This window comes from Leptodactylus fuscus, chromosome 3 (genome assembly GCF_031893055.1).
Source record: "Leptodactylus fuscus isolate aLepFus1 chromosome 3, aLepFus1.hap2, whole genome shotgun sequence".
Lineage (NCBI taxonomy): Eukaryota > Metazoa > Chordata > Amphibia > Anura > Leptodactylidae > Leptodactylus > Leptodactylus fuscus.
In genome coordinates this window covers 68,109,690-68,253,868 of record NC_134267.1, presented here as the reverse complement: position 1 = coordinate 68,253,868, position 144,179 = coordinate 68,109,690, and the positions used below count along the sequence as shown (strand labels likewise).

The 144,179-nt window shown below is 41.2% G+C and overlaps 1 protein-coding gene across 2 annotated transcripts; it reads left to right on the top strand.

The window, feature by feature from the left end:
* Positions 1 to 52,250: 52,250 nt before the first annotated feature.
* On the top strand, positions 52,251 to 127,340 carry ZDHHC14 (zDHHC palmitoyltransferase 14). Of its 2 annotated transcripts, none has more exons than XM_075267711.1 (10): positions 52,251 to 52,370; positions 55,611 to 56,838; positions 93,335 to 93,495; positions 94,041 to 94,199; positions 96,232 to 96,369; positions 103,655 to 103,703; positions 104,104 to 104,206; positions 105,219 to 105,328; positions 105,491 to 105,593; positions 127,037 to 127,340. In XM_075267711.1, exons 2-10 carry the CDS (start codon positions 56,597 to 56,599, stop codon positions 127,079 to 127,081), a joined length of 1,110 nt encoding a protein of 369 aa, XP_075123812.1. In that variant the 5' UTR covers positions 52,251 to 52,370; positions 55,611 to 56,596; the 3' UTR covers positions 127,082 to 127,340. The 2 variants fall into 2 exon arrangements, with proteins under 2 accessions (XP_075123812.1, XP_075123811.1); XM_075267710.1 differs by lacking the exon at positions 127,037 to 127,340 and adding an exon at positions 115,529 to 116,067.
* Positions 127,341 to 144,179: the final 16,839 nt, after the last annotated feature.

The window sequence follows — 144,179 nt, the reverse complement described above, 5'->3', positions numbered from 1 at the left end:
GTCTAACAAGCTTAAAGGGATTCTACCATTAAACTACTTTTTTTTCTAATTACCACGTCGGAATAGCCTTAAGAAAGGCTATTCGTCTCCTACCTTTAGACGTGGTCTCCGCTGCGCCATTCCGTAGAAATACCGGTTTTAATCGGTATGCAAATGAGCTCTCTGCAGCAATGAGGGCGGGCCCCAGTGCTGAAAGGCCGATGAGCGCATCCCCATTGCTGCCCGAGAGCTCTTTCCTGCGCCGCCTCCTTCTTCTGCAGCAACTCCGCCTCTTCTGGCTTCTCTTGCTCTTGTAGTTCTATACAGGAGCATAGAGAGGCCACCCCAAAATAGCCGCCGGCTCCTGTATTGAACTGCAAGAGCGGCTACCCAAAAATGGCTGGCGGCCAAAAAGAACGCTGGTTCTGCCAGAGGAAGTGGAGTCTAAAATCGGACCAGAATGGAGACTGCTGTGGACCGATCTTAGACTCCGACTCCTCACTGACGAGCCTCCGGCAGAACCAGCGTTGATTGGCCGAATTCTGTACTCTGTATGGCATTCGGACAATAAACACTGGTCAATGCATTCCTATGGGAAAAAGTCAGCTTGCGCATATCACAAGCTGACAGGGATCCCGACGAGATAGAGCCCCAAAGAGCTGGGTGAGTAACATTCCCACCTAAATAAAGGTAATCCCTAGCTAACCCTGCCTGTACATCTGTCCCTGTCTCACAGTCACATAGTTCACAGTCTCATATTACCCGAATCTGAAATCGACCATTCGTATAAAGTGGAGTTCACCTGATTTAGCCAGCCAATTACTTTTTCCGATTTTTTTTCAATGCCTCAGTTGTCGTAGTTCCTGTCCCACCTCCCCTGCACAGTTATTGGTGCAAAAAAGCACCAGGGAAGGTGGGAGAGGATACAAATTTTTAGTGTGTTTGCCTCGTGGTATTCAATTGGAATCGAATACCTCGAACGGCCTGATATTCGATCGAATATCAATTCGATCGAACGCCGTTCGCTCATCTCTAGTGCCTACAAAAGAAATGGCAAGTATAAGGGAAGTTATTATACATCTACCTTCTGTTTAATCTACTGTACAACTGGCTTTAGCGCTAAAATCTGCAGCAAAATGTGCAACAGAAAAAACAGTTTTTCTGATTTGTGGTGCCTTAGCCTAATAGTGGCTGCAGTTTAGTGGAAAAAAACTAAGTTTCAGCAAACAACCACAACATATACAACCAAAACAGAAAATCCATTGAGAATCGAAAATACTCTATACCGAGAAGGTTTATGATGTTATCTTAGAAACACATCTTAGATGCACTGATTTCTATTATTCAGATTTTGCCAACTAGAAAAGCTGGAAAAGTTATTTCACCTGCGATACTAATGAATAGTGTAGATTAAACAATAAAAAAAATAGTATTGGTGTATATAACCACATTCGTTTGTATTGACTACTCTTATTGACGTTGACCTAAATTTAGCTGTTAGTTTGTTAAAGCTAGGGCTATGTACGTACACTAATGCAGAGGTTATGTAGTTGAGATCATAGTTTTAACAATGGAGCATTGAGTAAATATGAATACACAAAGCTGCTTAACAATTCTAGAAAACTGACTAAGCTGCTGAGGTCTTCAAATTTCCTAAAACCCCCACACAACTCTGATGTGTGCTGTACCTGTTCATAACTATTATTTATCATATTTATGCTGTTTCCATAAGATAAGAAGCAGAAATCTTAAACTGAGAATTCTATGCACAAGTCTTCGCAAGGCTCATTTTAGGGTAGAAATCACAAAGCACTCATCCCTAGTTTAGGCCTAACACAAATCAAAGGATACAGTGGGAGAAATTTATTAAGAGACTCCAACACAAGAATCTCCAGATTTACTAACAGTCTCCTAACTCTTAGTAATTGTAATTGCATATGTAGGTGCATCATCGACGCCAGCAACCCGCCAACGAAGTCGCGGGCAGAGGCTAGTAGGAACTAAAAGAAAAAGAAAGACGTCAGGATCATTTAGTTTTCCAGTCTTCTGGCACAAATTTATAAATTTAAATATGCAGCTCTGCAAGTGCGCCCCAGTCCCCCTAGATTCCTGCCCAGCTATATCCATAGTTTAAGAAAGTGGCAAGCAAGGCGCAAGGGCTGAGATGCACCATAGTGGGCCAAGAATGCGTTAAGTTAAGGCACAGCTTAAAGGCACAACTGCCTTAGTAAACATGGGCAGGTAATATCAAATCAAGTAAAGCACATTGTAGTGGACATTATGCAGAACACTGTCATACCTTTAGGGTGCATTCACACAGAGGAAAATGGTGCTGGATTTGGTGTGGAATCTGCCTCAGATTTAGCGCTGATTAAAAAAAAACCAGGACCACCTGGGATTCAAGATATCTATAGGGTCTACAGTAATGAAAAAAAATTACAAAACTTAAGAATTCGAATCGCCCCCTTTCCCTATAACACATAAATTTTTTTTAAAAAAATACAGTGAAGCATACACTGCATTATGTATCCCTGTGTCTGAAAACGTCCAGTTTACCAACTTATACAAACATTTTTCCCATTCAGTGAAGGCTGTGACGGAAAAAAAAAAAAAAAAACTAAAAGAGCCAAACCACAGTTTATTCATTCCCATAAAAATTTGGTTAAAAAAAAAAAACAATCAAAATAATAGACATTCTACAGATTGGCACGAATAAAAAGTAAATCTGTCCCGTAGAAAAAGACGCCTTAGGCATATAAATATAAATTCCAGCAATTGCATCCTATCTCAACAATAATAATATGAATTTATAATTTATGGTAAATCATAATATTGAAAAAATTAATTTTTTTTTGGATATTGGTGAAACAAGATGATAATATCAAAATTCTGCCATATGTCAAACCAATTCTATATTGAAAGCCAAGTCATGTCATCTGTCACATGTGGTAAAACATGTACAGTGGGAGAGTTAATAAAACATAGGTGTGATGAAGAAAACTTGTAACCAATGAAAACATAGAGAATATCCAGAATGGAGTTTGAATAGGACAAGAAATATTGTTAGACACATGAATGGAGAGACACTTACAACGAATGCAAATAAGACAAACATAGGGTTTCTAGAATGAGGGATGGTGATGGACTCTGCACGCAATATAAATCCTAGGGGGAGAAAAGCTGAGTGAGTCACTGGTGGAGAAGGAGACTAGAAGGTACTTGTAGATCATAGATTAAATAACAGCATGCAATGTCAATCAGCTGTTTCTAAGGCCAGCAGGATATTACCATGTATTAAAAGAGATATGGATTGGCGGGACAAGGATGTAATATTACCACTTTATAAATCTGAGTTATGCAGGTCAGTTCATAAATAGGATATTCTAAAGTTGGAAAAGGTACAATGTAAAGCCACAGAACTGATAGGGGAATGAAGGACCTCAGTTAGGAAGAGAGATTAAAGGAGTTAAATCTGTTTTAAGGCATTTAAAGGGAGATATGATACGTTTTTATCAATATATAAATAGCCTGTACAAAAAATATGGAGAAAAACTGTTCCATATTAAAACTCCTCAAAGGACAAGGGGGCACCCTGGAGAAAAAAATGCTTAGGCTCCACGCTGTGTTTTTTTTTTTTTTTTTTGTGCTAAACCCTGACTACAGAGGGAACGGGAAATATACAGGAATAACATATTTATACAGCCTTCCACTCAGTCCACACCTTGCTTTGGCTCAGAGAACTGTAGCAAAATCTATAACAAAAAAAGCTGCGTTTCTGCAACTTGGAGCCTAAGGCTGAGTTCACAAGGGGTATTTTGGTCAAAATCCTGACCAAAAAAACGGCTCCCATAGAAATCAGTGGGAACTGATCAGTTCTTTTTTCCGGGAGTGGTTCTGGCTCCCGGAAAAAAGAAGCAACGTGCTCATCTTTAGGCGGATGCCGCGGCCGGTTGAGCCGCAAACGTCCGCCTGAAGACACTCCCTCCCAACTAGGCCCATCATTTGGGCCTAATCCGGAGCGGGATGACGGTGCACTGCATTGAAAGCAATAGGGAAAAAAGCCTCCCTTTGATTTCAATGGGTAGCACACGTATGCCGGCACCCATAGGAATTAATAGGATCTGGATTTTACGCGCTAATTCGGAACAAGTTTTACATTCAGAATGAGCGGAGCGTAACTCTGTGTGCAGGCTCCCTTCTAGTGATTTTCTGAAGACATGTACATGAAGTTGTAGGCCATAGTGATATGAATGAACTCTGCACATGTTGAACTCTTATTTTTAGGAGGTTTGGTGCATATAATTTTTTGTTTGGTTTCCGCTTTTAGCAACTAATATAAATTCATTTGCGTTTTTTTTTTTTTTTTTTTTTTTAAAACACACTTTAAATCAAAATTGCATGAAGGTGCCTGTTCGTATACAGTACCAAGTGGCATTCTGACAATGCTGCAGGTGTCTACTTTAAGAAAATATATAGCTATGGGTTGGTTGGATGATTTTTTAATGTTGCAATTTAGGTTTTATTTGTCCATCTGAAAACTGTGAAAATTGCTCTGGCTACTGGAGGTGCAAAATTTCCAGAGACCCTTGGCAGCGAAAGGATTACATTTCCTCCTGACTGTGGCTCAAAAATACCACTGCAAAATCTTCAACAAAAAACGCTGTGATTCCACAATGTGGGACCTTAGAACTAAGGCTGAGACCCCAATGTTGTGGAAACGCAGCTTTATTTGTTGTAAATTTTACTGTGGTTTTTTGAGTCAAACCCAGGCATGGCCACAAAGGGAATGGGACATATATAGGAAGTTCTTTTGCGTCTACATCCTGCTCAATCCAGTCCTGGGTTTGGCTAAAAAAAAATGCAACAACTTTTTTTTTTTTTTTTTTACAGCAAAATAGCATCAGTTCTTATATCAATGTATAGTATGCTAATTTACTTCACTCGTCCCTTCAGTCATGCCATATTTGATCCTCTTTATATGTCTTTTTATTTTAACTACACCATGTAAATATGTGGCATAACTCCTTTAAGATGATCCGGCCTCTTAATATTTCTGGCACATATCAGGAGGCCCTGTGACTAGAATCTAAATCTTAGCCAACCAGAGACCGGTGTAGATTTCAGGTATAGCTTGTGCTAGTTTTCTGATGTATATGACATGAAATCCACCAAGCTAGGGCTTCCATGATCCAGGATACACTGTCCTACTCTCTGTTCACTTTGTACAGGTGAAAATGACCATGCACCAGATAAAGTACCTTTTTCATGTCAGTTTTTTGGCACAAAGCTTTAATAAACTCCAACCATTGTCATTGTACCTACTGTGAATCTCCCCATTCCTCAAAGTTTACTGTCTTCTCAAGTAGATATGGTCATAACTACTGTGTATAATGAAATGCTCCAGTATTTTTCCTGAATTTGTTTGGGCCTTTGACACTGGATATCTAAAACTTTTTGTTTGTGAATTGTACTTTTTTCTAATCTGTATATCAAGATTTACTGAGACTTAAAGAATAAGTAGTAATACATCTTTGAGCAAACAAAAACCATCAGAAATAATTTTCCTTGTATGCTCCCTTCTTTTTAGTCATTCTTTTTCTCTATACTCCAGCTATGTGTTTTGGACTGTATTTTGCTATTACAGTCATTTTGGTTACGGAGAAACTTTGAAATTGTGCAGTAAATTGAGCTTCCCGCTAGTTTAGACTACAACAGAATTGGTCTTGAAAGCTAAAGCTTGTCTTCTGAATACTGTAGAAGTTCAAGTATATTTCTCGGATCAGCGTGAATCTAACAGATAAATAGGTTGGCATTTTACTTACTTTTTTGTGGATTTTATATTAATATTTACAGATGTTTCATGTTTAGGTTATTGCACCTCATTGCTGATCTTCTTAGCTCCCATAAATAGTAAGGTAAGATTCATTCAACAATAATGTTATTACTTCATACAGGAACAATAAGGTGCTGTAAAACCCTTACTTGCTAAGCTATGGTATATTATATCATATTTTACTATCCAGGAAAGCCATGCTTTAATTATTCATCCCGAAGCAGAACAACAAATAAATGGTTTGAGCCTTCTGAATAGGTGAGTTACCAAAACGGACAATAATATTAACTCAATTTGTGACAAAATGGATGACACAATTTAACCCCTTAACGACCGGCCCATAGGGAATCTACGTCGGCAGTGACAGGTCCTTCCTGACTGCCCTATAGGAAAACTACGTCGGGCAGTCAGGGAAGGATTCCCTGTCAGTGCCGACGTGAATGGAGCGGATCTTAGCTGTATCTTACAGCTAAGACCCTGCTCCATAACCCCCCCATCGGAGGGGTCTCCGATGGGGGGGTTTTAACCCCTTCAGTTCCGTGATCAAACATGATCACGGAACTGAAGCGGTTCCGTGATGGTGCCGGCGGTATCGGCACCCCCCGCGGCGAGATCGGAGGGTGCCGATATACAAAACATGCAGTCTGGGGTCTGGCCAGTGACCCCAGACTGCCTGAGCCCCCTGTTACCTGGTTGATCCTGCCCCTGTTGTCAGGAAGCCAAGCGATGCATCTACATCGCTTGGCTTCCTGACACAGACTGGAGACACGTGCAGCCTGTGTCTCCTGTGTCTCCAGCCTGTAATACTGATTCAGCAATGAAGTCATTGCTGAATCAAGTGTCCTAAGAGGGACACATAAAAAAGTGAAAGAAAAAGTGAAAAAAAAGTGAATAAATAAATAAAGCTTTTGAAAAAAATGAATAAAGTTATAAAGCCCCAAAAGTCTCCTTTTTTCTATAAAAAAATGAGTTATGTAAAAAAAACCCTAAAAATTAATAAAAACAATACATATTTGGTATCGCCGCGTCCGTAACAATCTGTACAATAAAACTGAAATAATATTTAATGTATACGGTAAACGTCGGGGGGAAAAAAACGGAAAAAACCCGCCGGAAGTAGTGATTTTTCACCATCTCACCTTAGAAAATATGCTATAAAAAGTGATCAAAAAGTCATATACACCCCACAATAGTACCAATAAAAAGCGCAGGTTGTCCCGCAAAAAATAAGCCCCCAACCAACACTGTCCACGGAAAAATAAAAATGTTACGCCTCTCAGAAGGTGGCGATGCAGAAATCACTGATTTATGTCCCCAAATGTGTTTTTGTTCTGCAGAATTAGTATCGCATAAAAAAAATACTATAAATGAGGTATCGCCGTAACCGTACCGACCTGCAGGATAAAGGTCACATGATACTTATACTGTACGCTGCATAGCGCAAAATTTAAAAGGGAAAACTCAATGCCAGAATTGATTTTATTTTTTTAAATCCAGCAAAAAAAGAGTTAATAAAATGTACTCAATAGATTGTAAGCACCCAAAAATTGTGTCATTACAAAATACACCTCATACCGCAAACAACAAGCCCTTATATGGCCACGTCACCAGAAAAATTAAGAAAATATAGCATCCAGCAATGTGAAGACAAAATCCCGCAAAAATCGCCAAATCATTAGAATACAACTGGCTGCGGCAGGTAGGGAATATATAAGCTGTGCGAGCGTATATCAGGGGACACCCCATATTTACAGCTTATGAGGGAACGGACACCAGAAATGACCCCCAAAGTGACCCCCAGAGTGACTCGACTAATCATAGGAGCTACTGGGACATAGTAGGGAATTTGGTGTCTGCAATGTCCTCCGCACTGCTTGTATATTCCCTCTTCGCCATCCGCTGTGCAGTCACGTCCGGATACTAATACTCACTACACCCCCTGATAAATTCTTTGAGGGGTGCAGTTTTCAAAATGGGGTCACTCCTTTGGGGAATCCACTTTTCTGGTACCTTACAGGCTCTACAAACATGACATCGCGTCCAGATACCAAACATCAAAATCTGTACTCCAAAAGCCGCATCGCGCTCCTTCCCTTCTGCGCCCTGCTGTGCGCCCAAACTGCAGTTTATGCCACATGTATGACACATGTATGACACTGGTGTACCCGGGATAATGTACGTAATGTCATATGTGGTATAAACTGATATTAGGGCACAGCTGGACACAGAAGGGAAGAAGGGTTATTGGGTTTTTGGAGCGCAGACATTTGGTTTTTGGATGCCATGACACTTTTGCAGAGCTGACACGCCAAAGTGGAATCCCCTGATATGTGACCTTATTTTGGAAACTACACCCCTGAAGGATTTATCCAGGGGTACAGAGAGCATTTTTAACCCCTAAGTGTTGCTATAACTTATTATCCATAAATGAATACGAAGCTGATTGTGAGAAGTGAAAATACCAATTTTTCTAGGAATCCGTCATTTCAATGCGTAATATGTTGTGCCCGACTTGTATCAGAAATGAACGCTCTGAAAGCTGTTGTGCCCGGGATACCCACTTAACAATTTTTGGAGTGTGTATCTCTGCTGACATAAGTTGGGCACAACATATACTGAAATGGCGAATCTCTGGAAAAATTTCATTTTTAACTTCTCATTGTCAGTTGCGATTTCATTTCTGGAAACTAAATAAATGCAACCCTCAAGGGTTAAAAGCGCTCGCTACGCCACTTGATAAATCCCATCAGTGGGCTAGTGTCCAAAATGGGGTGACATGTCTGCAGATTCCACTTTATTGGCAATTCAGGGTCTTTGCAAAAGTGATGTCCAGAAACCAAACTGTGCGCCAAAAAACAAATTAGCGCTCCTTCCCTTCTGTGCCCGGCTGTGCCCAAACAGCCGATTCTACCCACATATGGCATTAAGTCCGTTATCCGGGGTACACCAGTGTCATACATGTGGGCATACACCGCCATTTGGGTACACAGCAGGGCGCAGATGTGAAGGAGCGCTATGTGCTTTTGGAGTGCAGATTTAGATTGTTGGTGTTTGGACACCATGTCATATTTGCTGAGACCCTAAAATTGCCCCTACAAAATGGGGTCACTTCTTAGGGAATTCCAGTTTACTGGAACCTCCAGGGCTCTGCAAAAACATCATGGCGCCTAGAGGGTCCCTCTAAATCTGTACCCCAAAAGCTAAAAAGCGCACTGCTCCTTCTCTTCTGAGCCCTGCTGTGTTCCCAAGCAGCAGTTTACACCCACATATATAATTTTTTGACCCTCGGGATGGCCCCTTAATAGTTTGCAGAGTGCAGGTCTCTGACAACACAAAGTGGGTGCAACGTATTGGGCACCGAAATGGCAGATTTCTTTCAAAATTTCAATTTTCATTTTGTACATTAATTTTTGGGAAGCATTTTTAGGCTCAGAGTGATAATACACCTTGATACATTCTTTGATGGGTGTAGTTTTTAAAATGGGGTCACATTTGAGGGGTTTCCATTGTATTGGTACTTTAGGGGTTCAGCAAATGCGACATGGCACCTGAAAACTATTCCAGGAAAATCTGCCCTCCAAAACCCAAATAGCGCTCTTTCCATTCTGAGCCCCACCATGTCCCCATACAGCAGATTATGGCCACATATGGGGTATTGCCGTGTTCAGAAGAAATTTTGTAACAAAATGTGGGGGGCTTTTTCTCATTTAACCCCTTGTGAAAATGAAAACTTTGGGGATAAAGGGACATTTTAGTAATTTTTAACCTACACATCCCAAGGTTAGTAAAATCTGTGAAAAGGCTATAGGGTCAAAATACTCACTATACCCCTCAATGAATACCTTAAGGGGTCTAGTTTATAAAATGGGGTCATTTATGGGGGGTTTCAATTGTTTTGGTAACGTAAATCTTGTTTGAATGTGCAATGGGCCTAAAATATCTGCAAGCAAAATTTGTGTCTTGAAATTCAGTTGGCGCTCCCATCTTTTTGGGCCCTACCGTGCGTCCGTACATAGGATTAAGGCCACAAAGTGTACATTTTTGAAGACGGGAGAAATGGGGCCATCTATTTTGGGGTGTTTTTCTTTATTTTCATGCCTTGTGTGCAAAAAAACTGCCTTTAAAATGACTCTTTTGTGTAAAGAATATGACAATTTTTTGTTTGACACAAATTCTTTTAAAACCTATGGGGTCAAAATACTCACTATACCCCTCAATGAATACCTCAAGGGGTCTAGTTTATAAAATGGTGTCATTTATTGGGGTTTTAAATTGTTTTGGTAACTCAAATCTTGTTTAAATGCATAATGGGCCTGAAACATTTGGAAGCAAAAATTGTGTCTTGAAATCCAGTTGGTGCTCCCTTCTTTTTGGGCCCTACCGGGCGTCCGTACATAGAATTAAGGCCACAAAGTGTACATTTTTGAACACAGGAGAAATGGAGTCATCTATTTTGGAGTGTTTTTTCTTCATTTTCATGTGTTATGTGCAAAAAAACTGCCTATAAAATGACACTTTTGTGTAACAAAATGACATTTTTTTGTTTGACGCAAATTTTCTAAAAACATATGGCATCAAAGTACTCACTATACCCCTCAATGAATACCTCAAAGGGTCTAGTTTATAAAATGGGGTCATTTATGGGGGTTTTCAATTGCTTTGGTAACTCAAATCTTGTTCAAATGTGCAATGGGCCTAAAATATCTGCAAGCCAAATTTGTGCTTTGAAATCCATTTGGCCTTCCCTACCTCTTGGGCTCTACTGTACGTGCGTATATAGGACTAAGGCCACAAAGTGTACATTTTTTAACATGGGAGAAGTGGGGTGATATATTTTGGGGTGTGTTTCTTCTTTTTGACGTGTTGTGTGCAAAAAAACTGGTTTTAAAATGACACATATTTGAAGAAAATGAAAATGTAATTTTTTTCATCATTTGTAATAATTCTTGCAAAACAATATTTGTTTGATCAAAATGCTCACTGTACCCCTCAAAGAATACCTGAAGGGGTCTAGTTTTACAAATTGGGTCATTTAATGGGAGGTTCTGTCATTATGTCACCTATTCTTGTCTGCAAACATAGCTTGGTACAGGAAAAAATCACAAACTCAAAATTTCCAAAATTTGCTTTTAAATTTGATAAACTTCTAAATTGTCTAAATTACTCAAATATGCTAAAATTATTTCAAATATGCTTGAAACACAAAAGGAACATTTGGAAACATATAACTAGTAACTTTTTTGCCCTGTATTATTGTGCATAAGTGAGATATCGCAGCTGAAAATGGAAAACATTGTAAAAATTTCAAAATTTTCATCATTTGCGAGTTTTTAAATAAATTTACACAAGTTATATCAGTCTAATTTTACCTTCTCAGTAAAGTACAACATGTCACGAAAAAACAATATCAGAATCGCTTGGATGCGCTATACTGTTACAGAATTATTCACTGATAAAGTCACACAGGGCAAATTTCCAAAATTTGGCTTGGTCATTAAGGTCTAAAATAGGCTGGTCACTAAGGGGTTAAAGGGATTTCCCTGCAGTAAAGTATGGTTTAGCTATCATTAGTATTGGTCATCTCCAGTGAGCACTGCTTCACATGCCATATAACAACAAGTGACGCCTGGTTCACACATCTGCGTTTGGCCATTCCGTTCGTAATCAGTATTTAACATCTTCATAAACTGATTTCAAACGGTCCGGTCGAAAACCCATGCATTTCAATGGGTTTTAAAAGTAAAGGCGGGTTCACATCTATGCCTGGTTTCCGGTTTAGCCAATCCGGACGGTTTCCATCTTCTGCCCCGTGAAACTGGACAGGAGACGGTAACTCAACGGTCAGCTTTCAAACCCATTCACTTGAATGGGTTTACAGAGGTGACTGCCCGTGTCCGTTTTCTGCCTGTCCGCGGGGAAACCATTTTTTTTTAGCCAGACACAAAGTCAGGCATGCAGGACTTTGTGTCCAGTTAAAAAAAAACGGTTAGGATGGGCGTTCCTCACCACTCAAGGTCATCAATGGGCGGTAAAGAACGCCCCCACTAAAAATATAGAGCTACGGGCACTTCTGTCAGGAGGGACGTTCCCAGCTAGACTGTCAGGAACACCCTTCTGACAGTGAAGAGCTATCAGTAATTGCACCAATATATTGCCCCGGGGAACATAACTGGAAAGCTGAAAGTGCGCTGAATGCAGCACACTGTTAGCTTTCTAGCAGGATATAAAACCACATGCGCTTGAGGACATGAAAGGTCCTGTTTAATGAGTGATGAGTTCTATTTAAAAGCATAGTGTGATGAATGAATATGGAAAAACCCAACCATGTGACCACGAGTGGCCATTTTGAAACAGAAGTGACTTGGCTGTGTTTTTTCATCTGTGATAACAATAATGATATTGTACAACTCCCTTCATTTAAGAACTCTGCTTTTTAGTATTCACTATACAGTGACGTCGCCTCAGTGCTGTGAATATTAAGGAGGAGGTTGTTAGGAAATAGAGATGAGCGAACAGTGTTCTATCGAACACATGTTCGATCGGATATCAGGGTGTTCGCCATGTTCGAATCGAATCGAACACCACGTGGTAAAGTGCGCCAAAATTCGATTCCCCTCCCACCTTCCCTGGCGCCTTTTTTGCACCAATAACAGCGCAGGGGAGGTGGGACAGGAACTACGACACTGGGGGCATTGAAAAAAATTGGAAAAAGTCATTGGCTGCCGAAATCAGGTGACCTCCATTTTAGACGAATAGTGGATTTCAAATCCGGGTCATATGAGAATGTGAACTTTGTGACTATGAGACAGGGATAGCTGTACAGGCAGGGATAGCTAGGGATAACCTTTATTTAGGGGGGAATGTTATTAAAAATAACTTTTTGGGGCTCTATCGGGTGTGTAATTGTGATTTTTGTGAGATAAACTTTTTCCCATAGGGATGCATTGGCCAGCGCTGATTGGCCGAATTCCGTACTCTGGCCAATCAGTGCTGGCCAATGCATTCTATTAGCTTGATGAAGCAGAGTGTGCACAAGGGTTCAAGCGCACCCTCGGCTCTGATGTAGCAGAGCCGAGGCTGCACAAGGGTTCAAGCGCACCCTCGGCTCTGATGTAGGAGAGCCGAGGGTGCACTTGAACCCTTGTGCACCCTCAGCTCTGCTACATCAGAGCCGAGGGTGCGCTTGAACCCTTGTGCACACTCTGCTTCATCAAGCTAATAGAATGCATTGGCCAGCGCTGATTGGCCAATGTATTCTATTAGCCTGATGAAGTAGAGCTGAATGTGTGTGCTAAGCACACACATTCAGCTCTACTTCATCGGGCTAATAGAATGCATTGGCCAGCGCTGATTGGCCAGAGTACGGAACTCGACCAATCAGCGCTGGCTCTGCTGGAGGAGGCGGAGTCTAAGATCGCTCCACACCAGTCTCCATTCAGGTCCGACCTTAGACTCCGCCTCCTCCGGCAGAGCCAGCGCTGATTGGCCGAATTCCGTACTCTGGCCAATCAGCACTGGCTAATGCATTGTATTGGCTTGATGAAGCAGTGCTGAATGTGTGTGCTTAGCACACACATTCAGCTCTACTTCATCGGGCTAATAGAATGCATTGGCCAGCGCTGATTGGCCGAATTCCGTACTCTGGCCAATCAGCACTGGCTAATGCATTGTATTGGCTTGATGAAGCAGTGCTGAATGTGTGTGCTTAGCACACACATTCAGCTCTACTTCATCGGGCTAATAGAATGCATTGGCCAATCAGCGCTGGCCAATGCATTCTATTAGCGTGAACTGAGTTTGCACAGGGGTTCTAGTGCACCCTCGGCTCTGCTACATCAGATTGCTACATCTGATGTAGCAGTGCCGAGTGTGCATCAGATGTGTAGTTGAGCAAAACTGACTCAGCACTGCTAAGTCTGCATTCGCATAGGAATGCATTGGCCAGCCTTCGGCCAATCAGCGCTGGCTCTGCCGGAGGAGGCGGAGTCTAAGGTCGGACCTGAATGGAGACTGGTGTGGAGCGATCTTAGACTCCGCCTCCTCCAGCAGAGCCAGCGCTGATTGGCCGAATTCCGTACTCTGGCCAATCAGCACTGGCTAATGCATTGTATTGGCTTGATGAAGCAGTGCTGAATGTGTGTGCTTAGCACACACATTCAGCTCTACTTCATCGGGCTAATAGAATGCATTGGCCAGCGCTGATTGGCCGAATTCCGTACTCTGGCCAATCAGCACTGGCTAATGCATTGTATTGGCTTGATGAAGCAGTGCTGAATGTGTGTGCTTAGCACACACATTCAGCTCTACTTCATCGGGCTAATAGAATGCATTGGCCAATCAGCGCTGGCCAATGCATTCTATTAGCGTGAACTGAGTTTGCACAGGGGTTCTAGTGCACCCTCGGCTCTGCTACATCAGATTGCTACATCTGATGTAGCAGTGCCGAGTGTGCATCAGATGTGTAGTTGAGCAAAACTGACTCAGCACTGCTAAGTCTGCATTCGCATAGGAATGCATTGGCCAGCCTTCGGCCAATCAGCGCTGGCTCTGCCGGAGGAGGCGGAGTCTAAGGTCGGACCTGAATGGAGACTGGTGTGGAGCGATCTTAGACTCCGCCTCCTCCAGCAGAGCCAGCGCTGATTGGCCGAATTCCGTACTCTGGCCAATCAGCACTGGCTAATGCATTGTATTGGCTTGATGAAGCAGTGCTGAATGTGTGTGCTTAGCACACACATTCAGCTCTACTTCATCGGGCTAATAGAATGCATTGGCCAGCGCTGATTGGCCGAATTCCGTACTCTGGCCAATCAGCACTGGCTAATGCATTGTATTGGCTTGATGAAGCAGTGCTGAATGTGTGTGCTTAGCACACACATTCAGCTCTACTTCATCGGGCTAATAGAATGCATTGGCCAATCAGCGCTGGCCAATGCATTCTATTAGCGTGAACTGAGTTTGCACAGGGGTTCTAGTGCACCCTCGGCTCTGCTACATCAGATTGCTACATCTGATGTAGCAGTGCCGAGTGTGCATCAGATGTGTAGTTGAGCAAAACTGACTCAGCACTGCTAAGTCTGCATTCGCATAGGAATGCATTGGCCAGCCTTCGGCCAATCAGCGCTGGCTCTGCCGGAGGAGGCGGAGTCTAAGGTCGGACCTGAATGGAGACTGGTGTGGAGCTATCTTAGACTCCGCCTCCTCCAGCAGAGCCAGCGCTGATTGGTCGAGTTCCGTACTCTGGCCAATCAGCACTGGCCAATGCATTTCTATGGGGAAAAGTTAGCTTGCGAAAATCGCAAACTGACAGGGATTTCCATGAAATAAAGTGACTTTTATGCCCCCAGACATGCTTCCCCTGCTGTCCCAGTGTCATTCCAGGGTGTTGGTATCATTTCCTGGGGTGTCATAGTGGACTTGGTGACCCTCCAGACACGAATTTGGGTTTCCCCCTTAACGAGTTTATGTTCCCCATAGACTATAATGGGGTTCGAAACCCATTCGAACACTCGAACAGTGAGCGGCTGTTCGAATCGAATTTCGAACCTCGAACATTTTAGTGTTCGCTCATCTCTATTAGGAAATCCTTCCATCTATTTAAAGTTCAGTTTATTATAAGGGATTGAACCCAAGACACGATTTATACAAAGCATTCTAAACTTCTCTGAATTCTTCACTTTTTTCTCTCAGCTTTCTTTCCCTGGCTCAGTCAGTAAGGTGAAAGCATGGCATGTTTTGTATATCACATGTCCTGAGTTCAATACCTGCCTTACACCTAAGGAAAGAAATAAAATATAGATTTAAATAGATGGAGGGATCTGCTTAGTAACCTACTTAAAGATTTTGTATTTTATTTTATATGTATGTATATACGACATAATATATACCTTAGAAATTACTAAAGTAATAACAGTTTAACACTAAAGTAAATCACAATAAACCCATATTAGTAATATATATCAGTCAGCAAAAGGGTAACAATGTTTTGAACTTTTGACTTTCAGGCTCCATATCTCCAGCTTCAAACGTGAGTTTCTATGGCTATTTCATACATAAATTTGATTTGTAACTATTTAGCATAAGATTATTTCTTCAGATTTTTGTCATATAACTGCATTGTTACTGTATTGCTTCTAAAAATCTAAATTTTCATTTTTATTATTTTGTTACTATTTTGTAAATCCAACTTTGGCTTTCAGCACTGCCTGAATCCTTCTGGACATGTTCTCTATCAGATTCAAGGATGTCTCAACCGAAATCTGATGCCAGGTCTCTTTTTAATGTTCCCAATGTTGGTGCATGCTGATCGATTCACTTGGATAGGAATACAACTTTTTCTTAAATCTACCCACAAGTGTTTGACTGGTGACTGTGGTGGCCAATACAGCACCTCTACTTCATTGTCATTGAACCATTTCTTCATTAATCTCGACACATGCTTTGGGTCGTTGCCCTACTGGACCAGTATATCTTCTACTGTCCATTTTTTGTAGTTCGAGCCAATGCTTCTTAAGATGATATTGAAGTTGAGACTTCTACACCTTGTGTAACACATGTCATATACTGCTTGCATGGACATCTGTGATCTCACTGTTACAAAGCATACGAGCCACCTCCACTGCTATGTTTTTCGTGTCAAAACTGATAGACCTTGTGATGAGCCAATTTGTTTACTCTGATATTTTGCCTGGACATCTACATTTTGGCTTTTGAATGGATGGACATACTTCATTTTGTAATCTTCCAACTGTCCTGGCACTCCCATGATACAGTTTTGCAATTTTCTTGGCCGAGAAACCGCTATTGATGAGCTGGATGATGCTGTTTTACTTTTTTTGGGAAATCTTCTTCATTGATTACACTGATACGCAAGGTTTTGTTGTTTTGAAATGAATAGGTGTATCGGAATTGTTTTTTTGCCCAGATTCCGAAAATGACCTTCAAAATTCCGTATCACGTCAGGTTTTTTCACAAGTGATGGAAATGTGAAAATTAAAAAAACATAATTTTTTAATCACATTGATATATGACAATGTTTGTAGCTTGTGAAAATCTTATCTGGAGGGACGGAATGATTGTGTAAGGGATAGATAAACATAAACATACTCAAACAAGATATTGAGCACTATATACCAAAAAAATTATTTTTGGTATATAGTGTATATAAACCTTAATGAAAGACAATTACACGTCATCTGACAGACTTTATTCAGAATATTGTAAATAAATTTTTTTATGTAAAAAATAAAATAATGTAAAATATTCTGAATAAGGTCTGTTAGAAGACGCGTAATTGTCTTTTATTAAGTTTTATATATTATTATTTTTTGGTATATAGTGCTTAATATCTTGTTTGAGTCGATCAAGGCTTTGTCGGCACTGTGTGAACTTTTGATTGTATAAGTTTCCGCAAAACTTGTTTGAATACATACAACAATGGAAATGCAACTTATTTATCTATATGACGTCATGATTTGCTGCACTAACAAAAGCGGAGAATGAGAGAATGTTATCTTGGCACAGCAGTATGACTCATACCTCACGCCATCACTCCCTTCTTTCTATTGGTCACGTGGCGCCATTCTGGGGAGATCTAGTCAGTGTGAAGAAGGGACTAGTCGCGTTCGGTTGTTTCTTTGTAGTGTGTGCAATGGCTTCACGTGGTTGTGTTAATCATCCAGACGTATTCTGCTACATATGTGGCTGTTATGTGACAGGAAAAAAACGAAGGCAAAATATTACGCCTTTCGTGAAAAATGCTTATTTCCAATACTTCGGGATTAAACTAGCAGATCAGGACAAAGTTTGGTCGCCTCACAAAGTATGCCGTGCATGTGTGGAGGGGTTGAGGAACTGGAAAAGTGGAAAAAGGGCATTAATGCCATTCGGTGTACCCATGGTGTGGCGTGAGCCAAAAAATCACAGTGACGACTGCTATTTCTGCACAGTGAAAATCGTGGGCCATACCAGAACCAGTAAGTGTAACATTGTGTATCCCAATATCCCATCTGCCATAAGACCAGTGCCCCATAGCGAATACATACCTGTGCCATCCCCGTCCAATGTCAAGCCCTCAACAGACGCCGATTCAGACGGTGATACAAGTGATGGGACGTACCAACGGAACAGTATGTTAGGTATGTTTGCTTTTAAATATGTATTTATGTTTATCTATTCCTTACACAATTATTCCATCCCTCCGGAGAACATTTTCACACTTTACAAACGTTGTCATATAGCAATGTCATTAAAAAATTAAGTTGTTTTCAATTTTCACATTTCCATCATTTTTTAAAAAACCTGACGTGATACAGAAATTTGAAGATCATTTTCAGAATCTGCAGAAAAAATCCATTCAGATACACCTATTCATTTGAAAACAACAGAAAAAAGTTGAAAAATTGCGTTTCAGTGTTATCCTTGATTTGAACCAGCGATCTTTCGCTTGGGAATCAACCTAATAACACACTAAGCTATTATGTGAGGTTGAAATTTGTAATACACAAGAAGAAAGACATTTTTCCACCACCAGGAGCAAAACAGTAACAATGCAATAACATGACCAGAATCTGCATAATTAATCATATGTTAAATACTTACATGTCAAATTTATGTATGAGATAGCCAAGATGATTGTCTATAAAATGATGGTAGTCTCATGTTGGAAGCTGCAGTGGATGGTGAGATATGAAGCCTGAAAGTCAAAAGTTCATAACAATGTTACCCTTTGCTCACCTTTAAGACCCACACCCCTTGAAAGGATCTGTCATTCACATTGACGTCTCTGCAAATGGACACAGTGGAAAATATTTATGAAGAATATGCTCCTCTACTATTCCATATGAAAGTGTGCATGTATGAATAAAGTGACTGCTACAATTTTCTTTATCAATATGCTGTTTCTCAACATATTACTAGACTGTGAGCATTGTCAGACCTGCTACATTGACAATAGCAATGTGTTATAAACAGTTGTCACATTCCAAAAGTGGTAAAGGTCAACTTCTACGATTAGTGGCTTTAGGTGGGTGACCATAGATAACCACATATAGTGACCCTACCTAAGATAGATTAGTGACCACCTTTAGTTAGTAATCCCCTTGAGTCATATAAAGTGTATTGCGTATTTGCTCAGCATTGTATTGATGTCCTAGATTACTGCTTGATAATGCAACGTGTTGATTATTTTTTCTTGACAGGTGCGAAGTACAAGGTGAAACAGTAGTTGTGCCTCAGTGTTGTACAATGGGGGAATTGTTTTGGAACATCACCTGGTATGACCCCATGCTGACTGTGGCATGACGCTTGGATTACACTGGGGTAAGGGCTTGCTATAAATAGGGGAGCCTTCACTTCTTTTTCAGAAACCGAGTGCAACCAATCTGTTCCGTAGTCTGGTGTATGTCATCTCTGAAAGCAAGTACCATGTCATAAACACCCAGTCAGTGAGCGCAGGAGGGAGCATCAGCTATGTGATCAGAAGTGACACTCTCAAGGGAACTCCGGGTGACTGATGTACTTAGGAAGTGAGGTATAACATTTTATATGTTAATTCTTACTCTTTATCTCTACCATTCAGTACAATTTCCGTTCTGATATGAGTGTCTGGTGGTTTCTTGCAGTCACAACTAAACTACACCACTATTCAGGGGCTCAATAGGATTGCAGGCGACATATATGAAAATAATTAATATTTTTCTAGAAGTATGAACTTCTATAAGAGATGCAGACCTTTAAGAAAATATGCTCAAGAATTGTTATTTTACAGGAAATAAAAATATTTACTTGGGGAGCTTACATGAATAGCTGTTATATATGTAACTGCATATACATAACATTAATACACATATACATACTTTTGCTGTAGAGGAAAAAAAAATAAATAAATATATATATATATATATATATATATATTATTGTGACTCCTTATTTTTGATACTTTTCATTGCTGATTGTAAGAATGTAGCTTTGTGCAGTGTTTTAGAGATAACATGCATTCTGCCTGGTTTGCATTTTTTATCACTAGAAGGAGTTCTGGGCTTAGAGAGCCATATTAATAATCTATAACATTTATGAGGCTCCTAAGAGTTGGAGCTTGATGTTGTAAACTACCTGCATTCTCCAACATTTGTCTCATAAAGTTGAATTATTGTTATAACTTAAAAATAGAATAATATATAAGGGATGTTATTCTTAAGGGCATTGCCATAAAGGTAGAAAAATAACTCATCTTCAAAAAATGAAATAAATGTAGCACTATAGAAAATATTATAGCTAAATATTTTCCAAATATCCTGATTAAAATCCTGTGAGATTTTTTATTTTATATTACATTGGGCATAACACAATGTCTGTGTTGTTCAAAAAAAAGTGTTTTTACACCCAGGGATTGGAATCTTGGGAGAGGGAGAATTTTAGCCACAATGTTTGTAATTCAGGGTTTGCCATCATTTAGTTGCTGGTCCCCTGGGAAAAGCACCGCTCTTCATCTGCATTATGGCCGCCTGTCCACTTCTCCATCCAGCCTTCACAGAGTCTCTGCCCCTGCAGGTCACCGAGAGCGCCTCTGGCAACAACGGACAAAACCTGGACCCTTGGGTCACTCTATTGTGGACTCTTTATGTAGACGGTGAAGTATAGCAGGTCTGGTAAAAGGATAATTCTCAAAGAAGTATAGAATGGTAATTTGTATAGAACTCTGGGCTGTGGGGGCAAACAACACGTTTCCGCTATCACAGGCGATGCACCACCCACCCCTTCATGTCCTAGGCTTCTGCTCACCAGATGCCTTAGAAAATATATCAGTTAAAAAAAACACATGACATACTGGTGTTGGCATTTCTTCCTTGCTGTGAGATTAACATAAGGCTCTCACAACTCACCTGATTTTGCCTTCTCCAAGTCAGCTGACCTCTGGTTCTGAAAGACATCTCTCTGTCTCCCTGTAACGAAGCTAGTTATCAGATTTGGAGTCCAAATGGTGGGGCAATGGTACAGTACTTAAATAATAATAAATGGAGGAAAGGTACCTCAGAGGTAGAAGAAACCGTGGTCAGATGTTTGCCGGGATCGGTGCACAGGAGGAGTAGATCAACCGTAGTCAGACGTTAGCAAGGTTCGGTACACAGGAGGAGTAGATCAATCGTAGTCAGGCGTTAGCAAAGTTCGGTACACAGGAGGAGCAGGTCAATCGTAGTCAGGCGTTAGCAAGGTTCGGTACACAGGAGCAGCAAGGTAGTGGTGAGGTTCAGGGCAACAGGAAGCAGACAGCCAGAATAATCAGGCACAGGATGGAGTGAGCTGTGAGTTTATATAGGACAGGCTAAACTGTGATTGGCCACAGAACAGGTGATCTTAATAACCAATTACTCCAACAGAAAACACCAGACAAGGTAAAGCACAGAACAAAACAGGATTCCAAATAGTACTATGGTTAAGGCCGCAGAACATAGCCAGGAAGTCATGGGTTCAAGACCCAGTGAGTTCAGTTCGTGACATTACTCCCCCTTCTCCAGGAGCGTCCTCTGGACGGTACTTGGCTTGGCTTTTCTGGATAGCGCTGATGAAATTCTCTTACCAATTGCGGAGCATGGATGTTGTTTACGGGTTCCCATGAATTGTCTTCAGGACCATACCCTTGCCACTTTATCAAGTACTGTAACCGATTTCGATGAATTCGAGAATCCAAAATCTCTTCTACCAGATATTCCTCTTCTCCTTCAACAATAACTGGGTCAGGTGGAGGCAAGTTACGTCCCGGGAATGGATTTTCCACAAAAGGCTTGAGAAGGGAGGAATGAAAAACAGGGTGAATCCGCATAGAGTCTGGGAGTTTTAAACGAAACGCTACAGGATTAATTTGAGCCACAATCTCAAAAGGTCCAATAAATTTCTGACCTAGCTTGGCTGAAGGTATCTTGAGCTTCAAATTTCTTGTAGAGAGCCATACCTTATCTCCTATACCAAAGGAAGGAAAAGACTTGCGATGTCTATCAGCAGTCTTCTTATAGGAAGAATATGCAAATCCGCCTTCCATGATGTAATTAGGAAGACAGTTGCTGCCTCATTGTTGCAAACCAATAGAGGGCGCTCACTGGAATGTGCAAGCCTGTCTTAAGACAGGATTCCAGTGAAATAACCCAATAATGGCTGCTCCCTTTAGCCTCATGCCCGACCTTCCAAGAGGCCTTTGTTTAGCAACGACGCTGGGATTATTACCAGGTTATAGTCTCTCAATCGAGGACAGCTGTTTCGATCTGGTTGGATCTCATCAGCCCGATGTAGAGAGGACTATAACCTGGTAGAGGTGAGAGGCTTAGACAGGGTTCGGGGGATATTGTCACTCCTTAGGGAGAGACCACCATATAGGTGTGTGGAGATTTGTTAAGCCTTTAGCACTCCACTTTGCAGTCTTCTTATAGCGATCTTGAGCTTCATGCAGAGCGTTTGTCAATTTTTCTTGAATATGCTTCAAGGTAGACAGTCTGTCGGAGACAGCAGGAACTGAAGAAGAAATTGGAAGGTTGGGAATGAATGTAGGATGGAAACCCATATTGGCAAAAAATGGACTCTGAGATGTAGAAGAATGCTGGGAGTTGTTATAAGCAAATTCCGCTGTAGGAAGGAAATTAACCCAGTCATCCTGGAGATAACTTGTGTAACACCGCAAATACTGTTCAAGGGTTTGGTTAGTGCGCTCAGTTTGCCCATTAGATTGTGGATGAAAGGCAGAAGATAAGTTTACTTCAATTCCTAGAGTGGCACAAAAACTCTTCCAGAACTTTGAGGTAAATTGTACCCCACGGTCAGAAACTACATTGTCGGGTATGCCATGTAGGCGGAAAACTTCTCGGATGACTAATTCTGCAGTCTCTTCAGCAGAGGGTACCCCCTTTGTTGGTATAAAATGAGCCATTTTGGTCAGACGGTCTACCACTACCAGAATTGTACGCATATCTTTTGAAGATGGTAGTTCAACAATAAAATCCATGGAAACAGAACCCCAAGGACGAGATGGAATAGGAAGGGGTTGAAGTAATCCCACTGGTGAGGATCGAGGGGTCTTATTCCTAGCACAGGTTTGACAGGAAGAAACATACTTCTTTACATCCACTTGATATTTAGGCCACCAAAATGAGCGAGACAAAAGTTCTTTGGTCTTTTCGACTCCCATGTGACCTGCGGGTCTAGCGTCGTGAACAAGGCGCAGAATTTCTAATCGAGTAGTCTCAGGAACATATACACACTGATCAAGAGTCCAAACCCCATCTCTAAACACCAAATCAATATCTGTGGGGGGATGATTAAGGAAGGGATCTCCATTATAACCTTCTTTGATCTTCTGAAGTATATCCTTGGAAATGATTGCCCCTACAAAATTCTTAGCAGGTAAGATGGTGGTTTCGGATGTGTCATCTTGTGTTATTTCAGAACACATCCGGGATAAGGCGTCTGCTTTTCCATTGCGGGATCCCGGTCTGTAGGAAATAATGAAATTAAATCTTGAAAAAAAATAAAGACCATCTAGCCTGTCTACCAGAAAGTCTCTTGGCTGATCTAATAAATTCTAGATTTCGGTGATCTGTAAGAACCTGAACCACATGAGATGCTCCTTCAAGGAGATGCCTCCATTCTGTGAATGCTTTCTTAATTGCAAGTAATTCTTTATTCCCAATGTCATAGTTTCTTTCCGGAGGAGACATCAGGCAAGAAAAAAAAGCACAAGGATGAAGCAACTGTTTGTCTCCAACTCTTTGGGACAACACTGCTCCTACTGCTGAGTCTGAAGCATCCACTTCAACTATAAATGGGAGGTCTGGATTAGGATGAACTAAGATAGGAGCAGAAGTAAAAAGTGTCTTTAATTGGTTAAATGCTTCATTGGCACTTGAAGACCATTTAAAAGGAATCCCTTTCTGGGTTAATTTTGTTATCGGACTAATAACTTTTGAGAAATTCCTAATAAATTTGCGGTAGAAGTTTGCAAAGCCGACAAATCTTTGGATCTCCTTGACATTCTTGGGAGAAGGCCAGTCTAAAATAGCTTGGATCTTACTAGGGTCCATGCGCAATCCTTCTGTAGAAATGATGTACCCCAAAAACTGAATTTCTGTCTTTTCAAATTCACATTTTTCCAGTTTAATATATAGTTGGTTCTCTCTTAGACGGCTCAAAACCATGGTAACCTGCTTACGATGTTCTTCAAGGTTCTCAGAGTATATTAATATGTCATCCAAATATGCCACCACAAATTGATCCAGCAGATCTCGGAAGACATCATTAATAAAATGTTGAAAAGTTGCTGGGGCATTGCAAAGTCCAAATGGCATAACAAGGGATTCAAAATGGCCGTAGCGTGTTCGGAATGCTGTCTTCCACTCGTCCCCAGGTCGTATACGGACAAGATTGTATGCCCCTCGTAGATCCAACTTAGTAAAGATCTTTGCTGACCGTAATCTCTCGAGTAACTCTGGAATAAGTGGAAGAGGATAACGATTTTTAACGGTTATTTGATTTAGTTCTCTGTAGTCAATACAAGGACGTAATGTGCCATCTTTCTTTGGTACAAAGAATATAGGTGCACCTGCCGGAGAAGTGGAATGCCGTATAAATCCTTTGGCCAGATTTTCTTTGATGTACTCATCCAGGACCTTCAGCTCCATCTCTGCAAGTGGATAGATGCGTCCATAAGGTATGGATGCACCGGGTAAAAGTTCAATAGGACAATCATATGTGCGGTGAGGGGGTAGCTGGTCGGCATTCCTTTTGTCACAAACATCTTTAAATTCCTTATTAGGTTCAGGTAATTCGGCAGCGATAGTGCTGGATCTTTCAGTAGCTCCCACCTGGGAAGGAATAGGCGGCTTCAGTTGACAATTTTGTTGACAATATTCAGAAGTGAAAGTTACATTTCCTGACTTCCAGTCTACTGAAGGATTGTGGATGCTAAGCCATGGTATGCCCAAAATTACTGGAAATTTTGGTGAAGAGATTAACTGGAAATGAATCCTCTCCTGATGACCAGGATTAATCAATACTTCCAGTTCAGTAGTTTCATGAGTAACAGGACCAGAATTTAAAGGTGACCCATCAACAGTTACTAATTCAACCGGTGAAGATCTTGCACTGTGCTCAATGTGATTATCAAATGCAAACTCAGGGTGCATGCACACTACGTAACGCTGGGCGTGTATGAGAGCCGTACACGCCGGCATTACAGCAGACTGCCGAACACTTCCCATTCACTTCAATGGGAGCGCTCGTAACAGCGGCGTTTACGAGCGCTCCCATTGAAGTGAATGGGAAGTGTTTGGCAGCCCTGCTGTAATGCCGGCGTGTACGGCTCTCATACACGCCCGGCGTTACGTAGTGTGCATGCACCCTTAATGTCCATAAAATTTCCAGCTGCACCGGAATCCAACATTGCTGTAGTGGACAACTTGTAGGAACCATATGAAAGCTGAACTGGTAAGGTGAAATGAGGTCGGTTAGATGTCATATTGTCAGGACATGGTGTGGTGGAAAACAGAGGCTGAGTCACCAGACTAAGAGAAGCACAGTGGGGACAAGATTCCAAATTTGGTCGAATCTCAGTTGCCGCAACTGCCCGTTGAGGTTTCTTAGGGCAGTCAAGAACATAATGTCCAGGTTGTCCACAATAAAGGCATAATCTTTCAGCAAGGTGGCGACGTTTTTCAGCAGTTGAAATTGGTCCCCGGATGGCATCTACTTGCATAGGTTCTGGGGCAGAACCTGTTTGAGAAGGTGTCTGCATCTTTGGGAGAAACCGTCCCTCAGGTAAATGAGAGAAGGTGCCTGCATCATAATAGCCTCGTCTTTCTCGCTTCCTTTCCAGGAGTCTTTGGTCAATACGGACGCATAACCGTATATACTCCTCAAAGTCAGCTGGAAGTTCTACTTTAACAAGTTCATCTTTAACAGATTCAGAAAGTCCTCCATAGAACCGCCATTTTAGTGCGGAGGTGTTCCAGGAAACATCAGAAGCCCAGCGCCGAAACTCTGCAGCATATTCCGCAACAGAGCTTCTTCCCTGGCGGAGATCCCGCAGAGCCCCCTCAGCAGTGGCGCAACGATTGGGGTCATCAAATACTAAGTCCATTGCTGCAAGAAAGTCCTTCAGATTGTCCAAAATCTCATCATCCTGTTCTAAATAAGGTGATGCCCATGCTTGTGCATCGTCTATTAGCAGGGCAATGATGAACACAACTTTGGACCTATCAGTAGGGAACTGTGAGGAATGCGTAGAAAAAATCATCCGGCAATGATTAAGGAATCCTCGGTACAAGTGTCTCTTTCCATCAAATTTTTCTGGTAGTGGAATCCGGTAAACTTGAGAGGTGGCACTGACAGCAGCAGAATTTGCACGCAATTCATTTACTTGTTGTTGTAATTCAGTGACTTGACTTTTCATTTCATTTAATTGTCCTTGAAGGTTATATACAAGGTTATGTAATTCCGAGATCTGGAAGGCATGCTGTGACAAAGCAGACTCCGCCCCTCCGGCCTCCATGTTGGGCCTGATTATTATGTAACGATGCTAGTTATCAGATTTGGAGTCCAAATGGTGGGGCAATGGTACAGTACTTAAATAATAATAAATGGAGGAAAGGTACCTCAGAGGTAGAAGAAACCGTGGTCAGATGTTTGCCGGGATCGGTGCACAGGAGGAGTAGATCAACCGTAGTCAGACGTTAGCAAGGTTCGGTACACAGGAAGAGCAGATCAATCGTAGTCAGGCGTTAGCAAGGTTCGGTACACAGGAGGAGTAGATCAATCGTAGTCAGGCGTTAGCAAAGTTCGGTACACAGGAGGAGCAGATCAATCGTAGTCAGGCGTTAGCAAGGTTCGGTACACAAGAGCAGCAAGGTAGTGGTGAGGTTCAGGGCAACAGGAAGCAGACAGCCAGAATAATCAGGCACAGGATGGAGTGAGCTGTGAGTTTATATAGGACAGGCTAAACTGTGATTGGCCACAGAACAGGTGATCTTAATAACCAATTACTCCAACAGAAAACACCAGACAAGGTAAAGCACAGAACAAAACAGGATTCCAAATAGTACTATGGTTAAGGCTGCAGAACATAGCCAGGAAGTCATGGGTTCAAGACCCAGTGAGTTCAGTTCGTGACACTCCCTTTGAGCAAAGTCCTCCCTCTATAGAGCAAGGAAAAAGGCCCACGTAGCAAGCCAAAGCCAAAAACCCCTGCGGAAAAAAACACTTTTTTTATCCAGTGTTTTTCACAGAACGTCTACACATTTTACCTCTGTGGACTTTCTGCTTCTATTATACCTATACAGAAAATGCCAGGGTTTCAGTAGGTATAATTGACATGCTGAGATTTGCAAAAGCGCTTCCAGTTTTGAAATTGCAGCATTAACGCATTTTTCTGCAATGTCGGGTGTGATTAGCCAAAATCCCATCCACTTTGCACGTAATGTAAATGTTTTTGCAGCATGGGGCCCCAGCCTCAAATAGGAAGGGTAACTGGGGTAATGCCAGACAAATAGGCCACAGCATGGATTAGTAACAAACAACTTCTCTCACTGCGCAACTCATGGGCACAATAAGCGTGATACAGTTCCCAAAAGTTCCAGAACACTGACCATGTGATGATGATCTTTACCACTTAAAACAATAGGATAATGTATATGGTGCATCTTCCAACACAGTGCAATTACACCATAACATGTAACACATTCAATAAATGCCACCATGTCAAATTGTAACTCATTAGGTTGACCATCATTACGCTAACTAGTATAGTCTAGACAAGGATGTAAACATGTGACATCCTTACTGTTCAAGGTGTGCATCTTACATGTCTCTTTGTTGGTGAATGAGAATTTTGGAATCCACATTTATTGGTGTCAGTAAATTAGTTTGGGACAGGATACAAAGATTTATGAGGTGCTATTTAGCTATCAACTTTACCCAGTTCCTTTCGGTGACATTTTTCAAATATCATTTTTGACTCCCTACCTTCCAAACCCTACAACTTTTTTTATTTTTCCATTCACAGAGCCCCCAATGAGGGCTTAATGTTTGCAAGAAAAAATCTTTCTTCATAATGGTACCATTTATTATTCTGTACTGGGAAGCTGGAAAAAAATTTCAGAATTGGAGAAAAAGTGCATTTGCGCGACTTTCTTATAGACCTTGTTTTTACGGTGTTCACTCTGCTGCCAAAATGACATGTCACCTGTATTTTATTTTTTGGTATGTTTTGGTTTGATTCTGATGATACCAAATTTCTATAATTTTATTTACAGTTTAAGCCTAAGGCCCCACGTTGCAGAAACACAGCTTTTTTTTTTGCAGGAGATTTTGCTTTATTTCTTTGAGCCAACAATGTTTTTTTATTAAATTCACCATACACTGACACCTGTAACTTTTTTATATTTCTGTGTAAGGGAATGCATAGGGTGTCTTTTTTTGCGGGGCCAGGTTTGATTTTTTTTAGTTATACCATTTTTGGGATTTGCTATTGCTTTGATCACTTAATACGGTATTCAATTTTTTTATCGGATGCGAAACAGCGAAAAAAACGGTGGTTTGTCTTTGGAGTTTTTTTTTCCCGCTATGCCATTCACCGCAAGAACAAAAATATTGTTGTTATAGTTTTGTATACCGGAGTTAAACCTGTGATCTTTAGATCACTTATACTATTGACTGAAACGCTACTGTATTGCACTCTATGGTAAAGTCACTGTATTACTATGGAGCACTTCCATACTATTCCATATTATCAGTAGGGGAGGGGGCGTTCCTCCCTGCTCGCACAGCACAGCGCTATATGCGCTGCTGTGTAGAAGGACGTTCCTGACAGAGTGTCAGAAACGCCCTTCACCCGGGGCACAGATCAGGAAAGTCGACAGTGCGCAGCGCACTGTCGGCTTTCCAGCGGTATATAACTCTCCCAATCCAAACCACTCCCCTTGCACTAAATGTAAACTCTCGTTACCGGTAGCATTCAGCTTTAATGGATCTAGGTGGGGCTGGGCAGGAGACACAGTGATTGATGATGCTTGGGTCTGGGAATACAAGCCCCTGGTGCTTCAAGCACTGCATCTACACACAGAATAACTAGGTGAGTGAGCTACTCACAATAGGACGTATTAAAACAATTTCTTTATTGATATGCATTAAAAGACAACCAATGTGGGATGACAATTGGTTCTGTTAGCCATGCAGGGGGATGCAGTGCCCTTAGTCTGCCAGCGCTATATCGGCATTCAAATTCTTTCCCATATCATGGTAAAAAATGAACCAAATAAAAAGATTCTAAAACCTGCCAGGTAAGTATAATTAAATCGCCCCTAGCAGCTAGAGGATAGTGAGACAAGTGCAAAGGTCAGGAGATAGACAGGGAGTTAAATATCTATCTACCATTCCTGCCCAAACAACTAAAAGTTAAATATCTACCCTTAAGCAGATATTTAACTTTTAGTTGTTTAGGCAGGAATGGTAGATAGAAAACCATGGAGCAGGAAGGCTATTGACAACAGTCCAGCAAGTGTGGCTGATTTATGCTAGCTGCTAGAGTTCCCTGTCTATCTCCTGACCTTTGCACTAGTCTCCCTATCCTCTAACTGCTAGGGGTGATTTAATTATACTTACTTCGCAGGTTTTAGGATTTTTTTATTTGGTTCATTTTTTACCATGATATGGGAAAGAATTTGAATGCCGATATAAGTTCTGGCAGACTAAGGGCACTGCTTCACCCTGCATGGCTAACAGAACCAATTGTCATCCCACATTGGTTGCACAAATATTTTTATAATTCATTCTTTTAACGCATATCAATAAAGAAGTTTTTTTTTAATACGTCCTATTGTGAGTAGCTCACGTTATTCTGGCAGGTACTACTTTTGTTATACTATTTATCATTTTGTTACACACAGAATAAATGTAATTATTCTCAGTAATGTGGCCATGAAACTAGCCATCACTTGGCTTGTGTTTCATTACCCTACGTGGGTAACTATATTTCAGCCTCTTTTTTCAATATGATTCCAGCATACACTAGCATTGGCACAGATTCCACATTTATATTATAGAAAATATACATAATTTAACTACATATTACAAAGTCTTTTATACCAAGAAATGTAGCCTGTGATTAGGAACGTAGTATGAAAAAAAATTAGCTCTTTTTTAACAGAAAGTAGTACAAGGTTTGTGTGTTATTGTGACTAATCCCCGGATCTTAGTTAAAAGGCCCACAAAAGGCAGAGAGGGGATTATCCAAGGAAACAGCCCGGCTTGATTTTCTGCCAAGGAGATAAAGACCAAGCCTATGTGCCTCTTAGAATAGGGATAATGAATATATAAGGGATACATTATTATTTTTTTTATTACTCAGTTCAATTGTAATACACTACTAACCAATACTCTACTCTAAAGAGAACTATTTGTCTTTCCCTAAATTTCAAAAGTGAAAATGAGAATTGTCAATAGAACAAAAATAAATAAGTTGGCAGTTTTATTAGATGTGTGGACATACTGGAGCAGATTTATAAAGAATGGTGTTTTGTAAACTGGTCTAAAGAGGACCTTTCATGTCCTCTGATATTAGTTATACACCTCTGATGTCCTCTGATATTAGTTATACACCGCTAGAAAGCTGACATTGCACTATGAATGCAGGCTCCTCTGATATTAGTTATACACCGCTAGAAAGCTGACATTGCACTATGAATGCAGGCTATCTGATATCTAAAGTTGTTTGATAATCTGAAACATGTAAGTGCAACACGTGCAAAAGCAAAAGAAATTTGTAAGGAGACATACTTTTTCACAGCACTGGATACTTTTTTTTGCCGGTAGTACGTTTTTATGCTATAGTTTTTATTCTGCACAGAATAAAAACTGTCATACTGCTCCTACTGTACTGCTAGCTGCTGTGCTTAACTTTTTACACAGTTTTGGTGAGGGCTTCTTATGTTTAAGATGTAGTTTCGTGGCTGCCATGCCACTTTTGCTGAGCCCCTGAAATTGCAGTAAAGTGGAGTATCCTGATACGTAACATAGAAACTTCACCAGTTAAGAAATTTATACCATGGTGAAAAGAATAATTTTCATTTTCACATTCCAATGTTAATAAAATGTGTGAGGTTGGGGCCCCACATGGCTTAAACCCATAGCGAATCCATCCACACACTGCAGAGAAATACGCACTGCATGTCCATTATACCTACAGAATCACTGGCAGTTTCCCTATAGGTATAATGGAAGCAGAAAAGAAAATCCTCTGTGGACTTTCTGTGAAAACCGTGATGCGTTGCTGCCGAGGTTTTTCGCACAGCACTTTCTTGCTGTTGCCCAATACGCTGGGCCTTAGCCTGAAACAACTGGCATTAAAATGCTCACTATAGCCATTGATATATTCTATTAGGGTTATAGCTTTGAAAATTGGGTCACTTTTGGGGGTTTTCCACTGTACTGGTATTCTAAGAGCTCTGCAAATGAGACATAGTAGGTGAAAACAATTCTACCAAAATCTAACATCCAAAAGTCAAATAGCTCTAGTTCCATTCCGAGCCTGCCATGTATCAATGCAGCAGTTTAAAACCACATATGTGGTATTACCTTTTTCAGGAAAAAATGTGTAAATAAATTTGGGGTGAATTTTCCCCCTTTTACACCTTATGAAAATGAACAATTTAGGGCTAAAGTGATGTTTTATATCTGGCTGATCCCATCCACACCTTGCAGAAAAATATCCTGTAAATCACAGCATGTCAATTATACCTACAGACATACTGGTGTTTACCCTACAAGTATCATTGAAGCAGAAAGTCAGCAGAGAAAAACTCTGCAGACTTTCTTCGTAAAGTGATGCAAGTCCACAAGTGCAATAAAGTAAATCAAAACACTTCTTTATTAACCCATATTGTTGTGAAATTTCGTTTTAGGACATTGTTCCAAGATGGCAAGACCAGAAAGTGTAGAAAATAACAAACCATTCCGTGACCAATAGAGATGAGTGAACGGTGTTCGACCGAATAGGTGTTCGATCGAATAGGTATTCGATCGAATATCAGGCTGTTTGGTATATTCGATTCCAATCGAATAACACGCAGCAAACACAGTAAAAATTTGTATCCTCTCCCACCTTCCCTGGCGCTTTTTTTGCACCAATAACTGTGCAGGGGAGGTGGGACAGGAACTACGACAACGTAGGCATTGAAAAAAAAAATTGGAAAAAGCCATTGGCTGCCGAAATCAGGTGACCTCGGATTTATAAGAATAGTCGCCGCCAACTTTGTCTCATTTGCAGTGAGAGATAGGGACAGAGATCTCCTGAGGGCTATGGCGGGATTAGCTTCTGCTAGGCAGGAAATCTGAAGAACAACAACAACTTTTCAGAGCTATACTGCAGGGAGAGGAGTTGATAGACACTCAATCCAGCTTTTCACAGTGTGTACCCCCAAACACCAAAGTGGGATACACAGCATTAGGTCAGGCTATATACACTCAATCCAACTATCCACGGTGTGTATCCCCAAATGCCAAAGTGGGATATACAGCAATTGTCAGGTTATATACGTTCAATCCAGCTTTCCACGGTGTGTACCCCCAAAACCTAACTGGGATACACAGCAATTCAGTCAGGCTATATACGCTCAACCCAGCATTCCACGGGGTATACCCCCAAAACCTACCTGGGATACACAGCAATTGTCAGGCTATATACCCTCAACCCAGCTTTCCACGGTGTGTACCCCCAAAACCTAAGTGGGATACACAGCAACTAAATCAGGCTATATACGCTTAATCCAGTTTTTCACGGTGTGTACCCCCCAAAACCTAAGTGGGATACACAGCAACTAAATTAGGCTATATACGCTCAATCCAGTTTTTAACGGTGTGTACCTCACAAAACCTAAGTGGGATACACAGCAATTAAATCAGGCTATATACGCTCAATCCAGTTTTTAACAATGTGTACTCCCCAAAACCTAAGTGAGATACACAGCAATTAAGTCAGGCTATATACGCTCAATCCAGCTATCCACGTTGTGTACCCCCAAACACCTAAGTGGTATACAGAAAATCTGTGTATAGTATATATACGCTGAATCCAGCTTTCCTGGTTGTGTAAAACACGTGGCTATGTTGGTCATGCTCCCTACATGACAATCAGTCCAAGTACAGTTACACCACTCTCCACGTTCTCTATATAGTATACAGTCAAAGGGTCAAAACTGCTGATCCCTTATCTTTGAAATTTTTTGTCCATTACTTAACATAAGGTATAAATTCAAGTAATTTATGGCTAGCTTATATTGCTATCGGACCCTGGCCTGATGTGCCAAAATTATACAGGTGCAGTGCTCTAAACTGGCTTACAAAATTAACTGATCCTACAAGTCATTCTATGTAAGACAACCTTACATAATAACGCCAGGCACGGAGCACATCCTACAATAAACTAAATGAAGTCCCTTTACACATACATACTGTACATTTCACAGCTCTCAAGGCTAACTTCACCAAACTCACCCAAACCTCAGCTGGGGGAAGCCTCCACTCACCCCAAGGGCCACAGGTCCAACTTCTACACCCAATACATGTAAGGCGCAGAGGGATCGGAGAGGACAGGGCTGTAGTTAGCCAGGTAACGCAAAGTAAGGCCAGAAATTTCAAAAGTACAAGCCATTCAATCTGCTGGTATCCAGCCACAACAAAAAAAGTGAGATCATTTTTAGGTCTTGTTGGTTTTTACATTAATTTTATTTTAGTATTTGTTACTATAGTTGCTCCCGTAATTGAACTAACTGAAAAGAACAGGAGAGAGGACATGATATGGACAAAAGAACGTGAACTAGTTTTGGTTAAAAAAAAAAAAAAAAGTTGACAAACCATTTATTGTACAGACTGATCAGAGGTGGGACTTGGTGCAATCCTAAGTCACGAGAATAATGGTGAAGAACAAACACCCTATTCTTTATCAGAGTCGGAAACATTTTCTTCGTGAACAAAAGTATTCCACTATTAACCGCTTCCCGACCGCCCACTGTATATAAACGTCAGCACTTGCTGGTCAGAGAGAGATCAGAGGTCAGAGATCACAGTGTATTACAGTGTCACCAAGCATTCACAGCTGACATACATTCATTCAGATACTGTGTTTAGGTAGAATTTAGGGCTTTAGGACTAGGTGAAGATCAGTGAGGTTAGGTATAGTATAGGATTAGTTAGTGTAGTTAATTTATATATTATTAGCGTAGTTATTAATTAAAGGGGTTGTCCCATGAAAAGCATCCTATCTATACTGCTAGTTTATGTGGATTTAAGACTTTTCCTAAATACATTGCTTTATCAAAACTGCTTTGTTTAGCCGCAATATTAATTTATTCACTTCATTGTTGACACTGCTTTTCTATGGCCACTGGGCTTATCTGCTCATTTCCCAAGTGAGGTAGCTGCCTGCTCTCAGGGGAGGAGGGGGGGGGCTGACAAGCAACGGAGCTCCTCAGATAGGGGAGGGGGGAGGTGAGAGCTCCGGGATTACTGTGCTGTCTATTTTCAGCTTTTCCACTTATCAGCCGGTTTAATTGAATTTGGCTGATAAGGGCTGAGATAAGGAGTCCGTTACCTCTGTATGTAATACAAGCTGACTCATATCCAGCTCTGCTACATCAGTTTCCACATCAGCTTTATACTGTGGTAATGCATTTACAACCAATCGCTCATTACTGACTGCAAACATAGCAGATAGCAGAGCAAGTGAAACCCCACCCACCACTGTGCCGAGAAATCCAGGAAGTGAAGAGAGCACAGAGCCTGCAGGCAGCAGAACAAGAGTTATGGGAATACGCCTTTAATGATTTATTTTACATTTATTTTACACTAGCCTCTGCCTGCCACTTTGTCTGCATGTTGGTGGCGTTGATGATCCACCTATATTCAAAAAATTGCTGCCGCCGATGATCTGCCTACTCCAGCATTTCAGTAGCTCTCAAGCTGGCCTGCCCTGAACTTTTTCCTCATGCCGTGCCTGTGATTGTTGCGGCATCTTAGCAGCTCGCTGAGCCACCATATAATGAGTGTGTTGCTGATGTCAATGATCCGCCTGCTCCAACGATTTAGCAGCTCTCAAGCTGGCCTGCCGCTCAACTTGTTCCTTGCGCCATGCCTGTGATTGTTCTGGCATCTCAGCAGCTCACTGGGACGCCATATAATGAGTGTGTTGTTGGCGTCGATAATCCGTCTGCTCCAGCGTTTCAGCGGCTCGCTTGACGCCTAGCTTGCTGAATCCTCCTCAGCGCAGCTCTACCTTCATAGCTCTGGTTTTTTGGACATTTGCGACAAATTTGATTTTTGTTTCCTCACGATGTTAAAAATAGGGAAACTGCCAAGGTGTTTTCTCAAGTCAGTGTCTAAACACGCTGCCTCCAGATTCTGCTTCTAACTTTCTGTTTTTGTGCCTCCACTCTTCCCTCTGGCTCAACAGGACACAGAAGACTTACTTATGCAGAGTCTTCTGTTGTTATCTGTGTGTTTGCATAGAGAGATAACAAACCTGGTGTTAACAGCAAGCTGCAAATTAGCTGATTCTCCTGGCAGGAAGAGCAGTGTAATATAGTATATGAACATAAATTCATAACAGTTGTGAAGCCATGTCAGTTACTGGGATAAAAAGTAGCCTATGTGTTAATTGAGGTTACAATCTATCTATGTGCTGAATTTCAACCAAATCCATTCAGCAGTTTTTGCTTGATTGAGTAACAAACATCCAAACACACAAAAAGGCAAACACACAAACTTCCAATAGGATAGGATATCATACTCAGTAATTTAATTTATTATTTCATAATTAGTTCTACATTATACAGTTGTGCATATGGGAGGTTAGAGTGATAGTATATACTGTAGAATAGTACATAGTGAAGTATAACTATACAGTCAATTAATTACATAACTCATTTTAATTTGCATAATTAATTGTTAATGTAATCATATTAATCCAAACGGACAGATTTAGCAGAGCTTATGCGATGCTGTAGCACAGATGAGTATGCTCTCCATATGCAGAGATGTACATACAACTGAGTATGCTGTGCATATGCAGCGATGTAGCAGAGCTGAGGCGCGGGAGCAGGCAGATCATCCACAACAGCAATTGGCTAAATATAAGCGGCTCAGCGCCAACACCAACCCGCAGACGAAGTCGCAGGCAGATGCTAGTTAGGTTTATAATATCTGAAAAAAATTAAAGGGTGATGCTAACATAAAGCAGAGCTATGCTAAATTATATTTATGAAGTAATTTGGGTAGTATGACTTTCTATATGAAAGGCATTCCATTTCAAAGTTTGAAAACTGCTTTTTTTCCCCCACATTTTCACCAAATTTCCTATTTTTTTTTCATAATTAAAGACAAAACATATTCCCTTATCACTGACACAAAGTACAATGTGTCACAATAAAACAATTTCAGTTAATGTGTCTCAAAGCTATTATCACATAAATTGACACATGTAAGGTTTGGGAAATGAATCCTGGTGATTAAAGGGGCTCTATCATTGGGAAAAGTGATTTTTAGCTAAACACATACTTGCATAGCCTTTAGAAAGGCTATTCCACACCTACCTTTTGTATGTAAATTACCTAAGTAGTTTTTGAATGCGTCCGTTTTTTTTATTCATGTGCTAATTAACCTTCTCCGTGCACCGGAAGTGTCTGTCACCGTGCACTCCTCTCTGCTATTCTCTATGTGTATGTACAGCAGAGGCTGCTGTGCTGATGAATCATCTTTCTGCTCTCATACACATAGAGAATAGCAGAGGGTGCTCACAGACACTTCCGGTGCATGGGAAAGGCTAATTAACATATGAATAGAAATTGACTTATTCAAAGACTACTGAGGTGATTTACATACAGAAGGTACGTGTGGAATAGACTTTCTAAAGGCCATGCAATATGTGCTTAGCTAAAAATTACTTTTCCCAATGATAGAGTCCCTTTAAGGAAACTAGAAAGATAAAAGGAACTGTATGCAGCCAGGTTGTTTATATGCCAGCTTTTATACACTTGATGAAGGGATTACTTCCCGAAATGCATTGTGTAAGCTTTTGGAATTTTACTATCTTGGACTTCTATTGGTGTGAGAGCAGTTATCTACATTTTATTGGGATGCCTTTTCCATCTTTGACTGACAACCATACTACTTTGTCTGGACCACGACACCACAGCTACAGCTACCCTGGAATTGTGATTGTATAAGTTGTCGTGGCTTCATAAAACTTAGAAAGGTGAGAGTCTGTTGCGACTATATCTTGCTTTTCACTTGCACTCCCTGCAATTACCTTGGAAATTGTGACAAAGCTCATATAAATTGTTGGGGCTACAGACAACCTGAAAAGTTGTGAGTGCAGTGACTGTATCTTAACCTTCACTTGCACTCCCTGCCTCTCCATTGCTCTTCTCACTAGCACCCCATTGTGGTACAGTATTACACTATATGCTGCATGGCGGTTTTTGTTCTATTGTAGAATGTTACAGGCGAGTAGAGGCAGCATACAGCTGAAACTTGGAATAGACGCAGAATACAAGTTACAGGGATTTATTTTTCAAATGGGGCTAAATATAGTACACAGGTTTCCCAAACCAAAGTCACAGCCAAAAGTGAGTCCTGGCCTCTGAAAGTTTAGAAACCACTGGGATAGAGGGTAAATATCTGATTGGTGGAGGTCTGACTGCTGAAATCACCACCGATCCCGAGAATGGGGGTCCTCTTCGCCCCACTGCACATTCTGCCTGACTACAGCCAGGCTGAATGTAAGCGTGATGGGTGGTAGACAGAGCTTGGCAATGTCTGATGTTCCCACTGAGGTATAAGACTTGGCTATCTCAAAGTGAGCGCCGTTCACCAACTGTCATGCATGCTTCATCCAGCTTGGCTATGGTCAGGCTGAATGTGCTGTGGGGAGAAAAGACCCCCCATTCTCAGGATCACTGGGGATCTCAGTAGTCAGACCCCACGATCAGGTATTATCCCCTATCCTATGCATAGATAGAGGCTATGGATAGAGAATAAATACTTTCCATAGCACAACCCCTTTGAGAGGGTGGTCTTCTCACCATATCCCGACCAATCAATAGACAACCCTGGCACACCGACCTGACTAAAAAACTGATATGTGCCTCGCGGGTTGCAGAACGCCTCTGGAAGAAAAGCCACTCCCAGGAAGACTTCCTCAGTAGAGATGAGCGAACAGTGTTCTATCGAACTCATGTTCGATCGGATATTAGGCTGTTCGGCATGTTCGAATCGAATCGAACACCGCGTGGTAAAGTGCGCCATTACTCGATTCCCCTCCCACCTTCCCTGGCGCCTTTTTTGCTCCAATAACAGCGCAGGGTAGGTGGGACAGGAACTACGACACCGGTGACGTTGAAAAAAGTAGGCAAAACCCATTGGCTGCCGAAAACATGTGACCTCTAATTTAAAAGAACAGCGCCGCCCAGGTTCGCGTCATTCTGAGCTTGCAATTCACCGAGGACGGAGGTTTCCGTCCAGCTAGCTAGGGCTTAGATTCTGGGTAGGCAGGGACAGGCTAGGATAGGAAGGAGAAGACAACCACAACAGCTCTTGTAAGAGCTAAATTCCAGGGAGAAGCTTGTCAGTGTAACGTGGCACTGACGGGCTCAATCGCCGCAACCCAGCTTTCCGCGGATCCTGAATGGAATACACTGTCAGTGTATTCCCGTATACCCAATATATACCCCCGATACCCGTTCCAACGGTGTGCCCCCCCACCTTCACCCCAGAAATACCCTGCAAGTCCCCTAGCAATAGAATTGGGGCTATATACACCCACTATTTTTGCTACTGCCATATAGTGCCATTGTCTCACTGGGAATTCAAAGAATATATTGGGCTTACATATAACTTCAATTCCAGGGAGAAGCTTGTCAGTGTAACGTGGCACTGACGGGCTCAATCGCCGCAACCCAGCTTTCCCAGGATCCTGAATGGAATACACTGTCAGTGTATTCCCGTATACCCGATATATACCCCCGATACCCGTTCCAACGGTGTGCCCCCCCACCTTCACCCCAGAAATACCCTGCAAGTCCCCTAGCAATAGAATTGGGGCTATATACACCCACTATTTTTGCTACTGCCATATAGTGCCATTGTCTGACTGGGAATTCAAAGAATATATTGGGGTTATAAATACCCTCATTTCTTGCTACTGGTATATAGTGCCATTGTCTGACTGGGAATTCAAAGAATATATTGGGGTTACGTGCACCCACAATTTTTACTACTGGTATACAGTGCCATTGTCTGACTGGGAATTCAAAGAATATATTGGGAATACAAATACCCTCATTTCTTGCTACTGCCATATAGTGCCAGTTTCTGACTGGTAATTCAAAGAATATATTGGGGTTACGTGCACCCACAATTTTTACTACTGGTATACAGTGCCATTGTCTGACCGGGAATTCAAAGAATATATTGGGGTTATAAATACCCTTATTTCTTGCTACTGCCATATAGTGCCAGTTTCTGACTGGTGATTCAAAGAATATATTGGGGTTACGTGCACCCACAATTTTTACTACTGGTATACAGTGCCATTGTCTGACTGGGAATTCAAAGAATATATTGGGAATACAAATACCCTCATTTCTTGCTACTGCCATATAGTGCCAGTTTCTGACTGGTAATTCAAAGAATATATTGGGGTTACGTGCACCCACAATTTTTACTACTGGTATACAGTGCCATTGTCTGACTGGGAATTCAAAGAATATATTGGGGTTATAAATACCCTCATTTCTTGCTACTGCCATATAGTGCCAGTTTCTGACTGGTAATTCAAAGAATATATTGGGGTTACGTGCACCCACAATTTTTACTACTGGTATACAGTGCCATTGTCTGACTGGGAATTCAAAGAATATATTGGGGTTATAAATACCCTCATTTCTTGCTACTGCCATATAGTGCCAGTTTCTGACTGGTAATTCAAAGAATATATTGGGGTTACGTGCACCCACAATTTTTACTACTGGTATACAGTGCCATTGTCTGACTGGGAATTCAAAGAATATATTGGGAATACAAATACCCTCATTTCTTGCTACTGCCATATAGTGCCAGTTTCTGACTGGTAATTCAAAGAATATATTGGGGTTACGTGCACCCACAATTTTTACTACTGGTATACAGTGCCATTGTCTGACTGGGAATTCAAAGAATATATTGGGGTTATAAATACCCTCATTTCTTGCTACTGCCATATAGTGCCAGTTTCTGACTGGTAATTCAAAGAATATATTGGGGTTACGTGCACCCACAATTTTTACTACTGGTATACAGTGCCATTGTCTGACTGGGAATTCAAAGAATATATTGGGGTTATAAATACCCTCATTTCTTGCTACTGCCATATAGTGCCAGTTTCTGACTGGTAATTCAAAGAATATATTGGGGTTACGTGCACCCACAATTTTTACTACTGGTATACAGTGCCATTGTCTGACTGGGAATTCAAAGAATATATTGGGGTTATAAATACCCTTATTTCTTGCTACTGCCATATAGTGCCAGTTTCTGACTGGTGATTCAAAGAATATATTGGGGTTACGTGCACCCACAATTTTTACTACTGGTATACAGTGCCATTGTCTGACTGGGAATTCAAAGAATATATTGGGAATACAAATACCCTCATTTCTTGCTACTGCCATATAGTGCCAGTTTCTGACTGGTAATTCAAAGAATATATTGGGGTTACGTGCACCCACAATTTTTACTACTGGTATACAGTGCCATTGTCTGACTGGGAATTCAAAGAATATATTGGGGTTATAAATACCCTCATTTCTTGCTACTGCCATATAGTGCCAGTTTCTGACTGGTAATTCAAAGAATATATTGGGGTTACGTGCACCCACAATTTTTACTACTGGTATACAGTGCCATTGTCTGACTGGGAATTCAAAGAATATATTGGGGTTATAAATACCCTCATTTCTTGCTACTGCCATATAGTGCCAGTTTCTGACTGGTAATTCAAAGAATATATTGGGGTTACGTGCACCCACAATTTTTACTACTGGTATACAGTGCCATTGTCTGACTGGGAATTCAAAGAATATATTGGGAATACAAATACCCTCATTTCTTGCTACTGCCATATAGTGCCAGTTTCTGACTGGTAATTCAAAGAATATATTGGGGTTACGTGCACCCACAATTTTTACTACTGGTATACAGTGCCATTGTCTGACTGGGAATTCAAAGAATATATTGGGGTTATAAATACCCTCATTTCTTGCTACTGCCATATAGTGCCAGTTTCTGACTGGTAATTCAAAGAATATATTGGGGTTACGTGCACCCACAATTTTTACTACTGGTATACAGTGCCATTGTCTGACTGGGAATTCAAAGAGTATATTGGGAATACAAATACCCTCATTTCTTGCTACTGCCATATAGTGCCAGTGTCTGACTGGTAATTCAAAGAATATATTGGGGTTACGTGCACCCACAATTTTTACTACTGGTATACAGTGCCATTGTCTGACTGGGAATTCAAAGAGTATATTGGGAATACAAATACCCTCATTTCTTGCTACTGCCATATAGTGCCAGTTTCTGACTGGGAATTCAAAGAATATATTGGGGTTACGTGCACCCACAATTTTTACTACTGGTATACAGTGCCATTGTCTGACTGGGAATTCAAAGAGTATATTGGGAATACAAATACCCTCATTTCTTGCTACTGCCATATAGTGCCAGTGTCTGACTGGGAATTCAAAGAATATATTGGGGTTACGTGCACCCACAATTTTTACTACTGGTATACAGTGCCAATTTCTAACTAGGAATTCAAAATGCGCAAGGCTCCCGGAAAGGGACGTGGACGAGGCCGTGGGCGAGGTCGGGGGAATGGTTCTGGGGAGCAAGGTAGCAGTGAAGCCACAGGGCGTCCCGTGCCTACTCCTGTGGGGCAGCAAGCATTGCGCCACTCCACAGTGCCAGGGTTGCTTGCCACATTAACTAAACTGCAGGGTACAAACCTTAGTAGGCCCGAGAACCAGGAACAGGTCTTGCAATGGCTGTCAGAGAACGCTTACAGCACATTGTCCAGCAGCCAGTCAGACTCTGCCTCCTCTCCTCCTATTACCCAACAGTCTTGTCTTCCTTCCTCCCAAAATTCCGAAGCTTTACAGAACAATAACCCAAACTGTCCCTGCTCCCCAGAGCTGTTCTCCGCTCCTTTCATTGTCCCTCAACCTGCCTCTCCACGTCACGATTCCACGAACCTAACAGAGGAGCATCTGTGTCCAGATGCTCAAACACTAGAGTCTCCTCCATCTCCGTTCGATTTGGTGGTGGATGACCAGCAACCCACCCTCATCGACGATGATGTGACGCAGTTGCCGTCAGGGCATCCAGTTGACCGGCGCATTGTGCGGGAGGAGGAGATGAGACAGGAGTTGGAAGAGGAAGTGGTGGATGATGAGGACACTGACCCGACCTGGACAGGGGGGATGTCAAGCGAGGAAAGTAGTGTGGATGTTGAGGCAGGTGCAGCACCAAAAAGGGTAGCTAGAGGCAGAGGCAGAGGTCAGCAGCTTAGGCGAAGCCAGGCCACACCCGGAATCTCCCAAGATGTTCCAGTTCGTACCCAGCCCCGAAAAACTCCCACCTCGAGGGCACGTTTCTCGAAGGTGTGGAGTTTTTTCAAGGAATGCGCCGAGGACAGATATAGTGTTGTCTGCACAATTTGCCTCTCGAAATTGATTAGGGGCTCTGAGAAGAGCAACCTGTCCACCACTTCAATGCGCCGTCATTTGGAATCCAAGCACTGGAATCAGTGGCAGGCAGCAACGGCAGGACAAAGGCCGCCTGCCCTTCACGCCACTGCCACTGCCTCTGCCTCTGCCACTGCCACTGCTGACTGTGCTGGCGATGCACTCCAGAGGACGAGCCAGGACACCACTTCATCTGCCTCCGCCACTTTGTTGACTTCTCCCTCATCCTCCCCTGTTCCTGTCTTATCTCCTTCTCCTGCACCATCAAAGGCACCATCAGGCGCTTCTTTACAACAACCCACCATCTCTCAGACATTGGAGCGGCGGCAGAAATACACTGCTAACCACCCACACGCGCAAGCCTTGAACGCCAACATCGCTAAACTGCTGGCCCAGGAGGTTGGCGTTCCGGCTTGTTGAAACTCCCGCCTTCCTGGACCTGATGGCAACTGCGGCACCTCGCTATGCCGTCCCTACTTCTCCCGGTGTGCCGTCCCCGCCTTGCACCAGCACGTGTCACTCAACATCAGGCGGGCCCTTAGTTCCGCGCTTTGCACAAAGGTCCACTTGACCAGCGACGCGTGGACAAGTGCATGCGGACAGGGACGCTACATTTCACTGACGGCACACTGGGTGAATGTAGTTGAGGCTGGGACTGCTTCCCAAACTGGCCTGGTGTACCTCGTCTCCCCGCCTAACATTCCTGGCAGGGACACGAGAAGAACACCCCCCTCCTCCTCCTCCTCTACCGCCTCCTCCTCCGCCACCGCCTCCTCCTCCGCTGTTAGATTGACCCCAGCTACGAGTTGGAAACGTTGCAGCACTGGCGTTGGTAGACGTCAGCAAGCTGTGCTGAAGCTGATCAGCTTGGGGGACAGACAGCACACTGCCTCCGAGGTGAGGGATGCCCTCCTCGATGAGACGGCAATATGGCTTGAGCCGCTGCACCTGGGCCCAGGCATGGTCGTTTGTGATAACGGCCGGAACCTGGTAGCAGCTCTGGAGCTTGCCGGACTCCAACATGTTCCATGCCTGGCCCACGTCTTCAACCTAGTGGTGCAACGTTTCCTAAAGAGCTACCCCAATGTTCCAGAGCTACTGGTGAAAGTGCGGCGCATGTGCGCCCACTTTCGCAAGTCGACAGTAGCCGCTGCTAGCTTAAAATCTCTCCAGCAACGCCTGCATGTGCCACAACACCGGCTTTTGTGCGACGTCCCCACACGCTGGAACTCAACGTTTCAGATGTTGAATAGAGTGGTTGAGCAGCAGAGACCTTTGATGGAATACCAGCTACAAAACCCTAGGGTGCCACAAAGTCAGCTGCCTCAGTTTCACATCCATGAGTGGCCATGGATGAGAGACCTTTGTGACATCCTACGGGTCTTTGAGGAGTCCACAAGGAGGGTGAGCTCTGAGGATGCGATGGTGAGCCTTACAATCCCGCTCTTGTGTGTTCTGAGAGAATCCCTGATTGACATCAGGGATAACTCAGATCACACAGAGGAGTTAGGGATAGCATCCGATCCGTCACAGCTGGAGAGTAGGTCCACACATCTGTCCGCTTCACTGCGTTTAATGGAGGAGGAGGAGGAGGAGGAAGAAGAGTTGTCCGATGATGTGATGGTGATACAGGAGGCTTCCGGGCAACTTCGAATCGTCCCATTGTTGCAGCGCGGATGGGTAGACATGGAGGATGAGGAGGAAATGGAGATTGAACTTTCCGGTGGGGCCAGAGGAGTCATGCCAACTAACACTGTGGCAGACATGGCTGAGTTCATGTTGGGGTGCTTTACAACCGACAAGCGTATTGTCAAAATCATGGAGGACAACCAGTACTGGATCTTTGCTATCCTTGACCCCCGGTATAAAAACAACATCTCGTCTTTTATTCCGGTAGAGGGGAGGGCCAATCGCATCAATGCTTGCCACAGGCAATTGGTGCAGAATATGATGGAGATGTTTCCAGCATGTGACGTTGGCGGCAGGGAGGGCAGTTCCTCCAGTAGGCAACCAAGTTCTCACCGGTCCACACAAACGAGGGGCACACTGTCTAAGGTCTGGGACACCTTGATGGCACCCCCTCGCCAAAGTGCCGCCACGGAGGGTCCTAGTGTCACCAGGCGTGAGAAGTATAGGCGCATGTTGCGGGAATACCTTTCCGACCACAGCCCTGTCCTCTCCGACCCCTCTGCGCCCTACACGTATTGGGTGTCGAAGTTGGACCTGTGGCTTGAACTTGCCCTATATGCCTTGGAGGTGCTGTCCTGTCCTGCCGCCAGCGTCCTATCTGAGAGGGTGTTCAGTGCAGCCGGTGGCATCATCACTGACAAGCGCACCCGTCTGTCAGCTGAGAGTGCCGACCGGCTCACTTTGATAAAAATGAACCACCACTGGGTAGAGCCGTCATTTTTGTGCCCACCTGTGTAAAGCACCCCAACATGAAACTCCATGTCTGTACTCAACCTCTCCAATTCCTCCGCATCCTCATACTCATCCACCATAAGCGTTGCACAATTCTGCTAATACTAGGCTCCCTCCACCCTGATTTCCCCCAACTCTGCTGGTTAGAGGCTCCCTCCACCCTGATTTCCACCAACTCTGCTGGTTAGAGGCTCCCTCCACCATGAATTGGTCCAAACTGGGCTGTTTAGCGGCTCCCTCCACCATTAATTGGTCCAAACTGGGCTGGTTAGAGGCTCCCTCCACCATGAATTTGCCCAAACTGGGCTGTTTAGAGGCTCCCTCCACCATGAATTGGTCCAAACTGGGTTTTTTAGAGGCTCCCTCCACCATGAATTGGTCCAAACTGGGCTGTTTAGAGGCTCCCTCCACCATGAATTTGCCCAAACTGGGCTGTTTAGAGGCTCCCTCCACCATGAATTTGCCCAAACTGGGCTGGTTAGAGGCTCCCTCCACCATGAATTGGTCCAAACTGGGTTTTTTAGAGGCTCCCTCCACCATGAATTGGTCCAAACTGGGCTGTTTAGAGGCTCCCTCCACCATGAATTTGCCCAAACTGGGCTGTTTAGAGGCTCCCTCCACCATGAATTTGCCCAAACTGGGCTGGTTAGAGGCTCCCTCCACCATGAATTGGTCCAAACTGGGTTTTTTAGAGGCTCCCTCCACCATGAATTTGCCCAAACTGGGCTGGTTAGAGGCTCCCTCCACCATGAATTGGTCCAAACTGGGCTGGTTAGAGGCTCCCTCCACCATTAATTGGTCCAAACTGGGCTGTTTAGAGGCTCCCTCCACCATGAATTTGCCCAAACTGGGCTGGTTAGAGGCTCCCTCCACCATGAATTGGTCCAAACTGGGGTTTTTAGGGGCTCCCTCCACCATGAATTTCCCAAAACTTGGCTGTTTAGAGGCTCCCTCCACCATGAATTTGCCCAAACTGGGCTGTTTAGAGGCTCCCTCCACCATGAATTGGTCCAAACTGGGGTTTTTAGGGGCTCCCTCCACCATGAATTTCCCAAAACTTGGCTGTTTAGAGGCTCCCTCCACCATGAATTTGCCCAAACTGGGCTGTTTAGAGGCTCCCTCCACCATGAATTGGTCCAAACTGGGGTTTTTAGGGGCTCCCTCCACCATGAATTTCCCAAAACTTGGCTGTTTAGAGGCTCCCTCCACCATTAATTGGTCCAAACTGGGCTGGTTAGAGGCTCCCTCCACCATGAATTTGCCCAAACTGGGCTGTTTAGAGGCTCCCTCCACCATGAATTGGTCCAAACTGGGGTTTTTAGGGGCTCCCTCCACCATGAATTTCCCAAAACTTGGCTGTTTAGAGGCTCCCTCCACCATGAATTTGCCCAAACTGGGCTGTTTAGAGGCTCCCTCCACCATGAATTGGTCCAAACTGGGGTTTTTAGGGGCTCCCTCCACCATGAATTTCCCAAAACTTGGCTGTTTAGAGGCTCCCTCCACCATGAATTTGCCCAAACTGGGCTGTTTAGAGGCTCCCTCCACCATGAATTGGTCCAAACTGGGGTTTTTAGGGGCTCCCTCCACCATGAATTTCCCAAAACTTGGCTGTTTAGAGGCTCCCTCCACCATTAATTGGTCCAAACTGGGCTGGTTAGAGGCTCCCTCCACCATGAATTTGCCCAAACTGGGCTGTTTAGAGGCTCCCTCCACCATGAATTGGTCCAAACTGGGTTTTTTAGAGGCTCCCTCCACCATGAATTGGTCCAAACTGGGCTGTTTAGAGGCTCCCTCCACCATGAATTTGCCCAAACTGGGCTGTTTAGAGGCTCCCTCCACCATTAATTTGCCCAAACTGGGCTGGTTAGAGGCTCCCTCCACCATGAATTGGTCCAAACTGGGGTTTTTAGAGGCTCCCTCCACCATGAATTTGCCCAAACTGGGCTGGTTAGAGGCTCCCTCCACCATTAATTGGTCCAAACTGGGCTGGTTAGAGGCTCCCTCCACCATTAATTGGTCCAAACTGGGCTGTTTAGAGGCTCCCTCCACCATGAATTGGTCCAAACTGGGCTGTTTAGAGGCTCCCTCCACCATGAATTTGCCCAAACTGGGCTGTTTAGAGGCTCCCTCCACCATTAATTGGTCCAAACTGGGCTGGTTAGAGGCTCCCTCCACCATGAATTGGTCCAAACTGGGTTTTTTAGAGGCTCCCTCCACCATGAATTTGCCCAAACTGGGCTGGTTAGAGGCTCCCTCCACCATGAATTGGTCCAAACTGGGCTGGTTAGAGGCTCCCTCCACCATGAATTTCCCAAAACTTGGCTGTTTAGAGGCTCCCTCCACCATTAATTGGTCCAAACTGGGCTGGTTAGAGGCTCCCTCCACCATGAATTTGCCCAAACTGGGCTGTTTAGAGGCTCCCTCCACCATGAATTGGTCCAAACTGGGGTTTTTAGGGGCTCCCTCCACCATGAATTTCCCAAAACTTGGCTGTTTAGAGGCTCCCTCCACCATTAATTGGTCCAAACTGGGCTGGTTAGAGGCTCTCTCCACCATGAATTTGCCCAAACTGGGCTGTTTAGAGGCTCCCTCCACCATGAATTGGTCCAAACTGGGTTTTTTAGAGGCTCCCTCCACCATGAATTGGTCCAAACTGGGCTGTTTAGAGGCTCCCTCCACCATGAATTTGCCCAAACTGGGCTGTTTAGAGGCTCCCTCCACCATGAATTTGCCCAAACTGGGCTGTTTAGAGGCTCCCTCCACCATGAATTTGCCCAAACTGGGCTGTTTAGAGGCTCCCTCCACCATGAATTTGCCCAAACTGGGCTGGTTAGAGGCTCCCTCCACCATGAATTGGTCCAAACTGGGTTTTTTAGAGGCTCCCTCCACCATGAATTGGTCCAAACTGGGCTGTTTAGAGGCTCCCTCCACCATGAATTTGCCCAAACTGGGCTGTTTAGAGGCTCCCTCCACCATGAATTTGCCCAAACTGGGCTGGTTAGAGGCTCCCTCCACCATGAATTGGTCCAAACTGGGTTTTTTAGAGGCTCCCTCCACCATGAATTTGCCCAAACTGGGCTGGTTAGAGGCTCCCTCCACCATGAATTGGTCCAAACTGGGGTTTTTAGAAGCTCCCTCCACCATGAATTTGCCCAAACTGGGGTGTTTAGAGGCTCCCTCCACCATGAATTTGCCCAAACTCTGCTGGTTAGAGGCTCAATCCACCCTGATTTTCAAAACAAATGTTGGTGCCAACCTCAACTTACTACAAGGGCCAAATTCACTGCTGGTGACAAGCTCTCCTCACTGCAAGTGCCAAATACACATGTTTCAAGGTGTTTTCCTACTGTCAGAGAGGTGGTATTGAGTGTGTAAAGTGTGTAGTTGTTAGGCTGTGATGTTGGGGTAATAGAGGGTCTTTGGTGTGTTAGATGCCCCCAGACATGCTTCCCCTGCTGTCCCAGTGTCATTCCAGAGGTGTTGGCATCATTTCCTGGGGTGTCATAGTGGACTTGGTGACCCTCCAGACACGGATTTGGGTTTCCCCCTTAACGAGTATCTGTTCCCCATAGACTATAATGGGGTTCGAAACCCATTCGAACACACGAACATTGAGCGGCTGTTCGAATCGAATTTCGAACCTCGAACATTTTAGTGTTCGCTCATCTCTATTCCTCAGTTACAAAGATGTGTAAGGAAAATATTTGTTCTCGTACCGTGTTAGCCAGTGGGTAGGAAATATAAAAAAAACTTCATAGTCTTCAGTAGCTGACACCTTTTTAATGGCTAACTAACAATGATGACAGATTACAACGTTTCGGAACTCTAGGCTCCTTTCTCAAGTCAATTTACTTAAAAAAGGAGCCTAGAGTTCCGAAACGTTGTAATCTGTTATCATTATTAGTTAGCCATTAAAAAGGTATCAACCACTGAAGACTATCAAGTTATCAGTTACAAAGAGTCAGTTCTCACGTTTAAGAACGCACTCACCTCCGCAAAGCAGGTCTACTTCACCACACTTATATCTGCACTCTCTCGTAATCCCAAACAGCTATTCACCACCTTCAACTCCCTCCTTCGTCCTCCTGCGCCCACTCCGATGTCACTTATCTCAGCTGACGACTTTGCCTCCTACTTCAAAACTAAAATTGACACCATCAGAGACAGTCTCACCCTACTCCCCAGACAACTAGAGATGAGCGAACACTGTTCGGATCAGCCGATCCGAACAGCACGCACCCATAGAAATGAATGGAAGCACCCAGCACGTACACTTTGCCGGCGGCCGGTCGCCGTGCCAGGTGCTTCCATTCATTTCTATGGGTGCGTGCTGTTTGGATCGTCTGATCCGAACAGTGTTCACTCATCTCTACCGATAACCCATCCACCCAACTGCTCACTGCTCATCATCCTTGACCTGTTTCTCCACCATCACTGATGAAAAACTCTCCTCCCTAATCTCCAAATCCCACCTCACCTCCTGCGCGCTTGACCCGATCCAGTCACATCTCATCCCCAAACTCACTTAAGTCATTACTCCATCCCTAACCCTCCTCTTCAACCTGTCTCTAGCCAATGGATCCTTCCCCTCTGCCTTCAAACACGCCACAGTCACACCTATACTTAAGAAGTCATCCCTTGACCAGTCCTCTCTGCTGGCCAGAGTTCCACATTGTTTAGCAGCTTTAGCCTCCTTCCTCTCCTCCCGCTTTCTTAAATTCAACATGGATAAAACAGAGTTCATCATCTTCACCCCACCCCGTATGGCCCCTCCACCTTACCCATCTATCAAAGTTAACGGAACCACAATTACACCTGTCCCAAAGGCCCGATGCCTTGTGGTAACCCTGGACTCCGACCTATCCTTCAAGTCACACGTTCAAACCCTCAACACTTCCTACTGCCTCCAACTCAAGAACATCCATCGAATCCGCTCCTTCCTCACCCCTGAAACCACTAAGATGTTCGTCCATGCCCTCATAATCTCCCACTTAGATTACTGCAACACCCTTCTACATGGACTCCCAGCAAACACCCTCGCCCCCCTCCAGTCCACCTTAAACTGTGCTGCTCGTTTAATTCACCTCCCCCACCGATCTGTATTGAGTGCTCCCCTCTGCCAGTCCCTCCACTGGCTACCTATAGCCCAGCGAATTGAGTTCAAGCTACTAACGCTAACATACAAAGCGATCCACAACCTGGCCCCTCCATATATCTCTGAACTAATCTCCTGCTACCTGCCCACACGTAACCTCAGATCCTCCAATGACCTCCTACTCCGCTCTACTCTCATCCGCTCCTCACACAACCGTCTCCAAGATTTCTCCCGTGCATCCCCCATACTCTGGAATTTCTTACCAATACACATAAGACTGACCCCACAATCACAGGCTTCAAGAAGGCCCTGAAGACTCACCTATTCAGGAAGGCCTACAACCTCCAATAACACTATCACCGCACCCCCATCTGAACAGTCTCCTCCTCTCCTTCTGTCTCTACCCCCTTCCCCCATAGATTGTAAGCCCTCGCGGACAGGGCCCTCTACCCACTGTGCCAGCCGATCACTGTTAGGGGGCGTTCACACTACCGTTGGTGTCCGTTATGAAGGTGTCTGTTTAAAAGAAAAAAAACAGACACCTATCATAACGGACATTAACTGACACTAACTGATGTTAATGTGTCCGTTTTTTTAACTGATCCATTTAATGGATCAGTAAAACACGGACACATTAGTATCAGTAAGCATCAGTTAATGTCCGTTTTTTATACTGTCCATTTTTTTCTTTTTGCTGTTTATGCTTTCTGAGCATGTGCAGAAAATAAACGGACAGAAAATAACGGACAGTAACTGATGGCCATCAGTTAGGGGGCGTTCACACTACCGTCTGTGTCCGACAGGTAGTGTCCGCTCAAAATCTGGCACGGACATTAGGAGCGAACACTAGCTGTGTCCGTGACACCTGTCATTTATTTAAATGGGTATCGGGTGCGTTCTTTTGCACTCCGTGCCCTTCCTTCCCTGTCCGCAAGTGAAGATGTCCGACTTCTCAAGCGGACAGAAGAACCCTACATGTCGGGTTTTTCTGTCCGCTTGAGAAGTCGGACATCTTCACTTGCGGACAGGGAAGGACGGGCACGGAGTGCAAAAGAACGCACCCAATACCCATTTAAATAAATGATAGGTGTCACGGACACATCTAGTGTTCGCTCCTAATGTCCGTGCCAGATTTTGAGCGGACACTAGGAGTGGACACTACCTGTCGGACAATGACGGTAGTGTGAACGCCGCCTTACTGTCCGTTGTTTGTCAACGGATCCTTAACGACACAAACGGACAACAGATGAAATCCCATTGAAATGAATGGAAATTGTAACGGACACAGCTAGTGTCCGTTGCTAAAATCTTGAACGGACAGTAGCAACGGACACTGCTGTCGGACACAAACGGTAGTGTGAACGCCCCCTTAGTATTATGTCTACCTGTATATTCTGTGTACTGTATGTAAACCCCCAAATGTAAAGCACCATGGAATTAATATAATAATGTAAAGCACCATGGAATTAAGGGTGCTATATATATAAACACTCATAATAATGGACTGTTCTTCTGGAGAGGTTACACTGTATAGAGTTACAGTTGACTGGAAGCTTGCTTGGGTTATATTCACGTGAGGCAGTTACATGTAAGTAGCTGTGAGTGCTGGAGATATAATCTCATGTAACGTATAGAACACTGTTTGGCCATGTATGAATGTATGGGTGAGTCCAGTGCCCAGCACACATAGGGGGGATCCTCTAATTCAGACTCCTATAAAGTAGACCCAGTAGTGGCTACAAAGTGTGGCTGCGCCTGATGTCCCGGCTATACCCAGCTATCATGTACTGGAGCTTCCATGGTGTCGCTGACGTCAGGCGCACGGCATGCTAGGAAGTGTAGTTCACAGTGCGCCCGGAGCTGGATGTGGAGCGATGACGCACCGGTCAAAACGTGCAAACAATCTCCAGATGTAGCCGAGCCCCGGTTCATCACTTCCAGGAATACCCTATGCTATAGAACGGGCGGCTACTACGTACGGCCGCTATGCCCTCTTGGGAATTGTAGTTTATCACTGCCAGGCCAAGGCGTTACCTAAAAAGACAATCCCCTTCCCGAAAACTGCAACTCCCGTGCTGCCCCGGTCAGCTCCGCCTCTTTAGGGCGGGGCAGGGCGCGTCACCGCAGCCGTTGCCTGTGTGTGTAGGTGTGTTGTGGAGCTCAGTCGCCTGCAGGAGGCGGAGAGAGGCAGGAAGGCAGCGGGAACTCGGAGGCTGTCACACCGGGGCGGAAGGTGCGTTGTTGTTACCAGTGTGTGAGGAGAGCTCGGAGATTTGCGGGCGTGTGCGGCCTAGTGACTCTCGTCTTATCGGGCTCAGCCTGCTGACAATGGGCGGCGTGTGACGGGCTGGAGGTGCTGTGGTAGTCGGCTGCTGTGTAGGAATGTGAAGCGCTCCGTGCAGCTGTAGTGTGAGCGCGCTGGGAGCCTCGGCTACTAAGCTGGGCTTCCTGGCCACTGACTCATCTGGGTGAAGTCCTGCCGATGATGGCTGCTGCTGCTGGACGTGCTCGCCTTGTGAACTTGGAGGTGGCAGGAGCTTGTCTTTACCATTTTCTTACTCCTTATCATTTTCTGTGATTGAACTAAACAAGGAGGCGACCATACCCGGCCCAGCACCGGCACATCCCTCTGCAACTTCTTCCCGATGAGCTGCTCAGTATGCCACCTGTATACAAGTTGTGTATTAGTAACCAGGGGCTGCCTGCAGGATGAGACCATGACAGTGCTGGAGATACAACAGGCCATTGGATTCTGTGTTAGCCAGTCAGTGAGGAACACTGGACATAACCACGATCTCCCCCTTAGAAGTCGGTAACATATAGAAGTATGAGTAAGGTCATGGCCCGGACCTCAGGTCCTGTTTGGGACACTGAACCACCAGTCCATGATCACCTGTGGCTGACAGTGTGACAGGAGATGCTGTGTCTGTATCACTGGAGGCACACGCTAAAATAGTCCTAACCAGCTACAAGTACATCATCTAGTAGCCAGAGACCACGAGAATAATATCCTTCCCAATCGGGGTGTCTGTTGCCGAAATATTATTGCTTTTCTTGATATACTAATGAGCTGCTTGGAGCAATGAGGGGGTTGGCATTGCTCTCATCCTACCATAGGGCTATGCTTTCTACCACCAGTCCCTCCCTGCTCTGTTTGTACAATGCTTAGCCCTATCAGTCATAGCAGAGAGTCCGCTCTTTGGTGCAATGTGAGGAATGTTGCCGCCCTTATTGCACAGATCTGATCATTAGTGTATCATGGAAAAAGCTAAAATAGCAACAGATTCCGATCAGGAAGCAGAAAAAGCATTTTATTCAGGTGAACCCCAGCTATCTAACTTTGCCTATAGTTCAGTAGGGGCTTTTCTAGTTACAATGTCTTTAAAGAGGAGCTTTCACCAACTCCAACAAGTAGCTCTGTGCATCATGTAATAACTGCTGCTCCACTGATTCTGGCACACATGGGATTTTTCCGCTAACCCACACTATTCATGAGCAGTCAGTGCTGTTAGTTTTGGTGCCTGATATGCTATTTAGGCTCTGTACTGTCAGGAGGGCGGTAACAGGCAAGGGGTGTGATTCTGAGCTCTGACAATGGCTGCCTCTGATTGGAGATCTTACCCTTGGTTCACATCTGCGTCGGTAATCCGTTCGGGAAGTCCACATGGGGACCCCCTGAATGTACTACTTAACGCATTTGCAAGCAGTGTGCAGTAAAAGCACATGAATCCCCATAGACTATAATGGGATCCGTGTGCTTTCCACGAGATCTCTGCACGAGTCATGCGGACAGAAAATTAGATTGTGAAGTACTTTCCTGTCCGCATGTTCCCTGTGAACAGCTCACGGCAAGCACACGGACCCCTTTATAGTCTAAGGGGATCCGTGTGCTTTCACTGCGCACTGCTTGCAAATGCGTTCGGGGGGTCCCCGTGCGCATTTTCTCGAACAGATTACCGATGCAGATGTGAACGAGGCCTTAGTCACACTGCCTTGCCTGACACTGCCCTTCTGACATCACAGGTTAAATAACACATCAGATGCCAAAACTAACAGCACTGATTACTCAGGTATGGTGGAGGCAGAACCTGTTAACTAGGATGCTAGGAGTTGGAAAGGTCCTCTTTAAATAGGTTAATCTACCGGCCAGTTCATTAATAAAAGATCATTGAAGGTCTAACACTTTATCTAGTTGATCAGCTTTTTTAAGGTGATGTTGGGAGCAGTGTGACATCTTCACTGTTTTGTATCAGTGTCTGTTTCATTGTGGCTATGATAGCCTCATCCAATAGAGTTGAATGGAACAAAATTAGTAGTCTTATGGCTTCTATGAAACCGACTGTGCGCTTCAAACAGCTGATCAGCAGGGTTTCTGGGTGTCATGCCCTTACTGATATCTTATTGATGAATTTTCCTGAGAGCAGGTCATTATCATTAATAGAAATAAACTGGACAGCCCCTTTACAGGGATTCTACCACTAAACCTTTTTTTTTTGTGGTTAAGACGTCGGAATAACCTTTAGAAAGGCTATTCATCTCTTACCTTTAGACGTGGTTTCCGCTGCGCCGTTCCTTAGAAATACCGGTTTTTACCAGTATGCAAATGAGTTCTTTCGCAGCGATGGGGGCGTCCCCACCCCTGACAGAAGTGTCTCCAGCAATGCCTCCTTCTTCATCAGCAGCGTCATCTTCAGCATCTTCTTCCACTGCAGGCTCGTAACTTCTAGGCCTTGGGCAGAGCTGACTGCGCTGGCGCACAGACCACGGGAAAATGGCCGCTAACAATACTGTGCAAGCGGCCATTTACTCGTGGCCTGTTCGGTCTGCTCTGCCTAGAAGTTAGGAGCCTGCGGCGGAAGAAGACGCTGAAGATGACGCTGGAGACGCTGTAACGGCAGCGGTGGGGACGCCCCCATCGCTGTGAGAGAACTCATTTGCATACCGGTAAAAACCAGTATTTTTAAGGAACGGCACAGTGGAGACCATGTCTAAAGGTAAGAGATGAATATCCTTTCTAAAGGCTATTCTGATGTTTTAACCACAAAAATAAAAAAGGTTTAGTGGTAGAATCCCTTTTAAGTTTTGTTGTCTGCATTGTATGAATGGACCAACAGTTCCCACAGGCACTGCACCACTTCATTAATGTCTATCGAGACTGCTGGAGATGGCTTAGTACAGAGCGTCACTATCTCCAGCAGTCTCGATCGACCTTAATGGAGTGGTTTATTGTCTGTGGGAGAACAGGCCCCATCATCAGAGGCAGAGTTCCTAGTGATTGGAGTAATAAGCAGCAAATCCCAATGTAAGATATATTTGATATTCGTAGTAGATAAATCCATAGTGTAAGGACACACCATGTGCCAGTCTGTCTTAATTGTTCTATCTGTCTAGCTTTATATGTAAAGCTGCTTTTCTTTGAGCCATGATTCATGTTTCTTTTAACTCCTTTTTCTCTGTTTTTGTTCCTTTGTAGTACAAAATGCGCACGCCTGGTGTTAAATGCAGCTTTCAGAAGCTAGGCTGAATGACTGTAAAGGGCAGAAGATTCCTGTGGATTGTTGTAATGCCATTTACAGAAAGTATCTACTGGTCATTTAGCTTTCCTTCCGTGTCTATAGATTGACTCAAATCTGTAACGGGACTTGAAACATTAAAGTCTCAGAAGTCGGATGTATTTTCATGCTGGTTTGTTGCTGCTACTTCCTCCATATGTAATGACAGTCCTTCATCGGTTGTTAAGGAAGGGAGTGGATTGCGGTATAACAGGAAGCAACCTAAATAGAAGCATTTTTTTCACAACTCTCTTGGGAAAGGTGGTTTTACCATAGATTCACGTTGCTTTGCTGCTATAACTTTTTTTTTTTTTTTTTAATGCTTTGTCTGGATGATATAGGCTCAATGTTACATCCTTCCAAGTATGTTTAGTATTCTCATCCAGCATTATAATCGCATGCCTCCTGCACTATAAATTGTGATGGTGAATGTATATTGGAAACCGTGTGGCGAGTGGAAGAGAGAATCTACTTGGCCTTGTGAAATTAAGGTTTCTTTTTTGCCGCTCATATGACTGCCAATGCAAAAAGACACTGTAAGCAAAATATAAGGAACTGCCTAAGGAGCACGCTGCACTCAAAATCTCAGAAGCTGGGTTTCTTCCCTCCGTAACTGTATATTCGCCAAGTGTTAACAAGCATCTGATCACGCATATACTGGATAGTAACTTAAAAGGGACCTGCTTTCTTAAAGGCCCTAGCACCTTCTCCGTAACATGGTATTAAGAAAATTGGAAACAAGCCAGGTTTGAGTTCACACTGAAAGCTTGGCTACTTTTGTTGACTGGTTTGGTCACCGGTGGATTACCATTATTTGACTGGATTGCCTTCATTTCCTGCCAGGATTTTATACATCTATATTGTTTACTTGCATCTATATTTGTAGATATACATAGCTCTCTCTTTAATGACTCCAGGAGGTGGGCCCATGAAAGAGTGTGGATACAGTGAAATTAATACTCGTGGAACCTCCCCCATGGAGTCTCCCCACAAAAAGAAGAAAACTGCTGTAAAGCGAAAATGGGAGGTTTTTCCTGGAAGGAACAAGTTCTACTGCAATGGCAGGGTTATGATGGCCAAGCAAACTGGAGTCTTCTACCTCACCCTGATCCTGATTATGGTCACCAGTGGGCTCTTCTTTGCCTTTGAGTAAGTGGTAATTCTTTATATCTTACATAAAAATGTTGCTTTCCTTTGCCTGATACCAGTTGAAAATAGCCATTTCAGTGATGTAATGTTTAACAATTTATTTTACGGCTGCCCCAGATAAGATATTGCTGCATGTCTCAAAAGACACATGGAAAATGTATTAAGACCACTCTCAGAATGAGTGGTAAATAATATATAACCTTTTGTTTCCAAATTAAAATGTACTAGAGGAACTGAGCAATATCGTAAAATATAATACTCCGGACTGCAGTTTCCACCAGGATCATTATATCTGGTCAATATATGTATGAGATCAATAGGGGAACAAATGGTGGGGCTACAGCAAGTGAATTTAGGACAGTGGTCTCTATCATGTTACTTTTTTAGACCGAGTAGCAGCCAGAGAATTTAGGAGCATAGATTCTGTATATACTCGAGTATAAGCCGAGGCCCCTAATTTTACCACAAAAAAACTTGGAAAACTTATTGACTCGAATATAAGCCTAGGGGGGGGGGAAATGCAGCTGCTACTGGAAAATTTCAAAAATTAAAATGGTCGTAGTTTTTGGGTGCAGTAGATCCTGGGTGTTGGGAAAGGGGAGGGGGTGTTTTGGTTGTCTGTCTGCCCCTTCCCTGAGCTTGAGGACTCCCCCCCTTGGAATCCAGTCTGGCTGAATATAGGGTATCTGCAGTGCTCCTATTAACCCCTTCCCGACGGTACAGGAGCACTGCAGATACCCTATATTCAGTAGACCGGGCACTTTCAGACACAGGGATGCCTAATGTGTATGTGTTTCACAGTCATTTTCTACTTTTATGTTTTCTAGGGAAAGGAGGGATTTAGAATTTTTTTTTTTTTATAAAGTTTTTTTTTTTCCACTATTTCATGGGAGATTCTATACATTGATATTGCGACAGGTCATAGACCCCCCACCCTCCCCCTTAAATTTTTTTTTTTTTTTCTTTTGCTGACTCGAGTATAAGCCGAGGGGAGCTTTTTCAGTACAAAAACTGTGCTGAAAAATTCGGCTTATACTCTAGTATAAGCCCAACTCCTGAAGTCTAACAGAATGCTTTAAAAAGGAAACTCAAGATTCTAAAATGCCCCACAGGTTCTTGCGCTAATTGAAGTGGAGGGCCTTATATGCAGAGAGGTGCCCGCTGCCCTTGCCTTCCCCAGAAGAACAATCACAGGGGCTAACCAGTCCCTTATGCAAGAGCAGGAGGTGCTGGTGACAGATCCACACCAGTATCTGCGGTCCCACTGAATTCCCCCTTTTAACCTGACTCTTGCCAGCCTGGGGGAATGCAAACAGTCTAAAAGAATAACAGCAAAGTGGCCCATCTTTTGCACAAATATAGGTCGTCCCACTTCTATGCCTTTTTTTTTTTTTTTTTGCCATTTTTCTGCTTTAGCAAATTGCCACCATAGTGGTTATTGGTAGAGAGATCGTTGCACACCACATATTATAGGATTTTATTATTTATTAGAAATGAGGCCATCAATCTGTCATCCAAGTTGGTTAAAGGATCCCGATGATCTTTCATTCTACACAGGCTGGTGTGTGTGTGTGTGTGTGTGTGTGTGTCCATGTCTCTTAGGCGGGTACCTCATCAATAGGCGCATTCACTTGATGTAGTGTCAATAGCGTATCCTAAAGGGGAAAAAAATCAGGCCAGAAGAAATATCTACTACTGTGCCTTGTATGGAGAGCGGCTTCGTCACTGTAAACATTTTACAGGTATGATGCCTACCTGCTAGAAAGTAGGATATCAGCGGGTGCTTATCACCTTTTAGAATAAAAGGATGGTGGCTGTTTCATTTTCACAGGTTTCATTTGACAGGTATGTGCTTTTTAATTTTTTGGGTTTGCATTTACTAAGAGCAACTACTCACGCTAGTTGAATATAAGGGGGATTATCCTATCTATCTGGGAGTTATTTGGGCTAGTGGAAGAATTACTTGTGTGTCCATAATTGCAGTAGGCCATGAGTGACAAGAGCTGGTCTTATGGAGATTTTGCATTATTACTAGAAATGAAATGTATCATGGGTGTATTCATGTCTCTCTGTCCCAACAGGCTTGGTTTGAAACTTATTTTGTTTGTTTGTGAAGCGCTGTGTTGTGCTAAGTATAGGGATATAAGGAGCATCGGAGAGAATGTGTCCTACATGGGCCGCCTTCAGGCCCGGCACAGATAAGGAGAAGACAAACATAACTAATGTCTTCCTGTGAAAAATTGTAACTTTACACAAACACGTTTCTTTCTATATTCCTGTAGATCAAAGCTGTTATCACACTAGTTTTTGGTCAAAATGGCACAGCTTGTTGTTGTATTCTTTCCAGTAACAAATCCAGACCAGATCTGCTCATTACAAGTCACGAAGTGTAAGGGCTTGTTCAGACAGCTGACATTCACAGATGTGGTACACACTGAGCCTGATTGACCAGTTGCAATGAATGGGGCTATATATGCTAAAGTTTGTTTTTGTTTTTTCTAACAATTGCATCAAGAAAATGTGATCATCCTTCCATGTGTCACATTGATTTCTTAGAGAGTCTGTCAGCAGCAAAGCTGATATAAAATGAGACTCGTCCATGTAGGGCCATTGAAAGCAAATCAACCAGTACCTTGGCTTGGCTAGTATCATGGCTAAAAGATGGTCCAAAGTTCATTAAAATGAGTTTTTGAAAAATTCTAAAGATGCTGCGAGTTCTACTTGGAGGAGAGGGTGGAAGCAAGCTTCTGACTGTCTTACCGCCCTCCTCTAGGGCTGCCCATGTCACTAGGATTTAATGGGTAGTCGCTGTGCCTGCTCACTGTGTCTCTTTGTAAGTGTACACACAGCTCAGTCTGCACTTGTGCTGGAAAAGGCAGGATTTGGATTGGGCAGATGTAGGCTCTGGGCTTGTAGTCAGTGTAGCGCCTGACATTGCACTTACATCCTCATCAGCATAGGTCAAAAAGTCGATTTTCTCACTGTTGGACATCTTTTTGCCACTACAGTCACTTTTTTGTTCAGTGTAAATGGCCATGTGTGTCATAGCCAGGTTAACTTTGACCTTTGTGCAGACACTTTGCACAATGTCGAGCGTCCTGAACCTGTGTTCTCATGTAATGTTGGGTGCCAAAAAGTTTTTTGTTTTTTTGGGGTTTTTTTTGCTGTATATTATATGTGTAGTATAAAGTTGAGCATTTTCTAAATGACCTAATAGATGGAGTTTAAAAAAACAAAAACAAAAAAAATAAATTTATTGACAAGGAGATTTGCCGCTATATGTTTTCATGGAAAATATTTAAAAATTGAAATTCAGTAATTCTTATGAGCAATATTAATGCAGAAATTGTCCACTGGGAATAGGCCATATAAGAGACTTCTGTTTTCTGTGGCGATTTCCTTGCCATCTCACTTTTCAGCACACCGATGGTCACAACGATCATGTATATTTAGATAAGACACAGAAGTCAGTGTTTTAAGAATTTTTTTTTTAACTTGGTGGCAAAAATTGGAATTGCTAAATTTCTAGAATTTTTATAACTATAGCTATTCATTTGGAAAATGTAAAAATATCAACAAAAATTCTTTAGATGGAACATTAAAAAAAAAAAAGAAAAAGTGATTTAAACAATAGATCATTTCTTGGAGAGACGCTCCCTTTAACCCGTTTATGCCTAGAGTTCCATTATTGGAACTCAAAAAATACAACCTCTGGCATAAATGGGTTAAAGCGGGTTTTCCAGAGTTGTAATTTACTTGCCTGATCTGGGGGTTGCTGATGATGGATCCAGGGGTTCAGGTGACATCATGCCCTGGGTCTTGTGATCTGAAACAATGTTCTGCCTGATCTCTAGCTGTGAGATCATGGGTGGCGTGACCCAGGGGTGGAACGATTCTTCGGATCACATGACCCAGGTGTTGACATTGCCATCAACAGTAATCCCTGGATGAAGTAAGTGTTTGATCAGTGATGGGTGATAGTGGGTAAACCTGCTAGATCTTCTTCATTCACATTAAGATGATCTGTCCAAAGTTTATGATACGTCAATGTAAACGTTCCAGAAAGCCACTTTAAAGTGTGCACTTTTGATAAACATATTTTGTTTTATCAGAAGGAATTCTAATATGCTTCCAGGGCTGTAAAGTGGGTAGGCCAAACCACTGACCTCACTGCCTCTATTTTTCCAGAGCCCGACACTGACTCCTTTATAATCGGCATAACATACTCGCTAAGAAAGTACCGGTAATGTGCAACAAACTATGCGTCTACTTACCCACTACCAATAACTGTATCATTTAATAATTTTATCTTACTTTGTTTTTGACGCCACAGCTCTGGATGGTTGTTCTATTATGTCTGACCCTACTTAAAGGGATCCTATCATTTAGAATGTATTTTTTTCCTCCCTAACACGTCGGAATAGCCTTAAGAAAGACTAATCGTCTTGGCAGAGCCGACTGTGCATGCTCACAGGCCACAAGAAAATGGCTGCTTACTTACTGTGTAAGCGGCCATTTTTCTTGTGGCCGCGGGCATGCGCAGTTGCCTCTTCCCAGGCCTGAGGCCTACAAGTTTCACTGCCTACGCTGGAAGGAGACACAAGAAGAGGATGTTCCTGACGAAGATGGAGGCAGCGCTGGAGAGAGTTCTCTGGCAGCATTGGGGACACCTCCAGTACTGCGAGAGAGCTCATTTGCATACCAGTAAAAACCAGCATTTCTACCGAACGGCGGCGCGGAGAAGACATCTAAAGGTAGGAGATGAATAGCCTTTAAGACTATTCCGACGTGTTAGGGAGAAAAAATACCTTCTAAATGATAGGATCCCTTTAAGAACATATAGGACACTGTGTGCAATGTGAGTTTTGTGCCTTAAGGTAGATGCAAGTTCTCTGTCCAAGTGTTAAATGCAATGATATATTTATACCATAATAAAGTCTAGTGATGTAGAAGGTCTTTCATTGAAAGGAAACAAAATGCCTTAGAGATTTCTTAAAGGAATTGCGTAATCATACGCCATTTTAGAGGGGTTTTAATCTGAAAACCCACAATTTCAGCTGTTTTGCTGTTAATGTGCATGGGAATGTCACTACATCTTCACTACTTTCATCCTGGTGCAACAGAGTTGATATCATCTGTTAGCCTTTAGTTCTACCAGGTGCTTATTCCATTTCAGACAAGATGTTGAATGAAGTCTGTTGTCTTGAAGTCCAGCTGATATGTCTATAGGGTGATAATAAGCAGTGACCCCCAAACAAAAAATATGTATCCACTTGTTTTTACTGATATACTATAATTTAATACCGTGTCTTTCAAACATTGTGTCCCCTATCCGCTTGTACGGTAGTTCACACAGACTAAATACTGTTTTGCTATATATGACCTTTTGATACAGCGCATAGCATCATACATGTTTTATTTGATTTCCACGGGTTAGATGTCCATATTCGTCTGGGTTTTTTTTAATGACTGCATTAACAATATTGATTCCAGATATCGAAGATGTGAGGCAGGGAAGTGCTTATACAATGTTTGCCAGTTTCTGAACTAATGGAGTCTGTTACGTCTAAATATAGAAATGTGATCGCTTCAGCAACCAAAACCAAACCACAAGTCATGTAATATTATTATGCCTTGTCATGGTGTCCATCTCAGCACATAGGGCCAAAATAACATCATTTTGTACTGTATATTTTAATATTGACAATAAGTGTCTACACTGAAGAAAAAAAAAAAAAAAAACATTAAAAATGTTTCCCCGCAAACTTAGCCAAGTTTAAATTTGTAGACTACGTTTTTGCTAATATAAATAACAATTTTGCCGAGTTTTAAAGATCTTCATTAACTATCTTAGTGGTGGTGGTCTTCAATGCATGCCAATGGATACGACCTAGAATGTAGGAACTTTTTGTGCTCAGTCACTTGTCAGAAATCCAACCACTGAAATGATATACTGGGCACTGCTTGCAAGCCACGCTACACAATAAGTCAAATACTAAAAAAACTTGCAGGCTATAAAGGACGCTCAACCCACAGGATTTCAAATCCTATAACAAGTCTTTAACACACAACGTTAAAAATTATAATGCCTTCCATGGGTTGGATATATCCATTAAGTTAGATAGCTGAAGGTCTATAAAGTGCAGTATGTTAATGTAGAATACTTACAGGAGGATGTATGTGTATGTGTCTGTTTTTGTGATCACTCAAGTGTTGTCACTATTAAAGAGGTTGTCCAGGCAACAATGGGCAACCCTTTTAACTTATAAATCAGCTAGGGGCATTAAAAAAAAAAAAAAAAATCACTCACCTGTCCCGATGCTCTGGTGTCCTCCCGGGGCGTTCAGTTTCTTCTGGTCTCTTCCAGAGTTCTGCTGATGGGCCTAAGCGGTCACAAGAGAAGAATCGCCAGGAGAATACCGGAGCATCGAGGACAGGTGAGTATGTTGTTTGGTTCCCCCCCCCCCCCCATATGCCTCCAGCTGATTTAAAAGGGGTGTCCATTTTTGCCTGGCCAACCCCTTTAAGTATGTACTATATGGGCTTAAAAAGAAAAACAGGAATAAAAAATACAAATATAACCAACATATTGATGTACTACTTAGTTGCGTGATGTAAAAATGCATCAGTGTTCCAATTAATAGTAGAAAGTGAGCATGTGCCTCGTCCAGATACATCGATATGTACACAGATAATAACTGGACCAAATAGAAATACTACCGAAAGTACAGCTGAAACTATGAATTATTGCATATGCTACAGGCTGTACAGAAAGAGAGATAGGTAGGAGTTTTACTTAGTTGGTTTTTCCATGTCAGGGTCAGACATGCCTGATGCGTATTACCCTCATCTGGGTTACCTCAGGGGATTGTCAGAAACTCAGCCATGGTTTCCTTATACTTTACACGAACAGTATAAAGAAGAAAATGTTTGTTCTCGTACCGTATTAGCCAGTGGGTAGGAAATATAAAAAAACAAAAAACTTTATAGTCTTCAGTAGTTGATACCTTTTTAATGGCTAACTAATAATGATGACAGATTGAAAAGTTTCTGAACTCTAGGCTCCTTTAAATTTACTTGAGAAAGGAGCCTAGAGTTCCGAAACGTTGTAATCTGTCATCATTATTAGCCATTAAAAAGGATAAAACTTTGGGAGAGGGAGGGGGTGATAACTATGCACACAAGGCGTTAGTCAGAGGGTTGAGAAATTGTACAGGATGGGGGTAGAAACACTATGCGACAGGGAAGGATGTTGGACATTTAAATATGGCAGCTGCTTATCAGATAAGGAGTCACGGAGGCAATACCCACAATCGTTACCTTTACTGATCAGACATTAACCACCCGTTAACCCCCATCTTGATTGTATCACATGGTGTCCGCTATTTTGGTGTGGATTGCTGGCCTCTAGAACAAGATCCAAGCCAGAAATCCATTCCCTTGACAGCCGGGCGCCTATTGAAGGCTCCCAGGCTTGTCTGGCATAGACTTTTTGCACAGAGCAGCCTGTAATAAGCCATAATTTTCAATGCATTCCATTGAACCCCTTGGAGTTCAAGACCTCAAAAAATTACACTTTAAAATTTTTTTAATTTTGTCGAAAAGCACCTGATATGCAAACTTATTTAAAAAAAAAAAAATTCGTAAACGACGATTGCCATAGTGGGAAAAAATAATCCAGAGCGAAATTGCCTCCAATTAAAATTTTGGATATAAAGTACCGTATATACTCGAGTATAAGCCGACCCAAATATAAGCCGAGGCCCCTAATTTTACCACAAAAAACTGGGAAAAGTTATTGACTCGAGTATAAGCCTAGGGGGGAAATGCAGCAGCTACTGGAAAATTTCAAAAATTAAAATGGTCAGAGTTTTTTGGTGCAGTAGCTGCTGAGTAAGGGGAGGGAGTGTTTTGGTTGTCTGTCTGCCCCTTCCCTGAGCTTGAGGACTGAGTTTTTCTTCCCCCACTTGGAATTCAGTCTGGCTGAATATAGGGTATTTGCCCTATATTCAGTAGACCGGGCTCTTTCAGACACAGGGATACCTAATGTATTTCACAGTCATTTTCTACATTTGTATGTATTCTAGGGAAAGGAGGGAATTAGAACTTTTATTAATTTTTTTTATTTTTTTTATTTATTTTTTTTTGCACAATTTTATGGGAGTTTCTATACATTAATATTGTGGCCCCTCCTAAAAAAAAAATTGTAATTTTTTTTTTTTTTTTTTTTAATGCTTGCCGAGCCATGGCTTCCTCCTGGCGGCAGCAACCTCCAGCGTCGGCCCGTTCATTTGAGCCGACTCCGGAGGGGGAAACCGGGACGGTCGTGGCAGGCGGGTTTTGACCCGAGAGTGACGGGGTTTCCTGCGTCACTCTCAGTGCCAAAATCTGCCCCACCGCCCCCCGTGTGAACGAGCCCTTAGTCCATGGTCATGTGATGAACAGGCTTTCATTTTATTGGTATCGCTGTATCCGAAACATCCTGCACTAAAAAGCTAGCAATTAAACAGATTGGGTTTCTTTTCTTGTGAACCTAAGTGTAAAAGCCAAATAGTGGTCTATTATTCTGTGTGCCTAAATAGTAATTTATGCCCACATTGAAAGGACTATACGTTTTCTGCCACACACTATGGGATGCTCGCCGGAGCTGCACGCTCCACCATGTTTATTAGATAAATAATTGTAAAGAGACGTTCATGTTCAACAATTTTGCTTGGTAGTTCTACATTCTGGGTTTTTTCCCGGACTTGTGTGCTTTATGCTAGCAGCCTGAGACAAATCCAGTAAGTTTAGTAGTCAACGACACCTTGAAAATGAAGAGGAAGGCAGTGAATTTAAGTACAGACTGTAAATCTATTTATAATAGTTTTATAACTACATAGACATTTTATCTAAACGATTGCAGATGCGTTTGTCGAGTCACAATAAACAACATTTTTCAAAAATGTCCAAGCCTTGCTCACATTGAGAGTTGGATGTGTATTTGGCTTTGGTCATTAGGAGAAGTATTTTTACAATGTGATGCATTCCCATCAGGAGGTTTTTCCTATGTTGGCATCCATGCACATTAACAAAATATATTTTAATTTAAAGGAATATCACTGAGTTTCATGACCATAAAGGCTACAAAAATGAGGGAAATCATAAAATTATCATTCTTTTTTTTTTTCCCTTTCGATTACGGTTTAGGGCTTTTTCACACCACTGTAGCTTTGGTCTGTCTCTACAGTGGACAGTACACGGACCCATAGAAGTGCATGCTTGAGTATTTGTCAACAGTCTCCACATCCATCTAGTCTATAGACGTATGTACTTGCCACACTGAGTCTGACAGCGACTGAAATGATTTCTTGTGCATCCATGTGAATCTGTTCTTCATACAGATTATAGATTATTAGATTATCTTGCTCCTACTTCTGCTCAGTTTCTAATGCCCTTTCCTTTGTGGCGTTGTGTTGAGTTTAAGGTTTTGTTTTTGCAATGATAGGCTGGGTTCACACCAGTGCTTCAACTCCATTTGGGGTTGCCGTTCCCGCACCCTCTTTAAATACGTGGAGAAAAAAGCGCTGCGAGCGCTCATTTTTGGGCAGAAACCTAGCACCCTCCATTACAGTCTATGGGGGTTTGCGGGTGTTAAATATCTTGTATTTGCCGGTGAGACTTGTGTCCACTGTTAAATATCCGGACCTGGCCTTGTCCACGATAGGAAGAAGTCAGCTTGTTATAAATCAGTGTAGAGGTTTATTAATATCTTGAAGGAAAACACAGGAACAGGGAAAATGTCCAAATAACACAAATATCAGTCAATTGTCAATAGCTTACATCTTCAGAGAAGTTAAATCATCTGGATATCTTGTAGTTACAGCTTTGTTCATGCTTGTCATCTGGTTGGTGGACTTGGGTTGGTTACGACGTCCATGGATGTCCATCTGCCTGGACCACCCACCCTGGTGTTCCCAAAGACAGACCTCCTGGTCTTCCCCTGGTCTTCCCAAAGACAGACCCAGACATGTGTATTTCTTACTCATTTATATTCATGAGAGTGGGTGTTACCTTCCATCTTGTAGCTATGTAAGGAGATTTCTAAAATAGTGTACTCTAACCGCACCCATGTTCCAAGAATATAAGACTATGATGTCAGTAGAGTGTTAACCCCATGTCTGCTAGAGAATATTGTAAATATATAATATTTAACATTTCCCCCTTTTGAGAGTGAAATATCTGTTTGAACTCTCAAGATATACCATACAACAATATTCATACAATTAGATTATATCTTCTTTCTTCTTTGCTGAATACTGGAACTTAATTTTCATTAATTGTCCATATAACAATAATTTCATCAATTTGCGATACATTTTGACATTAATAAACGTTATGGTATGTTATGGTAAACTGTGATCAAAGACGAAAACAATTTGATCCACTATCTAACCTACACCTGATGAAGGCTCTTCTTTCATCGTCTGGTCTTCTGGTCATCTTCCATCATAATAGAAGGCTTACCACAAATGTAGTTCTTGACATAAAGTCCTTTAGATTTCCTCCATGTTGTGCAGATATTATAACATTGTCCATTAAAGTTCATATTATGAAGATATTGATATAACAAAGTCCATATGTTATGTTTCACTTTACCAAGACATAGACTGTAGAGGAGTTTCCTTTTGTAATTCCCTTGACCACCTGTCACTGTACAATCATGTGACACTTCTGGAGCAATATTGCAAAAGCAAGGCAAGTGTGAATTCTGACATCATCCCTGCTGCTTGTCAGTAAGGTTCAGTCCTGGAATCTCAGTCTCTTGGATACACAATATCTGTGTTCGGGTTTTATCATTCACAACCCTTTTGCTCACCAAACAACTTGAAGTCTTGAAATAGAAAGGATTCCACCAAACATTGATGAGGACGTCTTTATATCTGTCCAATCTTCAGCTGATCAAAGGTTCCAACCTCTAGTAATAATTTTTAAACACAGTCCTTGGCATAAGCTTAAGCATATAGCATCATACCTTCAGATTTTGTCTTTTCCCGCACATCTTCTTCTTGTAACTGTTAAAGTCTTTTTATTAACATTTGATATCAAACTTTATCATAATCTTGGACTTGATTGAAGAAAAGTTTTCTTTCCCTAATAGCTAAGCCAAATTAGGCAATTAACTAAACTATAATATCACAGTGTACCATATCATTCATTTATTTATCATACTTCTCTTTATATTGTATCAATATTTATATTTGACTTATAAAATATTGATATTCAATACATTTATCAAACTATCTGATAATAGTACTTTGGATACAATAATCTATATAAACATCATATATCAACATATATATCTTTATATCTATATGTATGAATATATATGTGTACTTTACTTGTGATGAGAAATTGCAACATGACTTTGAAATATAATGTGATTTCATTATTAACTACCATTCTATAGACAATCACTATATTTATTCTTCAGTTAGAACTTTTCACCAATTATACTAAACATATATTCCTATATGAATGTGTTATCATACTTATCATACATTTTCTAAAGTTTAATCACTTTATTATCCTTTTTAATAAGAAATAATTTTATTTTGAACTTTACTTTATTAATTATCATTGTGTTCCTTATCTGAGACACAATATTAACCCTTTATTCATAAAAACTTATGTGACTAAAGTTTCCTCTTAACACCTCGTCTCTTCACAGACTCCTGTGTCCTTTTTTAACCTTTCAGATACCTCCAATACCAAGAATAGAGACAACACTTGTGCCAACACACTCTTGTCTCTGTCTTAAACTTAACTGTATATATTCTTGTGTACTGGCTGTATGTGAACACCATACATATGAAATAAGTATACAAAACATAAACATTTCAAAATATGTCACATCCTATAATCAGAAGTTTGAAGAATAAACCAGAGACTATCTCTCTTGATATCCCATATCCTTTGATGATATTATACGTCTCCTTTCATGAAGATGATTAGCTTATCTCATTTGCATATAAGACATTTATGTTTTCCCAATGTTTGTTTTCCCAATGTTTGTAGATGTTGATGTGTGTAAGTGTATGCAAGTGTGTGCGTACATGTAAGAATACATAATCAATAAAACAATAATACAATAAATCAATACTGGCTATAACTAACTAGATTTTCTGCCATAACTAATATATTTATTATCCCATGATCCAATTACCCCAATAAACCTTTATTGTTTGTCAGGTTTGAACAAATATATTGAAGAGCTATCTATATCTTAGCCAAAAGCTTCTTCTTTTGCAACAAACTATTCACAAACTAAAATAACCTTCACCCTACTGCATCTGTCACCTTTCCTCAGCTCATGTGACTTAAACACTTGGTTTTCCTGTAGGTATAAACATATGAGGTTCCTTTCAATGGATTTCAAATATATTTGCTAATTTCCCAGTTTAATATAGAGGATCACATAAGATAAAAAATAGAAAGAAATAGAAAAAGAAAATAGAAATAGAAAATAGAAAGAATAGAAAAAGAAAATAGAAAATAGACGTCTTTTTGTTGGATAGATGTTTCTTTTTCCTTGTTGGATGCATCCTGATTTTCTTAGGCCTAGTTGTGATGTCACAGATCTGTTGTATACACCAGTCGACACATAACACTTAGCACTTATTCTGACCAGCCCATCAGGGTCACAGGTCACAATGTGTTGCTGTCAATCAACTGACCACATGAACGGATATTGATTCACAATAAGTAAGAGCTCCATGCCTAGTTGCATGCCTTCATACATAATGGATTATAACTTGAAAATCCTAAAAACATGGACTTTACATGCAACTATTGAAAAACATGCTTAAGGTAAGTTATAACTTCTATCACTTATCATGCATTGTTATTAGTCACACCATGTTAATTTGTTTACTCATTAATAGTTAGATACTCCATGCATTCTTTTAGCTAGAAGAAAGAATGATGAATGGACATCACTGCTTGAACTGCTGCATTTTTCCATATATCTATATCTGAAGAGAAAAATAGATAAACTTTAGCAAAAACCAAATTAATACAATAATGATTTTAACCAATGGACAGTTTAATAACTTTATGGATTCCTAATACTATTTGATCATATTCATATATTGTACATATATTCATATACATGTCATATATTCATATATTGTACATAACATGTTCCTCCTCTCTCTGCATCCAGAGAGTGGGCTATGACAAAAAGTCTTCACCACACATCAGGCTCTCCTCCTGTGTGTAAATATATATTATGATTATGATCCAAAGTATTATTCACTATAGCATAATTATGATTATTTATGAACATCATCACATAATCATGTGGATTATACCTGATCATTGGACTTTTCCTCATATAAAAGGGATTTTTTTTTATATAGCCAAATAGTACGTAAGTAAAACTCAGTAGACAGTCATTCCTTCAGAGATGCTTTTAAATTCGACCCCTGACCTCCTTTCAGATATATATTTTTAAGTTAAACCCATGAACTTCCTGTCAACACGTCCATCCATAATAGCCTCGCCAGGTCATGAGAGAATGCCAAGCTTGCCCTTTTCCTAAGAATATAAGACAGGTCAGATGCCATTGGGTTACTGAAAAGATCTGACATTTTGGAGACAACTGGTACATTCCCAGATACAATCTTTTGACTATCAATAGATTTGGTTGGCTGCAATTCTTTAATTTCAGTTAATACTGGAATTTCAATTTGTGGATTTTCCTGCATGGCATATGGTTTATATGCAACATGTAATTTCCTACGTTTCTCATAGATTTTGTCACTTTGGCCAATACCTTTCCTCCTACAAATAGGGGACACTATAACCGGATTTGACAGATGCCTTTTAATAGGCTTTGCTTTTTGCTTTGGACATACTCTGTTTGCTTTTGCCATTTGTCTCTCATGTGTTCTGGCCACGTCCAATAAACTAGCAGCTTCAAATAAAGTCGTCTTATCTGACGCACTGGCAAGGGTGACTGCATCCAAGAATTTGAACTTTTTAACAAAACTTTTCACCATAGATGAAGAGTTCACCTTTTGAATGACAGTTTTGTATGTCCTCTCAAATTTAGACATGAATGCATATGTACATTCTTTTCTGCCAATCTTTATCTCATTCAGTATGTCAGATGTTGGCATGCTGTCGCCTCTAGTGCACCAGATTAATTTCTTTAATCTCTCCACATCACTGTCTTTTAACCATTCATTTGACTCATTATCATAAGACATTTTTGCAGACAAACGTTCTGTAAAATCAATAGGAAGCCATAATTTAAACAGTTTATTTCTCTGTTCAATATTTAGATCAAATTTCTCTGCATGGCTTTCAAAAATTTCTGAGTTTCTACACACATGGATCTTTACATCATATGTGGGAATGGCTTTACTCAGATTGATCAAATATTCCTGAGATTTTAATTTCAATTCAGTTTCTTGTATCATTTGTTCCTCACCATCTATGGCCATTACTGCCACATGGTGCTCTTTGTCAACATATTGAGATTTCTCATTATCTGTCTGAACAGATTTATGCATACTATTACTTAATTTCTTCTCTGTTACCACGTCATTAAAAATCTTTACCAAAGAAGCTATATTCCTAAATACCTGCTTCTCTTTTGTAGAACAAATTCTATTTTCAATCTTAGAATTTGCCTGCTCACATTGTGTATACAAATCTTGCCATATACTCGCTAAATTGTCACTAGACAAAACTTTATACTCAAAGTTACACTTTTTAGACAATGACTCTAATTTTTCCATACTTTAAAAGTAAAATCTTTACTCACCACTGTGGAAAGCTTCACCTTTAGCTTGTCCTTGGAACAGTTGGTCCCTGTCATCAGAACGTCTCAGTACGTCTGGTACTTGTGGTCCTTCTGTGTTTCCTCAAAGGCTTTCCTCACACAGGCTTCCGTATCATATAACACGTGTAACAGTCATCTGTATCTCACCACTATAGGTTTCTTTTCGAAGTCTTCCTGAATCTTGCAATTCATACAACTTGCAAAATACACCTCTCTTCCCCCTTAATTGCAAGTGAACGGAACGAGAAAAACAGGAAAAAAACGACCGTGCTTGGCTCGCCACTGTTAAATATCTTGTATTTGCCGGTGAGACTTGTGTCCACTGTTAAATATCCGGACCTGGCCTTGTCCACGATAGGAAGAAGTCAGCTTGTTATAAATCAGTGTAGAGGTTTATTAATATCTTGAAGGAAAACACAGGAACAGGGAAAATGTCCAAATAACACAAATATCAGTCAATTGTCAATAGCTTACATCTTCAGAGAAGTTAAATCATCTGGATATCTTGTAGTTACAGCTTTGTTCATGCTTGTCATCTGGTTGGTGGACTTGGGCTGGTTACGACGTTCATGGATGTCCATCTGCCTGGACCACCCACCCTGGTGTTCCCAAAGACAGACCTCCTGGTCTTCCCCTGGTCTTCCCAAAGACAGACCCAGACATGTGTATTTCTTACTCATTTATATTCATGAGAGTGGGTGTTACCTTCCATCTTGTAGCTATGTAAGGAGATTTCTAAAATAGTGTACTCTAACCGCACCCATGTTCCAAGAATATAAGACTATGATGTCAGTAGAGTGTTAACCCCATGTCTGCTAGAGAATATTGTAAATATATAATATTTAACAGCGGGTAAATGATTTTTTTTTTTTTGCGAACGCAGGTATGAACCTAGCACAACATAGAAGGGGAAGAAAAACGTTCTTTTTATATTCTTTGGGTCGACATGGTCATAGAAACATCAAATTTATACAGTTAGGTTTTAATACCATTTCAAAAATTCAGATCCGCGAAAAATGCAAAATATTCTTAGCTGCCATATTCTGATGCATGCCAGAAATACAGCTCTGTACCAAGAAACCAGATAAGGCACTTTTTATTCTTTTTTTTTAATATAAATATGAATCCCACAAAGGGTATTGGGTCATTCCATATCAAGTGATCCAAATAGGAATATTTTTTTTGAATAAACAAAAAAAAAAGTAAAGTAGTGGCTCACCGAATTTTCATGTGGTGGTCAGATCTTCCGGGTGCACGGCCAGAAAAATCCCGGACTCCTGGGATAATCAACAGTGTGTAGAATACAAAAATGATCCAGTCCGCACTCCAGAGATGACCTTTTTTCTAAAATTTAACTTTTAATTTTCCATACGTAAAAATGGGTAAGTATAGTACAAACAAAAAACGTGATAGTGAAGACACAAAAGTGTTTTAAAATCCCATAATTCGAGACCTGGCTGACGCGTTTCCGGGTATGCTGTACCCCTTAGTCATAGCCAGCTATGACTAAGGGGTACAGCATACCCGGAAACGCATCAGCCAGGTCTCGAATTATGGGATTTTAAAACACTTTTGTGTCTTCACTATCACGTTTTTTGTTTGTACTATACTTACCCATTTTTACGTATGGAAAATTAAAAGTTAAATTTTAGAAAAAAGGTCATCTCTGAAGTGCGGACTGAATATTTTTTTTACCTGACGTCTTTAGATTTTTTTTATTTTTATTTTTTATGCAGTACAACTTAAGTTAATTACAAATAAAAAGTTTAGAATTTTTTTCTTCATCAGTTAATTTTTTATAGACTTCTAAAGTTTTGAAAGTGTGAATTTTGGCCTGGTATGGCTTTACATTTTTTAACATATCTTGGGCTAGAATTAAGATAAATAGGTGGGAGAGGCATCATTTTTCTCAGAGCGGTACCGGCTTTCATTTGATATGTCACAAGACAATGTTTCTTTATATTTTGTTTTGGAGAAATCAAATTCAAAATTTTGATGCGCAATTGTGAAAAAAACGTATGTTTTAAAATTGTGAAAAAATGCATTTGTGTTACTTGTGTTCTTGGTTATATTTGTACAGGTTTTCAACTTGGGACCAAATTGGGATCAATTTTTAAAAAAAAAAAAATTTTAAGCCTTGAATCATCTGATTTTGTTTGTGTGGCTTCTTCCTTTTTTTCTTTTCAAATTACAACTTGCTGAATTCAACATTTATTTGCAACAATAAAAAAAAAAACAAATACTGTAAGTGCCAGAATAAATACATCTTATCAGAACACGACTTGTTCAGCATTTTCAACCTGAATGCATTGAACAAACTGAAAGAAAAAAGCTGCTCATATCCTCAAGTGTGATTTTCTAAATAGTCTCATCCTAATTTTATGTTAACAAGAGTACAAGAACCAATATTTCTAACACCTATTTCTACATGTAACAATTGTTTTTTATTATATCACTAAACATGTAATTTATTAAGAAAAATAGTCCAGTAGATAAATCCTCATTCTATAAAATATGAACTAATCAAACAATTAATAGGAGGTTTATAAACTACCGGCCTTTTATCATCAATTTGTCCTTTCTAGTGAGTGAAATGTAATCTTGTCCATAAGCGCTTACTAGCAATGGCCATTTCCATTTGTGTCAAAGAGTATGTACGGCCTGTCATGGTATTAGGCTCCACCTGAGTTAATATCTGATTTTTGTTGACTTGTAAAATGTCTGGTTTTCTTGGATACACAAAGGCTGGTGCTGGACCAGAAGGATGCAAAAAAGTCAATTTTATGTCTTCATTTTCAATTTGCAATGCAATATGAGAACATAACATGACTTCTGTATTAATTACTCTACTCTACCTTTAATAATAAGGGACATGCATCAAACATGAAGATTGGAACCTCCCTTCTTGTGGTTATCTGAGGTGAACTACAATAAGTGTCCTACCAGAAACACACCTCTGAGAGAGATGGTCCCACTCTAGTGTCATATTACAGGACCTGTATACTGCTAGTCTGACACTAGTTAACATAAAAATTTTGTGAGGTGGATCATTCTCTGTACATATCTCACATATAGACCCCACACTTTTAGACCACAGGCTGAACAGATCTGAATTCAAGATTTTCGGAATGATACTGTAATAGTTATATTTTAAAATATTATCCCATCGCGATCCCAACTTGAATTTTGGTACAGCTGTGGCTAAGGGCATAGCAGGCCCATGTGCATTTTTTTGAAATTTTTAAATAAAACGTTTTTTTTCGGAAATGCGTTTTAAAATTTTGCGTTTGCGTTCACATGGGTAAAATATTAACAAAGATACTCTTGTGACATATTTGGTGAAAGCCTGTATAGTTCTGAATAGAATGGCGTTTATTTTGTTTCTCTATCTTTTTTCTAGCCTAAGTTATGAGGAGAAATGTAAAGGCAACACAGAAATTCACACTTTTTCTGAACTTTGAAAATCAATTAAAAATCCAAAAAAAATTCTAGAATTTTTTTTTCTTCACATTTTGCATTCTCTGACACACTATTACCAAATAACAATCTCAAAAGAATTAAAAATATAGAGGGAAAAATCATTGGTTCACTTGACACGGAATGACCCTATTGCTTTCTATAGAAAAATCACTGTATTTTGAGTTGCCGCCATTTAAAGTGCTGATATCCACCTTAAAGGGTTGTTGTCTGGGATTAAATGTAATTCCTACATGAATTTAAACACCCTCCACCTGCCTGATTTCTAAATTACCTAATTTATCAAAAATGTGTATTTATCCCTGGGGGCAGCCCGCATAGTCTTGGGTGACCGTCCCAGGGACATTTTCTACATAAGGTGAAATTGTTCCCCCTTTTCTGGAAATGGAACCTCACTAATACTACACCACATCATACTTGCCTCTCTTCCTTTCAGACTCCCTCCTGTGGTACAGCTCCTCCCTCTTTTCTGACTGTAGCGGAAGAGGATTGTCAGCTGCAGAACATAGAGCAGCACCGGGATTATGGCGTGTGCTGGCAGTCGGGGAAAAAAGGAGGAGCCGTCTCGCAGGAGAAAGTCTGGAAGGAAGCTAGGTATGTGATGCGGTGGGCTGAGTTAATTGGAAAGGGCTCGTAGTGGGTGGGATGGCTAGAGAGACGGGGTGGGGGAGGTAGTGAGTGGGAGAGTACAAGTCAGCCTACAAGTACCATGATGCATTAGTTAAGACAGTAGGAAGCTAAAGTATGTAAAAGTTAAAAAAAAAAAAAAAAAAAAAAAAGGAAGATGTTCCCAGAGAAACCCTGAAATCGCTTAAAGCATTGCTAAAGGTATTTGGGTGCACGTATTAACCCATTAATAGAACTAATAGACCTTTTTTTTTTATTTTTCTTGTAACAAAATATTTGGTGGCTAAACCCCATTAATAACATGGTGGATGTCTGAAAGGGAATTTAAGCATGAAGGAGTACAGTTAGTTGTTCCAAAATCCCAGAAAAGCTTTGTGTATTAATACACATGAGACTTTTTCATGTCTAATGTCTGTACAGCATATATAACGTCTGGCGGCATCCATGTCATTCACACAGCATTCAGTCATTCTCCTTCTTGGTTAGATACCCCCTTATATAGCCCTTTTTTCCTTCGATGACAGCTCTTGACATTGTTGTAGTCAATTTCATGAGGTAGCTATCAGGAATAGTTTTCAGTTAACAGTTCTGCTTCGCTTTTGCACAACACAACTGATGGTCTGAGTGTGGATTGGAACATGTTCCAAACCTTTAAAGGGATCCTATCATTCAAGCGTATTAAGAGAGGCTATTCTTCTTCTACCTTTCGTTGTCTTCTCCGCGCCGCCATTCACCTGAAATCCCGTTTTTTGTCAGTATGCAAATGAGTTCTCTCGCAGCACTAGGGCCAGGCCCCAGCGCTCAAACAGCATTGGGGGCGTCCCCAATACTGCAAGAGAACTCTCCAGTGCTGCCTCCATCTTCATCAGCAACGGCTTCTTCATCATCTTCTTCCGGCGCGCGGTGGGTCAAAATTCAACGCATGCGCAAGTTGGCTCTGCCAGCGGGCCTCGGTAGAGCAGAATTCACATGCGAGCGGACATTTTTTTTGTGGCCACTTACATGAGCAGGTGCAGTAAGAACTCCATAGAACTACAGGAGCGTACTGCGCCTGCCCGTGTAAGCGGCCACAAAAAAATGGCCGCCCGCATATGAAGTCGGCTCTACTGAGTCCCGCTGGCAGAGCCGACTTGCGCATGCGTTGAATTTTGACCTACCGCGCACCAGAAGAAGATGAAGGCAGCGCTGGAGAGAGTTCTCTCACAGCATTGGGGATGCCCCCAGTGCTGTGAGAATCATTTGCATACCGACAAAAAATGGGATTTCAGGCAAACGGCGACGCAGAGAAGACAACAAAAGGTAGAAGAATAGCCTCTCTTAATACGCTTGAATGATAGGATCCCTTTAACTTTACACTTTTAATCCACATTATGACCTGAAACATTCAACTAGTTCATAAGAAACTAAAGTCCACCATTACTATGACTGGAAAATTTGATGTGCAGTCATTAAAACCATCCATTGATATGACTATCTCGTGAGGACTCCCCTAAGAACGGAATTCCTCTGCCTCAGAGCATGTTTCTTAGAATTACCAACCTTAGAAATCACAGTTTAACAGCACTTCAGAGAACAAGTAGCAGACACTTCTCATTATCAACTGTTTCAGAGAAAACCGCAAGAATCTAGGTTCATAAAACAGAACAGCAGAGAGGCCCGTATAGGGCAGTAGCCCCTCACCTGAGAGCCCACTGTTTTCACATATCACGAAATCCAACACTGTAAACAACACTGATTGTGTACATATAAAACATAGCTTTTAAAAATACCACTAAACAAGCTAAAAGAACAAATTGTATATGGAACCTTGTTAGTAGACCGTCAAAAGCACGAAAAGATGTAAACCTTCACCACTAAAAAGATCCCGAAAGAAACCAGGTTCTTTATAATTGAATTGCTGCAAAGAAGCCACTAATGAGGAACAACAGGAAGAGAATTGCTTGGAGTTGAAAACACAAGGAATGGACGCTAGGACCATCTGAATTTTGGTCTGAATCAAAATTAGAATTTCTTGGTTCCAACTGCCATGTCTTTGAGACTCCAAGTGATTCATACATGATTGGTTCTCATCATAGAGCATGGAAGAGGTGTGATGGTTTTGAGGTACTTTGGTGACATTGTTGGTCATTTAGTCAAAGTTCAACGTACATTTAACCATCGCATAGTGCAGACGCGTAACATTCAATTTGCTTTGTACTTGGTGGGACCATCGTTGGTTTTCAAACTCCCGTCCAGGCAGTTACATAAATGCTGTAGCTGTGGACACGTGTTTTTTGGTTTTGCTTTGTTGTTTTTTTTTAAGTAGCTAACGTGCCCTATTTACTTGGGCGAACTTGGGAGAATCTAAAATTATTCCACACTAGCTGTTACCCACGTCTTTTTCAGCACAAAAACTGGGCTTAAAAATTCGGCTTATACTCGAGTATATACGGTAAACTTTTTTTTTTGCATTTATTAGACCGCCTAGTGGTATTGACATGGGTGGGCGGTGTCGCGGATTGTCAGAGCGGTGAAGGTCGGCAAACATGGCTGCTCCGGAGCGTTATAGAGCGCTTCCTGGAGTATCGTTAAGGTGAGGGGCAAAGTGGTAAAGTATATGTATATGTGATTGTGTGGGGTTAGGGGCTAGGCTGTAGAGGGCAATATGAATTTTGTGGCTTGCTATGGTCCAAAGTGTGTGAGATTGCAGAGATGGTTGTGTGAGTTTGGGTTTTGTGGGGGTCCTGGCACAAATGTATGTGTGCTATTGTGACGAAAAGTAGCCTATTGTTTAATCGGGTGTATTAACTATGTTTGTGGAAAATTTCAGCCAAATCGGTGGAGCGGTTTTTCCGTGATTGAGGAACAAACATCCGAACATGCAAACATCCAAACACACAAACGCACAAACCCACAAACTCACAAACTTTCACATTAATAGGATGTGTCCATTCATAGTGTTCATGTCTGCAGTGTGAATCTGCGATGTAGAAAAATCCTGAAATGAAAAGGTATCCAAACTTTTGATTGATGTGTTTATGTGTAGCTGTATAATAAATGGATAAAGTAGAGATGTATAATATGCATTTGTGTATATTTTTTTGTCTATTTTTGGATTGAATTTAGGAAATTCTGATTTTCATCAACGTTGTGAAATTGTTGAGCCTTACAGTTTCTTCACTACAGTCAACAATTGAGTGGTAGGATGAAAAGCCTACATCAAAAATACCACTCATTCCTGTGCTAGGTCTATGAACTTTTTCTTTCTTAAACCGAGGGATGAGAATTGATTCTAAGTGGTAAAAAAAAATAATAATTTTGCAAAAAAATGCTAAACCCTAAAATATTGACAATACAACAAAAAAAAACTATGAAAAGTAATTGGATCATTTTAACTTTTTTTTGTTTTTGTTTTCAGGTTATAACGTTTTAGAAATTTGGGTCAATGCTGTGTATCTATAATATATATTGTGCATTTATAATTGCACAGTGCTCATCATAAATGAGTACACCGCCTTTGAAAGTAAGATTTTATTCAATATCTCGCTGAATTCAAGGAAGATAAAACATTTGTTTAACCCATAACCTAAAATGAAGGTTAATATTATAACTTAGATTACAAAATCTTCAGTTTTGCTCAAATTGATGCAAAAATTAATACACCCCACATCAAAAACTCCATTCTTCAAGAATTTCCTCTTTTAGAGCCCAGATGCTGGATGGGGAGTGATGCCTAAGGATATGTTCACACAGCAGAAAATGAAGAGAAATTCCTTTTCATTTTCCACCACCAGCATTATCGCCGTGGTCTAGCTACAACGAGATGTCAATACAGTGCATCAGCATTCTGTGGCGGCATCCCGCCCCTTATTAGGCCCGGATGAATGGGCCTAATCATGAGGAAGTCTTCAGTCAAGGCAAGATCAAGCAGGACACTTCCTTTTCCCCGCTACCTGCTGCGATCTCTACTTCCATTGAAAACAATGGAAGGTGGATTCCATGGCATATTCCTCCATGTAAACACAGCCTAACTTGCCTATTCAGTATTTCTCAAAGGTGTTTCATTGGGTTCGGATCAAGAGAATTGCTTGGCCACTGTCACTTTCACACTGTGCTTCAGAAATTCAACAGGGACCATAGATGTGTGTGTTGTCATGTTGGATTGCTCATTTTACCTTATTCCAGATTCCTTTATCTTGATCTCATCACCCCAGATTATAGAATCCCAGCAAAATAAATAAACCTTTACATCAGGCACAGGATAAGCAAAATAATACAGCCGTAAAGAGGATCTTTCATGGTTTGGGGCACAGGCAGTTCTATATACTGCTGGAAAGCCGACAGTGCACTGAATTCAGCGCACTGTCGGCTTTCCCGATCTGTGCCCCGGGTAAAGAGCTAGCGGTGCCGGTATTGTAGCTCTTTACAGTCAGAAGGGCATTCCTGATAGTCTGTCAGGTCCGTCCTTCTGTACAAGCAGCGCCAATAGCGCTGGAGCGGGGAGGAACACGCCCTCCCCTCTATGGACGAGCACTGTGAGCAGAAGGAGGGGGCGTTCCTCCCTGCTCACACAGTACAGCGCTATCGGCGCTGCTTGTACAGAAGGATGGTCCTGACAGAGTGTCAGAAACGCCCTTCTGACTGTAAAGAGCTACGGTACCAGGACCTAAAGCTCTTTACCCGGGGCACAGATCGGGAAAGCCGACAGTGCGCTGAATTCACTGTTAGCTTTCCAGCAGTATATAGAACTGCCTGTGCCCCGGACCATGAAAGGTCCTCTTTAACTTCAGGCAAAATAATGGCAAACCAAAATCCTGCTTGTCTGAGCGCTAACTAAACAAAAAATACTCACTGTACATTGACAGACACAATTTTGTTTACTCTGCATTCTTGTCATTGTGCCATATTGTCTTACGCTTATCACTCCTATGTTGACCATCAAGGTCAATTCTATCTGATAAGTCAAATTACTCGCTTGGCAGAATTTTCCTTAACTATTGTCTAAGCCACATTAACTCTTAAAATGAGCAATGCTGTGTCCTATATGAGCATTTATATGGAGATGCCAGCCACTTAGTGGAAATGTAAGCAGATGTGACATCTAGGACAAGTCAAGCAGAATTCCAGTGCTAAGAAATGATTCGTATGCACAACAGCCAAGATCATATATGGTTTATGGTACAGGGTTATATAACAAGCGTGCAGCTAAGATTTCAGAGTTGCCTTATATTATTGCAACTAATATAAGTGAATTTTGTTTATATTTCGACAGCCATACTTTGCTACAGAATTCAGTTGGTGCTTGTGTGTGTTTTTGTTTGTTTTTTGTTTTTTTTTTTGGCACCACATTCACTTACATTACTTTGCAGTGTTCGGCAACATGGCAATCTTCGGCCAGAGTCGCTGTCTAGACCTAATCTTCAGATTTAATTTTAAGCTCTTATTAAAGGTAAGAACACTTTATAAAGGGAGTCTACATTCTACAGTTTCCAAATAAACATCTTATTTAGTCTGAGTCCATTTTTATGACTGTCACCCTTCATACGCAGATGACGGAAAAAGTGTTTTCAGTGACACATTTGGAAAAACTGTAGAATCTCCTTTACAAGGTGCTGTGAGCATGTTTATAACAAAGTTACTGCTGATCCATTTAATTATTTTAGACCAAAGTGAATGAGAGCCTCAATAACCAAACCTAAATCATCAGTGAAAAAGGTTGTGTTTTTTTATAAATTTTGTCTATTTCCTTTTAGTTTAAAATTTAAATTAAGGCCTAAATCTTAGTTATCTATTTCTATTACTAAGATACCTCAAATATGAAAATTAACCCTCTTTCATTAATGCTAGATATATAGACAGATATATATGTACATATATATATATATATATATATATATATATATATATATATATATATATATGTATTCAGCCAGATGCACAGATGCCCCTGTTTACGCTAGCATTTTTAACATGACCCATGATAGGATTCCACACTTCACATTGAATCTGTGGTGCGAAAACATCAACAGTAGTTTAAAAAGTACCCTAAAGTCGACAAATTCTAGATGTATACAACAAGGGTTCGATTGGAAAACTGGCACTTTTTTTAATTTTAATTTTTTTCTATTTTGTTTACTTTGGAGTCAACTCAGTGGCACACTTTCAAGACATATATCTTTGGACTTTTTTTTGTGTGTGTTAAAGCATAGGTCTCATGGGACAAAACGTACAGGAAGAATAACTTAAAGCTTCATAAGGCCCGGTTCACATCTACGTTCAGGCCATTCTGTTCCCCTCTCCACATGAAAAATGAAAAGTCCTGCAAGCAGCAATTTTCTCTCTGCATTTTTGATGCGTGAACCACATGGACTCCATTATAGGGTGCAGGAGTTTCCTAAGTAACCGCTTATATATGCAGATTAGGCTTCCATTCGGGTGGGGGGTCTCAAGCAGACTCCTGAATGGAAACTCATACACAGATGTGAACGGGGCCTAAGCTATTTAATGGAGGCGTATTGTAAGATTAGGACACACTAATATTTTCCACATTAGTGTTTACAGGGCTTGGAAAAAAAATAAAAAATTCCTCCCCCCCTCTCTTTAGTTTGTGGTTACATTTGTATTCCAAGAAAAAAATGTTTAAAAAACAAAATTAAAAGCAAACTTTTGTGGTTAGCGCGAAAACTTTCAGTAAGGCATAAGGGTGGCAGGGCATTGATTACAATATCCCTCCTTATTCCTCCATTCCCCCTTCCCGGGTACAGCACTCTACTTTTGGTTTCCTGTTGCATGGAATGATGGCGTTCTGTAACTCTTGATACTTCCTACGATTACAAGGGATAGGTCTCTCATTACTTTGAAAGGTCCATTGTGGTCCGACAAACCCCTCTAACTAATAAGCTATCGCCATGCAGCCTACTATTCCTGCCAGAGTGAAACATTTGTTTTACAATCAGCTTCTTTAGAGATCATCATGATTTGTCAATTTGCTCAAAAGAGCATGGGTCAGGTATGTCAGACTATGGCGGCGCAAACAGGACCGCAGATTCATGACCTGGCTGCAGGGGGCTTATGCGGCTAGCATGTGACTTTACATATTAGTGAGAGGAGGGGTGAAATACTAATCCATCACAGCATAGTAATAAAGATTATTTCATAAGCACATATATTGTCTTGTTGATGCCATATTAGGATTATGGTAATCTGAATATTTTTCCGTTTTCCCATGTGTTGGTTTTATTATATGGGGCACAGAGCACCGGGCCTGCTTTTATTACAGGTTTATGTGCGGTATGCTTACAAGTGTGGAAAACTTGTAACCTCTGAATCATTTGGCAGGAGGATCGGGTCAGTGAAGGGCACCAGTGTGTAAGTTTGCCATATCATTTGAACTATTATTTCTTTAGATCCCGGACTAGTTTACTCTCAGACCTTGGCATGTGAGTGGTGTAGTGCAAAAATATAAATGTTTGTTCCCAAGGCCACAGCCAATACCTCATGAAATAGGAGCTTGATATTTGTTTGTGTTGACTACCAGAAGAAGATACACTTGTCTTCCCTTCTAGTATACTCTTAAGGGGTTATATATTGTTTATAGGTAACTTCAGCCCATATGAGTTTTGTTCTTGGAGAACAATTTTCAGAATGGTGGCCCCTTCTGTTCCTGTGAATAGCCTTTACCAAGTCCACCACAGTAAATTTGCCCAGATGAGCACATATGCTGAGTCTTATCTTTCCGCTCTCTTTATGCTGAGGGCTCCATAACGTGGTGAGTTGGCCACCTCTGAAGATGCAGTGTCTTTGCTGAGCTAGTGTAGTTACAGTACTGCTGTTGTATGCTTCACCTAAAGGGGGTCTGTCAGGTTCAAAATATTTCCCAAACCAGTCCCCACAATATAGAGGGCTTTAATAGGAGTGGCCACAAACCAGCGAAACAATGCAAAGCTAATTGTGTCTTTATGGATAGGATAAGATAAGATAAGATAATCCTTTAATAGTCCCACAATGGGGAAATTTGAGTGATACAGTTTCATAGATGGTACACTAGAATATAACGAGAGAAACACATACAAGCTCATGGCAGATAGAGAAATCCTAGGAATCATAGCAACTAAAAAAGAAAGAAACACTGACACACTGCAGGGTCATTTAGTTCTCTGTGCTGAGTGATGTTAATAATACAGCCCGACCGTGGTTGGAAGACACGAGAAGGGAGCACAGTATGTAGATATAACAGGCAGAAACGTTTTTGCAGAGGTGGGGGACATATGCAGCTATCATGATAACGTGGCAGTTCCTTTGGTAGGTGGTGAGATCTCCTGCTCACAGCTGATAGTTCGGTATCTTGCATCAGCGCTATTGTTCCTTAACCACAACAAAATGCCCCATATGCCTTCATCACAAGCCCTCCTCCTTTCTTCTTACCACTATGTTCTACTGCCCAAAGAAGTCTGAAGCCATCCAGGTAGACAGGGTGCTGCTCTCTTGCCAAGCAAATCAGTTCATTTACCAGATCTGCCCACAGATTGCCAAAGGGTTAGCCTCTAAAATTGCTGCCTGGCATCACCCTTTCAGCATAGAAATGACAAGTGCACTATTCTAACTGTATTTTTTGAATATTTTATGAATATTTTTTAAATAAGTGTTTAGTTAGAAGCAATCTAGAGCTAAATAAAGGATTGGAATAAAAGGTGCAGTAAAATAGATTTTTGCCAAATAGTCCTTTAGGGTGGGTGTCTGCAATACAGTTTTTGAGAGAGACTGCGAAACTGTCTCCTGGAAGTGACAGGTATGACAGATTCTGAAGCATGTCGCAAACTAAATAGAGAGAGCTGGAGTGTTTCTCTCTCATAAAGGGAGTGAGAGAGACTTGCTTATCTCATTGCCATCTCTTTAAATCCTTCATCTTGTCTTATAACTGTGATGCCAATGACATGCATGTGAAGATAATGCGAGAGGCAAAGACAGATGCCAATCTCTCTTTCTCTCATATGTCTCTTGTCATCTTTGGCTCTCTCACTCCCCTCATATTGGTCTCATTGGCATCTTTGTCTCTCTCCCCATATGTGTGTCATTGGCATCTCACTCCCCTCTCGTGTCTCATTGTCCTCTGATTCTTCTACCCTCTTCCTTGAAAAGAACACTCTATAATAACTGGCTTTACTCTATTCATGTTTTGTAATTGTTGAAAGAGTTGTAACAAAGAGAGTTTACTTTGAACATTGTGATATTCTCTTCTGGAATAATTGTAGTTCTCAGTTACTGAACCTGTATGGTCTGATGTGTAATTACCATTAATTATAATTGTCTTTGGTCTTCATGTGAGCAATGCCAGAACTAAGGCCATAGCATGTGCCATGGGACCTTCATAATAAAAAATAAAAAAATACATAAATATATACACACACACACACACACACACACACACACACACACACACACTAGCAGGAGGACCCAGCATCGCACGGGTATATTTAATTTTTTGTTTGTGTAGTGGCCCCATAAGAATTGTCCAGTTTTGCACTGGTGTATTTTGTATATCATTTGTGTGTTTCCATAAGCATCTCAATTCAGGTATGAGTGAAAAACCTGCGATCGGTTTTTATGGATACCTGGAGTAAAGCTGTGTAACTGTGATCTTGTGTAACAGTGTCATCCACAGCGCCCTTTCCCTTTAAAGTTGACATAATACAGTGCAGAAAAATGGCTGGGTTGCTATGGAAACCTGGAGTGAAACTGTGTGATACTCTGTACGAGCACCGTATTTAATCCTCCGGCGTGTGGTATTGTGTGCTAAGGCGCGTATATAACCCTCTGCCGCGTGAAACTGTGTGCAGACGCTTGTATCTAACCCTTGTGGTGTTGTGTGCAATGGCGCGTATCTAATCCTCCAACTGGTGTTGTGTAAAGACGTGCATATCTAATCCTCCGGCGTTTGGAACTGTGTGTAGATGTACGTATCTAATCCTCCGGTGTGTGTAGCTGTATGCAGTGGCATGTATCCAATCCTCTGGCATGTGGTATTGTGTGCAGATGCGTGTATCTAATCCTCCCCGTGTGTTGTTGTGTACAGTAGTGCATATCTAATCCTACATTGTGTGGTATTTTGTAAAGACATGCGTATCTAATCCTCCGGCATGTGGAACTGTGCGCAGACGTGCGTATCTAATCCTGCGGTGTGTGGAACTGTATAGACATACATATCTAAACCTCTGGCGTGTGGTACTGTGTGCAGACACATGTATCTAATCCTCCCCGTGTGGTATTGTGTGCAGTGGCGCGTATCTAATCCTCCATGTGGTATTGTGTAAAGACGTGCATTCTAATCCTCCGGCATGTGGAACTGTGTGCAGACGTGCGTATCTAATCCTCCGGCGTGTGCTGACTTGCGTATCTAATCCTCTGGCGTATGGTACTGTGTGCAGACGCTTGTGTAACTGTGTGCAGTGGCGCATATCCATTCCTCTGGCATGTGGTATTGTGTGCAGACGCGTGTGTCTAATCCTCCCTGTGTGGTATTGTGTGCAGTAGTGCGTATCTAATCCTCCGGTGTGTGGTATTGTGTAAAGACGTGCGTATCTAATCTTCCCGAGTGTAGAACGGTGTGCAGATGTGCGTATCTAATCCTCTGGCGTGTGGATCTGTGTAGATGCGCCTATCTAATCCGGCGGCGTGTGTAGCTGTATAGACGTGCATATTCTAATCCTCCGGCGTATGGTATTATATGCAGACACGTGTATCTAATCCTCTGGCGTGTGGAACTGTGTGCAGACGCCCGTATCTAATCCTCTGGCATGTAGCACTGTGTGCTGACCTGTGTATCTAATCCTCTGGCGTGTGGTACTGTATGCAGACGTGCACGTATCTAATCCTGTGACATGTGCAACTGTGTGTAGACGCACGTATGTAATCCTCCAGCATGTGGTATTGTGTAAAGATGTGCATAGCTAATACTCTGACGTCTGTAACTGTGCGCAGACGTGCGTATCTGATCCTGCGGCGTGTGTAACTGTATATAGACACACGTATCTAATCCTTGAGTGTGTGATACTGTGTGCAGACGTTTGTATCTAATCCTCCGGCGTGTGGTACTATGTGTTGAGGCGCATATCTAATCTTCCGGCTTATGGAACTGTGTGTAGATGTGCATATCTAATCCTGCAGAGTATGTCACTGTGTGCAGTGGCACGTATCCAATCCTCTGGCGTGTGGTATTGTGTGCAGTGGTGCGTATCCAATCCTCCAACATGTGGTATTGTGTGAAGATGCGTGTATCTAATCCTCCGGTGCTTGATGTTTGCATACGCGTGTATCTAATCCTCTGGCGTGTGGTACTCTGTGAAGACGTGCGTATCTAATCCTCTGGCGTGTGATACTGTGTGCTGACTTGTGTATCTAAACCTCCAGCGTGTGTATCTAATCCTCTTCCATGTGGTATTGTGTGCATACGTGCATATTTAATCCTCTGGCGTGTGGAACTGTGTGCAGATGCGCATATCTAATTTTCTGGCTGTGATACTGTGTGCTGACCTGTGTATCTAATCCTCTGGCATGTGGAACTGTGTGCAGACACGCGTATCTAATCCTTCAGTGTGTGGAACTGCGTGCAGAAGCGCGTATTTAAAGGGGCTCTATCAGCAAAATCATGCTGATAGAACCCCACATATGCGTGAATAGCCTTTAAAAAGGCTATTCAGGCACCGCTAAAGTTATATTAAACTACCCCCCCAGTTTTAAAATACCCTAAAAAAGAATGTGATCAACTTACCCATCGTTGGCGGGCATTCAGGGTCCGCCATCTTCTTCATCCATGCCTCCTCTTCCTGCGATGTCCTCGGGTCCCGTCTAAGTCGCGAACTGACATTGCTAAAAAATGGCCTGGCGCATGCGCTGTAGCCATAGTAGAAGCAGCATGCTACTGCGCATGCGGAGTAGGGGCAAGTATCAGTGAACATCAGCTGTTACCAGCTGGAATTTGGTGTCACAGTGACCGCCATCATATGTCGTGCCATTGACAGCTGTTTCCTTCTTTTACAATGTTTATGTGAATGAGAAATCTTGATTGGAACTTTATATATTTTTTTTTTATCGATGACAATGGAGGCCTCATGTTGAGTTCTTCAGTCCTGCCTTTGTTGTAGAGCGACACGCTGCTCGCGCTTATGGTGTGATGATCCAGGAAGATATCTCATGACAGTCCTTCACACTTAGTAGTGAGTACAACAGTGATATGTACGTGAAATCCTGCAGCCACTTATGTTGTATTGAAGAGCAGCTGGTATTTTTCAGCAGGATAACGCTCGCGTCCAAACAGGTTTCTCTCAAGTCTCCTCCAGATTGAACACTTCCTTGGCTGCCAGATTTGGTACCATTTGAGCATTTGGGATCAACTGGGACGCCACCTCCACCAACCTGCAATGATGCAAGATCTACAGGCTCAGCTGTATATCTGTTCTGGTACACCATACAGACCCTGTATACTTCCATGCCCAACCAGATCTCCTCTTATCCAGGCTAGAGGCACCAACAAGGTCCTAGAGCCTCTGCCTAATTGTCCAGTTTTCCCCAATAACCTTCCCTTTCACCACTACATATATGTGCAAAGCCTTAAATATTAGTTTAGGAGGGGCTGTTTCTGCTCTGGACAGGATTCAGAGATGAAGCAGCTGGAAATACAGATGTGGAAGTTCATGTAAAAAATGTGAACTCCAGTACAAACTACAATGTTTTGGAAGTTAAAACTGCATAAAAAGTAAACCAAAAGTAAATAGAAAAATTTTTAGATCAGAAAAAAACCCTGAAAATATTACAAACTGTTGAAAGCTAGATACTGTGCTAAAATAACAGACAAGCTTTATAAACAAGAATTAAAAAAGTGTCAGAGAAATGATGCTACTTCTCACCTGAAGGGGGAGACACCTATTATAGCAAGACCACACAATGCATCAAAGTACACAGCTCGACCTGATCTTAAAAGTAACTGTAAGAACCATAGAGATACAGGCTGTGCCGTTGAACCGGTGTTAGGAAAAGAAAAAGATCCACCACGTTATAGCAGGTACACACTCCTTGGGCTTGGTAAAAAATAACCTTTAATAAGCCATTTAAAACTTACATAACAAAAAACAAAACGTGCAAAAAAGTCAGGAAAAAGACATGGTGCTTAAAAACGCCGACGCGTTTCGAGGCTATACAGCCCCTTAGTCATGGTCCTTTTTCTGACTTTTTTGCACATTTTGTGTTTTTTGTTATGTAAGTTTTAAATGGCTTATTATCCAGCATGGAGTGCGGACATGCTATAACGTGGTGGATGGTTCTTATACGAAAGTTGCCTCGTTCAGTCCAGGGGTAAAAGGACGTGCACGCAAGGGAATATTGGACCACACGTATATGGTGAGATCGAGCCTTTTTTCTTCTTTTTTGCATTTGGAAAAAAAAATATGGATGGTTCAATCTTTCCCTAATCCTCATCTGTGAAGACCGACTGGAGGGCAATTGATTTAGAGAGGAAGATGTCCAAGCCCAGCAAACGATAGCCTGACAAATGGAATGAGTAAGGGGTTTGGGAAGATCAGAGGTCTTACAATTTGGAAAAGCCCACCTCTGGAGTAAGGGATTTGATTAGTGCCAAAAAGACATTGCAACTTTATATTGTTGTTGTTGTTTTTCAGTAAAGATCTATGCATGAGATGTCAGTCTCTCACATGTCTGATATTGGTGACCTCCTCTCATGATCATTTATCAATACGTTTAGCCCATAGTAGTGCACAAATAAAAATATATGGTTATTAGCAGCAGTCTCTGTTTCTAAGATCAATAAATGTCCCAGCAGATTTACCCATAATATGGTTCATGTTGGCTTCTAGTAGTAAGAGCGCAATCCTTTGAAAGCCCTCACTTTGATGACTCTTAGTCTTAAGACTTAATACAAGCCCCAGGTATGATCATGGACTCTTTGAAGCTCTTACTAGACTTGGTGTTTGAACTATAAGGTCATGTATGTATCAAGTAACAGATATTTTACGGTCTGACAAATGACTTTTGTTCTGGCTTCAGTTAAATGGAAGTTAAGGAGTTCCTCGTGATGGCGGTTTAAGAACTTTGGATCTCACTTTTCACAATTGGATGCAGAGCAGTCTGTGATGTTACCTGATAGGGATAATCATTACCAGCAGAGTACTGTAGAGCTGCTATAAATAAGGATATGCATCCTTTGATATCAAACACTGATGTGTTGTGATTCTATAGTAAGCCTACTGATCCTTCAGTGTGTTATATATTTCACATGAAGACTCCCTTTTAGATGTTCATTGCAGTTTTGTGCTCTAAGGCCCGACTCTCTGAACTCTTGAGAAGCCTTTTTTTTTTTTTTATCACAGTTCTTGATACCAGAAGTGACTTGCTTAACAATTTTTGTTTATTTTTTAATTTTCCATATTCTATATAGTGTGCAGTTTTCACTCTGGCCACTAAACCTAATAATAGACTGACACAGGCAGCATAAGGGTGAGTGTACACCTTCTGGTAATCGCCTATGGTTAAAAAAAAAAAAAAACAAAAAAAAAAAAAAACTGATGCTGAATAGAGATGAGTGAGTACTGTTCGGATCAGCCGATCCAAACCGCACGCTCGCATAGAAATGAATGGACGTAGCCGGCACGCGGGGGGTCAAAGTGGAAGTACCAGGTGCATCCATTCATTTCTATGGAGGGTGCTGTTCGGATCGGCTGATCCGAACAGTACTCACTCATCTCTAATGCTGAAGGCTTTATAAACCCCATCCACTGTGCATAAAACTGGCCTAATGGGGATTATTACATCATTGTTCTTGGGTTTCTTCGCTTATTTTGTAAACGTGATTGGTGTGTGTTGTCTGTGGAAATATTATAAACTGCTTGTGACAGTTGTGTAGTGTGTGTGTGTGTATATGTATGTGTGTGTGTGTGTGTGTATATATATATATATATATATATATATATATATATATCTATCTATCTATATCTCTACAGTATGTCAGTGGTATGGGCCAAGTGCCCTGTAAATATACTGCTATTGACCAGCGCTCCCTTCTCTGCGTATTGCCTGTGTCATGGCTAAGCTGCTTTGTTCTAATACCTGTGAATTCATTGTACGGTTTAGCTCATTTCTTTGGCTTAGATGGAGTCCATCACAGTAAGAAGACTTCATACAGAATGAGCGTCTACTTAGACACAAGTAACTGTGAGAGCTCCAGGTTTTATTAGTAGAGAAGGCATGTTTATCCATGATATATGATCATGTGATCATGGGCTTCAGCATGCCAAATTATTTATACTAAGAGGTCGGCGACATCCATAGTAAGGGTAGCGGTGTGCTGCCAAGTTCCAGGCTCAGATCCTGTGTCACTGGGATATTTGTACAACACTGAGCCACTGTAGGTGACTTCTGCTCTATAGCCATGGATAGAAGTGATGTGCCTATCAGCAGTGATTTAGTATCCAGTATATCACTAGAATATTCACAGCCCAGGTATGGACATAAAGTGACTTCTAGTGTTACTTGACTACAGTTTTAGCCAAATACAGGAAAACTATAGTTGTGCTTCTAACAATTTTATGTGGGAATATTTTGATGCTTAGTATCTTTATTGCGTGATGTCTAAAAATCTGCAAGTACCCCATAAGACTGAAACTTTAAGAATGATACACATTGTAGCAGATTTATTAATCCTGTTTTTCATAAAAATATTACTGCCACATTTTTATATAAGTTTATCTCCTATGGATGATGCTAATGATAAAATAGACAGCCTAAAGATACAAGACATTTAAGTTTCTTCCACCTGTGACTTAGCTTACTGTGCGCCAAATTCTTTGGAACACTCAATTATAGCTAGGGCTGGGTGATTTAACCTAAAAATAAAATCTAGATTTTTTTTTTTTTTTACCAAAGTTTTGTCTGATTTTTCTTTATTTTGAATCTTTTTCATAAACTTATTCAGTGAGTTGCGCGAGAGTAATCTGATATTTGTCCTTGTTCTGCCACCAGGCTACTGACTACAGCGAAAGATCTGGTGATCTGGAGAAAGCCTGCATGAAATATAAGCCCAGCCTTAGAGTCTGAATCTCAATCCCACTTCTTTGAAATGGCGAATTATTTGAATTAGTTTAGCAATTGCACATTCCTAGTTCAATCCCAAGTCGCATCCCATGACATCTGAATACATAATCCGTATGGTAGGCCAGTTTTGGTTTTTGTACACAATTTAACCTATTCTGGATATAGATTATATTATAGAGGGCGGTCCCTCTCTTGTTCTGCAAGGACAATACTGGTAAGTCCTTGCAGTTCTCAGAAGCTGCACAAGATCGATGTAACTACAGCCGGAGCTCCCCTAGAGAAGGCAGGGATGGTTTATTACCGTTATTATGAATGAGCGCTGTATATGCAGCTATGGCCACCGCGATGATGCTGCTTCCCTCTGACACGGCAGTCACATGATTCCCCCCTCCCTTCCCAGATCAGAGTCTGTTAGAGCAGCAGTGTCCTACAGGATCCAGATCAGCTCTGTATTAACGTACAGGAGTCTGTATTCCTCCTGCAACTGGGGCTAAATGTTCCAGTCCCAGTTACAGAAATCAGCCCCCACCCCACCAAAAAATAAAAAACTGATCAGATATCCCTAAAGGTCTAATTTGACACAATGTAAAAAAAAAAATAAACATTTTTTTTTAAAATGAATAGAAAAGTAAATTATAAATTAATTTAAAAAAAAAAAGTCAAGAACACACCTTTCTACAGGTTGTAGGCCCACTCCTGACATCACACAAAATACAAATTACTGTAACTGAGAGGAAAAACTATTTTATAAAGTTTAGTAGCGCTCTGTTTTGTTTTTTCTTAAAGTGAAAGACACTTTCCCTCCTCTTTTGTTTATATTTTCCCAGATATCAAAAAAATTAAAACACATGCAAAAATAAAAACCTAAAAATAAAGCTTTATTAAAAAATACTGACACACTGAAAAAAATAACACAAGTGATTAAAAATGTTAAAGCTCTCAAAACCACACATACAAAAAACCCCAAAAATGAGTCTAGTGCTGAACCACAAATTGACCGTTACAGAAGTGGTTACGCCAGAATTCTGGCACAATGGGCTTGAGCGTCTGAGCCCCAAAGATCACAAACTAAGAGAATATTGAACTCTATTGTGCTGGTTTATGCAATGTATGACGTGTAAGAGGGACGTGGAAGGTTTTACTTCCCAGAAAGCCAATCACGAGTTCTAAGAAAAAGATTTTTGAGTTCAAATGTTGATCCAAAGATTTATTCTGAAGGAATTTTTTACCATAATATAGTGCAATTGGCCGTCTACTTTAGATATCTGACCGCAGAAGACTCCAGAAACTAGTAAAGTCATTTGGTAAACCTATTTCACTGACTTTCCATTTGTTTTTGTTGTCTATTGTGATAAGATATCGTAATGTAGCAGTTTAACCATTTGCAGTTCTGCTGAGATCTCCTATATCTGTAGGTCTAGTTAATGCTATCCTAAGCCTGCCTGACTTGAAGAAATACTTTAACTATTGTCATTTTCTTTGCAGTTGTCCTTATTTAGCAGTGAAGATTACTCCTGCAATACCTGTAATAGGTGGAATCCTTGTCTTTTTTGTGATGGGGACGTTACTAAGGACAAGTTTTAGTGATCCAGGTGTTCTTCCACGTGCCACTCCAGATGAAGCAGCAGATTTGGAAAGACAAATAGGTAAATAGTAATTAGCATTACATATAGATATTCTCTATATATCTGTTACGTCTGGAATTTTAGTAGTGCGGGTCAGAATCCCCTCTACAAGGTAGTGTGATTATTGCTTTATAACCTGCACATGTCAGCACTGGACCGGTGTCTTTGTCTGCGCCAAACCCAATAAAAAAACACATCCAGTGCTGAAATGCTTGAAATCTCTTTATAGCAATTAAAATGTCAGCATTAGAGATGAGCGAACACTGTTCGGATCAGCCGATCCGAACAGCACGCTCCCATAGAAATGAATGGAAGCACCTGTGACGCCGGCCGGCCGCCGGCAAAGTCCGCGTCACAGGTGCTTCCATTCATTTCTATGGGAGCGTGCTGTTCGGATTGGCTGATCCGAACAGTGTTCGCTCATCTCTAGTCAACATCACATTTTTATTTGGTTATGTTTTTTTTTTTTTTTCTCTCTCATTAGTTTCTTATATATATTATAAAAATGTATTCTGGACACTGAAAGGACTTGGGTGAACATTTTCTCTGTACTTTGTTTTTCACAGATGTTGCAAATGGGTCAACTTCAGGTGGATATCGGCCTCCTCCCAGAACGAAAGAAGTTGTCATAAATGGCCAAACGGTGAAACTAAAATACTGTTTTACCTGCAAAATCTTCCGCCCCCCACGTGCCTCACACTGCAGCTTATGTGACAACTGTGTGGGTGAGTATTTTTAGGGAAAAACCCACAATAGCAAAGAATGTGCCATTTATGCGCCAGATCTTGGATGTTTTGCAATGTGCTGGTGCAAATAAACAGCACTTGTGTATTGAAGTGAAACAAGGCCTACGCCTGGAAATTCTGCAGTACCGCACTATGTAGTCATGTGCAATGTGATGTCATGTACGAGGTACCTGTTTGTTTGCACCTGGATTGTATAATGTCAGTAAGTATATACACAGCTCACACAAAACTACCACACTACATCCAGTCAGTACAGTCGCTTTTCTAACATTGCTTCTGTGTGGAGGATTTATTGACAATGGCCTCTGCTTTCACCAGTTTTTGGTTACATTGCTGATGTATTATTGAACCTTGTAAATCACTGAACTGTTTTATTCTCCAGAAGCTATCAGTTTTTAGGCTAGATGTCATACCAAAAATGTAAGCAAAAATGAAATGTTTTATTTTCCCCACAATGGTTGTAAAAATAAAAGTCTTATTTCATAATAAATAATTGACAAAGTGGAAAATCAAAATGTATTTAGTAAAATAGAAATGAGGGAACACTGCCTGAATAGTCAGTGAGCAAAGTAACTGTCGTCTGGAGAAAGCTGGAATAATCAGGTGGGGAATTTACTCGTGTCCAGGGCTTGCAGATTACTACTCAGGATTAAAGGGATTGTCCATTGTTTACTATGTTGCTGTAATGTCCTGCTGCAAACACTGGTCTTGCTTCACTTTTGGGTTGATTTTCAAACCAGAAAGGTAGACTAGACCTCCATTCCCTCTCTCCCCCCTTACCCCAAACCTCTCCATATCTTCATATGCATTTGGTTGTGTGGTTAACTTGCTACTGAATCGGAGACGGGGCTGACTTGGCTTTTGCATTGATCTGTGCAGCCACCGATCTTCAAGGTGTGTCACAAGTTATGCGCCAGCATGGAGGAGGCAAATCTTCCTTTACGTCTGTACCAACACTGAATTATAGTGGGACCACTGCTATAGCAGAACATCAGGGTAGCTATGGTATTGAAATGGCTCCATAACTGGGTCCTACTTTTATTTAAAAAAATTTGTCTAGAATTGTTTAAACTGAAGGGACGATGTTAATCTGTAGCAACACAAGTGTTCTTCTAGTTTTGAGGCAGTGGGTGATAAGTTTTAGGCTGGGGTTATGCATTGATTTTGGCTGCTACTACTGTTGTGTGACCAAAGGATTGCTGTCTAAGCTTGCAACACGTGCACTAATGCAGGTGGAAGGTGGATCCCATTGTAAACTCTGTCACTGACAGGAATCATCCAAAATCATAATGTGATCTCAACCTAAAGATTTATGAGCCATCACCAGTAATGGTGACCACATAGAGATAAGGCATAATGGAAACATTTGTATTTGTTGCGTTTTCAAACCAACCTGGCCTGGTTTTGTCTTAGTCACTAAGGCAAAGCAGTGAAATGGTTAAGGCCTAAAGAATTTCTACACTTGAACCTCATTTGTATGTTTCTAAAACAATTTGTTCAAGGGTACTGTTCTTAGTACATGCAAGACTTTGTGTCTGTACAAAAAACAAAATGGTTTCCCCATGGAGAGGCTGCATACGGCCACCGGCGGTTATCTTAAAAAACCCATTCAAATGAATGGGTTTGAAGCTGACAGCCAGCAAGCCGTCACCTGTCCAGTTTTCCTGGGGATTAGGACGGAAACCCTGGGGCGAACAGCAGCGGTAGTGTGAACGGTCCCTAACTTTTCTGCCCCTTTTTTTCCCCTTAACTTTCTTTTTTTACTAAAATGCAGCACAAAAAAGTCCAACCATGGTGGACCTTCTGTACAGACTGTGGCAAATACAAAATATATCAAACTGATGTGAGTTGATATATTTTGTATTTGTTACATCCTACGCAGAAACACCCTTCCATATCCTTCTTACATAATGGCCTTGATCACTTTGACATTCATGCATGTTATTCCATAGATATACAACCATTGATTAATTCTATACCATATATCTTTTGTTTTTGCCTCTCATTTCAGAGCGCTTTGACCACCACTGTCCCTGGGTGGGAAACTGCGTGGGGAAAAGAAACTACAGATTTTTTTACATGTTCATTTTATCTCTGTCATTTCTGACGGTCTTTATATTTGCATTCGTTATCACGCACGTTATTCTTCGTAAGTATACCGGAGAATCCATGTTCTAGTTTAATTTACTTTTCATCACAATTTGTTTCTTGGTGGGTTTTATTTGCATGTGAAAGCTTGCATGGTATATTGGTATTTTAGACGCAATACTTAGGGCAGCAGTTGTTCTTTCAGCAATGTATGAGTCATTTCATAGCTTCACCCAGCTGTCTGGAAGTTACATCCTTATTACATTTGTAAGGAAGTGAACACGTATGGGTCTTGCCACTTTAACATATTTATTCTTCTGGTTGGCATATTGCGTTTAACAGTAGACTTGAGCCAGCTGACCTACTTTTTCTTAAAAGTACTGATGAATTTTTAATTCATTTTAATGTAGTCAACACCCAGCATTAATGACTTAGAATTTTCATTCTTTTATTACCCAGATTTCTGAAAGATTTTTCATTTTCTTCTGTATCTGAATAAGAAGTTATGCATAGTATATTTAAATACAATAGTGCACAAAACCCCAGTTCACGTAAGAATTATTCTATTACAACTACCGATGTGCATGTTAATAAGCAACATCATGAATATACATTATATTTGATGGGATTTTATGCCTTTAGCCCTGTAGCTTTTAAATAGCATATTCTCTTGTTCGCAGTGTGAGGGGGAAAGAAATTTTCTATTTTTTTCTTTTAACACTACATAATGTAGAGACAAACTGCTATGGAAGTTTCTTAGCCACTTGTTTCTGGGGTCCATGCAATGGTAGAATTTCTAGCAAACAATTCGGCATAGTACACAAAATCAAAACTGTCCATTTTTATAAATGCATAGTATGTTTTTAACATGATGAATGTCCTAATACATAATCTAAGATATGTTTTATTGGCAAGACATATTCAAAGTATTGTAGAGCGGGTGTCCTCAACATAGTATGCACCTGTGTAAAAGGGTATTTTCCCATTCTGAACTCAGGATATGCCATAAGTGTGTAATGGATACAGCTTTCACCTCTGGGGCCTGAATTGATTGTCCAAATGTGGGTGCCCCAGCCGCTGTCTCATGGCTGATGTGAGTATAGAGGTAGCTGCATGTGCAAATCTTCCACTTACACCTATAGAAATTCTAAAAATTGCCATGCCTACTTGCTGAGCTAATCTCAGAGCTCCCCTATAAGTGATTGTAGGAGATCTTGTATAAGTGGCTATCTTGCTACTTACTGCTGCCATGAGACAGGGGTCGAATGCATGTTATCAAGATCGATATACTCCTCTAAAGAGCCAGGTTTAGGTTATATTCATACGAATATGTCTGCTTCTCTGCCATGAAATCAGTGTCATCTGTTTTACATCCGTTCCATGTTGGTTTGTGTTTGTTTGTGAGTGTCATCTGTTTTGTATACATTTTTAATGGTCCGTTTTAATAAATATTTATAAAATTATAATATATAAATATATAATATATTTATGAATACATTTAAAAAAATTTACTCTGTTTTTACGTCCCTTTTAAAAATTGACCGACTGATTTCTATTGGGTTCAAATGGACAAATACAGGTGTAAAGATTTTTTATTTTTTTTATTTTAAACCAGCCGTTTTTATTTTTAAAAAAAATTAAAAAAAAAAATGCACATATGAAGAAAATGTTCATTTGGTCATTTTTCTGTTTTTAAAGTGTATCTATCTAGTAGTAGTCTCTTCTTAGAGAATTGTAGATGCATGCCAAATCTAAACTGTCTTTTGGTCTCTGTACGTCATTCTGCATGCCATTTAAAAGTACATACATTTTGTTTTGATGCCTGCTGAATGGGTGGACTCTTCTTCATCTAATAATGGTAGTGTACTCTGAGATAGGGAAATGTATTCCCATGTCTGCTATCCCTTCCGGTCTCGCAGCATGCAGCCTTAAAGGGATTTGTCATTACAGAAGCCTATTCCCTATCCTTAAGATAGGAGATAAGTGTCAGATCGATGGTGGATCTGTCTATGGGGACCTCCAGCGATCAAGAGACTAGGGGTCTCAAAGTGCCCCCGCATCCTTCATGTCAATACAATCCCAGTGTGCTTGCCCTACCAGCACTCCATTTACATCTATGGAGTTCCTGGGATTGCGGTCCCAGAAGCTCCAAAATAGTGAAATGAGTGCCAGGTGGGCAAGTACACTGGCACTTCATTCATATGGAGGAGTTGGACCCCCAGCAGTCTGACACTTATCCCCATCCTAAGGGGAAAAACCTGAAGCTGCATCCAGCGCTCCTCTCTCGTCTATTTACTGTATTACTCTAGATGGATTTTATGGTGATTGAGGAGGTTTCTGAACGTTAAACAGCCTGCAGGCAGGGACAGGAGAACTACAGGCTGTTGGAAGGTGAGAAAGATGGTATTTTCCCCTAATAAGTTCTAAAGCTTCAGGAGTTCACTTCTATTATGTTACATCATGAACAAGGATAGGTGGGAGTTAAATACAATGGCAAAAACGTAAGTTGGCAGTGTTTGCATGATCTGGCACCAGGGGAACAAAATGAGTCAAATAATCATTCTGGGGTCTCAAAGTAAGTTCAACTACCAAGATTTCCATCTCCACAAAGTAAATGTTCTTATTATGTTGGGTGTACAATACAATAATATAATAATACAATAATATAATAGTCCTAAAAATAATGGATCCATCTAAGGAAGTCTAATATAAATAGCAAAGGCCACAAGACAATAAGGCAGTTCTTTCCTACTGCTGTGTCTGGTAGTAATTGTGGTGTTTACTCCAGTTGACATTCTGTATCTTAGATACCTCACCATTGTATCCACACTGTATTTCTCTGTATTTTAGATTAGTATTTTGTATGTATTTTTAATACAGTGTCATTATCTAATACATACTCACCGGCCACTTTATTAGGTACACCATGCTAGTAACGGGTTGGACCCCCTTTTGCCTTCAGAACTGCCTCAATTCTTCATGGCATAGATTCAACAAGGTGCTGGAAGCATTCCTCAGAGATTTTGGTCCATATTGACATGATGGCATCACACAGTTGCCGCAGATTTGTCGGCTGCACATCCATGATGCGAATCTCCCGTTCCACCACATCCCAAAGATGCTCTATTGGATTGAGATCTGGTGACTGTGGAGGCCATTGGAGTACAGTGAACTCATTGTCATGTTCAAGAAACCAGTCTGAGATGATTCCAGCTTTATGACATGGCGCATTATCCTGCTGAAAGTAGCCATCAGATGTTGGGTACATTGTGGTCATAAAGGGATGGACATGGTCAGCAACAATACTCAGGTAGGCTTTGGCGTTGCAACGATGCTCAATTGGTACCAAGGGGCCCAAAGAGTGCCAAGAAAATATTCCCCACACCATGACACCACCACCACCAGCCTGAACCGTTGATACAAGGCAGGATGGATCCATGCTTTCATGTTGTTGACGCCAAATTCTGACCCTACCATCCGAATGTCGCAGCAGAAATCGAGACTCATCAGACCAGGCAACGTTTTTCCAATCTTCAATTGTCCAATTTCGATGAGCTTGTGCAAATTGTAGCCTCAGTTTCCTGTTCTTAGCTGAAAGGAGTGGCACCCGGTGTGGTCTTCTGCTGCTGTAGCCCATCTGCCTCAAAGTTCGACGTACTGTGCGTTCAGAGATGCTCTTCTGGCTACCTTGGTTGTAACGGGTGGCTATTTGAGTCACTGTTGCCTTTCTATCAGCTCGAACCAGTCTGACCATTCTCCTCTGACCTCTGGCATCAACAACGCATTTCCGCCCACAGAACTGCCGCTCACTGGATGTTTTTCTTTTTCGGACCATTCTCTGTAAACCCTAGAGATGGTTGTGCGTGAAAATCCCAGTAGTTCAGCAGTTTCTGAAATACTCAGACCAGCCCTTCTGGCACCAACAACCATGCCACGTTCAAAGGCACTCAAATCACCTTTCTTCCCCATACTGATGCTCGGTTTGAACTGCAGAAGATTGTCTTGACCATGTCTACATGCCTAAATGCACTGAGTTGCCGCCATGTGATTGGCTGATTAGAAATTAAGTGTTAACGAGCAGTTGGACAGGTGTACCTAATAAAGTGGCCGGTGAGTGTATGTTCTTATTTGTTGGCCTTTTTCTACTCTTTGGTCTATTTTGACTATAGTCTAATTTTGGGGTTCATCTCCATTTTCCTGAATGGAAAATGAATTGCATCACCAGATGCATTCCATGGTCCAGAGTGATTGCTTCTGATAAGTGCACATTTTTTTTTATTAATACTGGACAATAATATGGATTGGCCTATTGATTTGTCTATAAAATGGAATATAGTATAGACTAACACTGGAATATAACCCAATATTGCATTTACAGTCCAACTGTAGCATCTGTTGTGGCAACATTGCACAGTTGAAAGAATCTTACCTTAAATGACATAAAAAGGTGAGACAACTGCACTGTAAGGGCTAGTTCACACGGAGTTCCACGTGTACACATTCAGTTGTGGCTGCCGCGACGGGATTCTGGTGCAGTGCACTGGCATCCTGTCGTGGCATTCCACTCCGGATTAGGCCCAAATGAATGGGCCAGAGCCTCGGAATCCGCAGCAAGATAGGGCAGCTCCTTCTTTTTTCCGCTAATGGCTAGTGTAAAAAAGAAGCGAGTGGCTCCCATTGACCTCATTTTCGGCAGCGGATTTTAAGGCGGATTCCGCGTCAAAATCTGCTGCCAAAAATGGTCAATGGGAGCCACCCCCTTCTTTCCAACTTCCCTGTGTGAACTAGCCCTAAGGAGGACCTTTTTCCACTAATTCAAGTTCTGAGCATCTGTAAATGGACGGCCCTCCACCGATTCCTGCACCGTTGGAATTTTCTCTAGCTCTCACCATTTCAAGCGTAGTTAGTTTTGGTGCTTAATATGCTACGTAAGCTCTGTAACGTGAGAAAAGCAGTGTCAGGCAGTGGGTGTGATTCAGATCTCCAATCACAGGCAGCCGGTGTCAGTGTAGAATCACACTCTTTACCTACTCTTTCCTGACACCGCCCACCTGACAGTAAAGAGCCTCAATAGCATATCAGGCACCAAAACTAGCAGCATCAATTGCTTGGGAGCGTTAGGGGCTACATAATAAATTCCAACCATTCCAGAATCTGTGGAGAAGGAGCTACAGTGTTGGCCAAAAGTATTGGCACCCCTGCAATTCTGTCAGATAATACTCATTTTCTTCCAGAAAATGATTGCAATCACAAATTCTTTGGTATTATTATCTTCATTTAATTTGTCTTCAATGGAAAACCACAAAAACAATTGTCAAAAAGCCAAATTGGATATAATTCCACACCAAACCTAAAAAAGGGGGTGGACAAAAGTATTGGCACTGTTTGAAAAATCATGTGATGCTTCTCTAATTTGTGTAATTAACAGCTCCTGTTACTTACCTGAGGCACCTAACAGGTGGTGGCAATAAATAAATCATACTTGCAGCCAGTTGAAATGGATTAAAGTTGACTCAACCTCTGTCCTGCGTCCTTGTATGTATCACATTGAGCATGGAGAAAAGAAAGAAGACCAAAGAACTGTCTGAGGACTTGAGAAGCAAAATTGTGAGGAAGCATGAGCAATCTCAAGGCTACAAGTCCATCTCCAAAGACCTGAATGTTCCTGTGTCTACCGTGCGCAGGGTCATCAAGAAGTTTAAAGTCCATGGCACTGTGGCTAACCTCCCTAGATGTGGACGGAAAAGAAAAATTGACGAGAGATTTCAACGCAAGATTGTGCAGATGGTGGATAAAGAACCTCGACTAACATCCAAACAAGTTCAAGCTGTCCTGCAGTCCAAGGGTACAACAGTGTCAACCCATACTATCCGTCGGCGTCTGAATGAAAAGGGACTGTATGGTAGGATACCCAGGAACACCCCACTTCTTACCCAGAGACATAAAAAAGCCAGGCTGGATTTTGCCAAAACTTACCTGAGAAAGCCAAAAACGTTTTGGAAGAATGTTCTCTGGTCAGATGAGACAAAAGTAGAGCTTTTTGGGAAAAGGCATCAACATAGAGTTTACAGGAAAAAAAAGAGGCCTTCAAAGAAAAGAACACGGTCCCTACAGTCAAACATGGCGGAGGTTCCCTGATGTTTTGGGGTTGCTTTGCTGCCTCTGGCACTGGACTGCTTGACCGTGTGCATGGCATTATGAAGTCTGAAGACGGCCAACAAATTTTGCAGCATAATGTAGGGCCCAGTGTGAGAAATTGGGTCTCCCTCAGAGGTCATGGGTCTTCCAGCAGGACACTGACCCAAAACACACTTCAAAAAGCACTAGAAAATGGTTTGAGAGAAAGCACTGGAGACTTGTAAAGTGGCCAGCAATGAGTCCAGACCTGAATCCCATAGAACACCTGTGGAGAGATCTCTTGATGGCAGTTTGGAGAAGGCCCCCTTCACATCTCGGGGACCTGGAGCGGTTTGCCAAAGAAGAATGGTCTAAAATTCCAGCAGAGCCTTGTAAGAAACTCATTGATGGTTACCGGAAGCGGTTGTTCACAGTTATTTTGTCTAAAGGTTGTGCTACCAAGTATTAGGCTGAGGGTGCCAATACTTTTGTCCAGCCCATTTTTGGAGTTTTGTGTAAAATGATCAATGATTTGACTTTTTTTTTTCATTCTCTTTTGTGTTTTTTCATTGCAAGCAAAATTAAATGAAGATAATAATACCAAAGAGTTTGTGATTGCAATCATTTTCTGGAAGAAACTGAGTATTATCTGACAGAATTGCAGGGGCGCCAATACTTTTGGCCAACACTGTATGGATTGATCTAATGGGTTGGACTGGTCAGAGGTGGTGAAAAGTGTAAAGGGGCCGTTCACATGGCAGAAATTTAAGAAGGGGACTTTCCTTACCTTTGGGCATGCTCTAAAGCTGCCCCTCACTTATACAATACATAAATGTTGTGGATTATTGCTTGAAAGGGTTTAGACAAAGATTTATGAATGTTAGTTACTAAATAAATACTAAAAATGAAATTTTTTAATTTTGTATAACTCTTCTTTGACTTTACCTACTATATTTGCATCACCTTTTTTACCTTCTACCTCTGAGTAATTAAGAAAATTTTGTATACAGTTTTTGCACACTCACTTTTTCTAAGCTTGTTTTTATTTTTGGAATGACATAAATATTTCAAATTTTGGCCTAGGTTTAGATGCTGTGTCCTAAACCAGAGCAGGTTCTAACAAAACAGATGTATATGAAGTAATAAATGTAGGCCAATATCTAAGGTTCTTTGTCTCTGCTTTATTACATGTATCTTTTTTTTTTTTTTTTTTTTTTTTTCCTCTTTAGGCTCTCAACAATCAGGATTTCTCAATGCCTTAAAGGACAGCCCTGCAAGATATCCTTTACAAGATTACTTACTAAAATATATTAATGTTCAGAAAATGTGTAGTTTTACATTTCTTTGACTTGCATTTCAAATAATATGGGATGTTTCATATTTTAGTCTTATTTTATATGCAGAGGAATTTTAAAATTTTTCTTAATTTAGCAGTCTGCCTTTGCAGGGATCTCAGAATTTTGGGAAAGAGATTTATTTATTTTTTTCCTCCTTTGCTATTGACTAATAATACAGGCAGTGTCTTACTTTACTGCTTTCTTTGAGCATATGGGTTGTCCCTTGTGATCTTGTCAGACAACCAATGTTCTGCCTGAGCTAGAGAATAGTTTATTAAGTAACCCATATGAATGTTGAGTGTTTCTCGAATAACTTGCATCTTCCTTGACTTGTATTTCACTGTCCTGGAAGCAGTGGTGTGTTTCTTTTCTGTTTGGTCAATTGTTGGCTTGTCGGGTTTCCACACATATTTGATCAGTTCAAATCAAACTACAAATGAAGATGTGAGTACAGAAATTGTGCCATGGATTATTTTGTTGTACTATACATAGACTGTCATCACCCTAGATATACTCCTAGTTAGCTATGATTAAGGTCATCAATGGGTACTTGATGATTAAAGGGGATGTTTAACTTGATCCTCCAAACAGGTTATCACTAAAGAGATCCGTGAGATCTTCTGAATCATCCCTCACTGTTTACTAGTTCATATTATGCATATGTGCAATGTAATTACAATTTCGTCCAATAGAAGTAAATGGAATCGAGTACGACGTGGTCTAAACTGTGTAGAGGTCACTGCATTAGTGCGGGCACCCCAACCCTTCAAACAGCCTGTGTTGGACCCCCACTTACCTTATTGATCTATACGGTGGACTTATGCTGCTTATTGGGGAGCTCATTCAGATTGAAATGCTTTCAGGTTTTTTTTTGTTAGTTCTCGATAACATCCTCTACAGTGAAGTGGAACAACTCAAAAGCCTGAGGTGTTTCAGATCACTGTCCTAACCTTGGAATCGGGCCAGAAGCCTGTGATTTGTCACTAAAAGGCCCACTCTCTGGATGTTGATATAACACATCCATTCCAGTGGTTTAGTGCTTGATATTTTACTATTTTATCCTATTTTTTTAACTTGCACCTCAGTTCCTTGATGCCCCAGTTTAGACTGCCGTGGTCCCCTCGGAGTTCTGTTTCTTGTTGTCTCTTGACCACACAGAGCTTTGAGCTGCCCATTACTGGCTGAGGTGGAGAACTGCTCTGGCCAGTGACTTAAAAAAATAAATAACAATGTTACTACATATAGTTTTCAAGTTGAAAAACCACTTTATGTTCAAGTGATCAGGACAAAATGTTCTAGTTATAAATTTGTGAATCCGTTCTATTTACTATCCATATAGTATTGTACATGAATCCATTCAGACCAATTCTAAAGAGGTGATGCTGAATGTACAAACTGTGATATGTGTAGGACACACACTTTGCACCTTGTAAACCTTTTATTCTTCTTATTGCAGATTAAAGGTTCCTGGTCAAGTAAACGAGGGAAGGAAAACTATAACCCTTATAGCTATGGCAATATTTTCATGAATTGCTGTGCTGCTCTTTGTGGACCAATGAACCCGAGGTAAGGCTTCAGGATCTACTACTTCTGCCCAGCTCGAAAGCCTGGTAAATTATATAGTCAGACGTCCTTGCACCTGGTTCTTTGCTGACACTGTAGATGGGGAAGAAGGGTGGGGGTGAAAGATGTTTTGTCTACATAATTATTTCCTTATTGTCTTTCAAGCTTAATTGACCGCAGAGGAATTGTGCAAGCTGATATGGCACAGTCAGTCACACCATCCAATGGATTGACTATGTATGGTTCTACTCAATCCCAGAGCAATATGGTAAGATGAGCTAAGTATTACCTGAAAGTTACATATTCTACCTCATTTCAAGGGGTCTCCAGTATTTAAATTGCAATATAACTAAACTACTTTAGACCTTTGGTGCCGATTGAGTGTGAAGCTAGATCACGCTGTATTTGGTAATGCCATTGCGTTGATGGACAGACCAGACCAGGATTCTGTGCCATTTTAAGACTGTAAAACACATGTTCAGAATCCTAAACTGCTAAGTGTAGGACACAGAGCAAATAAAAGAGCTAACTGGATTATGTGATCACACAGATGTTCTGCTGTACTTTTGGATTTCATTACCTTCCATCTGGTCATATCCTGCACACAGGCATGCAGAAACAGCAGTAAAATCTTTTTTTTTTTTTTTTTTTTTTTTTTTTTTAATTCAGTGTTTGTGCTTTTTTTTTTTCTTCCCTTTTCTTCAGCTTTGTGAACTTTAACATTTTTGCATGTGAAGGGGGTAGCCCAAGATATAAAATAAAAGTGCAGTGCATGGAATGCTGTAAAATGTCAAACGAACATCTACTCTCTCCTTGCCTCTTATATTGCTTCACTTCAGTTCTCATCACTGGATATGGCACTATAGGGTTGGTTTTTTTCCCTTGCGAGTCAGTGCCTCCTTTTCTGAGATATCCCTTCCTTCCTCTTTGGAGCAAGGAAAGTGTTCCTGGAGCCCCAGAGAGATAATTTGCATATTAAAAAAGGCAATCTCTCAGCGATATGGAAACTGGATCACCAGAGGAAAAACAGTTTGATTCAGGTGACCCTAACCCATCTAGGGGCTGGGATCTGGTGATAGGCTCCCTTAATGCTTTATATAGTTATGTAATAGATCTTCCTTAAGTGGGAATAGAATTTTCATTATCTCCGTCGGCTTCTGTTCTTTGCCCCTTCTTCTTTGTTTCCAGCACAGTTGGAATTTATTTTCTAGCCTCCACTATTCCTGAACAATCGGTACAGTTATTTTTTTTTGCTGCCTGTAATGTGATTTAGACTCCAGTACTGTCAATTGAGTTGTACTGGGCATGAGTACGTGGTTGGAGAGTTCTAGATCACGGACCCTTGCCTGATCTTGAACAAGACAACCCACTTGACAGTGGAGAGCTAAGATGGTATATCTGGGCATCAGTCTATTCTGTTAATTGCTTGGGATCTATGCAGGCTAGAAAAAAAAATTGCAGTTAAACCAGAATCAAGGTATTTGTGCCTATAATGGTTTGCAAAGAAGTGAAGCTGGTAAAATGTCCTCTCTTAAATAGGTTGCTGTGAAGTGGCAAGTGAGTTAAGTGTATGAAGAACCTTCTTTTCATAAACTTTGTATCAAAATAGCGAGCAGAGCCTGAAAACCCTTGCTAAATATACTGACCCTGTTAAGGTGAAAGACACATTTTGCATATACTCTGAGCTTTTCCCAACATGTATGCCAAATGTAAGTTTTAATATGAGGACAGAGCAGAGCCTAAGCTCATCTCCCAAAATAAATCAGTGAAAAGTTTTAAAGGGGCTCTATCAGCAAAATTATGCTGTATGAGCCCCACATATGCCTGAATAGCCTTTAAAATGGCTATGCAGGCACCGCTAATCTTATTTTAACACCCCCCCACCCCCGTTTTAAAATAATACCTTTCAAATGATATTTACCTGTGCATGGGGGGCAGTCCTGCACTGTCCGACATCACCTTGCTGTCACGCCTTCCTCTTCTTTATTCTTTCAGCGACGTCCTCCTGTTCTGGCTCTTCCCCGCCTTGATCTTCTGTTCTTCCGGTGGGTTGTGTACAAATCCCGCGCGTGCGCAGTATCGCTCCATCCGGAGCGCCACTGCGCAAGTGCCGGCGCCATTTTTGTTGTAGTTCTAAGTAACCCTTAGAACTACACGAGCGTAGCGTACTGCACATGCGCAGTACGCCCTCGAACTTCTTCATTCCGGAAGAAAAGATGAAGGCGTGGAAGAGCAAGGACTGGAGAGAGTCACCGAAGAAAGAAGGCGGTGGCGTGGCAGAAGATGACGTCGGACCGTGCATCACCGCCCAGCGTGCACGATAGGTATAATTTATATATATGTTTTTATGGTTTTATTTTAAAACGCGGGGGAGGGGGGGGGCAGGGGATGTTTTAATATAAGATTAGCGGTGCCTGAATAGCCTTTTTAAAAGCTATTCACACATATGTGGGGCTCATACAGCATGATTTTGCTGATAGAGCCCCTCAAGGCTGGCTATACATGTTAGACAAGGGCTTTCAAGTTGAAGTGTAGCATTCTTTTCCAAGTTCTATACAATATAAATTTATTGCTAAATATCTCCCCCCCCCAGTGGCCCACTTGGTAGACTGTCCCCCTCTAGCAGTGGCCCCAATACTCTTCTCATTGCTCCCAGTCGCAATCTCTTCCCCTGCTGCAGGCACATATGTCACAGCTGTGCACCTGGAGCAGGGAAAGAGAGCGGGCATTGCCAGGGTGTAGCGTTAAGTATATACAATGAAGCTGTCAGAAACTTGCAGACTTAGGGATTCTTTTGCTGGGTCGTGGTAAACGGTTGTGGGCTGCAGATTTCAGCCTTGGGGGTCACGTGGACTGCGTATTTTTGAGGCCCCTGTGTCAGAGAGAAGGTTAATGGTTTGAACCACCATTGAACAAGCAGTTGTCTGTTGAAAATACATTCCGTTGATACATATTAGCTAAAAAGTCTTTGGTTTTTGCCTGGTGTCACTGAAAAAGTAAACTGTGTTCTAGAAAAAAAATCTTTCATTCTGTTGAACAAAACTTTCATAATGTCAACATGCAGGTTATGGTGTCATTAATAGAGTAAAACAATCGTGGGATAAATACTGTGGCTGAAAGTGACAATTTTTATTAACTTTTAACTTTTAATATTGGTACTTAAAATAGGATTCTAAAATCACCCATCACCTAAATACACATGGTGCTCAGGGGTAGATAGATTGGAGGTATGTCCATATAATAAGGACCATACTATTAATAATTGCCTCCACTATCCCTGTTACACCACTACACACCCCTAAATGCAAGCAGGGGTTAAACTTGTATGGTCAGTAGCTTAGTTTTAGCTCAGACCTGATTGCAAGTACGGCTGGACTATTTCTAACATCCTAGCCAATAGTGTTTTTGCAGAAAAATTAAAGTCCTGCTCCCAGCATATTCCCCTCAACGCGTTTTTTTTTTTTTCTTAAAGCCGAAAAAATCCACCCCTTTTTGACACTGGAATTATAGATACTTTTGAACAGTTGGTCACAAAAGAGTTAGCAGCATTGGGTTCCCAATATCACCCCATCCGGAACAACTTGACTCGTAGCCAGTTGGAGGCCCTAAAGGGGTTAGAAATGGATACATCCATTGTAATTAAACCCTCAGATAAGGGGGGAAACATCATCATTATGGATCGCGATAAGTATAAAACTATGTGTTATGACATACTCAACTACCCCCAAGCATATCGTGTACTAGAAAGGGATCCAACTGAGTTGTTTATGAATGAACTTATTACACTATTAGACAAGGCTTTGAATGATGGGGTAATTTCGTATACTGAATGGGAATTTATGATGCCCAAAAAACCGGTGGTACCTACCTTCTATTGTCTCCCTAAACTACATAAAGGGGTGTCCCCCCTTAAAGGGAGACCAATAGTTTCAGGAATCAACAGCATCTCTACAAACATTAGTGTGTACGTTGATAGAATATTGAGGCCATTTGTCTTCTCTTTACCATCTTTTACAAGAGACACAATGGATGTACTCAGGAGGCTGGATGGTATAACCTTCCCAAGTGGCACACTCATCGCCAGTTTGGATGTTGAGGCGCTCTACAGCTCCATACCCCATGATAAGGGGTGTGGGGCTGTAGGGCGCTTCTTAGAGACACGTGGGGGCCCACATGCCCAGCACAGTCAATTTGTGCTGGATCTCCTACAGTTTATTCTGAAACGTAATTATTTTACGTATGACGGCCGCTCCTTCCTCCAGACCGTCGGGACTGCGATGGGCAGTCCCGCTGCACCAACTTTTGCAAATTTATATCTGGGATGGTGGGAGGAGCGGTGCGTTTTTTCTGAGGATATGGAAATATGGACGTCAATGGTGCAGATGTGGCTTAGATATATTGACGACATTTTGATTTTCTGGACAGGAATGGAGTCACAGTTTAATGAATTCGTCAATATTCTAAACAGGAATGATCTTAATCTCAAATTCACCGCTGAAGTGAATAAATACCAACTTACATTTTTGGATTTGAGAATTACTATTGATGAAATGGGTGATGTGTCCACTGAAGTATATCGAAAAGAGACTGCCACCAATAACATTCTCTCTTGGGATAGCCACCATCCCCTTCCTTTGAGAAGAGGTATCCCCAAGGGACAATTTTTGAGAATGAGGCGTAATTGTTCCTCATTCTCATCGTTCCAGCATGCCTCGAGAGACCTTTCCAGCCGACTGAAAACACGTGGTTATCCAGAATCAGTTTTGACTGATTCCTATAATTATGCACGTACACAGAATCGCACTGACCTACTCAATCCCCGTCCTAGGGACAATATAAACAACCAAATCAGAATTATTGGAACATTCGACCATCTGAGTAGAGAAGTAAGATCTATTATTCATTCCAACTGGAACGTATTAAAACTAGATACAGACATTGCAGGTTTGTTGCAGGATACACCCTCTATTACCTTTCGGAGGGGTAGAAACCTTCAGGACAGGCTGATACACAGCCATATGACTCCAATACCTGCCACTACTTGGCTCAATAAAAACGTGCCCAATGGAATGTTTAAATGTGGGAAATGTAAGGCGTGTGATTTTATTAAAACGGGCCCTACGTTCTCATGTGTCTCTACCGGAAAAACATATGATATCCGTAGTTTTGTTAACTGTACTAGTGAGGGAGTGGTGTATGTAGCAACATGTAGCTGCCCTAAGAACTACGTTGGCATGACATCACGCCAGTTACGCCGCCGTATTTTAGATCACATCGGCAACATTAGGCGGAAGGAAGATAGACCTTTAAGCCGACATATTTGGGATCACCATGAGGGTGATATTAATGCTGTACAGTTCCAAGGCATTGAGATTGTTAGACCGAGTCCTAGAGGGGGGGATTTACATCAAAAGATATTACAAAAAGAGGCTGCCTGGATCTACAGGACGCAATCATTGAGCCCTAAAGGGTTAAATGAAAATATTGGTTATACTTGTTTCATTTAGATGTAATCATTTACATACATATAGTTTACCTGCTTGTAGTTATAAAGGGTTAAAATTATTTTCATTCTCCCTTTTGGTTATGTATCTGGCTTTCACTGGTTCATTTAACCAGTTTACCGTACTTGAGATTTGTATGAACGGCCCTTGATACAATTGGAGTGCCATTTAGATTGGGGTGCTGATTTATACATCCCTTGCATACTACATAATGTTTTCGGCATCTCTAGCTTGCTATATTATATGCATACTTACTGCATTATATTAGCAGCAGTTTATACCATCTCCAGCTTGTTATACTATATGCATACTTACCATCACATTAGCAGCAGTTCACACCATCTCCGATATTTGGCTGATCAGTGAGACAATGTACTACAGTATATGATTCTAACAACGTGGCTCAGCATTAGTTTGTATACTATGTAGCGACGTGCAGATATTTGTGATTCAATACCTTTGATTACTAATAAAAATAAAGATGGTCAGGGCTATTGTAGATGATGCGATTGGTCTTGTCATAAACATGCCGACTAATAAATTATATCAATGATGAGATAGGATAAGCCGGTACATATTTACATGATTATGCTTTACTTACCAGCGAGCTATCACCACGCTAGTGATCTATTTATGATTACAGCGCGAAGGGCTAATAGTGTTATGACATCGGCCCCATGCACACAGCCTCCGTCTCTGTATATGAGCGCGACCAATGATGGAGCGCCACGTCACGAGGGGCGTGAGTGTATGGGCGGAGCTTTGGATTTATATCCCAGAGAGACGCGGCGGTCGGCGGCATATACCAGTACTCCGTCCTACCATACGGGACGGGGGAATTGCGGTTTTTACCGCACTACAACCAGTACGATTGAGTACACTACTCCTCCTGATGACCTGACCCGCAATAGGGTCAAAGAAACGCGTTGAGGGGAATATGCTGGGAGCAGGACTTTAATTTTTCTGCAAAAACACTATTGGCTAGGATGTTAGAAATAGTCCAGCCGTACTTGCAATCAGGTCTGAGCTAAAACTAAGCTACTGACCATACAAGTTTAACCCCTGCTTGCATTTAGGGGTGTGTAGTGGTGTAACAGGGATAGTGGAGGCAATTATTAATAGTATGGTCCTTATTATATGGACATACCTCCAATCTATCTACCCCTGAGCACCATGTGTATTTAGGTGATGGGTGATTTTAGAATCCTATTTTAAGTACCAATATTAAAAGTTAAGTTTTATTTTATTACTCCTTCAGTGAATATATTTGCTTTGAGTAATTACCCCTCAGTGATAACCAATTTTTATTAACTGTAGTATGTCTTTGGCGACTTTTGGTTTTTATTTCCTGCGTTGCACTAAAGAAATGAGATCTGGACTGATTGATTTGTAGAGACGGCAAAGCTTTTTTTTTTTTTTTTTTCCTGAATGTTTTGTGACTGTAGGCAGCACCGCGTATATGACTAAATTGCTAAATTAAACTACTGATAAAGGAAAATTGTGAGAGGAAATCGGTTATTAATTGTATTCTATATTCATGATGCGCTGCTTGGTGTGAGGGAAAATATATTTATATATATTTTTTTATATTTTTATTTTTTTATCTTTTAATACTATGCTTGTTCGCTTGTCGAATATGTATACAACAATAGTGGTCATCCGTGCTAAAATATATTTTGTCTGCCATTCTTTGTCCATCACCCAACAAAATAAGTCAGTGTCCAGATGGAGAAAGAATTCATTTCCATGTTGCTTAGCAAGGCATGTCGGAGAATGGCTTCAGCATTTTCTTTCTGCTGACAGATCATTAGCTTAGAATTGGAGAGAACAGATGCACTTTCACCTATGAACACTGTGAGCTGGGAAACTCTGTTCTAGACAGGCAAATTGATTAAGAGCTTGTGATTTTTGTTTGTATTTTTAATGTAAAGTTTTAAGGTATATTTAGTTTTACTTGGCCTTTGCCGTAACGCTGGAAAAAATATTCAGCATATTACAATCCCAACAAAGTGATTGAAACCTCTGTTTCACCATATATGTTGCTGAGGAATCTTGAAGTATATGGGAACAAAACTTGCCAACCTCCATCAACGTAGTAATTTCATGTTCTCCTTTACCTTGATTGATAAATATGACACCTCCACATTCTTTTAAGTCTGTTGAATATTAGGGTTGTGTATGCTTTACGTGAGTCCCAGTTAATACTTTGACACACTTTAACCCCTTCCTACCGTAGGCATTTTCTGATTTTTTTATTTGACTCCCCTCTTTATTATTATTGTTGTTTGTTTATATATTAGATGGTGGGAAACTGGAAAAAAAACTGTGTGCACTTATATAGCTACATAGTAGATGAGGTTGGATTAAGACATCAGTCTGTGAAGTCCAACCTATAACCCTACAATCCCTACAGTGTTGATCCAGGGGAAGGCAAAAAAAACACCATGAGGCTCATGCCAATTGCCCCATTTCAAGGGAAAATATTCCTTTCCGACTCCAATTTGGCAGTCCGTATAAAAACCCTATCTCAACGTGTCCTTTAAAATCTAGAGTCCATAACCTGGAGGCTGGAGTTAAAGTTTCAGTTGGTTTTCCTTGTATAATATACAAATGGAATTTTTTTTTTTTTTTTTTTTTTGAGATTTTACTCAAATGACACTCCACAGTTCCGGAGATGGCCAAGATGAGGCCATTTATAACCGTTTCCTTGCCGTGGGCAGCAGGCAGGACTGGAGGTCTATAGGAGAATTTTCTAAACTTGCTCTGACCAGGAAGGAGGAGTACTTTAGCTGTAACTCAAGATTCTGCTCAGCAACACTCATCTCATAGCTAGGTTAGAGGTACAAGTTCAGTGTAGGGATAACCACTCCCTACGAAATCATATCCGGACAGTAATAAAGTTGAATACTACTCAAAATGGTTTTGCTTCTAAGTGCTATTTAAGCCACAGTTAATACATTTCAGGTTTAACCTACTCCCTTCATTAGACAGAATAGATAGACAATGCTGGATTCACTGGCTGATGGTCAACAACTTGGAAATTTCTTGTTTTACACCAGAATGAGAGAGATTTCCAAGTTGATGACAAGCAACAAGTGAATTCTGCATTGTATATCTATTATGCCTGATAAAGGGTTGGTTTTATTTACTATGGCTTGAACAAAACATTAAGACGCTGTAACATCATCTATTGTCAGTGGTGGATGCCATGATGGGTCAGGGTTGCTTTAAAATTGAGGCCATTTCCAATGATACGTTTCCTTTAAGCTGAATCAGATCATGTGTAATGTGATAGTGAAGAATGTATATGCTCCGTTAAGTGTCATTTATTTTATTTTATTTTTATTTATTTTTAGTGGTAAGTACTTTGTCATTATTGGCTAAAGTAAGGCTGAATTCAGACAGCTAATGTCAGTGTGCCTATATTACAGCTAGAGGACCCAGAGTCTCCATGGTTCAAGTAGACCATAAAATTCTATTATTTCACTTTAACCATGAATGATTCGGGTCTTGCGACTGTAATACAGACACGAGTGTGTGGCCACATTTAGTTTTCTACATGTAATCTTAAGCCTCACTCACACATTGCAAATTTGATCACTAGTCTACAGCGATATTTTGAAGCCAAAATCAGAAGTGGATGCTCAAGGGAGGAGTACAAATCTTAACATAATTTCTCCTTTCTGATGAGGATCCAGTGATTATTTTGGGTTTATTTATGTGATTTTTTTTTTACTGAAATTTCCCATTGCAGAAATAATTGTGCTCGTCTCAAAAACAACCACATTCAGATTAGGGAAACTAATTGCAATGTGTCTTTGAGACCTTATTGTGTATAATCTATTTGGTGGTTCTTAAATCAGTCTCTTGGAACACCTAATTGGTTTATAAATTAGCAGCTTTCATCTTAAAGGGGTATTCCTGAGACTTTCATATTTAGGGCCAATCAATCCTCAGGATAGCTCATCAGATCCACACCCAGTCCCCCCCACCCATTATCTGATTAAAGTGATGAGGCTGTATACCCAAAACCTTACCATGCATAGCACAGCTGCTGCGCCAAGCATAGCACCGCATTCTTATTCAGTTGAATGGCACTGAGTTTCAGAAGAGGTTAATGGAACCCTGTCACATGGAGAACGAACCCAGACTGCAGGCGGCATCTTATAGAGAACAAGGGGCTAGTTTTGTGGCAAAAGACTTATCTGCTTTTTCATATTAAGTCATGAAGGTGGTCATATACGTGATTAAAAGCCTCCCATCTATGACTGTAGGCACTAAGATAGCTGCCAATATGATAGGGGCGTCTCCTTTATTAATAGAGCAGAAACCACAATTGTTAAATGACAGGTAATACTGGATAATTCCCTTCAAAATTCTATAGAATCTGCTTAGCGTCTTCTGCTCTATAGCATGTTATCTGCAGATTGAGCATCATCTTCGGAGTGATGGGTTCTCTTTAAGCTTAAGTAACACAATGTTTGATGCAAACATAACTTTTGATTTGTTGCACTGATTTAAGAATCAATAATTGTATGTCTTTTAAAAGCGAATTCTAATTCTTCTATATTTTCTCTTCATACCTTTTTATTCTCCTTTTTGATTTAACAACCTTCACATCTGCCCGTATTTTTATTTCTTTCCTTGGAATGCCCTTTATTTTCCTATTTGTATTCCTCCATACCCTTCCGTTCTGCAGTGTGACCAAGACCAGTGCATTCAGAGCACCAAATTCGTTTTGCAGGCTGCAGCCACTCCACTTCTACAGACTGAGCCTCCAGTAACTGCTGATGAGCCTCCACTGCCTGGGAAGACAACCATAAGTGCACCATGTGCTTCTTTAGCACTTGGCCAACCAACACCACCATCTTCAATGCCAAATCTAAACTCAGAGACTGTTTTAACAGACATGATACCTTTAAAAGAGGATATGGGAAACCATCAGTTCTTAACACCAGATGAAGCACCATCACCACCAGGAATGCTTCCAGCAAACAGCCCTGTGACTCATAGCCATACCATGCATGTCCTAAATCTTGTCAGCCAAGACTCTTTGCATGAAGACTCTGTGCGTGGTCTTGTAAAACTCAGCTCTGTCTGACCAGCTGTGAAACTACCCATCAAACATAACGCACAAAGGTCAAACCCTGTGATACGATTGCACTGTGTGATGATGATGATGAAAAATACTCACTGTACAGTGACGAAAATTACAAAGTGGCAAAGATTTATTTGGGCACTTATTTACCTGAATGGTTTTTTTGTTTTTGTTTTTTCACCCTTTATAATGAGATCAATCTGCCTCATTAAGATAAGTTTATTTTCAGCAGTTAGTGGCTGGAATGAGCTGAAAATCAGGAAACACAGCAGGATATCTGTGTTCTAGATACTGTGTATTGATCTGCTTGTCTGGTTCTACCGGTGTATGCGTTAATGCTCTTTTGGAATTTTCCAGTAAAAATACGGTGGATATCAATATGCTCACTGTCTTGACCAATCGCTAAGCCCTGGTTTTGTAACACTGTAATGTTCTAAACAACAACCTACACTGTGTTCTAAGATGGCAACGGTTTCATTTGAGAACTAATGGTCCAAATGATGTTCATTTTCCCAGGATACAGTGCTGCATTTTTCTAATGGGTATGGATATAAATGCTGCTTTTTTGTTTTTGTTTGTTTTTTTAAGTTAACAGTAACAGGAAAGGCATTTTGTTTTGTTTTTTTCAGTATGTTTTTCTTTTGGGGTATTTTCATTTTCTCATCTAAAAGGGCTTTAGTTGCTGAATGACAATGCATTAAGTTACTGTTAAAGGGGTTGTCCGAGATATTTTTTATTATTATTTTAGGCCTGGTATGTTGGAGGGAAACAAAAACACACTCGCCTGTCCTCAGTCTCCTGTGCCTACCAGCACGGTCCAGTCCTGCAGCTTCAGATTGGCCCCAGCGGTCATGTGAAACCAATCGGCAACCTTAGCAAGGGGATGTTACAGCCGGTGAGAAATTATGGTGAAGGACAAAACATCAACAGGACCAGGCCATGCTTGGAGGCACAGGAGCATCCAGGGACAAGAGAGTGTGTGTTTGTTTGTTTTTTTGGTTTTTTTTTATCACTTTCCACAACGTAACTCAAAAAATAATCATTGTTATCCTGGACAACCTCTTTAAGTGTTTAGACATGGTATCTACCAAGACACTATCTTCACAAATATGTGCTAAGACATCAAATAAAGTTAACATTTTGTTTTCTTACTCGTCTCTGGTGAATTCTGTAAGTATCAATAAGCTATTTGCTTTGCATATTCAACTTCTTGAATATTGGAGTAAAATTTGTACTTAATGGTTTCTTGTAAATGATTCAGTTTGAGGAATAGTAATGTAACTTTTTGACAGAATATAGTGTTTTGAATAAAGACATTGTTATAAAACTATGTATCTCTCTGAATCCTCTCTCAATGGTCTTGGTTTGCCAATGTGTAAGAAGCTAGGTGACTCGTTTTGAAAGCCTTATTCTATCTGACTACTATTACTGCTGTAGCTTTCTATACACTAACCTGATCAGCCGCTTGCTGCAAGTGGTAATCAATTAATCTAATCAATTAGTGTGGCGCTTCCCTTATCTTGGTCCCATGCTGTACGCAGTGGAGAGTGCTTGCGCTGCCTATCTTATATTCACTGTGAAGGTGTCTTTGTGGCAATTATTCTCTTTTATATTCTGAGTAGGTTCACTATGAAGAAAAGAACAGGAGCTCAGGTGGGCCTGTGTGACTGTGAACATCAGGGCAGAACATGTGGAAAAATTGATTGCTTCCAAATGGGAAAGCTTTAAGAAATTTCTAAGGGGCATTTTCACTAAACACCTTTTACAGCACATACTCAATATATTAAATGTACCTCAAATTATAAAACAGCTTTTCATGAATGTATTGTACATGCGGCTAGAAGAACCTTTGTAATATTAAAGAGGACCTTTCTTGTTCCAGGGCACAGGCAGTTCCATATACTGCTGGAAAGCCAACAGTGTGCTGAATGTAGCGCACTTTTGGCTTTCCCGATCTGTGTCCCGGGTAAAGAGCTATTGGTCCTGGTACCGTAGCTCTTTACAGTCAGAAGGGCGTTCCTGACAGTCAATCAGGTATGTCCTTCTTCAAAGCAGCACCTATCGCGCTGTACTGTGTGAGTGAGGAGTAATGCGCCCTCCCCTCCTGATAATACTCGTCTATGGACGAGCACTGTGAGCAGAGGGAGGGGGTGTTCCTCCCTGCTCACACTGTACAGCGCGATAGGTGCTGCTTTGAAGAAGGACGCACCTGACTGACTGTCAGGAATGCCCTTCTGACTGTAAAGAGCTACAGTACCGGGACCGATAGCTCTTTACCCGGGGCACAGATCGGGAAAGCCAAAAGTGCACTGAATTCAGCACACTGTCGGCTTTTCAGCAGTATATAGAACTGCCTGTGACCCGCACCATGAAAGGTCCTCTTTAAGTAAATATTCCCTTCACCAGTTAAGCTGTTCTCTTCCTTATCTTCAGTCAGACTGGAGTCGGTCCATCTCCATATCCAGCTCTCACACTGGGATGGAAGGGGTACTGAAGTTATTACCCGTAGTCAATCGATTTGTTGCCTTATTCTGTGGACTGCTGGCCTCTTATCTACAAGAACAGCAGTGTTAAAAGTGCTCCCTCACTCAGAGTAGCAAAGTGTAGCTCAATGAACTATTTGCGTGTCTTTTCCATCAGCCGCCTCTTCCCTCTACTCTTCATAGACACTCAGAAGTGTCCTAGGATTGAACTCCTGCCAAACTTACTTTAAAGTGTACCTTAAATTATAAGCAACAATAAAACTTTGTAATGTATCTTAAATGTTTCGTTCTTCTTTTTTTAGGTTGAAATATTATCTACATTAGTATGTCAACCTAAAAAAATGAAGAACGAAACATAAATTTTTTTTAAGATACATTACAAAGTTTTATTGTTGCTTATAATTGGAGGTACACTTTAAAGTAAGATTGGCAGGGGTTCAATCCTAGGACACTTCTGAGTCCTAACATATTGGGTACATGGTTCCTGTTTCTGGAAGACCCTGGAGGCCAAAGATTTATTAGATATCTACTAGATATGCTTTACATTGAAATGCAATTTACAATAACATTTTTAATATGTAGTTCCCCCCTCTCCCTCCCACAGACTTTACCAGTTAAAGGGTATTGTCATCTCAACTAGAAATGGAATAAGGAGCAGGATTTGTGTAGAGATTGCTCTATTCCATTTCCTGACTTTTTTTTTCCATAGACTTTTATGGAGAGATCTTTGCAGGTGTAGTCTCTGTATTGAACTTTCAGCCATGAATCAAGGAATGACTGGAACACCCCTCTTACAGATTACATCTAACATTGCCATTATAATGCCACTGAGAACATGGCAACATTACGGATCCTTTAACGTAATGAAACCGTAAAATAAAAGATAACAAAATAACCTTAAACACTGTGCCATTAAATTTCATGGCTCAGAAATGTCTGCTTCCAGGTTTGATCGAAGTTCCATTTAGTCACGGAGCAGTAATGTGTATTTGACATGCCCAATGCTTTGATATTAGAGAAAATATTTTTAAGAAAGTAATACTTTATATTGTCCAAATGTGTCGTACAATGTATTTAAGGATAAACAAAATATGTGGTGACAAAGTATTAGCAAATAAGAGGTTATTCAATATTTGAACTACCAATGAAACTAAACATTTGGTTGCCCCATGTGAATGTATTTGAGGCACTCGGAGAAATGTACCCACCTTGATATTGAAACTTGGCATATTTTAAGCAGTCATGGCACTATGGCGTCTTTTTTTTATTGTTTACCATGCAGTTGAATTGAACTAACAAAACTGTGTTGTACAGAGCATTGTAAACAATGGAGGGGTTGCTGTAGTCACCACAGCTCCAAGAATGTTTCAGCTAGTTTTCTAAAAAAAAAAAAAAAAAAATTAATTTTTTTTTTCCGTTACGTTCAATTTTTTTTTTTTTTTTTTTTTTTATGTAGCAGTTTGAGCTCTGGTTTTGAGACACAGATTGTATTTTTCAGTTGTATTGTTCACTTTGGTATACTTCTGACATTGACTTTTGTTTTTTGTTACATGTTTTTTAAATGGTCTATTTTTATTTTTTACCTTTCGCCCCACCACGGGGCTAGGCTGTGATATTCTGACTGTAATAAACATCAATACTATGTTTGTCAGCAAAACACTGACAGCCAGCCTACTAGGTCCTGCCTTGCATAAATGATGATAAATGTGGGACAACACAACTAAAAATTTAGATATTGGTATTTGCATCACTGACTTCCAAGGCTCATAATTTTTCAGTTTTTGGTAACAGAATTGTGTGAGTGGTTTATTGTTTTTATATTTTGCAGGAAGATCTGACATTTTTTGCTTCAATCGAAAACTGAAGGCCTTTTGATTCTTTAAACCTTTATTTCAATCACAGATGGACAATAAGCAGCATTTGTCATTTTCTGTCATAGGTTTTTGTTTGCCGGGCCGGATAAATAACATGAACCATCTATAGCTTGGATTATTAGGGATGTACGACAGGTTCTAATAAGCACATACTGAAGGTAGTCCTAGTGGGAGATTCCTTTAGCCCTCTGTTGTGGGTGCTGGTCCCTGATGGAGGGTATCTTCTACCTCTGAAACCAGTTAGATGCTGCAGTCACTATTGAATGTAGCATGTAGAGAGTCAATGCCACCACATCGGTCCTGCTGCAGTGACTATACTAATGGATAATGAGTGGGAGGGAGACAAAGCTCCATGTAATTGCGTGGGCAACTTGCAATTCCTTTTTCAGGGTTTGGGTTTATTTTGCCGAAATGGCTTGGTAAATGGGAAGGCTGCCCAACGGAGGAAAGTAGTTAAACCTCATAATAGAGTAGCGTAGTGTGGACCATACTGTTGCTGGAACAAAATGGGGCTTTTTTTCTGAGCCAAGTTTTTTTGTTGTTGGCACCATTTAGGGCTAAATACATATTAGATATTAAATCTAGAGGTGGCCATGCATATGCTGTTCTCTATTAACAAATGTTGGAATTCTGAATACTGTGCAACAGTTCTTAAAACTCCTATCATCCACTCTTCAGTGAATGGTGTAAGATTAGTTCTTATTCACAATAGATATGTGCATTTGCTTTTTGTTATGTTTTGTATTCTTCCCAATAATAGAAGCAATTGTCTACAATAAAACCACCCATATAAACAAATCCAGTAGAAAATATTGTATAAATATTGAACGTGAGTGCCTGTTGTGCTGCTCAGTTCTGGGCTGTCTTCCACATCTGTGCTAAACGTAGTGAGACTTGCCTAGAAGGGAGCGCTATAGCCAAGAAAACAGTTCTCCATTTGCCAATCTTAAAATCTCTTAAAAACCAAAAAAGTGTTTTGTCAGCAGATTTCTCCTAAAGGAATAAAAGGGCGACTTTACATTTATCAGGAGTATGGAAATCTGACTGCAGTTAACTGGTTTATTAGAATATATATTTTTATTAGTTTGCATGTATTTTAGGAATGTGAGATTGAATAAATTGCATCATGTTATTGCCATTTGACTTTCAATTATTCATGACTCTATCCAAGTGAAGTGCTGGAAGCATTTTTCCCATATCTGAAATCTGGGATATTTTCAGTGAGTTAAACATTCACGTATGCCCATACATGGTATATTCCAGTGAGGGCCTCCAAGGCGAGAGAAAAGTGCGACGTCAGTGAAAAACAAAAGTGTCTTAATTCAGAAAGCTGAACAGTGTTTCGTATGGGTCTCTTTGTGGAATATACAAACAATAGACTTGCCGCGTTCTTTTTTTAATATAACTTGATGTGTATCCTGTGTGCGCATTAGTAGGCTTTATAGTGACTGTCTCTTGTCAAGCCTAGAGATGAGCGAGTACTTTTCGGATCAGCAGATCCGAACAGCACGCACGCTTTGAAATGAATGGACGTAGCCGGCACGCGGGGGGTTAAGCGGCCGGCGTCAAAGCGGAAGTACCAGGTGCTTCCATTCATTTCAATGCGTGCGTGCTGTTCGGATCGGCTGATCCGAACAGTACTCGCTCATCTCTAGCTCAAGTCAACATAGCTAGAAGTAACTGAGTCTTTCTTTTAACAACTCCTTTTCCATCCGAGGGCACCTGTAACCTCATGAATGTAATGGGCTGGAAAGGATTTAATACTTGTGTAATGAGCTGCATCCAAATAAGGAAGAATGTATAACAATGAATGTAACTCAGGTGCCCAGTTTTCTGTTGATATTCATGGTCAGCATCAGATGTCTCCTTTTGTTAGTGTTTTTCTTTTTGTGATCTAAGGACTAATGGTTTGATCTATTTTTGGGTTTTTTTAAAAAAAATATTTGCTTAAAACATTTGAACTTTTGTATATCATCATTGTACAGTCATAACATGGCACACACCGAATTCTTTGTACCCTCTTATGCCTCTAACTTCTTATAAGATCTAAACAGCGGTCACTATATGAAGTTTTATCAGATGTACAGTAATCTCTATGATCTTTGACTAAAATGAATACTTAAAATAGTTTGGCGCTACTGTGTATTAGGCATCAGGGTCATACATAGTTTTGAATCCTGTATCATTATGGTATTCCATGTCTTTTTAACTTAGAATTCTATCAATAACTTGTGTACTAGTGTAACATAAGAGCACAGCCATGCAAGACGTCCTGCTGCCAATCTAGAAATTCTGTTCATTCATGGGGCAACCTCTTTGAACATTCCATCTCCTTAAATCCAAAGTACCTAGTACTACTAATAAACTGTATTAGAGGACTTACTGTTTGTGGGTAGATTTTTTAGACATGATTTTTTGTGTGTTAAATAAAATCTACTTTGCTTTTTTACCGTGTTGCCATAACAAGACACCAGTTTGTATAGAATATTGTAGCCTGTTCTATGAAATTCAACTTGGTACTGTAGTAGACTGCCACCATTGCAACAAGTCAGTTTATCAAATGTCTTCCCTCTTCAATATTCCATAATCAGCTATGAGGGGTGTTATTGAAAAGCTGGAGTGTTTCAGGACCATATCAACTCTGCCACAGAGGCGGACCACGTAGAGTTACAGAACACCGACTGCTGGGGTGTATAGGTCTCCAATGCTCTAACTCAATAACTGACGTTTCTAACCATCTGTCGTTAACATCAGTACAAACATTATACCGAAGGAGCTTCATGGTCAAACCAATGCAATGAAGTTTACATCACCAAGCTCAATACACTCATCAGAAGGAAAGGTGTAAAAGACACTACAGCTGTACTCGGGAGCAATGGAAACCTGCTGTTTGGAGAGAAGAATTATGACACGCAATGCCTGGATAACATTACCTATGTGTCTGCACTGTACCAACTGTAAACTTTTGTTTTCTAGGGGTTGGCCTAGACCCCTAGCTCTAGGAAAGGATTTTTTTTAATGCTTTAGTATAATGGAAAAGTGCATACTTCCAACAGAGTTGGAATCTTTTGAGGAAGGTCCTTCTCCGTCCAGCACAAAGATCCATAAAGCCGTGCTTAGGAGAGTTTGGTGGGAAAGTACTGGCCTGGCCTGCACTAAGTTCTGAACTTAACCGCACTGAACACCTTTGGGATGAAGTAGAACGGAGATTTGTGAGCGAGGCCCTGTTGTCCAACGTCTTTGATCTCACAAATTGTTTTGGATGAATGGATGAAATGATCCCTAGACACACTCTAAAATCTATTTTAGCTACAAAGAGGTTGCCACTACATATTAAAGCTTGTAGCTCCTGTAGATGTACTGTATAGTTGCTCCAATATGATACAATGTCATATAGTAAATATAGAATCTTATATATGTACAATATATCCACTCATCTAATCCAACCAAGTCTAACTGGAGTTTAATATATCTTCTTGCTTCTGTCATTTTACCTTTGATAAACTTAAAATACTATTATTGAGGCAGAGGCTGTGTAGAATTTTCTTTAAAATAATGAAAACATATAAATTTATCTAGTCATCTGCCAAGTGAAAATGTCCATATGTTGCTACAACTTGGCATTTATGACATGGTGCTGCATTTCCGCTTAGGTTCGCTCCAGTTAGAGCTCGGAATCGGATTCATATTTACTTTGTACTCCCAGTTATAAACAACTTTTCATAAATGAGAAGTATATTTGAATATAAGAAACTTTATATGGTATATTAAGGAGATCTGTTCTCTTTAGCTGCACTTTAGCTGTTCTCCGTCTCCATCTTCAATGTGATGGTTTGTTTACATTTTATTCCTTTCCATATTCAACATCACATGTAGAAAGAAGGGATGGAGTAGGATTCTCCTGCTGGCTATTTAATCGATTTCCTTTTTCTATGCACTGGCAGCCTCTTATCTGCAGCCTAGCAGTATTAAAGGGGCTCTATCATTGGGAAAAGTCATTTTTAACCACATTTTTGCATAGCCTTTAGGGTGCATTCACACTGAGTAAACACGCGTGTATTTTTGCAAAATACACATGTAAAAATAAGACTCCCATTGACTTCAATGACATTTTACAGGCGTATTTTTTCACGTGTAAAAAAATATCATTGAAGTCAATGGGATAGCAAAATTTACAAGTGTCATTTTACTCTACAAAATAAGCTAGCGTTTACTCAGTGTGAACTTACCCTTAGAAATGCTATTCCACACCTACTTTTTAGTTTGTAAATTGCCTCAGTGGTTTCTGAATAAGTCCGTTTTTATTTGTATGTTTATTAGACTGGTGCACGATGCATCGTGCACCCCCTTTGCTATTGTTTCCTATGGGAGTATACATATGGATGTGTTTAGTTAAAAATGTCTTTTCCTAGTGACAGAGCCCCTTTTAAGACTTAAGATAAGAGTTGAAGAAATGGCAATTATTTGTCTTTTCTATCCCACTTCCCCTCTTCTTTGACTAATATGTCAAAATAACGCTGTCTGAAAAATTAAGAAAACATTTCTCTTAGCTATACATTGAGGAGTAAAAGGGGTAACAATGTTTTGAACTAATGACTTTCAGGATTCATATCTCACAGTCCACTAGATTTGAATATGAGACTACCCTCATTTTATAGACTATATATCTCATATATAAATTTATATTTAGCATATGATTAGTTATGCAGAGTCTTGTCTTGTAACTGTATTTACTGTTTTGCTCCTAAAAATCTGAATTTTAATTATATTTTGAAAATCTACCTTTGACTTTTAACACTGCCTGAATTCTGAGCATGTTCTCCATCAGATTTAAGCATGTCTCAACTGATATTTGAGACCCAGTTCCCAATGTTTGTGCATACTTTTATTACTCACTTGGGTATGAATGCAGTTTTTTTTTTTTTTTTTTTTCTTCCACCCTACCTACTAGTGTTCGAATGGGTTTGAGATCTGCAGACTGTGGGGGCCAATCCAGCACCTTTACTTCATTGTCATTGAGCCCTTTCTTTGCTAATCTCGACGTATGCTTCATGTTGTCCTTTTCATACCCATAGTACTTAAGTATATGAAGTAACTCTTCCTGATACTCACACATAGGTCAGCATTAAGACCACCATCAATCCTGGTCTTAATGCTGACTTATATGTGTATCAAACACCTTTGACTGTGAAACAACCCCATATCAAGCTTCCTCCACCAACCTCAACAGTTCCTTCCTTCAATTTGTTAGCCCCTATTTCCCTTGTTTCTTCCAGACCCATATGTACCCTTCAGAGCCCAGTCTGACTTTCTTCTCATCTCTCCAAATCACCTGTTTCTAATTTTATTGTACGTTATTTGTACTTTTTTTTTTTTTTTTTTGCAAGCTTTTGACTATTTTGAAGGTAGCTTCACTTTTTTTTTTTTTTCTTTTTTTCTTTTTTTTGGCTCACTGAACTCAAATATATGGCCCCCAATTTCATACAAGCTCGCAGACAGGAATAATTTTTTTTTTTTCTTTTTTTTGGACTTCCATTCCAAGCTTGTTTAGCACAAGTCACCCACTGCTTGCATGGACATCTGTGATCTCACTATTACGAGGCATACCACCTTCACTGCCGTATTGGTCATGTCAGAAATTATAGACTTCTTGACTCTTGGGTTTTGAATGGATTCATTGGATGATATTCTTCCACGTGATGTAGTTTGGCAATTTTCTTGGCTGAGACACAGCTGAATTATGCTTTTTCTCTCTTTTTGGTTAAATCTTCATGTCTGATCCTCTTTGATCCAGTAATAACACATCAATCAAAGTAAGGGAGCGTTCACACTACCGTCGGTGTCTGACATGTAGTGTCCGCTCAAAATCTGTCACGGACATTAGGAGCGGAGACTAGCTGTGTCCGTGACACCTGTCATTTATTTCAATGGGCATCGGGTGCATTCTTTTGCACTCCGTGCCCATCCTTTCCTGTTCGCAAGTGAAGATGTCCGACTTCTCAAGCGGACAGAGGAACCCTGCATGCAGGGCTCCTGAGCTATTGGGGAATGTGAGAACAGGTTTTAATTTGTAATAAACAAGAAGAAAGAGACTTTCCCACCACCAGGAGCAAAACGGTAACAATGACCAGAATCTGCACAACTAATCATATGCTAAATAGTTACAAGTCAAGTGTTTTGTATGAGAGCCAAGACTGTGTCTATAAAATGAACGTAATCTCCAGTTGGATGGTGAGATATGGAGTCAAAAGTTGATAATTACTCTTTTGCTTGTCAGTGTATTTACAACTTTTCATGTATTAATCTGCACTATTCATTTAGAAAAGTTTATAGCTGGATGTACACTTTAAGTTTAAAAAATGGTTTACTATTTTCTAAATTACATGTTAAAAACTTTCTAATATGCACTTTTTTATTCCTAATTGGTGGTGAATAATTCCTTACTTGGAATGGCATCCAAATGATCGTTTGGTAGGACTGGAAGTTGTTGGATCAGGGTTTTTTTTTATCATGTTGATTTTCCTTTAGTTATGATTACCAAGACTACATAGGAGCATTTACACTTGTGATTCTCAATACACTTCAAATGATTTACTGTGATATTTGCTAGTTATCTTATGATATTAAATGATGTACTAGTGATTTTTCTCTGCATTCAGGAGCTTTTATGTATTCAGGAGCTTTTATGCAAGTATTAACTTTTTTTTTTTTTTTTTTTTTTTTTTCTTTTGTGTGGCATGGTGCTTTTTCAGGGCCAGATCCAGGAGACTCCTGTGCTGTTGGATCATAAGCAATGAAGCATGCCAAGGAACCATTCAGCCAATCAAGAACTGACCAAAATTGCGGGAATGACCAACACTTCTCAGTTGGTGGTAGACATGCTGGAAAATGTCTACAATTCTGCTGTAATACAAAATGCCATTGCACTTCTCCACCTCATGTATATAATGTAATGTAATTCCAGTTTCTAAGTCAGATTAAGTTCTGAATTATTAATTCGCAGTTATGATTTGTAAGCTTCAGAGGAATAAATGAACTTCTGTGCCAAACCTTTTCTTGTTGATCATTGTAATTTCTTCCTCCTTGGAAAAAGTAATAAGCTGCCCAAGATGGACAATTTTGGTCATTTCAGTAAACCACAGTTCACAAAATGAACTCCATCATTCAGACTGGAAAATTTTAACTCTGGTTATCTGAACCTACATGGCATGATCAGCCCAAATTCAGACTCATTTGCCATTTTATGAAGATAATTGACTACCCATGCTGTGGCCAGTTGTTCTCTTGGGCTTAAAGGGGTTATTTGGGATAAAAGCTAATTCCTACACTAAACACTCTACCCCTGCCTGCTTTCTCAATTACATAATTTATCCAAAATGTATATTTACCCATATCTCACCCCTAGACCATTTTCTGGTTAACAGTGACTCAGTTCCCCTTTTTCGGAAAAGGAATGTCACTACTAATCCACCTCTACCGTGCAGGCGTGGGACCAGCATCAGAGGCCTGCGCAGTAGAGGTGGATCATTGACTGCAGAGCAGTCCTGGGACTTTGCATGTGCCGGCAGAATCCAAAAAAAGGGAGGGACTGTCCCACAGGTGGAATTCTAGAAGGAAGAGAGGCAAGTAAGTATGATGCGGTGGTGGGGTGGGCCAAATTAGTTGGAAAGGGCTAGTAGTGAGTGGGATAGCTATAGAGACAGGGAGGGGGTGTGTGGAAGGGGAGGTGAGGGGGGAGCTAGTGTGGAATCTACATAGAAGGAAGCTACACCAGGTAAACAAATGCAGAAGATGCCAGGAGCTCCCAGACACAGCCAGAAATCACTCAAAACATTGCTAAGTATTTGGATGCATTTATTAACCAATTAATATCACTTTCAGACCTTTATTGACCCCTTGCCGATATCCGCCATACTATTACAGCGGATGCTGGGTGTTTAAACATGGCGGCCATTTAGGAGTTGGGTGACCGCCATAGACGCCGGGTGTCTACTGTTTTATACAGTAGACACCCAGCGCTAATGCCCACGGTCTGTGCCCACACCAATCATGGGGGTTAACCCCTCCGGCGCCTTGGTCAAAGCTGACAGAGGCACCATTTTCCAATCTTGGATCTTTGTAGCCTGCGATAGAATCCCCGGTATTTTGCAGTGCATTAGCATTGTAATACATTGCATTAGTGATCAGACCCCCTGAGGTTCAAGACCCCTAGGGGGTCTAATAAATGCATAGAAAATTAAAAATATATATATTTTGTCTGGGGTTGCTAGGTGAGGTGGCATAGACACTAAAGTCCAGTTTCTTTTAGTCCAAAACCAAAGTAGAGTTTATTTTCACTAAAAAAAATATAGTGCAGCAACAAAGGAAACAATACAAAAATAAATACTGCCCGTCTAGGCTCGCTCTAAACATAGAATAGGTTACCTCACCTAGAATAACAGAAATCCAAACAGCCAGTAGAATCATTCTGGACACAGCTCCAAAAATATGAGCTCTCCAGCCAAGCTCTGCCCAAGTGTTGTTGCTGGAGCTGGCTTCTTAAGCCTCCTTGATGAGGAGACTCTCTGCAGCTGAGTTGCTGCCGGAACATCCCCAAAGTGTGGACTGGAGGGGGGTGGGTAGGTCCCACTACCAATCCTACCTGTCATTCCTAAAAATCCAGCCCAGTACTGAGCATTTACCAAAATGCTCAGCAGACGAAAGTTGTCTACTAAGAACAAACATTCTTGGAGTTTTCTCATCTCACCCACCTGAGTAGTCTGCGTGAGATGTACACCCCCTACATTACCTGACCAGCCATTGGCTTACAATATACATATATAATAGTTTTCCGAAATTCAAAGCAAAGAATTTTATATTTATTTACAGCAAATGAGAAATCGTCAAAATAATTAAAAAGAGGCAGTGCTGTCAGACCTCAAATAATGCAAAGAAAACAAGTTCATATTCATTTAGAAACAACAATACTAATGTAACTCAGGAAGATCAAAAATCAATATTTAGTGGAATAACCATGATATTTAAAGGGGCTCTATCAGCAAAATCATGCTGATAGAGCCCCACATATGCGTGCATAGCCTTTAAAAAGGCTATTCAGGCACCGTAAAAGTTAAATTAAACTACCCCCCCGTTTTAAAATAATAACTTAAAAAAGAATGTTCTCTACTTACGGAACGTGCACCCTGGGCGGGCATTCAGGGTGCGCCGTCTTCTTCTCCGCCTCTTCTTCCTCTGACGTCTTCGGGTCCCGTCCTCCTCCGGCGCTTGCTCGCGGACACTGATAAAAAAAAAAAATAGCCCGGGCGCATGCGCAGTAGCACGCGGCTTCTACTACGGCTACTGCGCATGCGCCCGGGCTATTTTTTTTTTTTATCAGTGTCCGCGAGCAAGCGCCGGAGGAGGACGGGACCGGAGGACGTCAGATGAAGAAGAGGCGTGGAAGAAGATGAAGACACACTCTGAATGCCCGCCCAGCGTGCACGTTCCGTAAGTAGAGAACATTCTTTTTTAAGTTATTTTAAAACGGGGGGGTAGTTTAATTTAACATTTACGGTGCCTGAATAGCCTTTTTAAAGGCTATGCACACATATGTGGGGCTCTATCAGCATGATTTTGCTGATAGAGCCCCTTTAATCCCAGCTTTCATGTGTCTTGGCTTTCCACCAGTCTGTCACACTGCTTTTTGGGTGACCTTATGCCACTCCTGGCACAAAAATGTAAGCAGTTCTTCTTTGTTTGATGACTTGTGACTACCCATCTTCCTCTTGATTACATTCCAGAGGTTATCAATGGGGTTCAGGTCTGGAGATTGGGCTGGCCATGACAGGGTCTTGATGTGGTGATCCTTCATCCACACATTGATTGACCTAGCTGTGTGGCATGGCGCATTGTCCTGCTGGAAAAACCAGTCCTCAGAGTTGGGGAACATTGAGCAGAAGGAAGCTTTTTATCAATGAGAAGCAAAGGAGAACCAGGCTGAAGTTTGCCAAAGACCATAAGGATTGGACCATAGAGGACTGGAGTAAGGTAATCTTCTCTGATGATTCTAATTTTCAGTTTTGCCCAACACCAGATCGTCTAATGGTTAGACGGAGACCTGGAGAGGTGTACAAGCCACAGTGTCTTGCACCCACTGTGAAATTTGATGGAGGATTTGTGATGATCTGGGAATTCTTCAGCAAGGCTGGAATTGGGCAGGTGAATCTTTGTGAAGGACGTATGGATCAAACCACACACAAGGTTATCCTGGAAATACACTTGCTTCCTTCTGCTCAGGCAATGTTCCCCATCTCTAAGGACTGGTTTTCCCAGCAGGACAATGTGCCATGCTACAAGTTTAATGACTTGTAAGTTGTTCTAAGTTTGTCCAGAGGGATAAGGGCTTAGTTGGCCGCAAACAAGTTTTTGATCTAGTCCTGAAAATACTATAGGTCTAGCTCACCCGGTTATATAACTTTTATATTTTTGGCATATTACTAATTATTTATAAGTATCCTTTTATTATATATTATAATTTTTGAGTAACTCAAATATATATGGGGGGGGGGGGAGAGAGAGAAATCACATACATCCATTGTAATTGCTGCTAGTGACACGTAATCATATGCTGCAAGAATACAGAATGCGAGTCCACTTTTGTATAGTTGTTATGCAAGTCTTTATCTATACAGTGTAGAAATTCATTTTTTTTCAAAGCACTGTCTCTGTTGCGTGGGAACCTAATAAAATGTGCTAAGGAAAGAACAGGAAACATGTCTCAGCTCTGAAATGTGAGTTCTACTAAAGCAAGACAAATATTCTCAGCATCTGTGAGCAATATGGTTGCACTCACTACAGGAATAAATCAATTGTCTAAGAAGAATTTTTTGTTAATCCACAAACCTAATGAATATCTGAACCTTATGCAATTCTACTCCAAAAGAGAAAATATCCTATTTCATACAAGCTCACAATTCAGGAATCTAAAGGAGCAATCACTAAACAGATGAAAAGCTTTAGACCCAATTCTGAAGTCATCCGTATTTATCGGACATCTAATTTATCACGTTAATGGCTCCCGATGAGGCAATAAAACGGCTCTTAGAATTATACAATATCAATATTATAAACAAATTAGGCAAAGGCTGAAATCTAAACGCTTCGTACCTCGCTTTTCAAGCACACACAAGTACATGCTGCAATTTTCAAAAAAGGAGAGCTTTTCCATTGCCAATTTTTTTTCTGTAATGTGTGGATGGGTTAGCGTTTTCGCACTGTGGGGCTTCAGTGTAAAGGTATGGTCACACGGCGGAAAATGAAGAGGAATTTTTCTTCATTTTCCGCAGCTGTATATTTCCCCACGGTCTAGCGGGATGTAGGGCATTGGCATTCCGTTGCGGCTTTTCACTAGGCCCAGATGAATGGGCCTACTCAGCAGTTCCTCGATCTGCGGCAAGATCGAGCAGGATGCTTATTTTTTCCGTTGTTTTCTGTGATCTCTGTCTACTATTGAGAACAATGGGAGGCAGATTCCGTGCGGAATGTTCCATAGATTCCGGGCAGATCCGTGCCAAATTCCACAGTGTGATCATACCCTAAGAGTAATTTCACAGGAAGCGGGATTTTTTTGGAAAAATGCCACTGCAATTTTTGATGGAGTTCCTTAGCCAGCAGTAAATCTAGGAAGAGCTTTCTGCCCTTTAAATCTCTTGCCCAATTTGGGCTTTTGATTGTAAAACAATTCCAAAAGCTGCAGTATTTTTCATGAAAATCTGTGTGTAACCATGCTAGGAATAGTTATTTGGTGAGAGTTATATGACAGTAACTGTAGAAATAACATGGGCTGTTCCATTGGACCGACGCCATGTCTTATTTTTTTGTATTTATTGTATTATTGTACAGCCTGCCGTCATCTGTAAAACCACATTCCATAGCGTCCTTACCACATGTTCTGAACGATTAAATGATGAAAAAGTGAATATTATGACAGATGGAATGCTTTATAGACTCCCTCCAGCATGTAGATATCCTGACTCCATGTTTATTACCATCTAAGCAACAGTTTACAAGTCAGTGCTTCGTACATGATCATATCCCTCTCATGAAGAGTAAAGCAATGGAAGAGTAGGCCGTGTGCAGACAATTGCTGTCCTTTTAAGGAATGGTCTAGTAATGGGAATTCTGCAGCTAATGTCCGTCTGTCTGTACTGTGGAAGTCGTTAATGGATTTGTTAAATTTATCCAATTTGATACAGGAAAAATACGTCTTTTATTGTTTCAAAGATCTTTATTTAGGGTTTAGAACAGGGGAAAATATGGCCCATAAAGACCCCATGCAGGGGCATTATTAGAAAGTATAACATAGCAATTATAGTGACATTGTAAAAGTCAATAAAATAAATAGAGAAAACATACAATATGTTTTACGCAGTAACATGGCAAGATGGTATATCATCTACGGTTATAGCAAAGGGGGGCCTGGAGTGGCCTCATGTGTATATGGTATAGTGGAATCCCATTTGTGTGATATGCAACGGATAAAAACAGTTACTAATGTGAATCAACATGAGTAATAAGGTTATGGGGATAATCCCGTGGTAATCCCAGAGTCTCCCAGACATCTAACCTACGTTCCCATATCATACTAAATACTAACATAGAAAACACCATGTTGAAGTAATGTGCTCTATGTAATAGCATGATAGAAGTCTCAGCCAGGGTCATGTGATGACATCTCTTGGATATCGTAGTACAGCAGCCTGCTCCGATACTGCACTTATACTCTGTGGAATATGGGGCATAGATTGGAGTATAGTCTCCAGATATATGGTAGATATTATTAGGGTTAGACGCAGTACCCCCACTATTAGAGCAAAGGGAATAGACTATATTAATCTCAAACGCTTAAGTTAGATGTTAGAAGCCCTTCTGGTTAAGTGGCAAATTTAAGATTGTGAGCCTGAGCCTATTGTAAAGCTTGTTCAGCCTTGTACATGAGTAGGTTCAATTCACTTTCTAGTACATGGAGATGATGTCCCAGGTCCGTCTGTTGAGCATTGTTGCTGAAGCAAGGTAAATAATATTGCCTTCTCGTGTAGGCCTTATGAGCGGCCGCTATATGTAAATACCCGACATCTGCCGTACTGTTATGGCGGATATCGTGAAAGTGTTAAGGTTGTCATGCCAACACATGAAGCTTTCTGTAGCTGTCAGAGCTCTGCTATGCTGAACCTATCAGCAGTTGAGGAGATCTAGTCAAGGCCTTTTCTCAATGTCCCTACTATTAGTTCATTATTACAAAGTTTGGCTCCAGAACTCTGATCACATCCATTTGTTGCTGTTACACTGATTTTTTTTTTTTTTCAACTGTAATTTTTATTAAATTTTCAAACAAAGTATACAACCATAAACAATAGATATACAAAATATAATGAAATAAAGGACGAACCAAATGAAAAATGGCTTTCCACAACCGTATGAGACAAAAAAAAACAACACACTACAACAAACAAACAGAAAAGACTAACAATACAAACAGGACAAAGGGGAGTGGGGCAAAAGAGAGGGGGCGGGTAGGCAAGGGGGGGATACGAACAGGTGTGAGAGGACAAGGGAAGGTTAAAAACTGTGCGTTATACAGTAAGCATCCCAGGACGACCAGATGGAATCAAAGACCTCCATTGTATGGTTCAATGAGGCTGTCAGATATTCGAGGCTACGCACGTCTTTAAGACGTGCTATCAGTTCAGGTTTGGTAGGAGGAAGCACATCTTTCCAATGGCGGGCAATAAGAGTTTTAGCCGCAGTACACAAGTACAAAAACAAACGAGAGGTCTTCTTACCCAGTTGCTTAGGAGGCAGATTAAGTAGATAAATCAGTGGATCTAGAGGAACCCCCTGGATAAAAAGATCCTCCGTAAGAAGTTGCACCTCCTCCCAAAAAGGACGAAGAAGAGGACAATCCCAAAATATGTGGAAAATCAAGCCCAAGGAGGATTGACAGCGCCAACACATAGGGGAAAGGGCAGGATTAAGTTTATGCAACAGTACAGTACCTAAGGAAATCGGATGTCCCAAAACCTCCTCCCACCGAGTCATATACTTATGGGGTAGGAAGGATGACAACTCAGACACAGAGAGAAGTCTATAAATGGAAGAGATAAGACCTCTAGTAGAGACACCCGCTCGACATAACCGTTCAAACTCCGTGGGGGGTGAGACCCGCAGGGACCCAAACTGAGCTTTAATAAAATGCGCAATCTGTCGATAGTGCAGCCATTCAGTAACCGGCATGCCCAATGTCGAAGTGAAATATTCAAAAGGCCGGAGCTCCAATGACAAAGGATCTACCAAATCAGCTATACGAAACAGACCCCGCCCACCCCATGGATGCACCACTGCAGAGGAAAGCCCTCCCAGGAGAGCTGTTACACTGAGTTTGGCATTGACTTAGACCTCTTGCATTGACCCCAGCATGGCTACATTTACTCTTGATTCAGCAGAAGTACAACAGGTTTAGCAGCAGGCTCTGCCGAAGAACACTTGGGGGGCCTTAGATCTATCACCCAATACATTTTACCATTTAGGCTGCTTGTTCAACTGGTTCTCTGGTATCTGCCATTTTCTGCATTTTTTGAGGATTTCTCCAGTGGTAATTCCATGCAAGAATCCTTTCTATTTCAGCAGATATTCTTGCTTTTTCATTTGGCTGATAGTGTTCCATATTTTTTTCTTGAAATACTGTAATTGTCACTCCTTGGTGCTGCATCTGCTCTCATAGAGTGTTAACTTGTGGTGGCAGTTATTAACACTGCAACCAGGCACACAGCCACCTATACTTCTCCAAAATTACAAGCCTATAGCACTTACAAGTCATCAAAACCAGCTAAAGCTGGGTTCACATCTAAGTCGAAGTCTCTGTAGGAGACTCCTCTGAAAATCAAGGACTTTTCTCTGCTGATTTCAGTATAAAAACCTGACAGACCCCATTGTAGTCTTTGGAGTAGGTGGGTAGAGGAAGGGCTCTCCGTTGTTTGGGTCCCCCGGCATTTTGGACTGAACGATGGAGAGCCCAGCACAAGTTTGAACCTAGCCTAATTCTTATATAAGATCACAACTTTTTGCAATATATATTTGTTGTATGTGTATTTAAAAAACAAACAAACATTATACATATTGAACATATACATGTTTTGCTGTGATGTACCTTGGAATACGGTTGCACATTACTTTAATCATGTCATGTAATAGAGTACATTGTTTTTTTTCCCTCTTCTACCACTAATCCCTTTTACCCCTCTCATTTTTGTATTGGCTGTGAAAGAGTCACTACTGCACGGCAGGATTTTATTTGATATGTGCCACCAATTAGAAAATACATTTTCATAAATTCCTATACAGTTCTTTCAGGTACATAGAATTGAGTTATTTTCTCACAGTGTTTTTTGGGATCCAAAGCTTTATTATTTTGAAAGTTTTATATTTTATTTTTAATAACATTCTACATGTATTTATGGCATATCCTCCTCAGGTACCTATCTCAAGAACTGAGTGACACATGAACAGCTCTCTCCGTTCACTTCTACAGGAGTTCTTAAAATAACCAAGCAAACAGTCTCAGCTGTTTTTGGAACTTCTGGAGGGCGGATCTACATTGATACATTGTAAATATGCCATAAATATTCTAGATGGTAATACCACTTAAGGCTAAAGCCCCACATTGCAGAAACAAAGCTTTTTTTGTTGCTGTTTTTGGAGTCAAAGCCAGGAGTGGATTGAGCTGAAGGTAGAAGTATAAGGACTTCCTATATATTTACCATTCCTTTTGTACCATTCTTGGCTTTGGTTCCAAAAACCACAACAAAAGCTGCAACAAAAAAGCTGCTTTTCCACTACGTGGGGCCTCAGCCTTAATGACAGAAATGGGGTATTCCCAAGTAAGATATTTATGACTTGTCCATCAGATATGCATTTCATATCTGATAGGTGGAGGTTCCATCTATGTGACTCCCATATAGCAGCTGAATAATGGATATCTTATTTATTGTTCAGCTGTCCAGAGGTGAGGTGGCGAACATACTGTTCAATTAATGTATTAAATGGGAGTTGTGAAATAGTCAGATGTAAGCCGATGGCTGGTCAGGTAATGGAGGGGGTGTACATCTCACCCAGACTACTAAGGTGGGTGAGATGAGAAAACTCCAGAAAGAAAGTTTCTCAGCAGATAACTATTGTTACTATTATTCCACACCCCCCCCCCCTCCAGTCCACACTTTGGGGATGTTCCGGCAGCGACTCAGCAGCAGAGAGTCTGCTCATCAAGGAAGGCTTAAGAAGTCAGCTCCAACAGCAGACTGGGGGCAGAGCTTGGCTGGAGAGCCAAAGAAAGAGGTCATATTTTTGGAGCTGTGTCCTGAATGATTCTACTGGTTTTTTATTTCTGCTAATATAGGTGAGGTAACCTATTCTATGTTTAGTTAGAGCCTAGCCGGGCAGGTATTTATTTTTGTATTGTTTCCTTTTGTTCCTGCACTACCTTTTTGAGTGAAAATAAAACTCTACCTTTGTTTTGGACTAAAGAATCTGGACTTGTGTGTCTATGCCACCCCACCTAGCAACCCCAGACCCTGACACAGACATATGTCATACACTGCCATTGTTTCTATAAGTCTCTTATATATACCCTATGTTTTTATGTTTGTTTGTTTTTTTATTTTGTGGCCCTGAGGATTTAGAAGGTCCAACCATTACCCTTGGACAGAAAATGGTTGTGCGTGCCTTGTTAGCAATAGGAAAATGCAAAACCACCTCACGCTGCTTGATACAATGTGCACAGAAGGCCAATGCACGTAGAGAAAATGGAATCCAGTCACTGAGGGAAGCAATAAAAAAGAACTTTACTCCAATTGCATGAAAACCAGTCCTGTATGCATGAAGAAGAATGGGACATCTGTTGGTGTTTATCAGGGTGTCCCGTGTGCTTACTGTAATAAGGACTGTTTATAATGCAATTAGAATAACGTTATATTTTATCATTCCCTCTAGAGACTGGATTCCATTAGTTATTAATCTAGGCATTTAGTAATAGGATAAAATAACGTTTTTTTTTCCAGCAAGCAGATAGCACGATCCACAGTGTCAGAATTAGCAAGGTCTGAATAACGTAGGTGAATGAATGGAAAATAAGAACAACAATATAAGTTATTTAAACTGCAGAAGTACAAATATTGTGTGCAATAAAGTAACATTTCTAGCTTATGGTGATAAGCATTGTTTTCATATATAAGAGCTGCAGATAAATTGTTGGTTTGGCTGTTCTGTGTTAGAGCGGTAATTATGATGCCACCATTACTCAGGCATAAAAATAAATCAAATTACAGTGTTCCAACAGGGAAAAATGTCACGCATAATTTTTGTCAAACATTGAAAAAATAGATTATTGAAAAAGCATTGTGGTACTTTTTTCATTATGTACCTATTCCCCCAATCTATATCATTCAGTGATTATTATTATCTTATTTAGTAGCTCCTTTCTATATGAAAATTAATGGGATCCTTCTCTTCAGTTGGGTCATGGATCTCATAATATGTATGCAGGACATAATATGGCTGAAAATCACCTTTTGCTCTCAGTTAGACCAAGGCTCTAAGGCCTCGTTCACATCTGTGTTGGAAATCCTTTCGGGGGAGTCCGCATGGGGACCCTCTGAACGGACTACCGAACGCAATTGCAAGCAGTGTGCAGTGAAAGCAAACAAATCCCTATAGACTATAATGGGTCCATGTGCTTGCCGCCAGATCTCTGCATTGATCATGCGGACAGGATGGATTACCAAACGCAGATGTGAACCAAGGGTAAGTCAGATGAGTCATTTTAGTCTAGGAACCCACTTTCTGCTTCCATGATACCTGTTATCATTACATGCCATCATTTCTATAGATACCTACATTTATATTATTTATATTATAAAACTGACATGCTGCGATGGTTTCGGAAATCCCAGTGTTTCCACGGCATGTATTTTTCTGTAGTGTGTGCATCCAGTTCGCAGTAACTGTAAAGCGCCGCGGTTTTTGCCACAGCCTTTCTGCCATGGACAAATCGCCACATTTGAGCCATGGACTAAAGAGGATTTTGGGCCTTCTGAGGCTCTAAGAACCTGATAAACTTTCACATTAAATGAGTTTTGCCATGAAGAATATTTTTTTTTAAACTCGTTTTATTGAAGAAGGTATAACAAGTGAAACAATACAATCAGGAGAATGCAGATACAGAGCAAAAATAAGGAAACAAGAAAAGGTATCAAACAAATAAACAGAAAAATAAACAGAGATCCGCCACAGCGCCATCCCAACCCATGCCAAAACACGTTCATACAGGAACCCACCTTTTTAATAAGGGGAGTACAGCATCACCTAGCAAGTCCCCACTCAGGACTCAAAGGCACCCAGAGCCGAGCGTATCAAAGGGGCGGAGTACTGGGTAAGAGGAGAATCACACCACGCCCCCCCAAACCTTGATGAATTTCTTGGGGCAGCCCCTACCTTTGTATATGATCTGGTTGAACAGGAGGATCGAATTCACCAACCTCCGCCATTGAGACACAGACGGAGATCGTGAGGCCATCCACCACAAGGCGATGGCCTTTCTGGCATAAAACAGACATTCCCTAAGAAAAATTCGGGTGTGGTGCTGCCACAACTCTTCGCCCAGTACACCAAACAAACAAACTTCGGGAGAAAACGGGACAGGGCAATCTAGGACCTCTGTCAGGAGGTCTACCACCCCCCGCCAGAAGTCGTATATAGTCGAGCAACTCCACATCATGTGCCAAAAATCTGCCCGAGGATGTGGGCATCTATGGCAACCAGGACTCGGCAGCCGACCCATCTTGTAAAGACGGGCCGAGGTCAAGTAGCATTGATGTAAAATGAATATTTGAATCAGCTTGTTATTGGCCGAGGGTGAAACGTACAAGGGGGATTCTAAAATATCCTGGAACGTCTCATCCGTCAGCTTGGGAATATTGGTGCGCCAACGTGTCAGGGCCGGGGCCTCAGAGGTGGACATTTTTGCATGGATGAGATGATCATAGAGGGCCGAAATGAGGCCTCCTGGACCCTGAGAGCGCAGCACACCAATCTGCGGATATTCGGAGATAGCGCTTGGCTGGGTGGAGAATAAAGAGGAGAGGGCATGACGTATCTGGAGAAACCAAAAGAACTGGTGGCGGGGGATCTCACGGGATGCAGTTAGAGAGTCAAACGAGACAAAGATTCCCTGCACGTATAAGTCTGACAGGGAAGACACCATAATGGGCCCAAGATCGAGCATCAGGCAACGCGTACAGGTCAGGCAGACTAGGATTATCCCACAGGGGGGTCTCCGCAGGGGTATCAGAATAGGAAGATACTGCCCGAGCTTGTTGCCAGACCCGTGCCGCCAGAGTGTGGAGGGGTAAAAGCTTTCCTCTAAATAATTGAGGGCGGGCCAACACTGGCCACAGGATACGCAAGTTCAGATGGTGAGCCAGATGTGCCTCAGGACCCCGGAGAGGCTCAGAGGAAAGCCAAGGCTTAATAAATCAAAGCTGGCCAGCCAAATAGTAAAGGAACAAGTCAGGGAGGGAGGCACCCCCAAGCTGTTTCGGTCTCCGGAGGGCAGACAATCTTAATTTGGGTCTGGAGTGGCCCCACACAAAGGAGGTCATCAGAGAGTCTAGCTGTTTAAAAAACCGGAGAGGCACAGGCACGGCTGAGTGACTCAAGACATATAAACATTTGGGCAAAACAATCATCTTGATCAAATCAATCTGACCCGCTACAGATAGGGGCAGAGCAGCCCAAGTATGGAACTTAGCTCTAAAGTATGAAAGGAGTGGGAATATATTCAGGTCCAGGAACCTCTCATGGTCGCTAGAGAGCATTATACCCAGATACTTGCAGGAAGATACTACCGGAAATCTACATAGCACTTCTCCCCCCACCGCCGCTGAAGCACGGCCAATATGCATATAAGAAGACTTGGCCCAATTAGTTCGTAAACCGGAGTAATTGCCAAATTCATCTATGAGTGTCATGGCGCAGGGCAAGGATACAGAAGGGTTAGACATAAAGAGGAGGAGGTCGTCAGTATAAAGAGCGACTCTCTCCTCTCGAGGGCCAATGAGTATTCCCCGATAAACAGGGTCCCGTCTAAGGAGAATGGCCAGGGGCTCTATAGCTAAAGCAAACAGCAGCGGTGAGAGTGGACAGCCCTGCCGTGTGCTTCTACCTAAGGAGAAGTATGGGGACAGAGAACCATTGATAGATAACGCTTGAGAATAAAAAGATCCTGGTAGGGTAAATTGTAATATCAAAGATATTTTTATTTTACTTATAGTACAAATTGCACTGTGCCACACGTGGCTATACAGAGTATATATGAGAACGTGTCGGCAAAATCTGCCTTCCTCAAGCTCTGTAGGTGGAACAAAAGTGTATACATTAGGGACGCAGTACAGGCATCCAAAGGTATGTCTAAAGCATACACGGGGTCACAATAATCGTGAAAACATAGTAGTAAAGTAGTGCTATACAACATATACAATATAAAATACAAAACAAGTCATGGTTCCCGACAACAATGAGTAGGTGGGAGAGAACAAGTAACAAAATCACATGTAAATTCAACGTAGGTACACATTGTGGTACACGCCCTGACCATCAAATGTCCCGTACAGTGTGTACACCTCCATATGATATATGAACAAAACATTAGTAGAGCTGGGCAAGGGGTGAAATAGAAATCGAAGAGAGAAGGAGGAATAGGAAGTACTGACCGTCGTATGGGTCGGAGTACAGAATAGACTCCAGATAAGTAGGGTGTATGTCCCCTCCTGCCAGTGTCCTATAGGGTTAAATACAAAGTGTGGATGAGGATACAAGAGATGGTAGGATATTCATAACTCAATCCCCTTACTTAAACATAGATTACCTATCAGGCAAATGCACAACACCCAAGTCGTGAAGCCATCCCCAAACCCATATTTATGTAAGGACTGCAAAAGAAAAGGCCATTCAACTGAGTCAAAGGCTTTGGTCGCATCAAGGCCATGAAGAATATTTATCCTCTATCCATAGCATCAGGGATCCAAACAATCCCCAGCCATACAAGCATATGTAAACCTGGGTGTGACTTTAAGAGGAGGATGCCGATTCCACATTCACATATCAGACTTGACTATAACGGACTGAAGGAACCCCAACATTCACACATTCTCACAAACAGTTGCCACAATCCGCCACTTATGGTAGGAGAGACACCAATATAACAGATCACGTAGATTGCAAACTGAGATTTCACTACCATGTTTTCCTTGTTCAGGGTATCTATTGAACCAATGTTCACTCTCCTCATGAAACTTGTTTAAGGGTCCCTTAGTCAAACACTCTGGGTATTCAACACTGGCATCAGATTCTTGTATGACTGAAAGAGCCTAACAGGTTGCCGCAAGGGAAGAACTAGGAATAGAAGAAGGCATGCTAATACCAACCGGTTTGTCTTCACTCATAAACAAGCCTGAGATTTCTAAGCAGTTCATTTTTGTAGTTCTGCTGCCACATTGAGATCCCACCTGGAAAACTCATAAATTGTTCCACATTCACAAGAGTATCACTCTTCTCCCTCTTCCGGCTAACTACACACTAGTTGGGCACATGCCTCCCTGTACATCTTTCCTCGATTCCAGAAGAGTCTTTCCTTATTAGACTTATTAGGCAGCTTTTCAGAACAATCTCTTAGCTGTGCTAAGCTGGGGTTTACAGGTGTAAGCTAGCTTTGAACTTCTGACTTTTCCTAGCTAAGGGATGAGTTACAGGGACAGTCTTACTGGGCTCCTCTGTTACATTTATATCAGGTTGATTTCAGTCAGTCAGAGGACATAGCAACTTATCATCACCCAGTTTGACCAAGTAGGAGGGTTCACATATTGCAACAAAATCAAAATACACCTAGGTCATGGGTAAAGCATGTTTGACTACCCCAATCTTGGTCACTGCTAGGGATTATGTCCCCCAAAGACACAAGTTCTGGATGGACCAATGTAATCACCAGTATCTCCAAGCCTCATAGTGACAATATTCCCAACCATAAAATACTAAATTGCCATTAGGTGCCTCTCAACCCCAACGAGAAACAAAACAGCTGGTGTAGAAACATCAAGGGATACAATGTTGGTAGTTGCCTTACCATCTTTCTAGCTGGCAACTACACATGAAGGTAAAATCATAATCTCTTCAGCAGGTATGTAATTTGGGGTGGTTTGGATTAATGGTCCAGGTACTTGAGGTCAGAGAAGTGTCTGCATTCCCTGACCATGTTCTGGTACACTCATGATTGCGAAACATTATGATTCCATTCTGCAACATCCAACTGGAATGCCTCTCCTGCCCCACACACAAAGCCATCTGGCTTCTTGGCATTTACCTGCAAATGAGCTTTATGAACAATTACGGACCCCCAAAATATGCTGATGTGAATAGGGCTTTACAGAGCTTTCAATGATACAAACAACTTTGTACCTAAAGATAATAGTTTGCATTTGGTACCTTCGAACACCTAACGTTCACTATTTAATTTGTGCAGGATCTGTTTTATAGTGACTGCAATGTTATTACGGCCTCTAATAATAACATGTCTGCTATAAAACAGATACTGTGTGATATAAATCGTGAAGGGCTCCCACACAATCCAGTATGCTCCACGGTTGCCCCCTCCACACAGTATGATATGCTCCTGTACTTACCTGCACTCCCACAAAGAGCAGCAGGACATCATCACTCCTGCATTGGGGAAGAGGTCACAATCTTCTGTCAGTATAAGCTGAGGATCCGCGGCCTATACTGACAGTTTTCAGGTGTATGTGCATTTGCAAATACAACTGAAAGAAGCGCTGGATTGCTGGGACAGCTGTTTGAATTCCCTGTTAGCAATTGATCGAAGAGCCTGGATGGGGCGATGGTATGTGTGCCCACAGAGAGGGCTCTGAGTGCCCAGTCTGGCACGAATGCCATAGTTCCACCACCACTGATATAAGGAAAATGTTTGTTTTGTACTGTGTTAGCCAGTGGCAGTGTCACACAAGGTCATGCACTTGTACTCATAAATCCGTCTCTCTTTCCTTGATTAATCAAGGAAAATCAAGGAAAGAGAGACAGATTTATGAGTACAAGTGCATGACCTTGTTTGACACTCTCCAGAAAGGGATGAATCTGTCACATGGGTTCATGGCATCCTACAGAAATCACTGAACTGAGAAAACCATAAAATACATTCTCTGAACTGATAAGAACATTGCAAACTGATGAATTGTTTATTTGTATAAAACAATAACCTTCTTCTACCCTCCCTCCTAGAATTCTATTCCTTAGTGTCCCTTTGTACATAAATATGCATCCTTAAGAAATTGTTTTTAGATATACCTGAAGAAAAAGCCGAGAGCTTCGAAATGTTGTAATCTGTCAACATTATTAGTTAGTCATTAAAAAAGGTATCAACTACTGCAGACTCTCAAGTTTTTTGTTTTTTTTTCATATTTCTACCACTGATATATAGAGTAAAGAATATATTTGAAGTCCCAAGACACACTATCTCTGTTGGTATAAATTGGCAGACACATGTGGGGATTGTTGTATGGCTAGAGCTGCTGTGGCTGTTGTGATACATGCTAGGGTCACACCTGCACCTGGGTTATGCCTAATCCGCTTAAAAAGCTGTTACCTGTGGAAACCCACGGACCCCATAGACCATAATAAATGCAGAGAAGAAAGTTCTGCTTGCATTTTTTAAGAGGGTTCAGGGACAGAAACCCATACGGAATACAGGCAAAGGTGTGAACCTAATCTTATGTGGTATGGACATTGAGGATGAGGAGACAG

Bases quoted from the DNA above. Each gene is read 5' to 3' on its own strand.
- ZDHHC14 (XM_075267710.1), top strand. From the start codon at position 56,597: ATGACTCCAGGAGGTGGGCCCATGAAAGAGTGTGGATACAGTGAAATT. The intron at 56,839-93,334 runs GTAAGTGGTAAT...TTTTCTTTGCAG, and splicing joins GGGCTCTTCTTTGCCTTTGA to TTGTCCTTATTTAGCAGTGA. The intron at 104,207-105,218 runs GTGAGTACAGAA...TTCTTATTGCAG, and splicing joins ATCAAACTACAAATGAAGAT to ATTAAAGGTTCCTGGTCAAG.